At 38.3% G+C, this 116,972-nt stretch overlaps 6 protein-coding genes across 6 annotated transcripts in view; all 6 read left to right on the plus strand.

The window, feature by feature from the left end:
* The first annotated feature begins 494 nt into the window (after positions 1 to 494).
* Positions 495 to 44,871, plus strand: LOC140229941 (heat shock 70 kDa protein IV-like). The gene is made up of 2 exons (XM_072310142.1): positions 495 to 682; positions 43,167 to 44,871. The coding sequence occupies exons 1-2, from the start codon at positions 495 to 497 to the stop codon at positions 44,836 to 44,838; spliced, it is 1,860 nt and encodes a 619-aa protein (XP_072166243.1). The 3' UTR covers positions 44,839 to 44,871.
* A 5,085-nt stretch (positions 44,872 to 49,956) lies between these two features.
* Positions 49,957 to 57,708, plus strand: LOC140229502 (heat shock 70 kDa protein IV-like). The gene is made up of 2 exons (XM_072309751.1): positions 49,957 to 50,144; positions 55,965 to 57,708. Exons 1-2 carry the CDS (start codon positions 49,957 to 49,959, stop codon positions 57,706 to 57,708), a joined length of 1,932 nt encoding a protein of 643 aa, XP_072165852.1.
* Positions 57,709 to 61,478: 3,770 nt separating this feature from the next.
* On the plus strand, positions 61,479 to 65,802 carry LOC140229943 (heat shock 70 kDa protein IV-like). The gene is made up of 2 exons (XM_072310143.1): positions 61,479 to 61,666; positions 64,107 to 65,802. The coding sequence occupies exons 1-2, from the start codon at positions 61,479 to 61,481 to the stop codon at positions 65,773 to 65,775; spliced, it is 1,857 nt and encodes a 618-aa protein (XP_072166244.1). The 3' UTR covers positions 65,776 to 65,802.
* Positions 65,803 to 71,055: 5,253 nt separating this feature from the next.
* Positions 71,056 to 82,160, plus strand: LOC140229503 (heat shock 70 kDa protein IV-like). Its single transcript, XM_072309752.1, has 2 exons — positions 71,056 to 71,243; positions 80,492 to 82,160. Exons 1-2 carry the CDS (start codon positions 71,056 to 71,058, stop codon positions 82,158 to 82,160), a joined length of 1,857 nt encoding a protein of 618 aa, XP_072165853.1.
* Positions 82,161 to 93,467: 11,307 nt separating this feature from the next.
* LOC140229504 (heat shock 70 kDa protein IV-like) lies at positions 93,468 to 102,890 on the plus strand. Its single transcript, XM_072309753.1, has 2 exons — positions 93,468 to 93,655; positions 101,222 to 102,890. The coding sequence occupies exons 1-2, from the start codon at positions 93,468 to 93,470 to the stop codon at positions 102,888 to 102,890; spliced, it is 1,857 nt and encodes a 618-aa protein (XP_072165854.1).
* Positions 102,891 to 115,229: 12,339 nt separating this feature from the next.
* Positions 115,230 to 116,972, plus strand: part of LOC140229505 (heat shock 70 kDa protein IV-like) — a 17,607-nt gene continuing 15,864 nt past the window's right edge. Inside the window, exon 1 of the mRNA XM_072309755.1 lies at positions 115,230 to 115,417. Coding sequence (XP_072165856.1) covers positions 115,230 to 115,417 — 188 coding nt within the window. The remainder of the gene's footprint in view (positions 115,418 to 116,972) is intronic.

Raw genomic sequence — 116,972 nt, forward strand, 5'->3', positions numbered from 1 at the left:
TTACAGACACTCAAGCTTCTCGGTGTACCGGGGATTTCCACAGTCCTTATCGAGGCCTTGTTGACATTTCTGCCTCTGCGTCGCTAGAGTTACCTTTGCGTGCTCGTCTACATTGCGGTTATCCTAATTTGTTCATTTTCTCTGTCGAATGTTCTCTCACAGCTGTTATTGAGCAAGATTGCTTTGGCAGCATTCTTATTAAATACGTGGCAATTAGGTGGGTGACATTACATATGGAGTTCAGTTCACTGTTTGACTGTATTGAGCCACGGATCAATCGAGAACTGTATTTAAAACTTACATCACAGGAACCATAAAAATTACATCTTTTATTTGCGACCAGCTCAAATATGGCCATTTGATCTTCCAGCTGGTGAACTGAATGAAGAAGCAGCGAATGTTGTTAATTAATTGCAGGACTCACTAATCCATTCAAGTAACATCAGCGTCATTAGTTTCAGGAAACTGCTAACGAAATTCACCAAGTCAAAAAGATGGCTGCAAGAGAAGCACCAGCTATTGGAATAGACTTGGGAACGACCTACTCATGTGTCGGTGTCTTCCAGAACGGCAAAGTCGAGATCATTGCCAACGAACAGGGAAACCGAACCACGCCGAGTTGCGTCGCCTTCACCGAGACGGAGAGGCTCATCGGAGATGCAGCCAAGAACCAAATTGCCAAGTAAATACAGCAGATATTTTGCTTTAATTGTCTTGTTTCATTAGAGCTGTGTTCTGCGCTGGAAATTGAGAGATCTGGTGCACTCTCTTGGTGAAATATTCGATTTTTGTGCCTATCAAAAGCGTAAAAAAAAATGTCTATAATATATTCAGGGAAATGTGCAGGGGAGGGTGTGAGAGGGGGGATACCCCTTCCGACACTAGGGAGATTTTTGCATTTCAAACTTGAAATTTAGAGATCTGGTGCACAATTTCTTGTAATATTCGACTTTTGTTTGTATCAAAAAAGTAACACAAATTTATTTTCAGGGAAATGTGGAGGGAGAGGTTGTGGGAGGGGGAATAAACCTCCCCCACGGTGATGATTTTTGCACCTTCAAACTTGAAAATCAGGGATCTGGTGCACTCTTGGTGAACGAGTAAGAAAAATATATATTCAGGGAAATGTGCAGGGGAGGGTGAGAGAGGGGGGATACCCCTTCCCACACGAGGGAGATTTTTGCATTTTCAGACTTGAAATTCATAGATCTGGTGCACCATTTGGTGTAATATTCGATTTTTGTTTGTATCAAATTTACACAAATTTATATTCAGGGAAATGTTCAGGGAAAGATCGTGGGAGGGGGTATACCTTTATACCCAAAGGTTGTGGGAGGTTTTTGAAGGGGGAACACCCCCTCCTACAAGAGGGAGATTTTGTATGTTCAGACCTGGAAATCTGAGATATGGTGCATAATATTTTTGAAATATTCGATTTCTGTTTCTATTAAGAATGTGAGCAGAATGAAGATAAGTACTAGTATTCAAGGTATTGTGCTGGGGGGGGGGGGAGGGATGTGGAAGGGAGAGTTTTGCATTTTTATGGTTGTCATTCATTGACCTGGTGCACACTTTTTTTTTCGCATCTCGGGAATTATGGGGGGCAAAATGATATGTTTTGCCCTCAACATTTTCATGGGGAGGGAGGCAACTGCCCCTTTGCCCCCGTAGGATCGACGACCCTTATAACCATCCCTGGATGCCCGTAGATATTCCTGACTGAGTCATTATCGTTTGCTCAGTGATACAGGAAATGTGTGTGTGTGTGTGTGTGTGTGTGTGTGTTGGGGGCGGGGGTTAAATTCTGGCGATTTTGTTGTATTTTGTTTTTCTTAGGTAATTTGTAGATGGTCCAGAGTGGCGCGCGTTATAACAGGTATTCTGGTATGGTATTTTACATGTTCAACATCTGAGCCATGCTTAAGTCGATATTTTGCGAGCGAGCGAAGAGAGCGATCGCTTGAGAAAATTATGAATAGTCAAACCTGTATATAGCGGCCACCCAAGGGAGACGAAAAAAGTGGCCGTGTGCAGACAGGTTGCCACTATAGACAGGGTCGTTACATGGCTTTTCTCTTTGGGGAATTGTGATTAGAGGTCGCATACGGCAGATGTCTTTCATAGACGGTGGTTGCTATAGACAGGTTTGACTGTATAGGGATGGTATACTATTGGTTGAGGTGAGGATTCAGCTTTTAACTTTTTGCGAGATACTTAGAAAGCACTTTATGAAATGTTACAGAATAAACAATTCTAAGAGGAATTAATAATTTATTTGGTGAAAACCGGTTTTCAAATGGCTGTGATATCCAAACATAAAGTAAAACAAAGCGATCGTAATAAAAGGTGGGTCCCACCTTTTATTAGGAACGCTTTGTTTTGGATATCTCAGTCGTTTCAAAGCCTATTTTCGTCAAATAAACGTTGCATTCCTCTTAGAATCATATGCTCGTTCATATTTTATGAGAGGTTTCTCATTATTTAAAAAGATATTCGTCAAAAAACGTTGGAAACCTGGAGCCCCATCTCGACCGAAACTGTACCATCACTTTAAGCTCTGGATTGCTCTCACCAGGCGGGCGTGTGATCGAACGCCATGCAGTATGCCAAAATGAATTCAGTCACAATTCTTCTTCTTCCATTTTTGTACAGGCCATTCCCCCTCCTTCAAGAGAGAGAGAGAGAGAGAGAGAGAGAGAGAGAGAGGGGGGGGGGGTATATGCATCCCCCATCCCCCGGGATTTACGCCCATGATACCGAGTGTCGAGAAGAGGAGATTTGCAAAACTGGCTTGAGCTAAAAGATTGATAATTCACAGATACGGTTCTGCCAAACTACTTTCAGATGATGAACAACAAGTAAACTGTCACATAGTGTTCTCAAAAACAAAACGAAAAACAAATCTCGAAAAACATGCGTGGAGAAAATGATTAAAATGTGAAGTTTGTTGCAATTAGTAAAGTAATAGACTTCCACACGACTCTCGTCTGTTCGAGCCTGCTTACTCCAAGCTCTTCGTGACTGCTTATTGTAAACTGTTAACATAAACAGTTACTGTCTTCATGTCATTTCTATAACTTAGTTTCTTGCGCAGACCTGCGAAAGTTTATCAAAATTCAATCTTTGTTTCGAAAAAGTGTATCAAATATAGTTTCGCTGACTGATGCATAATTAAAATGACTTCGCAGATTGTAGTGTAGTTCAAATTTTTCCATGTTCTTTGTGACTATCAAAACATAATGATAACTGTGAGTCACAATCCACAAAATGACTACATGCCTCATCTTAAGGCAGCTATACGAAGCAAAAGCTTCAAACAAATTACATATACTTCCTTGGTTACTTTGAGCAACTTTACACCAAACTCGGTTCAAATTTAGTCCGTCGTATGAAATGAAATATGCACAGATAGGCAAGAGACTACAATCCTCTCATTCAAGATTGTTGGTGTGAAGAAAATCGTCCTGTCATAATGTCCGACTTTCCCGCTTGTTGATAGTTGTTTTGTGGTCACATTTCTTTGTCATTTCATTTTGTTTGAACATTTGAATATGGTGTCTTCATCTATGTCATTGCGTTCCCTTCACCCAAGGTCCCGATCCTTTGGAACACCTTTTAACATGGTTTAAATCTCATTCAATTTCCGTTCATGTTCAAGTGATACACTATCAAAAGTGTAGTTTTCATGGGACTTCAAACAATGATTTGAAAAAAAAAATCGTAATTGTATTGATTCTCCTATAGTAACAAATCTAATTCATGTAATTGTGCAACTTCATGGTTTCCTAAGTTGCCTACTCGCATGCAAAAGATACAAACACATACACACAGACACAAAATCAGAAACACACACACACACACACACACACGCACACACACACACATACATTCAGACATGTATGAACGTAATGAAGTCCATTCATATATTGGCCTTTCCTTATGGATGTATCAATTGATTTGAGACGACTGTTCAGGCAGTTGTCTGAGCAAACAACCCTTGTCTCAAAGACACCAGACACAAAGGCCAGTTGTTGGTCTCTAATGGATTCAATATGGCAACAATAATTCATTGACACTACACCATCTGAGACTACTAGCAGAGGAAAAAAAAGACGAAACTACTGAATGATATAAATACATATACATATATATTATAACACTCAGTAGTTTCAATTTTCATTACTATACAAAGTATGTGTATTTTTTTTCTTTTTGGTGGCTGAGACATTTAATTGTCATGCAACACATGACTATAATACATAGTATATTAATATGGAGAGAGAGTTATAGAATAATAGAAGCATATCATGATTTGCCAGGTAAAGAGCTTACATAAAATGATATTGCTAATTAAAATGACAGACACGATAGCAATCCCACTGCAGCATATAGTCCACTGGGATGGCTGCCTTCTCACACAAACACTTTATTTCACTGAGAATTGACCTTTACTCATAATGTCATAATGTATGATGAAAAAATAAGTCCTTTATTAAATTTCTTCAGTTCGACAGAAACCATGGCTGGAAATTACATTCTTTGCCTAATTTTAGTGACCTTTGACCTTGGCCTTTCACTTCTTCCATTTCATCTTATCAATTGTGTTTATAATTTCTGTCTTTCATACTACATAATGTTACCATCGGATTTTCCTAGCTGATGTTACGGCTAGAAACTGCCATTTGTTCACCTTACATTAACATGTTTAACTTTTGAGCTTTGGTCTTTGCCTCATTCATTTCTGTTCAAGCCAACAAACTATATACAGTAATATTAATACGACCACACATTTTCATTTTATTTTGATTGATTGATTGATTTTATTTCCGCAAAATAAAATATGTACATCACTTCTTATTGAAAAATGCAAAGAAATTATCACAAAAGTACATGAAACTGCGGCTGGATAGCCCTACTCAGCTCCGCCCTCATGGTGGAGCTGTTCTACCGAGGGGTCCAGAAGAAAAGACACTCGGTATATCTGAAATTAACATGCAAACTTGTATCAACAAAAACTACGCAACACAAAATTAAGATAACATCCACTACTACATTTCAGTTATACAAACACTATTACCATGATGGCAATAAGCCAAATCAAAGAAGTTAACAAATATGTTATACATCTATGCTTCAAAGAAAAAAGAAGAACAAGAAAACAAGTACATATACAAATACACTTAAGTTGATACTATTATATAAATACGATCCTCTAACTTAAAGATTTGCGGCAGTATTGAGTTTTGGGTTTTGGGAGAACAAGGGTAGCAACAGAACGAAGAATACATTGTATATGGCGTATTGGAAAATCTAAACATCTCTTTTAAATACGGTGGAGAAAAGTTATTTATGGCATTAAATGTAATGGAGTACAGATGATCTTTACGCCGGGATTGTAATGTTTGAAGGTTCATCAAAGTATTGATTTCTTGATTTGAAACATGTTTATCAAGGTTTATTCGAAGAATATTATTCTCAGTGCCCTATTTTGTAATTTTTGGAGTTGGTCTGTCTGTTTTGCCGCCGATGATCCATCAATAATATCTGCATAATCAAATAACGGGAGAATAAATATTGTATATATCAATTTCAAAGTTGAAGTATTTACATAAATGCGTAAACGGCCCAGAAATTTCACCAGTTTGACAATATTCTTACACATTGTATCTATATGCATATCCCATTTCAGCTGTTGATCAATCATAACACCAAGCTATTTCACAATATCCTTCTGTTCTATTCTATTTCCAGAAATGAATAATTTCAATTTACTACATTTACTCCAATTATAACGAGAACCCAGTAACATACACAGTTTTTTTTCTTCACAATTTACACTAATCTTATTAAACACATCCATTCATCTATTCATAAATTTTGTCCGAACAGTGACAATTTCAGGCAAAGCACAGAGACCTCAGGCCCTGACATTGAAAGCAGAAGTTATGCCTAGAAAATGACACTCTTATTAAAATTTCAGAGACCTTAATCTGACAGGATTTTGACCAAAATCTAATGACACACCTTTACCAGTCACACCTGTGACACCCTTGACAATTCATCACAGAACTTTCCTTCAAACATATCAAAAAAGATCTGTAGCATTTGGACAGAAGGATGGACTGACAGACAGACAGAAGGATGGATGGATGAAAGAATGGACACCCCACAGCAGTATAACACCTGTGACATGAAAATTTCTTCATATCAATAGCAAGAGCGCACTCATCATGAATGTCTTATAGTTGTGTTCATTTACCTACACCTCATCCAGTATCATATTCTAATGTAAGGTATTCCGTAAAAATGACCCAAGTCAATCTATCTCTACAAGTTGATATTATAACATGTGTGTGTGCATGGTGTGTGTGTGTGTGTGTGTGCATGTGTCTTTGCGTTCACTTAAGTACAGGGATAAGAAAGCACATTATAGGACTTATTGAAGACTCAGAGTTCTGCTGATCTGTAGATTTGATTTCATTTTCATCTCCTCACTTTACGATTCCATCAGGATATATTCTGATCTTTATCAGGAGTAGGTCCTTTTCAGGACCAGACTCATCAAAGGACAAATATGTGGTGTTCTGAAAACCAATGGAACTATATCTACAGACCTTCTGAGAATGTATGAGTCACAGTATTGGATAATTATACAGCTCCTTTGAAAACAACAGAGACACCAGAACAGGAGACCCATATTGCTGAATACACTTTCATAATACAGTATGTCCCCCCCCCCCAAAAAAAAAAAAAAAAAAAAATACAACGGGACCCTCCGCAATGATATCTTTAAAAATAGTGAATCAATGTACATACAAATTCAAGGTATGAAACTATAACTCATTGCCTACATCTTACAGAAAACCCCATTCGATTTGCTTCAGTGGTCAAAAAGAAATGAGGAATTTTGTAGAGTATGTCGGGAATCTCTTCTGTCCAAGTTCGGTCTATTATTCACACACAAGATCATCGAAATGCTAAACTCCGATTCATGACATGCTTTACAACAATCCACATTTCTCTGTGACCGCTTAACCAATTCGAATGGGGATTTCTGCAAAATAGAGCTAAAATGTTATATTTTAAGACCCTGAAGTAGCATTTAGAAAATAATCATATTGGGCGTTATCAATGCGAAAATCTGATTGTAATTTTTTTTGGGGACATCTGCAGTAAGTCGCCCCCAAAATTACAATCAGATTTTCGAATTGATAACACCAAATATGATCAACCTGTCTAGGTTCTACTTCAGGGTCTTAGAATATAACATCTTAGCTTTATTTTGCAGAAAACCCCATTCAATTTGGTTAAGCGGTCACAGAGAAATGTAGATTGTTGTAAAGCATGTCATGAGTCTGATTCTTCCAATTTTAGCAATTCAATGCTCTTGTGTGTGAATATTAGACAGAATTTGGACAAAAGAGATTCCCGACATCCTCTACAAAATTCCTCATTTCTCTTTGACCACTGAAGCAAATCGAATAGGGTTTTCGGTGAGATGTGGGCAATGAGTTATAGTTTCATACCCTGAATTTGTATTTAGATTGATTCACTATTTTTAAAGATATCATTGCGGAGGGCCACGTTGTATTTTTTTTTGGGACATACTGTAGTGACTTCCAAAGACTGCACTAAACCACAACATGCAGTGACATCACTTCCATTGAGTGAACAGGTACTTCGTATTGTGATAGGATTTTTTTTTTTTTGAATGCAGCAAAAAGATACAACTGGCAGACCTTATATTTATAAGCACAAATGTAGTAATTCACTCCTTAAAATTAAATGTCTCTTTAAAACATGCATACACCGTGCATTCTTTGGTGTGTAATTCCTTCTTTTCTCCCTAAACGTTTCCCTCTCAAAAAAAAAACAAAAACCAACAACAACAAAAACACCGACAAAAAGCAACTAAGTAATACACACATAGCACAAGTATTTCAGTTTTTATGTTGCATAGCAATTTGTACAAGTTCAGAAAACATCAAGTAGGTAAGATCAGGCAACCTGTTTTCTTTTTTTTTTCAATGCGAAAAGAAGGATGGATGACTCCTTGCTCTTTGACATATTTGACACTTTTGCAAACAGCCTCACAAGAATAACCCCATCATTCATAGAATTAAATTACCGGTCACCTGTTTAAATCTCTGCAACCTAGTACTACATCACTCTTTGGGCACTCAGCTAAAACCCCATAACACATATACAAGCAACTCCCGTTATAATGAAGTCCCCGGGACCGACACTTTTCTTTTGTTATATTGAAATTTTATGATAGCTGAATAGTAAAGTACATAAAGATATAGAGATGATAATTATGGTAGCTGAATTTTTCTTCGTTGTAATGAGAATTCAGTCACAACCGTGTTCATCATAACGGGAGTGCAAAGTATTTAACTTTTTATTTTGAAGAAGAGTTAGCTAAGAGGCTACTAAATGAATATTCAATTGCTTTAAAGAATTCAAATCTATGTCAAGACTTAATCGTTAGGATATGTTTCACTTTATTTCACATGACACATGTCCCTTTAATAGTCTATGACAAGAATTACCAAAACGCAGTCGAAGATGGATAAAACCATCCAAAGCGTATATATGCACAGAATTATAAATCGCACTTTACATCCTTACAAATAAACATTGCCTAATTAACTTGCAGTAGCAACTCTACACCAAGTTTTCCATGATAAGGACTAGGCGAGAGCGCGTAGAAGTTAGATTTCTTTTCTCAGTCAAGAAGTTGATTTCTTTGTTTCTGAAGTCAGAAAAGGGAACATGGCAGACATTATAGAATGATGCAGGCATTTGGGCCTGTAAAATGACAATATGGCAATTGAGAGGAAACCCACCCCCCCCCCAAAAAAAAAAAAATCTTTTTAATCTCACACACAGAAATAAAAAAAAATCGCATATTTCAGCCGTAGGCCCTATAAATATAAAACTTGATTAAGACCACTCAAAATGAAAAATAATGATATCTCTGATATATTTTGGTATGAGTACCTACATGTTTTATTTTATTTTTTTTTACTTTAGCTAAAAACAATTTCCCCCCCCCTGAATTTCATATATAACATATACATGAAAAATTGTGAGGGTATGACACCATCAACCACTTTTGAATATTCATAAGGACTGGTCAAGAAAAGTTTTCCGAAAAAATGTGAATTTTCAAAATGTGATATTTTCCTTATTTCTTATCCGATTTTTGTTATTTTTGTATCGTTCTTTAGGAAATATTTTTCTCTTTCTTTTGAAGTTTATTTATTATTATTTTTTTTTCTTTTTGGTGAAATTCTTCTTTAAGGACAATCCAGAAATTCAGTTGGCTGTTTTGGTTCATCCCAACCAAACCAACATCATTGTAAATCATTTCCCATTGGTGTGATTGAGCTCTGTGAGGGTCAGGGTTGCAAATAAAAACATGAGAACGGTATGATTTTGAGCTGCCAGCATTACACCATTACTGAATTTTGAGTTAGGTTTGCCATGTGCGCCATTATTCACTTCACTGCTTGCCGTCATTATAGAGCCAGATGGCAAGCATGACAGACACTAATGCCATGCAGAAGAAGACGTTGAGCTGGAGTGAGAAGATGATGGCACAGAGTATCGCGGTAACGGGCATGGCGCCCGTGATGATGAAGAGCCTCATGATGTTGTTGCCATTTTTGAAGAGGAATGCCTGAATTATGCCATGCAGCGACTGGTAGTGACGTAGCATTGAGAGTTAGAATCAAAATAGTGAGTCAGATTTCATTCAAAGAACAACTTTAATGAAAACCACGAGATTCTCTTCCCCTCCTCTCCCCGATTTCCCAAATTATCACAGTTATACAATAGCCAGGGTTCGACACTAACTTTTTTCCTGTGGTGAATCTGTACGTCTGAAATTTTGCTGGCCCAAAGTAAACGAAAATGCAACAATCCATATTGAATCTCAAGTACCCGATTGGAAATTTGGTGGCCCAACATAAATTTTAGTGGTCCCAGACCACCGCTAATGTCGAGTCTTGCAATAACTGGAACAAAATCAATTGTCCATTCTGTATAGATATCATCAGATGATAAATATTCTGCCCCACCTGCCAGATTTGTTCTCTAGATTCATTGCTACTTCAACACTTTCATGCATGAATCTATGAACATCTGTGATCTACCATAGCCACTTACATAGATACGTAGTCGAGTGAGCTGCATGACAGAGTGATCAGGGTGCATGTTGTGTAATATTCATGCCAGATCGTGCGCAGGGGCGGATCCAGGAATTCCGGAAAGGGGGGCACACGCCCTCTTTTATCTATTGCCCCCACCCCTCGTTACCAAAATAGGTAACGACCACTGGCTCCAATTTTTAACCTGCTCAATATAAAGCTTATTAATACCAGCCACCCACCTGTGTGACAATGATGACTACTGTCAAAGCACTGAAGCCTGTGAAGAAACCTTCCACGGAATCATCAGAGCTCATGATGTAACCCACGGAGTTGAAGATAAAACCAAAGAGGTAGAGGCACAGACTTTGCTGGTGTATTGATACCTGGAATATCACACAACACATTCAATAGTGGATGAGTATCAACAGATTAATCATATTCAACATACAGCAGAGCAGTAAATAGAAAGAGAGGACAATTAGTGGTTGTAGAGTTTCTGGGAGGAAAGTACAAGTGTGTGTTTATAGAGAGAGGATGGGCATAGAGTTAGAATGAGCAAGGAAATAATAAATGTGAAAGAGCGCAGTAGCATTATCCCTCCAGCTGGATCGATAAATAGTTATATAGAAAGACAAACGGATAGAAAAAAGAAAGAAAGTGAGATAATAGATGGATAAATAGATAAATGGATACAGGTATCCCGGAATGCTTCTTCCAGCTTCGTAGCATTGCAGCTATTAGACGTCTACTTACAAGGACGGCAGTAGATAGCCTCATCCATTCACTCATAACATCAAGACTGGAATTTTGTAACAGTATTCCAGCTGGCCTTCCATCTGCAACCTTGAACAGACTTCAAACAGTACAGAACGCAGTGGCATGTTTGCTCACATGGCTAAGGAAGTATGATCACATCACCCCTGTCTTGGCTGAGCTGCATTGGCTTCCCATCACGAACAGAATTGATTCCAAGATCCTACTGCTCACTTTCATGGTTTGGCCCCAGGATACCTGTCTTCCCTAATTGAGAGATGGAAGCCTCGCCCTGGCCTTACTCTCCAGATGCCCATTAAGGGATACGGAGACCGGGCATTTTCCTGTACCGCTCCTCGCCTACGGAACTCCCTCCCAACTTTCCTCCGTGAAATTGACAAACTGGATCACTTCAAAGCCTCACTCAAAACTCACCGTTTTTTTTTTCACCAGGCATTCAATTGCTAACTCTCTTGGAGGAGTCTGCGCCTTTGAATGTTTCTATAACACATATGGCGCTATACAAATTGTGGATCATCATCATCATACAAAATCATAGATAAATTAACAAACAGGAAAATAGGGAAGATACAGAGAATTTAGCGCATATTTGACTAACATAAGAAGAGTGGAAATGAGTGAATACGAGAGAGAGGGGGTAGAGGGGGGGGGGGAGGTGTCAGACAGCATGATATGATTACATTACGAAGAAATGAAGGGGAAAAGAAATACAGAAAGCTGTGATATAAAACTGTGAGCAAGTGTGTGAAAGAAAAATACGAGAGTTGTTGGTTGAAATCAATTCTTTGACTTGCTACAACTATTACATTTTGATAAATCACACAAAATGGTGAAGACTGTAAAATGCATAGAGGACATTACCGCTGTTGAACCAAATCATCAAAAGGTACTCAAGCTTTGATGTCTCATAACATTCATTTTCATTAGTGGAAAAATGAGCAAAGAAAATAGGATTCCATCTTGATTTGAACCCGAGACCTCCGGATTGCCAGCCCGGTGCTTTACCCACTGAGCTATAGAAAGCTCTTGTTCATTTTCGTCCCAGCAGTAACCCTTAATTTCTAATGCTTGAAAGGTAAGAATCTATAGCAGTGTGTTTGTGTGTGCTACACACGCACACACTTAAACCTGATAAATGCAGAGAAGATTGTTAGTGTCGAGCCTTGTCACTTCAGAGAGTATATCAGGAGAAAATGAATGTGACATTAAGCATGTGGCTCTAACTCTGTATTTTATTTATATGCTTGTCTTTCACAAACATTTCAAACATTTGCAAATATGGCAGCCAACCTGCTTGTTCTTCTTCAAGATGCGTTCTGTGTAGATTCCAGACAAACTAGAGATGAAACAGTAGATGAGCACGAGCAGCAAGCCGGTTATCTCTACATGGGTTTTCTTCGGGGATGTTGAGCTAGTACTTGGTGTGATGTTTGTAAAACTGAAAGAGAGAGAAGAAGAGAAGAGGTAAATATAATCATGGGACAACTTTGAAGAGATACTTCATGGATCTTACTCATGCTATTCTGAATCAAATACATTGCATCTGACCAGAGGACAGCATTATCTAGTTTGTCAGCAGCTTCAGTTACACTCTCTGAATTTGAACCTAAAGGGCCAATATCAGTGAAGGAGACTTCACCGTGAATGCCAAGACTTGTGCGACTATACACACCAAGAAACGGCTTGATCTCTCACCAAGAAGGCGACTCCATGCAGGACGACGTCCGAGACGTCTCCAAATAGGTGACAACATATTCGCCCGGAATTTGAGGGGACGTCGCCATGACGTGTCAGAGATGTCTTCTCATACCCCTTTCATACCACACAGTGGAACAGTGGATGACGTCCGGAGGTCGTCCACTGTTTACCCTAGACCACTGTTGGTATGAAAGGTGTACAGAAAAAGGCATCCGGGTGAACAGTGGACGAAGAGTGGATGCGATGAGTGCTAGACCGTCTAGCACGAACAGTGGATGAACAGTGGACGAACACTGGATGAACACTGGATGTCGTTCCGGTATGAGAGGTCTCACCCGCATGTCACGGACAGTGGATATCGACCGGAACCAGAAATCCTAGAACTCGTAACTCGTCTCTGCGACTTGGCCGCGACGTCTCCAAGACCAGGTGTTGGAAACTGGAAAAAGTCTCCGAAAAAAAAAATAACATGTTCGATTCTTTTGCAACTGCCCGTAGACCAGGCTATAACGTCTCAGCTACCAGCGATACTCGACTTGCCACCAAGTCGCCACCTAGTCACCCAGTCAATGAAATACCCACTGAAACTTCATTCGGTGTAATCAGGGCATTACTTGCAGGTGAAATTGTATATAAGAGGCATTGCATCACATCACATTTCAGGGATGAATAAGATTCATGAAGATTTCTCCCAATAAAGAGCACACTCACATCACAGAGCATAGCACTGTCCCCTAGAGAATGAGTTGACTGGAGCTAACACTGCCAACTCTCATAGACAACATAGTTATTACAATATTAATGTCATGTTAACTGAGAAGCATGTCACCGCACGGATTACATTCATATTTTATTTTGTAAGATACATGAAACAACGGACTATTTTCACAACTTTCAGCTGGCACCGTATTGGCTAACTGACGGAAAAATGAACCACCACTTTTCTGATTGCAGCTATCAACTTGAACGGAAATTTCATGGAAATTAAAAGAAATTGTGAAAGAAAACAATTGTATGTGAACATAAAACTCCCTGAATAAAAACAGAAACAAGACAAAAACTCACCCCAAATCCCAAAGCTTGTTTCACAATGCTATTAGTCATGGCTCAGATTTTAGATTATCTTGGGATCATCATCAGTCACATCATTTTGTCGCCATCAACATTTACATTATTCCTTACCCACTGCTCACACTGCCAGCCACCAGCAAGACAATCGCTACCCACTGTGTGAAAGATAGCCTGTTCTTCAGGAACATCCTGTACAGGGCAGCAGTGAAAACTATCTTCAGATTGCTAAGTATCTGTATCAGGGCAGAGAGACAGGCCATTGTTTAGATGGTAGTTTACAAAGCAAACATTGACATAACTGTGAGATATAAGGTTCTCAAGGCTTCATGTTTGTTAGATATCAATACTTATAATACAAAGCTCATGACAATGACAGAGAAGATATAACTAGAAGTGCCTTTTAAGAGTCCGCAGAATCATATGCTTTATATGCTCCAAACTATGCATGTTGATTCGTGAGGAGTATGCAATGACTCATGATGAACTTCTGGAGTGGCATGCGCATCTTGAATTGTAAGTGTAAATAATTGGATCTTCATAGCATGGAAAGTTTTCTAAAGGTACAACTAATAATCATCAATATCTGTTAAATCACTCAAATGTGACATAAGCGTGTCACTGTGTATCTTATCATGGACCTACGTCCATGATCTTATCAATGTGTATATCCTGCAACAATTACTTGAAGTTAAGTCTCCATCCGGATTGAACTTGTACTGTGAGGCTGCTGGTTACAACGGTTATAGCTCGTTATTCCAAAGATTCGTTATTCCGAAGGCTCTGCAGTCCGAAGATTCGTTATTCCGAAGGTTCGTTTTTCCGAATTTCATTTTAGGATGAACATATCTTCGGAATAACGTACTTTCGGAATAACGCCACAAATGTTCGGATTAACGAACCCCTTTTCATTTTCGGATTAACGAACCTCGAGGTATAGGTAATTTGTGTGTTTCGGATTAACGAACCTTCGGAATAACGAACCTTCGGAATATCAAACCTTCGGAATAACGAACCTTCGGAATATCGAACCTTCGGAATAACGAACAGCACCCCTTACAACATACCGGTACTGGAAATTTAACCTGGCTTTCAAAAATTGGTCAGTCCATCGGGCTGGGACAACAAATTGCATGATGTCCATGCAGCGGAGGTATCAACGTTATCATTTCACAATGGAGATCATTTTAAATGTTTTTTGCTTTGTCAATATGCACTTTGACTCCTGTTATACTGATGCATGTTTAAATCAGAAATCTTTCATGGATTTGCTGAACCGCAAATTAATTTTCTCACCTCAGTTATATGAACATCAGATTTAACACTGGCAATAAATTTGTCGGTCTGATATTGCAATGCGCATGATGCTTGAGCAGAAAATTTGGTGGGATATTTTTTCCTTTATTAAGTCTTTACTGGCAGATATTTGCTTAGTTTTAATGAGACATGGATTTTGAGTTCCAGTATGTCACAATAGATGGCCCAGCTATATAAAGACGTATGATACCCATCTTTTTTTACTGCTTTTGATCAGTCCAAGCCATTTATTCCCATAATTCATTTTCTTTAATGCATCAAAACTCATATAACTGTGGTCATCTTATTCAAAATAACTTTGAGTCTCCAAAGGAAGGATGGACAGAAAACAGAAAAAAAAACCACCAAGAAATCATCTTTGACAGCAAACATTCCACACAGAAACTCCCTTGAAGTAAGATATCTCAACAATTCATCTTCAAATGACACTGTGTATGGGCTATGACATCAGTATTATCACAGCACTGGTCCTATTTCAGAATCATCTTCCTCTTGGTTTAGGATACAAGGCATAAAGGGCTCCATAAAATGACTATTACCTCCTAGGACTACTTAAAGTATTTTCCAGTCTGTATAAATAAAGAAGAGTGACTCTCAAAATGACAAAGGGAATGATAGTTTTCAGGCTTGTCGGTCAGGAACAATAAACTCATTGGCCCGAATTCACGAAGGTGGTACAAATGAAACCATGGTTTAAACCATGGACAAAAACCATGGAGCGCCAAGTGTCGCACGGAATATTTCGTTACGAAATTGGCCATTTCGTCGATGAAATGATTATTTTGTAACGAAATGACACCATTTTGTAACTAAATGAACATTTCGTCCACGAAATGATAATTTTGTTAACGAAACGGTCATTTTGTTGACGAAATGACCAATTTCGTAACGAAATATTCCGTGCGACACTTGGCGCTCCATGGTTTTTGTCCATGGTTTAAACCATGGTTTCTTTTGTACCACCTTCGTGAATTCGGGCCATTGTGTAAAGGATGCTCACAATTCGTCCCACCCAATGGCCATGAACTCACGCACATATCATTGTACAGCTTTTTTCCAGCCCATTGCAAGGGCTGGGGGACAAACGTTCTACGTAGCCTACCCGGAAACTGGCTGGATCCAAGTGCTCTTGAATTATGATTTCCAAGTTGTTGTTGAAGCAATAGAGTACGGCCGGGATGGCAAACTTCCAGCAGGAGGCAAGGGGAAGCATCCTGGCTGATTTGCCTCCATCTCTACCACTACTCAGATCACGGATCCAGAGAGCCAGTGAGATCAACAACTGTAAGTGGTCAGGCAGAGTACAATATTATATCAATCTTTGAAACAGACAGTTTTTTTTTATACTATGTGTAATGCTCCTGAAAGGGACAGCTTTGTCTTGTTTGGGTATCAAAAAAGAAATACTAACCTTCTCTTCAAGAGCCAACAGTGCGTCATAAATACCGTGAGTTAAAAATATACAATATTTCTTCAATTCTCTCTCTCTCTCTCTCTCTCTCTTTATATGTCTCCCTCCCCCTCTCTCTGTCAGTCAATGTGTCTCTTTATACCTAGATGCTTAGTGTAAATTGAATTATACACGTCAAATCAATTCTAGGGTAAATGCCTTTTCATCTGGTAAACTGCACATTTTCCATCTTTTACCTTGCATTTGGAGAAACTTGCATCTCATGTTTTCGCAAAGAAAACTGCAATGAACTTGGCACAAACTTGTGTCTGTTAGCAGAGGATTTACCTTTGTTAATTCCGTTAAGAGGACGACAGCAGCTGAGTTGAACACAATTTTGCCCTGTTCATTTTTGCACATATTCAGCATGATGGGATGTGCGCCATAAATAAGCACACTGGATAGAAAAAAAAAGGAAAACACACACATATCACAAACTCTTCTTTTTGAGCTCTTCAAACTGATTATAACAGATGACAAAGCTTTATATCTGGGATATGAAAAGAGGCTCTTTTGTTTAAACACTGACAGAAAAACATTGCAAGGTTCTGTGATAATCTAGAACTACTGGTGATGTTAAGGATATTATGGCATGGCACCCATACGAGACATTTTTTCTTTCCTCTTCTCAACTGAATTATGGTATAGGTTACTTTTAAACGCTCCCTTTGCTAAAAAAAAAAGATGGCATTACTGCAAATAAAAAGAAAAAGATCACACAATCACAAATGCCAAGCACTACAGAGTTGTAGAGAAAATATATGACACAACTTCATTGGATTTGGAATTGGACACAACTTTAAAGTGCAAAATCACTCCAAAAAAAATATCAAAAATAAAGTGCATAATCCTACTGAGTAAATAGATGTTACCACCAATTCAGGGGCCACTGCCCTTTTTTTTTTTTTTTTTTTTATTGGGGGGGGGGGGGGAGGGGACGACGGCGGCTCGTGGTTGGTTGAGTCAAGGGTCAATGTCCCCTTCCCCCACTTCTTCAATAGGAAGGTTTTTTTTTTTTCTTTTTTTTCAAGAGGTGAAAATGTGGCTTGTTTCAGTCCCTATGTGACTCATACCTTTCCTGACTTTTGCTACTTACCTGTACCCGGGACAAAGGGATTATTATCATTACCATTATCCCCATTTCCATCTTTTGAGGTGGCCTACTCAAATTGACCAATCAGATTTCGGTATGAGAAGGGTTATAATGGATAACAATCATTAGCGCTTGATTGCAAGGTGTCAAGTTATGGCACATGCCCCAAATCTCACATATCAATTATATTTAATGTGTGCAAGCTTCACCGGTCATACCCAAGGAGGTGGTATAGTTCCACTTCCCTGGTCATGCCTTCTGCTAGCCGTGTATTACTCTGGAACACTCTTCTGGGATATACCCTTGCCAATTGCAAAGTATAAAAAACATGATCTTTTTGTTTGCAATGGGATGTACATTTTAGTGTTTAACAGTGAACATTAATGAATTACAATACATAGTTTCCATAGACTACAAAACAGGAGAATCTTTTATATTACCTTGCAGAAACGAGCACTATGATCCACTCATACTCTGAAATATAGCGCCTCCAAGACGAACGATAGCCATCCCCATTCATGATAACTGGCATCAGTTGCCCCGTAAGAGACAGACTCAATCTGAATATAAATTCAGTAAACATTTAATTATGTTGGATTAAAGAGGACGAAAATTCCTACCACATGTACAAACAGGTACCATTATAAACGAAGAGACTTAATGAACAAAGGACATATACTGACACACAAGTCAATGAATTCAAGATTGTGCATTGAGGGTTAGAAAACAGAAGGATGAGTTACTGTATTTATAAAAAAAAAAGTAACCCTAATCCTGAGTATGTCATCTCCACCACTGTGCACTATATTTCGTAAGTCTATGGTGCTTGGAGTGTGACCACGAACACTGCATGCACTGACAGAATGAGCGGCAATGAATTAGAAGTATTAGAAATAAGTATTACACACGTAGAATTTATTGAAGTAACAGCTGAACAAGCTTACTATCCCTTTTATAGGTACACAGCTCTACCATATATGGCAATGCTAGGGTAATGATAATGGCAGGGCCCTCTGGTCCTCAACACTGAAGAGGCTATCCTGGATAAGGAAGTTTCTGTACGAATTCTTTACTAGGTGATCCGTGAATGATCACGGATCACCTAATTGTGTTTGTACGAATTCTTTTCTTTTAATCTCCTCAAATCTTGCGCAGACGTTAACTCGTATTTTTACTATCAACTTCGAGTTAACGTCCTATATGTATCATTTCCTAAGGACGATCAATCTCATGTATCAACGTGATCAGTCATCCGCTGTTGGATTATGCTGCCCAGTGCCGTATATAAAGAGTCTGGCCAACTCGATTTTCAGCTTATGTGTCTTGAAGCCTGCGATTGGTCAAAAGCTGGTCCCGTGATCTACAGGCGCCATGTCGTTACTTGGTTTGAAGTTTGAAGTTTGAAGTTTGAAGTTTGAAGTTTGAAGTTTGATTTATTACTCAACGACCCTCATGGGGTATGGGAGTACAATGTCAATTGAAAATACACAAAATAGAAAATTTCAAACAAGAATGAACATAATTATATACAAATATAATACAAATATATACAAGATATCAACATACTTTTCAAATAAAATTTGCATAAAAGTATGTTATAGATAATAATGGACAAATGTAAATCTATCACATGAATTACGCACAATGCAGGCACTGCCTGATGCAAATATTCACGCAAAGGCTATATAAAATAAACTAAATCCAACGAAATAATAAAGTGCAGTAACTAACTAAAAAAGGACATTATTACCTTACAAAAGTCAATCAAAGTCGTTACCAAAGTCAATCACGCGGGCGCGAGCAGAGCTTACACGCATTGCCCATCGTTCATTACGCGCATCTACGCGCTAATATTGCTTGCCTTTGGGAAATCCCCAATATCAATCATGCTGGTGCAGTGGGGATAAGTGTCTACTTTATTGAAGTAGAAGGTATATACGAAGACATTTTGATATCTTACTGCGAGAAACTGGAGATTCGTCATGCCTTCCTGCGCAGCATGGCGTTGCGCAAACCGACCTGGCTCAAGTGTAATGATTTACCGCTTTCCGACAGATCCAGCGGATTGAATAAAGGGACACTAAAGAAAACTGATTCATGAGGTGAATAATCTGATTTATTTTCTTTGGATTCCTCGCGATGTCTTCGACAATTAGTTTGCAGGCACAAACCCTTGTTGGTCGTAAACAAAGGAGTCTGCGCCAAGACTACTACTTGCACCACTTTGGCACTGTCCCATAGGCCCTGTGTTGAAGCTTCTCCCAACCATGGGAGAGCCTGCAGTGTAGTGGTGCGTGTATTAGTCTTGGCGCATGCAGACTCCTATACGACCAACAAGGGTTTGTGCCTGCAAACTATCGACAATGTGCCTATCAGCCCAACGGCAAAATTACCTCCATGAAAAATACACACCGCTGCTCATTATCCTGAGCTTGGATCAGTGGAAAGAGATAAGAAAGATTATGCAAGAGAGGGAGAGAAAGTGGAAGGGAGGGAGGGAGGGAAAGATAAGGATCGAGAGAATGCACCCAGCTCAGCCCCTGAAACCCCCTCGTAATATCTGTGCCAAACTGCAATGAAAGTGTCCTAGCTAATGTACTGATCAGTGAGAAAGAAAAGCATAATAAAAATGCCTTTTGATCTTCGTCAGGCATAAACATTATGAAGGGATGGCAATTTGGAGGGATGAAAAGGAATATATTTTGGGGAAAAACAGTATTTTACCTTTCCCTGCAATATGTGTATTAGGCTATGTATAATGCGATATGGGGAAAAAATGAAAAAATAGAGCATGTAAGTATGCTTAAAATGGCAAGCTGGCAACCGTAAAAATGAAAAAAATCTCCCTACTGTGGGAGGGGGATACCCCCCTCCACCACCCCCCCCCCTTGGAAAAAAAAAAAACTAGATCCGCCTCAGTCACGTCGAAAAATTTTGTTGAAATTGAAGCTTAGCTTCGATGTAGGGAGATATTTCTTTCTTTCTGCAACTTTCTTTGCAATACCTCGAGAAAGACGGGCCCTATCACCCCTATATTTTGCACATGTTTAATCCATGTTACCTACATCATTTCATAAGATAACAACTAGTTCATCAGACACCATTTTGGCTGTGTTTATGTGAATTAGGATCAAAGGTCATAAGCGTTTCATCCTGTATCTTAGTAAATACAAGCCCTATCACTCCCATATTTTCCACACTTAAAGACCATATTGCAAAAATCATTTCACCAAGTAACAACTTTTTGCTCAGATGCCATCTGGGCTGTGCAAAGTGGGGTCAAAAGTAAAATATATTTCATTCTGCATCTTCTTTAGTGTATGCGGTATCAGCCCCATATTTTTCACACATAGACCATGTTACAAGAATCACTTCATAAAATTACCACTTTTTGCTCAGACGCCATCGTGTCTGTGCAAATTAGGGTCAAAGGTCAGAGATACTTTATCCTGTCTCTTGGAGAATATATGTCGTATAGGCGCACACGACGCACCATATTTACTCGTCCATGCACATTAGTTATGATAACGAGATATCCGTGCGTGCTTTGCAATCTGCGAGATTATTTTCAATCATTCGTGAAGCATTTACAGTGAAAAAAATATAAACGTTTTCGCAATATTTGGTTTGAACATGCATGATTTTTATCAATCCCAATGTCTTCTTGGATATATCGTTAGAACAAAAAATCCATGTGGTTAAACAAGCAGTGTTGTATGTTTAGGGCTTTTTATGTTGAAATAATGACAAGGGTTGACTCTTAATGAAAATTATTCACCGTATCTGTACATTTACTCGAATGTGTAGTGAGCCTTATTCTACATAGCCTCAGTCTACATATTATGACCAACGGTCACGATTAACTTCTCAACTCCACAGGCTTTATGTTTTACCATGAAGTCTTCTCTTTCTCTTTCTCTCCTTGAATAAATCTCCTGCCTATCACATCAGGTATGTCAGGTAAATTCAGTCTTTTTATCATGCTTCATTTTTTTTTTCTAATAGAATTCACACTACTTTGATTAGTTTACCAAAACAAAAATCCATACATCCATACGTTGAAGATTGAATACAAGATACACAAAAAGTGATAAAAACATTGCAAATCATTTTGTTGTCAGGTGTTAAATAGCGTAATATCTTATTTGATTCTTTAAGTTCACTGACGATGAAAATTTGTGAGTTAATTGAAGAATTCAAAATGGTTTAACTTTACTGTTTGTTAAAATCATGTGCTTACATTGCAACATGAAATAAAAATGTCTATATAAATCAAATACATGTATTAACAGTTGATTTTAACCTGCATTGCCATCTTTATTGTAATAACATATTATGATAAAACATTCGAACAAATATATTATTTTTTTTTATGGTTAAAACATTCAAAGCAAGATTGCATTCTAAGATAAGCCAGCTGCTGAATACAATGGTAAACAAAAGAAAAGAATGAATTCTGTGGAATTTGTACTTGCGTCCTCCCCTAAATCAAAATCGATTGGCACAAAGAAATCATAACTTTTTCACATTTTCTCTTACAAATGATGAATTAATTAATGTTTAATGAAGACAAAAGATCACAATTTTTCAAGAACTGGGCCCCTAGAACCTTTGCGTTTAAACACAACTCGAATAATCAAACACGAGTCCTCCAAATCGCACGCAACTTTGCGTTTAAAAGCAAGTCCGTTGCTGTAAGGACTTTCGTTTGATTTCACAAGCAAAGTTGCGTTTGATTCGTAATGGTCAATAAAACTGCTGACATTGTAGCAAAAAAAAAAACCAACAAAACATTGTCACCACCAATATGCTGATGTTTTGTTCAGCAAATCTTTGTTGATATGTGTAAAGTAAACACATTTGTTAAAACAATGCAGAAATTCATATGAAGGTCAGTTTTCTTCAACTATACACAAATGTAGTCCGTTGATAAGTTACACTGTCTGTAACAGTCCCGAACCGAATGACCATCCCCCATCGTCGTCTAACGAAGATAGCATTACATGTATGCACACGCATTTTTGTAATATGCTCCATACTTGTAACTAGGAAGACGTTATAAATAGGAATAACGTGGATGATCAATTTGAAGCCTTTCTAGTCAAATATCTTTTGCGATATAATGAGTGTTTTCCATTGCAGAGGTATGTAGACAGATTGAAAATGAAGGATAAACCATGATTTGATAGCACACTTCGAAAAATGTGTAATAAAATGTATTCATTTTATCGTAAATATCATAGTGTCATCAGCGAACAGAAATCTAAAAAATAAAGGAATATGGTATAAGGAATTAAGAGGAAGCGTGAATATTATCATCGGAAATTTAACAGTGTGCGTGGGAATTTACAGAAAACGCGGTCTATTATTAATGATGTTATGAATTAACAAATACAAAGTAATCATATAGATTCACTACATATGAACGGTCATCTTATAGATGATAAAGAGTCTATCGCACAACGTTTTAATGATTATTTTTGTACCTTATGTATATAGGCATAATAAGTAGGAATATTATTTCTGATGTATCTAACTCGTCTGCATCTATTTATACTTACCTCCACAAAACGTATAGCCAATCTATGTTTTATGAGCCTATTACCACTGCTGAAATATTAACCATTGTAAATGATCTGAAAGTACACAAAAGCCCTGGCGATGATGATACTCATGTCAATGTATTTCAGAAATCATAGCATACTTATTAGTAAATTGGAATATTATTGAATAAGAGGTTGTAAGAGTTAATTTCATCTGATCGTTCACAATATACGATTGTAAATGTGACCGTGCATCACAAAACAAACAAAAAGTCGCACCCCTTGATTTTACATGAGGACTCAAAAAAGGTGAAACGGGTCAACCAAGTCATTATTTATTTTTTCATATTTTCTTAAAGAGCTACCCTTCTTCTACATTATTCTTAAGTTTGGGATCATAAAATGAACGGAAAAGTGCATTTTCAGTAGTTTTTCTACAACCCCTTTTTGTAGAGTAGTGAGATCATGTATGTCTTAGCGGCTCCTTTTCATTTCGTAATAACCCTGTGCACACTCTTCATTTTCAAGTCTGATAACTTTTGAAGGGATAACGCTACTACTTTGAAAGTTGGCATTAATCATGGACAGAATGTGTTAATAGAGCATGCTCAATTTCAATTTAATCTGATTATCTCTTCATTGTTGTTGCTCCAGTGGTTTACATCCTCTATTTTGTCCCATTCATCGCACAGCTAGCGCGGTTTGGTATTTAAAAGATTAAGCGCTTGAATAGACAGATAGACCCTGTACTTCAGAGCCTCTTTTCTCGGTTCACAGTTTTCCAAAGTGTGCGCTTTCTTTTCAATATTTAGAGTTAGAGAGTCCATATATTGAGAGTCCATTTGAATTGAGTTATACATCATATTAAAGTTTAGAGTCTGTTCTTTCAGAATCTATCCTTAACTATAAATCCATGCCCGGCGACTTTTTGCTTGTTTTGTGATGCATGGTCGCAAATGATATAAAATCAGATTTGTGTTATGTGAAAACAGGCGTTCCACAAGGCTCTGTACTAGGTCCCCTCCTTTTTTCCTTGTTTTATTTGTTAATGATCTGCAATTTGTAAGTCCTACTTTGTTCTCTATATTATTCGCAGATGATACAAACTTATTATTCTCAGGCGGGATGTTCATGAAGTTTACTGAAGAAAGTGTGTTCGTGGTTTGCTGCAAATCTTCTGGTATTAAACATAGAAAAACATATATGATCTTTAAAACAAAGAATAAGGTAATTGATGAAAATATTTTACAGGTTATGCTAAACAAGTGAAAAATACAAATTTCTTGGTGTGATAATTGATGATGGCTTAACTTGGAAAGACCATGTAAATGATGTTTGTATTAGAATAAGCAGAATGGTAGGTGTTATGAATTATTTGAAATATGATTATACTTCCTTCAAAAATTCTTTTAACCATATATCACACAATGATTTGTGCAATAATATGGGGTCACAGTTCACTGTACTTAATGAATCGTGTGTTATTATTACAAAAGCGTGCAATAAGAATCGTCTGTGACGTAAACCCTTTTGAGCGCACTGCAACATTATCTAAGATATTGAAAGTTTTAAAAATTGATCACATAGGGCAATTGCAAGTGGCCATATTTATGTTTTCGTATCTTAAAGGCGTTTTACCTGTCACCTTCAATGATTCATTCATGTGAAATACTTCAGTTCATATTAATAACACCAGATGTGCTAATAACGTATGTTTACCCTTTTACCGATATAAGTTTTCAAAGACTACATACAATTAGATATATTGTAGCGAAATGCTGGAATGAGTTACCCGCTATCATCAAAGAATGTCCTACACTTTCATCTTTTAAACGCAAATATAGAATGCTTTTAATCCAAAGTACAGCTGAATAATCCTTGCGATAATTTACCTTTTTTGTTTTGCTTTCTGTGCTTTTTTGTATGTGTTGGTCCCTTCTTATTTGCAACCTAGCGTGTATTTTGTAATGGTATAGCTCTTTTCTCAAAATGTATATCTTTGATTGCAATTTGTATCCTTTTCATCTGCAAGGGAGTCGGCCTTGATAGGTTTTATATGGCTTTTTCTGATTCCCACACGTGCTATAAGTATATCCCTTTGCATAATTCTCTTGTTTCCAAGGTAAACGAAATGTGCAATTGAATGTTATGTCCGTGTATTTGTGTTTTTTACGTACGTTTTTTAGAATGTGGAATAAATGAATTGAAATGAAAAAAAAATGATAAAAAGGTACATGCATCCATAGAAAGAAACATCTATAAATAAGGCTTGCAAACTCTGCCACTTATACATTTCCAATATCATGGGACTGCCTTCCGCTGACTTTAAGTATAGGGCCTAATGATTTTATTTTGACCATTTTTTTTTGTACATGGCAAAATCAACTTCGCTCATGTGTTTTCTCATTTGAACACGCATGCATCGCTCCGATAATGTAGGCCCTACATTCTATTTCATTTGTACCATGACATAATTGCGATTTACAACTGAACAGATGTTGTGTGGCTTCCATAACCCCGCCCAAATAAAGAGGTGTCTAAGCAAGTGTTAAGCACATTATTGTGCAATAATGTTGAGGGCGTGTGAAACTATTTTGAGATTAGGCATTATTGTACAGTTGTATGACTCATTTTTTGGTTGTAAAACATTATTAGTAGCATTATCAGTGACAGCATTCGTAACCTTATTGTTCAATGTGATGTTTGCTATTTCAAAAATTGATGGCTGTTTATATGAAATATAGAGACATAGGGTGATTTCAAGTTCGGTGACAGTGCTAGTGCTAGTGCTAGTGCTAAAATCTCAGCACTAGCACCGACGATAAAACCCGAACTTGAAATCAGGCGGTGTTGGGAGGTTGACCTCAAACTTATGACGTATTTCTGGAGGTTGGTGTTGGGCCCGGTGTGGTAGGCGACAATATTCGTCAGGAGAAATACTCCGGGGAATCAAATCTCCTCGTCCGATTTTAGGATGTTATGTCTTAGGACCGAATATCCTGTTCGCAAGGACCAAATCGCCGCTGGGGGGGGGGGGGGGGGGGGATCGTCAGGTTTATACGAAAGAGCCTTTTCGGGAGGACCAAATCGCCGCCGAGGGAAGACTGAATCGGCGGGTTTGTAAGACTAACAAGCCTATTCGCGAGTATCAATTCACCGCTGAGGGGGGGGGGGGGGGGACCGAATCAGCGGGTTAATAAAAAAAAAAACCCCAAAAACAAACAAACAAACACAAAACAAGAAACCACCCGTTCAGGATGATGAATTCTTCCCTGAGGGGTTAGATTGTTTGATTTGCTTAATGGCATATTAATTAGTCAAGAGCTTTTTCTGACGTAAAAGACACTCTCTAACGTGTCCCTCAGAACTGAAGCATTGACAATTTTATGCTCTTTTTCGCTCACTCTCACTCTCAATGTTTTTCGGAAAAAATTGGAATTTCAAAATGTCATATCTTCCTTATTTCTTATCCAACTTCGTCATTTTTGTATCGTATTGTAGGGAATATTTTTCTCTTCCTTTTGAAGTTTATGTATTTTGAGGGTGGGTTTCTTCCTTAATCTTTGCCTAATCAGTCCCTACTTCTTTTCAGTCTCTCACACAGAACAAAAACCTAGACCCCAATGGCACAGTAATAAATGTACTGGTACTTCAAAACCCTACTGCTATATAGGCATGAAAAAAAAAGGACCATTTCCCAAGCCAGTGCCCTATATGGTACTAAGTATTACAAAAAAAAAAAAAAACATTTCCCACTTTTGATCTTTAATAATTCAAAAATTATATATGTGAACCTGCACCACTAAACCAACAAAAAGTCGCCAGACATAGATTTCTAGTTAAGGGCAGATTCTGAAAGAGCAGAGTCTAACATGTCTAATCTTTAAAATGATGTATAACTCAATTCAAATGGATTCTCCTAACCTATATGAATATTGGAAAAAAAGCCCACACTCTGGAAAAGTTTGAACTGAGAAAAGAGGCTCTGAAGAGGGTCTATTCAAGCGCTTAATCTTTACTCAGCCGCAACGGCGTAAATCCGTACTGAGGAGTGGGGGGGGGGGGATGGTCACCATCACCACGATTACAAGCCCATAACCGGACCGGGGGGGAGGGGGGGAAAGAAGCTTGGTGCCCCCCCCCCCCTTCCCCTCACCTTCCCCCCCCCCCCCCACACACACACACACTTTACAGGGACCGGATGTCCCACTCTTTTGCATGAAAATATAAAGTGGGAGAAAAGTGGCAGCAAAAAATATGAAGACTTTTTGTTCTTGTTGCTTTTTTTTTTGTGCTTGTCAGATGACTTTCGGCGGAAAATCAGACCTTAAGTATGAAGACACTTTTTTGTTTTTTAAATATCTGTGAGAGGGAGCGGAGCGACCGAACGGGGGGAGGGTGTGTAGGGGGGGGGGTATCCCTCTCCCACACGAGGAAGATTTTGCATTTTCAGACCTGAAATTCAGCGATCTGGTGCACACTTTTGGTGAAAATTTTCTTTTCTTTTCTTAAAAGAAAAATAAGAAAATGAAATATTCACAATATATTATTGAAAGACTAAATCGTGGTATTTCAGCTCTTGCTCCGCCTGTGCGACATCACTGTGAAGGCCTACTAAATAATGGGGCCTATTACCGGCGTAGACAGGATTTGACCTATAGGAGGAGCGGTTATGTAAGGGAGCGAAGCAAACGGGGGGGGGGGTATAAATCTTTTTGTATTGAAAATTTTGACATTTTACAGTCCAAAAACTGCCGTTTGTAGCTATATTTTCGCTTTGGAAATTAAGGGGGGCACACCGGGTGCAACTGCTGTCAACCACTGGCAGCAACATCAGGAGAATGGCCGCTATTTGATAGCGATTAAATGCGAGCGAGCTTGAAATTTTTGACATTCTACAGTCTAAAAACTGCCGTTTGTCGCTATCCTTTTTCGCTTTGGAAATTATGGGGGGCCGCGCCGGGCGCAACTGCTGTCAATCACTGGCAGCAACATCAGGAGAATGGCCTAGCGGTCAAATGCGAGCGAGCGGAGCGAGCGAGCTTGAAAGTTTTCACATTTTACAGTCCAAAGATTGCCGTTTGTAGCTGTGTTTTTTCGCTTTGGAAATTAAGGGGGACACACCGGGCAAAACTGCCGGCAATTACTGGCAGCAACATCAGGAGAATGGCATAATGATTAAATGCGAGCGAGCGAAGCGAGAGAGCTTCAAAATTTTCAAATTTTACAGTCCAAAAACTACTGTTCGTAGTTATATTTTTCGCTTTGGAAATTAAGGGGGACCACACGGGGCGCAACTGCTGTCAATCACTGGCAGCAACATCAGGAGAATGGCATAGCGATTAAATGCGAGCGAGCGGAGCGAGCCAGCTTGAAAATTCTGACATTTTAGAGTCTAAAAACTGCCGTTTGTAGCTATACTTTTTCGCTTTGAAAATTAAGGGGAGCCGCACCGGGCGCAACTGCTGGCAATCACTGGCAGCAACATCAGGAGAATGGCATAGCGGTTAAATGCGAGCGAGCGGAGCGAGCGAGCTTGAAAATTTTGACATTTTACAGTCCAAAGACTGCCGTTTGTGGCTGTATTATTTCACTTTGGAAATAAAGGGGAGCGCACCGGGGGAAAACTGCTGGCAATTACTGGCAGCAACATCAGGAGAATGGCATAATGATTAAATGCGAGCGAGCTTCAAAATTTTCACATTTTACAGTCCCAAAACTACCGTTCGTAGCTATATTTTTCGCTTTGGAAATTAAGGGGGGCGCACCGGGCGCAACTGCTGTCAATCACTGGCAGCAACATCAGGAGAATGGCATAGCGATTAATTGCGAGCGAGCGGAGCGAGCGAGCTTGAAAATTCTGACATTTTAGAGTCTAAAAACTGCCGTTTGTAGCTATACTTTTTTCGCTTTGAAAATTAAGGGGAGTCGCACCGGGCGCAACTGCTGGCAATCACTGGCAGCAACATTAGGAGAATGGCATAGCGGTTAAATGCGAGCGAGCGGAGCGAGCGAGCTTGAAAATTTTGACATTTTACAGTCCAAAGACTGCCGTTTGTGGCTGTATTTTTCGCTTTGGAAATTAAGGGGGGCGCACCGGGCGCAACTGCTGTCAATTACTGGCAGCAACATCAGGAGAATGGCATAGCGATTAATTGCGAGCGAGCGAAGCGAGCGAGCTTCAAAATTTTTACATTTTACAGTCCCAAATCTACCGTTCGTAGCTATATTTTTCGCTTTGGAAATTATGGGGGGCGCACCGGGCGCAACTGCTGTCAATCACTGGCAGCAACATCGGGAGAATGGCATAATGATTGAATGCGAGCGAGCTTCAAAATTTTCACATTTTACAGTCCCAAAACTGCCGTTCGTAGCTATATTTTTCGCTTTGGAAATTGAGGGGGGCGCACCGGCCGAAAACTGCTGTCAGTCACTGGCAGCAACATCAGGAGAATGGCATAGCGATTAAATGCGAGCGAGCGGAGCGAGCGAGCTTGAAAATTCTGACATTTTAGAGTCTAAAACTGCCGTTTGTAGCTATACTTTTTCGCTTTGAAAATTAAGGGGAGCCGCACCGGGCGCAACTGCTGGCAATCACTGGCAGCAACATCAGGAGAATGGCATAGCGGTTAAATGCGAGCGAGCGGAGCGAGCGAGCTTGAAAATTTTGACATTTTACAGTCCAAAGACTGCCGTTTGTGGCTGTATTATTTCATTTTGGAAATAAAGGGGAGCGCACCGGGGGAAAACTGCTGGCAATTACTGGCAGCAACATCAGGAGAATGGCATAATGATTAAATGCGAGCGAGCTTCAAAATTTTCACATTTTACAGTCCCAAAACTACCGTTCGTAGCTATATTTTTCGCTTTGGAAATTAAGGGGGGCGCACCGGGCGCAACTGCTGTCAATCACTGGCAGCAACATCAGGAGAATGGCATAGCGATTAATTGCGAGCGAGCGGAGCGAGAGAGCTTGAAAATTCTGACATTTTAGAGTCTAAAAACTGCCGTTTGTAGCTATACTTTTTTCGCTTTGAAAATTAAGGGGAGCCGCACCGGGCGCAACTGCTGGCAATCACTGGCAGCAACATTAGGAGAATGGCATAGCGGTTAAATGCGAGCGAGCGGAGCGAGCGAGCTTGAAAATTTTGACATTTTACAGTCCAAAGACTGCCGTTTGTGGCTGTATTTTTCGCTTTGGAAATTAAGAGGGGCACACCGGGCGCAACTGCTGTCAATTACTGGCAGCAACATCAGGAGAATGGCATAATGATTAAATGCGAGCGAGCGAAGCGAGCGAGCTTCAAAATTTTTACATTTTACAGTCCCAAAACTACCGTTCGTAGCTATATTTTTCGCTTTGGAAATTATGGGGGGCGCACCGGGCGCAACTGCTGTCAATCACTGGCAGCAACATCAGGAGAATGGCATAATGATTGAATGCGAGCGAGCTTCAAAATTTTCACATTTTACAGTCCCAAAACTGCCGTTCGTAGCTATATTTTTCGCTTTGGAAATTGAGGGGGGCGCACCGGCCGAAAACTGCTGTCAGTCACTGGCAGCAACATCAGGAGAATGGCATAGCGATTAAATGCGAGCGAGCGGAGCGAGCGAGCTTGAAAATTCTGACATTTTAGAGTCTAAAACTGCCGTTTGTAGCTATACTTTTTCGCTTTGAACATTAAGGGGAGCCGCACCGGGCGCAACTGCTGGCAATCACTGGCAGCAACATCAGGAGAATGGCATAGCGGTTAAATGCGAGCGAGCGGAGCGAGCGAGCTTTAAACTTTTGACATTTTACAGTCCAAAGACTGCCGTTTGTGGCTGTATTATTTCACTTTGGAAATAAAGGGGAGCGCACCGGGGGAAAACTGCTGGCAATTACTGGCAGCAACATCAGGAGAATGGCATAATGATTAAATGCGAGCGAGCTTCAAAATTTTCACATTTTACAGTCCCAAAACTACCGTTCGTAGCTATATTTTTCGCTTTGGAAATTAAGGGGGGGGGGGCGCACCGGGTGCAACTGCTGTCAATCACTGGCAGCAACATAGGAGAATGGCATAATGACTGAATGCGAGCGAGCTTCAAAATTTTCACATTTTACAGTCCCAAAACTGCCGTTCGTAGCTATATTTTTCGCTTTGGAAATTGAGGGGGCGCACCGGCCGAAAACTGCTGTCAGTCACTGGCAGCAACATCAGGAGAATGGCATTATGGTTGAATGCGAGCGAACGGAGCGAGCGAGCTTTAAAATTTTGATATTTTACACTCCAAAAACTGCCGTTTGTAACTATATTTTTCGCTTTTGTTTGTCCCACTTTTATGGGAGAACCATTCCCCCCCCCCCCATCGACGCCTCTGCATATGAGGGTGCTTTTGTTAAGTGAAAGATCTGCTGCACACTCTTTGATGAATTAGGGATATATACGTCAATGTCAAAAGTGTACAAAGTTTATCGAAAGGGATCCTGTATAGCGGAGCTTTTGCATGCTTATGATTGCAATACAACGATCTGGTGCATAGTTCTGGGGATATTTGGACAATTTTCCATTAAGAAAGTTCGAGATTTGTCCTCATCTCGGGAATTGCTTGGGGGATAAATGATTTGTCTGCCTAAACAATTCCAAAGGGGCGGGGCAAATGCTCTTTGCCCCCCGAGATAGATTTGACGCCCCTGATCTTCCCTGGGAATGCCCATAGATGTATCCTGACTGAGTTATCAGTCACTGTCGTTTCTCAGGAATGATTCAGGAAATGGAGGGGGTTCAATTATGACGATATAGTTTTTGTTATTGTTTATTTGTTTGTTTTCGTACATATTTTGCAGATGGTCCCCAGTTACTCGCGTCATAGCATGTTTACATGTAGGCCTATACTATTTGACGTTGTCAACGTCTGAGCCATACCTTACAGTGACTGTATGTCGATGTTACTTCCTTCGCGAGCGAGCGAAGCGAGCGAGCGCTTGAGAAAATTGTGTATACATTTTCCTACAAGATAGAATACTGTTCAGCTATATACCTGTCTGAGGCCGGCGTACAAACGTCATGCAATAATTATGTCAAAATTGTTACAATCACATTTCTGCTTCCTCCATTTTTTCCTCAAAATTCAGGGGGGGGGATGATTGTACAGGCCATCCCCCCCTCCTCCATTTCAGGGGGGGATATATCCCCCCCATCCCCCCCCCGGGATTTACGCCCATGCTCAGCCGTGCTACCTGTGCCATGAATGGGACAAAAAACATGATGTTACAACAACAATGAAGGAATTATCAAATTAAGCTGAAATTAAGCATGATCTATTAACACATTCTGCCCATGATAAATGCCAAATTTTAAAGCAGTAGCATCATCCTAAAAGTTATTAGACTTGAAAGTGAAGAGTGTGCAAGTGATTTTCAAGAATGAAAAGGGGCCTCTAAGAAAAACCTGATCACACTATACCTTATCAAAAAAAAAAAAAAAAAAAAAAAGGGGGGGGGGGGGTTGTAGAAAAACTGCTGAAATCCCACTTTCCCGTTCAATTTATGATCCCAAACTCGAGGATAATGTAGAGGAAGAATAGCTCTTTCAGAAAATATGGAAAACTCAAAATTGACTTGGTTGACCAATTTCACCTTTTTTGAGTCCTCACGTAAAATCAAGGGGTGCGACTTTTTGTTTGTTTTGTGATGTACGGTCACATATCAGATAAGACTGACATTTATATGAGCAATAGCTGAATAGTGTACAATTTTGCTGGAGGTAATTTGAAATTGATGGCATAAATCAGTTTCATTAAATTCAAGATTAATTCTTAAGTTAGGTTTCAGATTTTGCTCTGTTTCAACCCTCCGTACAAAATGTTAGTTTTTTAAGTTTTTGTTTTGTTTAGTTTGTGTATGGGAGTGTGTGGTTAAAACCCTGACAATGGTCCTGAACAATGGCCAGGATTGGAATGCTCTATTACATATTCTTGGGAAATCCCACTATCACAGCTAGTCTTTATTCATCTTGAGATGCAGTGTATGTAAGCACATGAAAAGATGTGCTTATTTTTTTTTTCAAGTGCATGCATTTTAACCTTTACCATGAATTCAGACTCTCAGTGCCAAGGGCAACCCATAATGAATAACTTAACAAAGCATTCATGTGCCATTCCAGATGCCTAGTCAGCAGAGCTCTGAAAAGGTGATATTTGTGGTATTCATGTCTGTTGTTCAGGGTCATTGTAAGCACACACTCACATACATATCATTGGTTCTTGTGTAAAGTCTAATTTTGTACAGAGGGTTTAAATTTGACCAAAATCTGGAACTTAACTTCAAAATTTATCATGGATTTAACGAAATTGATTCATGCTCTCATATTCAACTCACCTCTAACTGAATTGTACACTATTTAGCTATTACTCATACAGTTTTAATGACAATGTTATCTGATGTACAGTTTTCGAACTATCAATGACCAAAAGTGGGAAATGTTTTTTGTAACACGTAGTATAAACCGTGTATAAAGTGTATACCTTCACTGCAAGGTACATTCACATTCCATACCTGATTATAGGTCTGTATAATTATGCTACAAACAAGATATCATGAAAACCCATATACAATTTATCTATTATACTTTATCATGTGCAATAAACCAACACCAGTACATTCATCCATCACTCAGAGTTAACATAGTAACAGCACTCTCAAGCTCATCATACACCTGCATAGTCACGAAGTCATACAGTACGTTCTGACTGAAATGTTCTCTCCAAATCTTTTTTATCCTTAAAATGAGTATATGTGAGTGTATTATCAACTATACATGTATCAATGGTAAATGAAATACACTCCCTATTGCACCAACATTTCAAATTTATGAAAATCTTAAACAAGAACAGACTTACCTAGGATGATGAAAGGATGAGAAGAAACAAGTAGTTGGTTGTGGTAGCAGCGTATATGCATGGAATGGCACACATTAAAAGCTGCTAACTTCCTGTTATTGCTTCTCCTCACCCAAACGAGGGAGGCGCCCAAACTACCTGGACTCTTTTATTCTCCAATGGGGAGGGATTATGAAATCTGGGGAGGTGCATTGTACTCCACCGAATGATGGAGCCTCTTAGTGTGTGCAGCAAGCATGTATTATTACCCTTTAAGTAAATAAATGAAACAAAGGGGGGGGGGGGGATTTCGGTCTTATTCACAGGATCACACTACGAAGTTGCATACAGTCACGTGATTGCATACAGTCACGTGACAGTAAACTGTATTTCACAATAGGAATGGCGGAATCATGAAAGAATCTTAAGTGCCAGTACTGCAGAATTCCGTTTTTGGTCTGCCTCGTAACTGTTAAAATTTGCCCATCCTTTTGCTCTATACGAAACACAATGTTTTCATCACTTCATGTATGTGTTTAGGTGTAAGGCCTATGAAAAGTGTGAACATTTTCCCCCTTCCCGGTCCCACCTCCCCCCCCCCCCCCCCACACACACGGTGTAAAGTTCGCCCCTGACGAGTATAAATTAGAGTCTTGCTAAGAACCCGTAATATTTAGTACAGTGGTGGGGCCCATTATCACGAGAATGCCGCTTGAGTTCTATTCAGTTTAAAACGAGTATTGAATGATGAATAACTAGAATCTACGCCATAAGTGTCTGTGTAATGGGCAAAACATTTTACATGCAGTCCATGTCATCAATCTTGATGCATTTTATTTTCGCCATGTTAAATGCATATCGGACTTCTACATGGCCTCAATTAATTTCCAGATGGCAACGTCAGGAGGTTAATTTCACACTTGTGTAGGGTTTTAAGGACCAACCTACCTCACATCACGCAATCAACTCACAACTCATCTGGAATCATCTGAAGTTAAACAAGAGGCAGAATAAATGGAAGAAGAAAACCTTAATAACACTTCCATCATAAGAATACAGAAACACAAAATTGTATATATGGTGCTAATGTAATGACTTTATGTCACTCACATGAAGACACTGACTAGATTTTGTGTTTTTCAAAACAATTTGTCAATTACAAGGCAGGGTGGTCAATTAAACTATTAGCTATTGCTTGGTATACATATTTTTGATACAATATCTAATTTAATAATTTTGATATCCTACACGGCAACATTTTGATTTTAGAAAGTGGTAGAATCCAGGCGAGGGAGCGAAGCGACCAAGCGGGGGAGGGTGTTGGAGGGAGGGGGGGGGGGGGGGGGGGGGCTTGCCCACCTTCCAGGGCAGGGGAAATGTGAGATTTGAGAAGTAAAATGACTCAGGCTATGTTTAGAGGTCCCCTTTCAATTATCATCAATACGATGAGACTGCTAGAAGAATTTAGACGGCATTCAATTCATTTCATTATAAAAATCATGTAAGACCAGAATTAAATAAACACGTCCTCATTCAGGATGAAGGACAACATGTGTTACAATTTGCGTACTTGCTTCTGGGGCAAATCATTCTATACTGTTTGAGTCTTGTAAGCAAAATTGTGTTTCCAACGAAAACTGCTCAAGTATGTGGAATATGTATGACCACTCTGCCGAGTGAGATACGTATGGGCCAAATGGTTTCTTTTTAACACGCATTGTGTTGAAATGTCGATGGTAATAAAAGCATCGTGACAGGAAATGTAAATAGTGTTTTCGAATGCTTCAATGTTTACTGCTAAACTTATCTATTTCTGTTAGGGGAAAAATGGAATGAGAATTCACTCTTCATAGGAGAAGTTTAAAGGGTGACAATGGGGAGGAAAGTTCTTGCTCTGTGTCGCAATGTGTGTCTAAGGTGGAGGTGAGGTGGGTGGAAGTTACAAAGACTCGCGCTCCAATCATTATGTTCTATCCTCTTCTTCATGCCATCGAGACATCTGGAAAGCATTTAATTGGCTTTCATCAGTCGACCGTGCATTGGGTCCTTTTTCAGCCTGGTACTCTGTACCTCGTTCAACCTATATTGTCATTACCACAGACTCTCGATGTGGATATCATAACATGCAAAGGGATGAAAGTAGACGGGTCAGAATTTTGAACGATGTACAATTGGGTCAAAACAGTATCAAATTCAAAAAGTAGGAATTACTCAAAATCGTTTATCTTACCTGAAAGATTATAGCTCAAGCTTTAAAGGGAACCCAAACCCAAAGAGCAATGTGGGTTGCATGAAAGCAGCAACATTAGTAGAACACATCAGTGAAAGTTTGAGGAAAATCGGACATTCGATGTAAAAGTTATGAATTTTTAAAGTTTTCGTATTGGAACTGCTGGATGAGGAGACTACTAGAGGTTATGACGTATGAGTGGACAACAATATAAAGAAAATATAAACGGAAGTGGAATTCTAAAAATAAATTTTCATGAAAATTGCACATTCCATCAACTTGATACTGACATAATAAAGTAGCAATTATTCTCCCTGCCTTCTGAAAGCGGTTAGTAGTGCTCTTTCATTATGCTGGAAAAGTGAATTTTTGTGGAATTCCTATTATATTTTCTTTATATTCTTGTCCACTCATACGTCATAACCTCTAGTGTCTCCTCATCCAGCGGTCCCAACATCAAAACTATAAAAATTCATAACTTTTGCATCGATTGTCCGATTTTCCTCAAACTTTCACTGATGTGTTCTACTAATGTTGCTGCTTCAATCAATCCACATTGCTCTTTGGGTTTGGGTTCCCTTTAATATGAACCCAATTATACCAGGATCTTCCCAGAGGAACAAGTTTTTATTCACCGCGGAAGTTTACCATGTCCAGAGCAGTGAACGTCCGTAAGGAATAATGCTGCACATACATTTGAATACCCTTCATCATGCTTGTAACGATCTGATTCAGTTCAGAATCGCAATGAAATATCCTAAGGGATATGTGTATGTGTGGGCAGAATATAAAGCTTGTACTCTTTACCGGTACGTAATGGTAGACAACTGAAGATTTAACCAAATTCGTTATTACTTTTGAAATATTACTCTTTCGCTAAACACTTTCTCCAGTTTACGCGCATTTCACAGAAACTCAATATTTCACCCTCTTATTTCACTATCCCATACTTTAATACCTACTCCCAAATAATAAGATGCTTTGTTAAGATGTACCTGATCTAGGTAGTCTCTATAACCCAACAAACATAGCATAGTTATCGTTCTGAACAAACAAGATATTGAACAATGCAGTTCTGTGGAGTGGGAAACGCATTCTATTCTATTCACAACAAACAGAGATTTTATGCCGAGAACAAGCTCCTCTGCAAAAATCCAAATTAATTATTGGCAATTCTCAATCTTATAAGCTTGTTTCTCTTTTCATGGTGAGGAATCAAACAAAATACTTTCTTCCATCTCTCGTACATGGACGTACGAACGTACGTGTTTTCCCAGTGACCTAGTCCATCTGATGAAAAATCACTTAACTCGGCAATTATAACGACCACAATTTCTACATTTACACTTCAGGTTATAAGAATCAAAGCAAATGGCATGTCTTGTCAGTTGTAAGCAGGCCAACACAACCTCTGAAAAAAAAAACTTTCATTACCATCACACAAATGAATTGGATGATGATTTTGACATGTTCTATTATAAGTTGAGATGTCCTAACTGAAGATCGGTTATTAACCCAAGTCCGTATGAAAAAAACCCCGACATGAAACAAGATCGCATTGAGAGTTGACTGATTTAAAAATGAAAATTAACGCTTCCATGACTGTAATCGCGATACAGTGCATGTCCTTGACAACGAATATATTCAAAATTTCGTTATCAGTAAAGATTCAGGTCCCGAATTCTTTATCTAAAGTCTACAATGCCAAATATGACGAACAATTGACAAAGAAAAACAAAAGAAATGTGCTCCGTTATCGAAATACGAAGTTCAGTTGCGGAGGGCAAACGCTTCACGTTTCAGCGTGTTTAAGCAGGAATCCCTCTGCGATTGCTCCTTGTGTTACACACTGTTACCGAGAAGAATTTGTGTTATTATATTAATCAGAAATGATATACGGTTCGTTACTCCGAAGTTTCGTCATAACAAAAACACTAAGTTCATATATCTTAGAGTGATGTTTGTGACTTCGATATTATAGAATATGGTTCCTTATAACGAAAATTTTGTAGCGCGTTATCTCTAAGACTCGTTACTCATACGGTCTGTCAATCCGAAAATTAATTAAGGTTCGTAATCATGAAGCTTTGTTATTCGGTAAATGATTGGAATCTCCCAAGGTTAATCGAAAGGTTTTTTTAATTGGAACATGAAATAAGGTTAGCTAATCCAAGTGTGGAGAAACAAATTAACGACCAAATCCTCCAGATTTAAAAACGTCATATCGTTTGACTCACTTGAAGCACGTAAGTTGCCCGTAGATCTATGCTTTTGCGCCGGAAGCGCGTGTCATCTGCATGACATTCTGTGGGACATCTGCCATATCAAATTCCTTCAGAGGAATTCCTTCAGAGGAATTCCTTCACCGAGTTGTCAGCCCTCACTCGCCACCTATACGCCTACACGCAGGTCAAACGGAATGGACGTAAGTGCAAAGTAAGTAGCGCGGGTCCAGCAGATAAGACGCGTGCGAAACTCACCAAAATCCTTGTCCGCCTGCAAAATTTGTCCTGCGTGCTCGAAAATCCCCACACGCATCGAGCCCGCGTATCTTGCCCGGAAAGATGTGAAAGATCTTGCCCGTATTAAAAGAGGACTTGCGTGCGCAACTCCGGGTAATTACGGGTGAGATATGTGCTAGGTACTGTTATGTGCTGGTCATCTGCGGGGACCTCCGGCAAGCAAAAATTGTTCTTCGCAAGTCGCACGGAAGGCTTGCCCGGAAAGGTGTGACACGGCCTTTGCATATATCTGTACGGTTGGTATCCTACGTACAATATTGCAAGACATGCATGCATTTCATACAGCGCAGCGCTGATGATACGATGTGTTCATAGAAAGACTCCGGCCCTTGGAGGAAAGTAGGTGATCAGGTGGGTGCAGTGCAGTTTCAGTTGTGGATGCAGAATGCAGTTGAATGAAGAAGAACAGAGTTTGAGAAAAGCAACAGTCATTAACCAAAAATATATGTTATCGTAAAGTAATGAATGGGGAACTATGATTGTATCAAATACCGCTTAAGTGTAGCTTCTAAAGAATAAATAGTTGAGTAAGAGTTTATGTTGTCCGGAACATTATTCCAAGTATCCGGTCCCAAATGTCTGATAGATTTGTGTGTCACTACAAATTTGGGAGGAAGGAAATTTCTACATATACGAGTAGGGTACGAATGGACAGAAGTGTTAAACCTAAACATGTTATTAAAAGATGATGGAAGTTGACCATGAATGTACTTAAACATAATGACTGCTTCTTGAATAATATTCAAGTCGGAAATCTTTATTGTTTAAGTTCATGAAACAAAGAATCAGTATGGGCTTAGAAATGCGATCCGGTACAAATACGTAAAACTTTGGTTTGTAATTCAAAAATAGAATTTATTTTTGTAGAGCCACAATTTGCCCATACAATATTGCAATAACTTGTATTTGGGAGAATTAAGGAATTGTATAATAATAATGATAATAATAATACACGGTATTTACAATGCGCCAATGCCACATAACTAACGTGCTCATGGCGCAGTAGGAAAAGTGAGTTATAAAGTACAAAAATGATTTCACAAACATGCACATGAAAATGAATAACACAATAATGATGATGAAAAAAAAATCATGATATACAATTCTACTGGAAAACGGTTACGAACAAATGAGTCTTCAGGGCAACTTTAAAGGAGTCAACATTCGAAATGTAACGGATAGCTTGAGGCAACTGATTCTACAGGTAAGATCTAGCATGTGCAAAATTAATGACCGATCCCCCCATGATTTCTTCGTTTTTGGAACAACAAACAATCTACAATCGGATGACCTTAAACATCTTAGAGGATTATAAAGTGTCAGCAAATTAACATTGCACTCTGGGGCAGATCCGTGTGTGCAATGAAAAACAAACAGTAATAATCTAAATACAATGCGATATTCAATGGGTAACCCATGCAGTGAGGACAAAACAGGGGTAATGTGAGTATTTCTTCTGGTATAAGGGTAACAACACGAGCTGCTGAATTTTGCAATTTTTGTAACCGTGAAAGTTGAGATTGTGGTAGCTGAAAAAGGAGTGCATTACCAAAGTTAAATCGGGACGATTTAAGAACATGAACTATTTTTCTGTGGCTGAACGAGTTAAATACTTGCGAATAATGCCGAAATTGCGTAACTGATACCTTACGGATTTACAGACAGCAGAGATCTGAACAGACATGGACATTGCAGAATCAAATAATACGCCAAGATTTCTACACGATTTAGATGGAGCAATAACAATATCGTTGTCAACCGTTAAAGAAGGAAGACTGACCTTGTCAAGTAGAACATTGGAGCCAATAAATAAAAACTCTGAATTTTCCTGATTTAACTTCAATGAGTGAGAGCTCATCCACTTTTTGACATCATGGATACAAGCCTCAAGTTTCTGAATGATGTCAACGACATTGGTTTTGGTAGGTAGAAATGAAATGATGTATATATCTGCATATCATCGGCGTAACAATGATAGTTAAAAGAGTGACAATGTAAAATCTCTTTCAAACCAGTCAGATAAATCGAGAAAAAGGTTGGGCCCCCGACAGATCCTTATGGGGCTCCACAGTCTAATGGAGCAGGATTAGATTTTGCATTATTAACACCAACAACCTGAAACCTTTCAGATAAGTATGACTTGAACAACTCAAGAGCTTTAACATCAACACCTAATGACTTCAAAGTATTCACCAGAATCGTATGATAAACAGTATCAAATGCTGATGATAAATCAAGCAGTAACAGAACAGTAATCTTTCCATCATCTATATCTCTCAAAATTTCATTGGATAAAAAATAAATAAAGTTGAATGAAGGGAGAAAAACTTCAGCTTGGAAATAATCCCGTTGTTTTTAAAAATACACGTTATAATATGCTGCAAATGCTCATTCCAAGTCAAAGTTTCATCTATATATAATATGCTCTCAAAATTTTGAATTTGTTTTCTTTTGTAATGGTATATCATCAATCTTAATATGTATCGGCGTATCTGTATTATGAGAATGAAGTTTAAAATACATGAAATGAGTCTTTTTTTATATTCAAAGAAAGTTTATTAAACCTAAACCAATTTGATACTTTACTAATTTAAATATTTAAAGTATCATTTACAATCTTGATATCTTTATGAGAATATAATATATTAGTATCATCAGCAAATAAAACAAAGGAAATAAGGGACGATGTGTAAATGATATTATTGACACAAAGAAGGAGTAATAGCGGGCCCAAGATTGAGCCTTGAGGAACACCTCATTTGATGAGGATTGGAATCAAACCCATTAAAAGTAACATCGGTAGTGTAAACAATCGGTTCCACCGAATTTCGTTGCAATTTATATATATATATATATATATATATATATATATATATATATACTTTTTTTTCGGTGACGGTAAGGGATCCATGGGAGTTATAGTTACTTTTTTTGGTCACAACGCTGGACGCACAGCATAATGTGACTTTGGCATAAGTCACAATGGACTCCTAACTTGGTTTTATAGTAGTGAAAAAGTGGAGTTGATAGTGAAAAGGAGAAAGGGACAGAAAGAGAGAGGAAGAGAGATAGGAGGAGGAGGTGAACAGTAATGGAGAGAAGAAGAGGAAACACGATGTAAGAAAAAGGTATACATTGTATTAGCTAGAAAAGCACGGAAAGAGCCACCCATCTCTTGTGGTTAGAAACAACCAGCACTTCCACATCCATCCATATTGCTTCTGTGGGTGTATTTTTGGGCACCTCTCTTTTTTTTCGCGCGGAAGGGGGGGGGGGTAGGGGTCACCAGTCTTGTTGGTGTTTTCTCGTTCTTTTCTCTTTGTTGTGTGTGTGTTTGTGTGTGTGTGCGCGCATATGCTTGTCCAGGTGCACTTTCGTGCCTGCAGTGTGTGTATGTTTTGTTTTGTTTGTTTGTTTGGGCTGGATAGCCCATATTCAGCTACGTTAAGCTGGTCTTCCATGGGGTCCAGTTGGACGTGAGGTGGGACCACTTCACCGGGTTAGACACCCTGCTCTTTGCGATGAATGAATGAAGCGGGATCTTTTACGTGCATGAGTTATTACTCTCTCATACACGGGACCTCCATTTTATGTCCTATCCGAGGTGTGTGTGTGAGTGATTGTGTTTTACTTTCTTTACCTTGGGACCTACCCCCTCCCCCACACGCATTTGCTTTTCTCAAGGTTCCTCTGCACATAAACTTAATTATCCCACTTGAATTGGGCGTTAATTCATTTAATCTGACTTAATCCATTTTTCGATTATGAAAAATTATTCAAAGTCTGTATACACGGAATTTTCAAATATGATGTGTTACTATTCATTAATCTCTGAATGTATGTTACATAGGTAATCTGCGTGGAAACTTTATAAAATGAAATGAAATGAAGCTCATCGGTATATTGGGATGCTATTGTAGAAGACACAGGCCTTCAAATTAATAACTGCATAGTGCCAACTGTACACATTAGAGAACAGGTACTTGAAGAGTTCAGTGTTTGATGAACTCTTTCATTGACCACTATGTGCTTGAGGGTTCCATGACATTTGCTCTGGCTACAATTGCTGCCATGAAATATCTGCACGCTAAGTTAAACATAAAACCTACCCACAAACATAACCTAAATCTTAATCCTAATCCTAATCCTCATATCAAAATAAACCTAAAACCCTATCACAACCCTAACCCTAACCCTAAGTCCTCGGAGAAAATAAGAACGGAGAAATTATCGCAGGAGCAAATGTTGTGTTACTTGAGAGGGTATAACATTTATACTTGAAAGTATGTTACGACAAGCCCTTTATTTCCAGGGATATTCTAACCAAATCCCTCGGTTTTGTCAAAATGGGGAGGGGGACAACCTTCTGATCACAGAAATTCAAGATCTTGCAAATTGATTGGATTTTCTTCAATTTTCTAAATCCTATTTTAATTTCTTCCCCACCACAGGAACCCTAAGAACACAATCTTTGATGTCAAGCGACTGATTGGTCGGCGATTCACAGACGAAAGTGTGCAAGCTGATATCAAACACTGGCCATTCAAGGTGATGAACCAAGGAGGCAAACCTATGATGCAAGCTGAGTATATGGGAGAAAATAAGATCCTCGCTCCAGAGGAAGTCAGTGCTATGGTTCTCAGCAAGATGAAGGAGACGGCCGAAGCATATCTGGGTCAGAAAGTCACTGATGCTGTCGTTACCGTTCCCGCCTACTTCAATAACGCCCAGCGACAGGCCACTAAAGATGCGGGTATCATTGCGGGCCTGAAAATCCTTCGTATTGTCAATGAGCCAACGGCAGCTGCCCTAGCATACGGACTAGATAGGAATGTGCCAGGTGAGCAGCGTGTCCTGATCTTTGACCTCGGTGGAGGCACATTTGATGTGTCCATCTTGGCTATCGATGAGGGTATCTTCGAAGTCATGTCAACTGCTGGAGACACCCATCTTGGTGGTGAGGACTTTGACAACAGGCTGGCCAACTACCTTGCAGAGGAATTTGAGCGCAAACACAAGAAGGACCTCAGAAACAACCCACGAGCACTTCAGCGTCTCCGTATAGCAGCTGAGAGAGCTAAACGGACTCTGTCTAGCAGCTCCCAAGCTAGCATTGATGTCGAATCACTCTTTGAGGGAGTTGATTTCTGCACGAAAGTCACCAGAACTCGCTTCGAAGAACTGTGCTCCGATCTCTTCAAGAAGTGCCTTGGCCCAGTCAGGAGGGCCATCGTTGATGCAAAGATTGACAAGAACGACATCGGCATTGTGGTACTAGTGGGAGGATCAACCCGCATTCCCAAGATTCAGAAACTTCTGCGGGATTACCTAAACGACAAGAACCTCAACAAGTCCATCAATCCAGATGAAGCGGTGGCCTACGGTGCAGCAGTCCAGGCAGCCATCTTGTCGGGTGATATGGGCAAAGAACTCAAGAATGTAATCCTCGTCGACGTTGCTCCACTCTCTCTTGGGATTGAGACCGTTGGCGGAGCAATGACGACCCTAATCAAGAGAAATACGGTAATTCCAACCAAGGTAGCTGAGATCTTCAGTACAGCCTGTGACAACCAACCAATGGTGGAAATCAAAGTGTTTGAGGGAGAGAGGGCGCTCACCAAAGACAACAACCTGCTTGGAGATTTCATGCTGAGAGGGATTCCTCCTGCTCCCAGACAGGTGCCACAGATCAAAGTGACCTTTGACATCGACGCCAACTGCATCATGAATGTAACAGCCAAGGAACAGTTCACCGGACGCAGCAACAATATCACAATCTCCAGTGACAGTGGTCGTCTCTCCACAGAAGAAATTGATCGCATGGTCAACGATGCTGAGAAGTTCAAAGCTGAGGATGACCTCCAGAGGAAAAGAATTGCAGCCAGGAACCAACTGGAGAACTACGCCTTCAGCGCCAAAACCGTTGTCAACGAACCATCAGCTGAGAGGAAGCTAACTGCTGATGAAAAAGAGGCAATCATCAGGGCTGCAGATGATGTCATTCAGTGGCTGGATTTCAACTCCATGGCAACCATAGAAGAGTTCACACACCAACTGGAAGAATTTCAGAAGACGTGCTTACCAATCATGTTTGAGGTGCATGCCTGGAGTGGACAACTGTAGCTACCATCCAGCCAGCCTCACTGTGGTAGCACTAGACTCCCTGTGGTAGAGATGGAGTAGATTAGCCAAATTCATGAAAGAGAAGTCGATAGCTGTATATGCCGGACCGGTGTTGTTCAGGTGATACAGTTACGCGAGAGCCAATAATAGCTTTGCTAGCATCAGTGTGAATGTGTTTCACGCTTTCATAATTACAAAGGGTACTGATAAACGTGGATGAACGAGTGCATTGCATTGTTGGTCAAGAGCAAACCAATGGTCACCCTATTGACGTTGTATGATCTATAGTAACATATGTTGCAAGGGTGTGAACTAACATTAAGCAAGAATTTTCATCAATATATTTGGCTAAGCTCTACAAATCACATGAAAGAGAATATCAAACGATGAGTTGACATTAGAATAGGTACGTTATGGTAAAGAAAATAATGAAAAACTTGTATGACATGACATTTGACACTTGTTAAAGTAGAACCGTCGTTTTGTACTTTGTACTTCATGAACGTGTAGTTGGATTTGTGGCTAATGGCTTCCAGCTTAAATTTCCAAGGGATTATACAATGAAAACTTTCAGCTTTCTATACCAATACATACTCTCTGTATTCATACTGCATATGTATCACGAAAAGCACACAAACGAACCATAAATGATTTATGATTATTTTAGTTGGCTGGAAACCTGCGTTTCGTTTCTCTATTTCAAAAATATTGTACTCTGGCATTGTGTGGAAAGTGACATCTACGTAGTCGTGTGTGGAGAATGCGATATATTGATTTTAATGATAAAATTGCAAAGAAAGCTTCGCCGTGCAGCTGAAATTATTGATCCAGGGCTACAGAGTCCCAATTTTAATTATAGTCGATATAGATTCGGATTAGTCAACCTGTTCTATACTGAATTTAGTCATTCCATTTCCTTTTCTTGTATCATAAATTAGCATAAGTGTTTCTTTAAGCAGTAGAGATTGTATACTGCTCCTTCGATTTAAGCACATTTCAGTTGTTGTTGCTGCGAAAAATAGTTGGTTTTGTATGACCAGTCCGTAGGCTATATAGTTACCAGTTTGTCTTGTGTAAACGAATCTCCACGGATTTGCACAGACGGTATTGCATTATGTCGCCCATTGATGTTTCTTTCCCTTGAATATGAATGGGATGGAATGTCACATTTTTCACTTTTTTTTTTCTGTTCGGCCTTCTTTTGGCCCCTTATTTACCTGAATTTCTCTCGAGTCAAGAAAAATTGTAGTCCGTTTGCAGATTCGTTCATATTTTCACGATCTTATTTCTTGTTTGGTCAGCGATTCTTTTCCGTTAATAATCACTATAAGCTGCAAACTTAGCGTATTCCTCTTGTCATTATTACTTTTATTATTATTTCCATTCTCATCATTTCAATGGTTTACAAGTCTTCTCTGATTGTTTTTCTTGAATTTGTGTGGCTTGTACATATTCTGAGAACGTGAAATACGACTCGAAATACACTAAACATACAAAGTAGTATAATTGAGGGTTTTCTTTCATACACATAAGAAAGGTATACTGTGTAAAAGTTTGTGTTCTATATTATGCGCTTTGTATTGCCGTTGAAGCGGCCTATACACCAGAATGCAATAGAAACATCTATTTCTTTACTTTACCTTACGTATTGTTTTTTTTTTTATCCTAGTCTAAGATCCACTTTCTAAACCTCTCATCCTATCTTTGGTAATCGGCAAACTTGCAAAGACAATTACAGGAACAGACGTGATAAGCAATAAAACCCACATGTTTGCAGTGTACAACTGTAACTCTTTTTCAAAACGCAACAGGCGGACAGGCATTCTAAGTTGTGCACTTTCCTGGGACATAAGTAACGACTGATTGGTATTGTTTTAATCAATTCATTTCCATGAATACATATTAAAGGGTGTGTACAGTTCTGGTTGAGGTGAGGATTTAGCTTTTAACGTTTTGCGAGATATTCAGAAACCACTCTATGAGATGTGAAAGAGCATGCAGTTCTAAGGGGTATCAAAAGTTTATTCGATGAAAATCGGTTTTGAAATGGCTGAGATATCCAAAAACAAGGTGAAACAAAGAGGTCTTAATAAAGTTGTGGCATGTCGCCTTTTATTGTTAGCACTTTTTTGGATATCTCAGCCATTTGAAAACAATTTTCATCAAATAAACGTTGAATCCTTCTTAAAATTACATGCTCTCTCATATTTCATAAGAGGCTTTCCCTTATCTCACTTAGGAATGTTCAAAACATGAATCCCCACCTCCAACAGTACTGTACAGTCCCTTTAAGAGTAGGGCGAGAGAGGATTCATTGTACTTGCTGGCTATATCAAGCACTGATTCATTGTCATACTGTGTTTTTTACTTTCAATTTGCTTTTATTTTCTTCCTCTCGTGAACCAGTGTTGGGAAAATAATAAAGAAGAAGAAACTGACTACTCTAAGGGGCATAGTTTTCTCATCCATTGAGTCTTGCACAGATATTAAAGATTTGAGTGATAAACAAGAGGTTCGAAGTCATTGTTCGTCCTCCTACCCCTTTTCGGGCGGGGGGGGGGGGGAGGCACTCAATGCGATGACCAATTATGAATTCAATGCATATCATTATTTATTATAATGTGCAATGTGCATTGTGTGAATGGCCTTTTCGAAATCACTGCAGGAGATGTGTGGGGTAGAAAAGGGCGGGGCCACTGATGTCTTTGCAGCTCCTACCCTCCCGTCTTTCGGGCATAATGATATACCGGAGAGTAATACGACAGTCAAGTGTAATTAGTTTCACGATAATGTCACAAAATGATAGGTTTTAGTGGATTCAGAAGCAGTCAAGGAGATAAATTCAAACGCTTTGTTTTGTGAGTGCGTATAATTATATAAGGAGAAACTCAGTTTGTGAGGGAGCGTAGCCAGCGAGCTATGTCAAAGGCCTTTGTTTTTGTAAAAAGCGACCTTTTCAGTCCTTTATTCAGCCATAGTGAGGATTGTTTAAAAGACATTGATGAGGCAGCGTAGAGTCTCTGAGAGAGAGAGAGAGAGAGAGAGAGAGAGAAAGAGAGTGATAGAAGAACCTGTTATACCCCTATTTATCACAATAATGTATTTTCTATAATGGAAAAAGTAAACAACACTTCGAGGAAGGGTCACACACACGCACGCACACACGCACACACAAAAAAAATAATCGTGCAATTCCATTCACTATATTGCCATATATCAAACCCTTAAAGGGAACAATTAACGAAGAACTGGGTCTCTTTTTTTCTTTTCTTTTTTTAGGGGGAGGGTACCCCCTCTCTCCCACTCTTTTACACGACCAGGGGGTCATTTCATGAAGTAAATGAATTATTTTGTCCGACAAAGTTGTCGGACAAATATGCTCTCAGCTAATCTGATGCAAGGATTTCAGTAGCTTGTAACAGTTTGTCAGAAAAAAATATCCCACCAAAATTCTTCATGAAATGCCCCCCCCCCCCCTCCGGTTGATAACAATAAATCTGCGTATATTAGAAACAATTCCTATAAATCACAGGACTACTGTAGTTCATGTATTCCCTGTTTGCAACAACTATAACCTCAGTATTCCGTAAACAAACAAACAAACAAACAAACAAAGAAACACGACCCGCTACGGGCCCATCATTTCGCTTACCATTTTTTCTAAAATTATATTGGGGTAAAGGCCAAAGGGAAGTTTTATGAAAAGAAGTTGGTTCGAGTCTTATAACCGAACCTACTATCTTTTATAAGTGAAGCGGTTGTTTTTATACTTTCATAGAAAACACCAAACATACTCTATAGCATATACTATTGTCCTATCTTTTTTTTTCTAATTTTGATATCTAAATCTGAATTTCAAACTCAATGCTCTACCCCGAGATTTATACCAGTAAAACGCCTTGTCCATCTAATTCTAAAAATGTAGTAAAACAGATATACAGAAACATCGATGTGTCCCTTCATTTTTTTTTTTATTTCGTTACGATGGTTTATCCCTGTCACGGATGACTTGGTCTGTGGTGAGCTTTCGATGTGCGCGACCCTATAATCGCATATTTCTGGACTTTGCCTTTTTTTTTTCAAGTTCCATATTCCACATTCCATATTCAGGTTTCATATTCCATTTGATTTCGGAGTAAAATATGTATAACACAGCATTCAATTTTAGACATAATTTCACAAATGTATAAGGACAGTAATATAATGATGTGTAAATATGAGGAACCTACTAAAAAGCAATGCTTGTAGGGTGTAGGTTCCAAAGAAACAATATAAGCGTTTAGTACAACATGTTGAATTACGAAAAATGACGAAGCACAAGCGAAAATCGGTATGTCGAGATTATAATAAACTCTATACGGAATGTACAAAATAGTTTATGATGTTCAAGGTAAAACTCAGGGATTCAATGCTCCATAAAATTGCACTATGGTATTGGTCAAAGAAATGTGGTCAAATGAAGTCACTCGAGCGAGGCATCATTGCGAATAAGAACAGATATATCAAATGGTCACGGCAAGGAACTATACATAGGATTTAAAAAAAAAATGGCTTTTAGATTTTGCTTATAGGAACTTAGAGAACTTGATTGCAGCCGAACAGAATCTAAATCATTCCAGAAAGAAGGACCGGTAGAAGTAATTGTCTTAAGGGCTAAAACTGTACGAACGGGGGAACTGTACGAAAGGGCTAAAACTCTACGCCTTTGCACTGACATACTTGTTATTCCTGCCCCCTATAAATGACGATTATTCGATGGCAAGTTTGTCTAATAATCGGTTACCTTCATTTCCTCATCTTTTGTCTACTGAGTTCTCCAGGGACAAATATTGCGCAAGATTCCATTGGCGAGTTGCCATAGATTGAAACATTGTTGTTTGTGCGAATTTTGCTGAGTGTTAGAAGCTGCTAATCAAGGTAACGGCTAACAGCAGAATAGAATATTAACTTTACAGCCCGAATATCATCAAAATAGGAAATAAAAGTAGAGCGAATCTTGTGGAGCAGCAAGCAAGCAGGAAAACAATAAACGGTGAATTCCTTTTAGGCATAATACCATAAGGGTGACTATTTTCGGAATTCTTCGAACTGTTGCAAACTTTGACGATAAGCAAGAAAATGGCATCACACAAGGCACCGGCTATTGGAATCGACTTGGGAACGACCTACTCGTGTGTCGGTGTCTTCCAGAACGGCAAAGTCGAGATCATCGCCAACGAGCATGAAAGCCGCACCACTCCGAGTTGCGTCGCCTTCACTGACGGGCAGCGGCTCATCGGAGAGGCCGCTAAGAACCAAGTAGCCACGTAAGAAAACGTTCAACGCCAAGAAAGTTTGAGTGTGTTTGTGTGTGTCTAAATTTGAACCTCAACCAAGGAGGTTATGTTTTTACAGGCGTTCGTTTGTTTCCCTGTTTGTTTGCGAAATAACTCAAAAAAAGTTGTAAAGGGATGTGGATGAAATTTTCAGGAAAAGTTGAGAATGACACAAGGAAGAGATGATACAATCTTTGCAGTAATTCTCATTATCGTCTGGATCCAGTATTTTTTTCTGAATTAATTTAATGAAGGATTCTTTGTCTTGGAAAAATAGGGCCACGTGTATATAACTTCTCAATAAATAGCCAGATAACCAAGCCTCTTCATCATTCGTAGAAATTTGTACACAATATTATCATGATAACCGTTGTTTATCTTTTTTTTTTTTTGTATTTGCGCAGTGAGAAACTTCATTGATTTCCACCACGCTACGCTAGACAAAGCAGACAGTGGGAAATTCCAAAGCGGGAAACATGCCGTGGGGAAAACCCAGTCATTTGCATATCGCTGTTATAGACATAACAGACACTATAGGAATCGAATGATATGAATGAATAAGGACTATGATGATTATGGGGTGGAAGTCAGCTGTTTGGCGGCGGGCTGCGCTCTCAGAGTGTTTTTTTTTTTTCCCAATCTATAATACTAGTCTATACTTTATACCCTATATATTTTACATGTTTACACGAGGTATCTTTGTCACGATCAGTGTTGTTGTTATTCAACAACGCCCTTCCTAAAATATTTGTAGATTCTTTCCATTATATTTTGCTTTGCTGATGACTCTGTTTTTGCTTTACACACTATAACTCCATTACTCTCATCAACAAAATAAATTAAGAACTTAAATTTGCCTTGTTCATAAACGTCAATAGATTATCACTCACTATTGATAAAACTCATTGTAGGTCTATGTTTTTAGTATAACAGACTAGAACAGTTCTTATTGAATGATAGCGCATTAAATCAAGTTGAGCGTAAAAATTTATTGTTGATGGTGTATCTTGGAAATCCCATTGGTGTATTATTATCCCAAATAAACAAAAAAAAAAAATGTTTTTCCTTGTCAAACTCTTCTCAATGTTAGTTTATTCTACCTTAACAGCTCCTACCGTAAAAATGAAATTTCTTGTGTGGGAAAATGTTTCCCTCAATGCACGTTTTCTTACCCATAAGACACCTGTAAGAAGAACCACAGTTTATAGGCTACCTGCCTCATTATACCAGGGAGGTCTCACCTCTCTGCTCATACCAACAACTTATTCTTTTATATACAATGAAAAAAATAGTTTTGTTTAGCTACAATGTCGGCACAATCATGTATTAGTTTTTCTGCTATGGTTACGGAATGATTTTACTATAAAGATTAGATCTGGGGATTCATTCGTAACTACGTGTATCCTGCGTGCCAACATGACCTATTCGACCTTCCCTTCTGCTTGAATTAATCCATACGTGAATTAAAGGACAAGTCCACCTTCATAGACATGTGGATTGAGTGAGTGCAGCGATATTAGTAGAACACATCATTAAGAGTTTGAGGAAAATCGGACAATCTGTTCAAAAGTTATGAATTTTAAAGTTTCTGCGCAGTCACAGCTGGATGAGAAGACTACTACAGTTTGTGATGTCACATATTGTGTACAGGGATATAAAGAAAATATAAAGAAAATTCAACATATTTTCATTTTTCTCGCTTAATAAAAGGTCACTTGACTTCCCTCCTTCAGAAGGCAAGGGGAATAATATTACCCTTAAAGGTAGGGAATCCCATTTGCACGCCTTATATGAAGAGTTGTATAAATACAGTGGTATGTTGAAGAGAATATCATTTTAGAAACTCCCATAAAGTATTGAAAATGGAAGGTAACATTTAGTACATTTTTTGACGGTTAGATTTTGAATTGAATTGTTTTCGGGGCTCACCGTAAATTCTAGCACATTACTAGGCTACATTTGCAGACCCATGTACTGCATGTGTGTCCATCATGTATATTTTGTGAAGAAAGTTCACCAACACTTACAAACATTTCTATATACATTCTTACCACACACTCTATATGTTATTACATCAGCTCTTGTACTTTTAGATTTGTGTTTATAGATCACAAATACAGAAGAATGCAACAAAAAGGCTTAAGTGTGGCTGACACACAGAACTACTGAGTAGTTGAGTTTTGTGCATTTTTCAAATTTTAGATAACTGTTGACTTCCAAATTTCTAAGCAGTGGCCTAAGCAAGTCCCCTGAGGTTCATATTTAATGTTTTGCTGCATTTTGGGAGGTCTGTAAAAGGTATCCCCAACCTTTAACATACTTCAGTGACTCGTCGAGCAAATTTACACTTTTTTTTTTTCGAAAAGCAAACTTCTGTAAAATTCTCTTTATACTTCATTTATCTTTGTACGCATGTGACATCATATACAGTGACTGTACAGATACTTTAAAAATTCATAATTCTTGAACGGATTGTCAGATTTTCCCCAAACAGTCACTGATGTATTCACTCAATTCACATGTATATGAAGGTGAACTTGTCCTTTAAGGCTTTATTCCCTGTACAGACCTAGTAGCGCGGGGGATCGGGGATACTAGTACAATGTATATGGAGTGAGGAGGGTGGCCTCAGAAGTGGGTACATCTGGGAATCCCCGTTATGAACGATATTCAGCTTTATCACTGATCTCTACGTACGTACTAGTCTGGCTTCCAGACCCTTTATCAACTGTACTCATTTTACAAAATGCACCCTCCATAGGCAAAGAGACCATTCAGGTAAACCTGCTACTTCTGTTGTCGTATAGTGGGTTAGTAATATTCCGGGAAGAAAATTAGCACTCGCAGGAAGTCTGGTCAGACTATAAAGTCATATCAAGCCAGAATATAAGTACGTACAAACACATAGACGAAGCCTCTCGACCGCAGTATCCGTTACCGATGAGAGTACGCTTCACGCATATTCGCTGAGGGCGATGTTCATAGTTTTGCAGGGGGGGGGGGGGGGGATAGCAGCGTATAGTTGAAGATCGACTCAATCCTATCGGGTCACTCATCCCTACCTTCATTTCAAAAGTTGTGAATTTTTGAAGTTTCAATGCTGCCATCAATGGATGAGAAAACTATTACAGCTTGTGACGTCACATGCGCAGAACTATGTAAAGAACGTATAAAGAAAATTCAACCATATGTTTTTTTTTTTCAGAAGACAGAGGCAATAACATTTTCTTTGATATACGCCAGTGACAAGTAAATGGAATGCATATTTTTTTTTCTTCAAAATATGAAATTTTTTGATTTTTCTTTATATTTTCCCTCCCTCGTTCTACTTATGTGACATAATAAACGCGTGTAGTCTTGTCATCCAGCAGAGACTGTGCACAACCTTAAAATATTCATAACTTTTGAACAGACTGTCTGATTTTCCTCAAACCTTAACTGAAGTGTTTCATCGTCGCATTCACTCAATCTACATGAATAATTATGAGGGTGAACATGTCCTTTTTAAGGACAAGAAGAAAAAGTTTATTATTATTATTATTTTTTTTTACTTAATGTTAGGTCTTTTCAAATCAAACTTGATAGGCTTTTCATGGCAACTAAATGAAAATGATTGACATGATCACTTTAAACTGTAATGATTATCGGTTTGGTATAAAAAAAAAAATTCTAACACATGCAAAACGGATGATGCTAAGATAGGTGCCTATCACCTCATCTTTCCTTATTTGGTGTAAATGGCTTAAAAACGAATTTTGATCATTATCCGCACGTTATTGCAGGGTTTCAAATAGTAAAATTTACTTCAAACATCAAAGAGGAGGTGCTGGTTGATGAATATTATCGATCCAAAGTTCTTTTTTTTTTTCGCTGACGTAAGTTGTAAGGTATTATCACGTCATTGTGTTTGCTTTTGTTGTTATCAATCGATATCGCTGCCTCGTGAAAACATGAACTGTGTGATTCGCCAGTATTCCTAATGTATGTGCAATTTAAGATGACCTTTGCATTCAGTTTGTGTTTTATTTTATATTCTATAATCACATCTATATCTTACCGTCAAATTCAACATAATTTACCACCAAGTCAATGAAAATACCACTGGATTAACAATGCAGCATCATGTGAACACTTCAAATTCCCACTGAGCTTTCTCTCTCTCTCTCTCTAAAAAAAAAAAAAAAAAAGCGGGGGGGGGGGGGGGAAATGACCACTCAGTATCTTAAAGTCTTGCCATGATCTGAACTATATACCACCTATCAGCCTATGCTGGTGTATATCGCAACACAATTGTTTAGAAAATGTGTATTGATGAAGAGTATTTTCTTCATTACTAATTTTCTGTACCTTCATATTTCTTATAACGATACCAGTATGTTTTTCATTGATATAATGTCCAGGTTGTGGTCCCCCACAGTTTTTATTCCTTGCCAATGGTGATATTGTAGACCTACAACATTACGTTATTGTGCACAATGCCTCACACTGATTTCTTTGGGATTTCTAGGTTGGCCCATTGGTGAAAATGACCCAGTCATTTCCTACAAAGTGCATTCCGATGAAATTGGACAGGAATGGTAGTAATGGATATGGAATGGAGAGTTAACAAAACCATACATGAGGTCTGCATATCCTGCTGGAAAGAGCACAATGTCCCACAGTGTGTTCACAATGTGTTCACGTAGTCGGCTACGCGAAAACGCTGAATCTAACAGTGTGAAGATGATTTCAGACTGTGACGTCCTTTTTCACAGAGTGCTCACATACACTTGTAGTAGGTCTAATGTTCTGTTAACACTGTTATTGGTCATTCACAAATATGTTCACAATGTTAAATCGCTCGAATTTAATGCGAAGAGATTCTAAAGTGAAGAGATTTCACACTGTGTTCACACTGTGTTCACACTGTATTTCCACATTGTGTTTCATACTATGGGACACTATGCTCTCTCCAGCATGGGTCTCATAGTGTGAAATATTTGAAACACAGTGTGAACACATGAACACATTGTGAAATCTCCTTATAATGTTAGATTCGAGCGCTTTAACATTGTGAACATATTGTGAATCATCAATCACAGTGTGTAACAGAACATTAGGCCTGCCTTGTGAACAATCGCACCACAGTGTGTAAACATCTTCACACTGTTAGATTCGAGCGTTTTCACATAGTCGACTATGTGAACACAGTGTGAACTCACTGTAGACACTGAGTTCTTTCCCCCAGGGAGGGTAGAAACTGAACTTTATTCATCGAGTTCAGTCTTTACGATTAATTTGAATTGTGTGTAGTGTATATTGAATAATACACTGTAATTGTTTGAGACGCCTCTTAAAGGCATTATTTAGCATTTGCAGATGAAACAAAAACCCAGCTCTTGTGCTTCAAAATGGTTCTAAAATGTGAGTTAGGAATATAAACAAGTAATGTAAAAATCTTAATCAAGATAATCAATGTTACGCATTGTTAAATATCCAAAATGTGAACATTAGTTATAATAAGATTGTTTCCTGACTGAACCGTCTACAATTATGGTTTAGTTAGAAAAATAGTGATATCTCCTTGTATTGAAGGTTTTATTGCGAAATTTTTATATGGTAGGATGTTTTGTGATACAACTGACCTACACATGTGCTTGAAATGTGATACCGTGAACATTTTTAAAATCACTGCTCCCAATAGTAAACTGTACCTTTACGAAGCGGTTGATCCTCCACGATTCAAGACAAAAAGTGTACTGAGGTGAAAATTATGTTTGAAGTGATCATTCAATCAGTAAATGCCATGTCCATTTTTTTTTCTTTATGCAGAAACCCGATGAACACAATCTTTGATGTCAAGCGACTGATTGGTCGGCGATTCACAGACCAAAATGTGCAAGCCGACATGAAGCACTGGCCATTCAAGGTGATCAACCAAGGAGGCAAACCTGCTCTAGAGGTTGAGTACATGGGGGAGAATAAGATCCTCGCCCCAGAGGAAGTCAGCTCCATGGTTTTCAGCAACTTGAAGGAGACGGCCGAGGCATATCTGGGTCAAAATGTCACTGATGCTGTAATCACCGTTCCTGCCTACTTCAATGACGCTCAGCGACAGGCCACCAAAGATGCAGGCGTATTTGCAGGGCTGAATGTTTTGCGCATCATCAACGAACCGACAGCAGCTGCCCTCGCATATGGACTAGATAAGAAGTTGCAAGGTGTGCAGCATGTCCTGATCTTTGACCTCGGCGGAGGCACATTTGATGTATCCACCTTGCTTGTCGATGATGGACTCTTCGAAGTCAAATCAACTGCAGGAGACACTCACCTTGGTGGTGAGGACTTTGACAACAGACTGGTCAACCATCTTGCAAGGGAATTCAAGCGCAAACACGAGAAGGACATCAGAAACAACCCCCGAGCACTTCAGCGTCTCCACGCTGCAGCTGAGCGAGCTAAACGGACTCTATCTAGCAGTGCAAAAGCAAGTATTGAATTAGATTCACTCTTCGAAGGAGTCGATTTCTGCACAAACATCACCAGATATCGCTTTGAAGAACTGTGCTCTGATCTCTTCAAGAAATGCCTTGATCCGGTGGAGAGGGCTATCGTCGATGCAAAGATCGATAAGACAGGCATTAACACCGTTGTAATGGTTGAAGGTTCAACCCGTATTCCCAAGATCCAGAAGCTTCTGCAGGAGTACCTGAATGGCAAGGACCTCAACAAGTCCATCAATCCTGATGAAGCTGTGGCCTATGGTGCAGCAGTCCAGGCAGCCATCTTGTCTGGTGATGTGAGTGAAGAAATCAGGGAGGTTTTACTGGTTGACGTTGCTCCACTCTCTCTTGGAATCGAGATAATTGGTTGCGCAATGACAACTCTGGTCAAGAGAAACACGAGGATTCCCGTAAAGGTCGCTGAGATCTTCAGCACATGTACCGACAACCAACCAGGTGTGGACATTCAAGTGTACGAAGGAGAGAGGGCGCTCACCAAAGACAACAACCAACTCGGACACTTTAGATTGAGTGGCATTCTCCCAGCTCCCAGAGGTGTGCCTAAGATCAAAGTGACCTTTAATATCGACGCCAACGGCATCATGAATGTAACAGCCAAAGACCAGAGCACAGGTAGCAGCAACAACATCACGATAACCAACGACAGCGGCCGTCTATCCAAGGAAGACATTGATCGCATGGTCAACGATGCTGAGAAGTTCAAAGCTGAGGATGACCGGCAGCGGAAGAGAATTGCAGCCAGAAACCAACTCGACAGCTACGCCTTCGGCATCAAATCCGCTGTCAACGAACCATCAGCTCATGGTCAGCTTACCGCTGATGACATAGACACTGTCATCAACGCCGCTGATGTCGTCTTACAGTGGCTCGATTTCAACTCCTTGGCTACAGAGGAAGAGTACACATACAAACTGGAGGACCTTCAGAATACGTGCTTACCAATCATGATCAAGATGCATGCTGACTATGGACAACAAGATAACTGCCATTCCATGGGACTTCAGACGGGAGCCAGTGGCAAGACTAGTCCTTCTGTGGAGGAGATGGACTAAAATGGTAACAGTACTCAAAGATGAAAAGTTGAAATTATACATTGTTATTCATTGGTACAGGTAACGGATATTTTAGCAGCTTGAGTAACTTTCATTTGTATAATATAATTACAAGGGCTATGATATTGGAAATAGATACTGTGCATTTTGTGGTATATGCCGAGCGAATGCGTATTGTTACTTTAATCGGGGAAAAATATGAATGATCATCGATTGCATCACTGCGATTTTGTGTAGTTTCTATGTATGCCTATATTGAACTTTTATGAACTGAGATTATTCATAGATAAGTTTGGTTGAATACAAAAATTTCGATCTTACATCCTACTTACGTGAAAGACAAAATCGGGACTTCGGTGAAGATAGGATAATATATATATATATATATATATATATATATATATATATATATATATATATATATCATATACATATATATAATAGGGTGTATGTATAAATAATCTAGTTTGATATCTAATAATCTAATGTAATACTAAAGTGGTGACCATCTAAGTTGTGACTGTTGCTGGTCCCAAAGCTCCCTTACTTTATCCTATACACCACTATCTGTCCTTAGCCATTGAAATGATGTGTGAATTGATAAAGATTTGTTTTACGCAGGTGCTAAGTAAGCAGTGGATATATGCAATCCAGCAGTCGGATTGACTGTACAGTCCGACGGACTAAGCACTGAGTATAAAGTACCTTGCCTTATTGGGGCACAACCTTTGTTGCTTCAGGACTCGAACTTGTGCCAATGTCTCAAGTTTCCATGTTTGATATGCTATACACAGAATTACAGTCGAGAATGCAAGGGGAATTATTAGCCAGCATTCGTAAGTCTCATGGCAAGAAAGTTCGACGCCTTGGCGACTTGTAAATTACCTCAATTCAGTTTCCTCATCTGTTTGCTCATCATGTCACACACACACACACACACACACAAATATGTACACATGAGTTGTTAAACGTATGCTTGGTTTGTTTCTGTGCTCTTAAACTTATTTTCACATTATGTTGAACAAGTGAATCCATATATTAGTAGGTTGCAATGTATGACCTTTGACCTTTATTGTTAAAGTGAACGTAGTCTGATGATGTAAGTAGCGTTTTACATCGCCAGCTGTGTGGCTAATTGCTTCTGGCTTTGAATGAAGCTATGACTTATACCAAACCCTCGACTACATTCAAGCGGCACATCATGAAAAAAAAAAATATTACTTTTCAAAAAACCGCAAACCTCAAAACCCAAGACAAAAAACCCAAACAAACAAACAAACAAACGAACAAACAAGCAAACAATCCAAACTTTTCTTATTTTCGTTGCTCAAAGGAGTTAATACTTGAAAATAAAGAGGCGTGTATGCAGCTTTCTGCTTTCTGTTCGATGCTTTAGTGAGATTAAATTCAATATCGCCTAACAAAGGCAAGTCCTACTTATTCGACATTTCTGACGTTATTTTGTTCAAACACACTTATAATGAGGATTTCGGTTTTTTTTAGGTTCATACGCAAAACTTCATTATCATAAAGGCTGAAGGAAATAAACATATATTTCTCGTAGCATCATCCAAAGCATATCTGTACTTTTCGTTTCATTTCACAATATACGAATATATCTTTGTAGAATATCTCTGTATTACATAAAAATATATCACGGTTCGACATTACTCTTTTTATTTTTCTGGTGTCCAATTCCGGCCAATGGAATTTTGAAATCTGAAATTTTGGTGGCCCCCCCCGAAAATGTGACCCAAAATAAACGGAAACATAACTGCCCATTTAGAATCTTAAGTGTCCGATTGGGCCACAAATGATAAACTTTTTCAAATTTCGTGGCCCGACATGAATTTTTAATAGCCTCCAGGCATTATTAATATCGATCCCTGATATATATATATATATATATATAAACAAAACTGGTAGGCCTAGTGAATTTTTATCCAATAAACTATATGTTAAGACTCCTGAAGAAGGCATGAGACACCTAAAATTTGAGTCAAATGTATAATTCATCGGCCCAAAACTGCAATTACGGTACAAGCTTTTTTTCTTAATTTCTTTGTGGAGCCAAGTATGTGAAATCTCATTTTATGTTCATAAAATGTAGTGCTAGAGACTGGTTGCAATTACAATAAAATTAATACATATATATATATATATATATATATATATATATACATATTCACATATAGATATATATATACACATATAAATATATATATACATATATATATATATACACTTATGTATATATATATACAAATATATATCTATATATATATATATGAGCTAATCCGCGTGTATAATATAGTCGACAATAGTGACATGGTAGAATAGTATAGACTGCTGAAGTTGCACATTACTGTTTCCACAAGGTCTGATTTATTCATTATGTCTACATAGATGGCACCAAATTTTGATAACCACAAGCCACGCATACATGCCCATATTATGTCAATCGAACGGAAATAAAAACAACAACAACAAACAAATTGATGAACAACATTAATATTTCACAATAAACTTGAATAACTCAAGGGAACACGTGACAATGGAAAAGTGACGTGACTTCCTGAAACTGGTGAAAGGATGAGGAAGAATAGTAACTCCCTGCACCATGGTAACCACGGACGGACGTGAACAAATAGTAGGTAGAGACCGGACTGTGGTGACGCGAGTTGCTTCTGTACCATTCTGTATGATACCGTACCTGGGGACAAACAATTCAAAAACCAATTTGCAAAGTGTCTCCGCGCCCAGGGACCTGATCTAGCTGAGGCACGACTGACTCGGCCATTGGGTGGGTTTTCGCCTATGTATACTCGTGTCCAATAATTAACTATTTCCTGCACTTCATTCCGCGCAGTGAAGAACGCTGTGTCTTGAACCTGAACACCTAAAATGAAAGATAAGTCTATTTTCTCGGAATACTGTCACCGACTGTCTGCTTGAGCTATTGCCAATGTAGATATTATTGTAATACTCATGCCCCCCCCCCCCCTCCACAGAAAGAAATTAAAAGTTATGTATAATAATTATGGTATACTCGTTCGAAAACTTCACGAATGCCAAATTCGAGGGCAAACACTCTCGCGGTTCGACTACTTAACTAACAGACAGCAATGGTCCTGTGCCACATCAATGGGGACAGTTTCTATCTTTTCAACGGTAGTCTTAAGACCCCATTCTAAAAAGAACGCATCTTTTTGTTGTCCACGTTAAATTTATTGTCAACACATCTCTCTTGTCTATTGCACTCTTCCTACGTCACTTGTGCATGTTGGCACGAATGTCACTTTTGTTGGAAAACGTCCAGTGGACCCTGGGATAATGTATATTTCTAGACTTTCCCTCGCCAGTAACACTGTGTTATTTCTGCGTGCATTTCGCGCAAACGTTTCTCGCGGAGAGCTAGATTTCATCACTTCCGCACTGAAAAAGTTATCTCAGAGTCTTTATTGCGCAAGATCGCATTGGTGAGTAACCATGATATAAACTAAAAGACTGACACACGCGAGCTTAGTTTACTGTTTCACAGCTCCCTGTCCAGTCAATAGGTGAAACAAGCAAAGTCTTGTAACTTTACAAGACTCTTGTAACTTTACAATACAAATTAAAAGCTAGATTTTGCCGATATGATTAAAAGCCGAACTTTGTTTTACGAGTGGTAAACGAGCAAGTAAAGAGAAAAGCAATTTTCAGGCATAACTCCGGGGTGCTTATTTTCAGATCTATTAGAATCACCTGAAAAACATCAAGTCAGGAATATGGCACCGGACAAGGCACCCGCTATTGGAATTGACCTTGGAACGACCTACTCGGTTGTTGGTGTCTTCGAAAACGGCAAAGTCGAGATCATTGCCAACGACCAGGGAAACCGGACCACGCCGAGTTACGTCGCCTTCACCGATAAGGAGCGGTTGATTGGAGATGCAGCCAAGAACCAAATTGCCATGTAAGTAGATTTGCTGGTTTGTCTATCTAGCTGTGATTCAAAGAACCGTATTCCGCACAAAAATGATGTCACTTTGCATTCCCAAACAATAAATAATTTAACACATTAGCCAGTTTAGCTCAAAAGAATTCAACAAAAGGCAAAAAGAAAATGAGGTGGAATGCTGGTTAGCATTTCAGTATTGACATTTAACGTACCTAAAGGCCGAGACACACCTTTCCGGGCAAGCCTTGCGTGAGACTTTTGAAGAACAATTTTTACTACCCGGTCACCCCCGCCGATGACCCACACATGACAGTACCTTGCACGTATCTCACCGGTAGTTAACCGGAGTTGCTCACGCAAGTCATATCATTCACCCGCAGTCAAGTTTAGGCCCTGCTACACCTTTCCGGGCAAGCTAGGCGAGCTTGTTGCGTGTGGGGATTTTCCAGTACGCAGGACATTTTTTTTTTTTTTTTTTTCAGGCAGACAAGGATTTGGCAAGTTTCTCATCGTCTTACTTGCTGGACTCGTGCTACATACATTCTACTTCCGTGTGACCTGCGTGTCAGGCGCATGGGTGGCAAGTGAGGGCAAACAACTTAGTGAAGGAATCCCCCTGAAGGAATGGCAGAATTCCCACAGAATGTCATTATCTTGGCAGCATACTGGTACTGTGAAGTACCTTCGTAGGAGTTGCCTGCGAGGTGCTGCCGCTAAGGGCCTGCTACTGGCTTTCTGCGTGGACCTCTGCGGGCAATCCTCGTGACTCACCCGTAATAAAGTTTTGGTCATGCTCAAAACTGTCAGGTGCGGACAAACTGCTGGGAGTTCTGGGCAGCAAAAAAAAAAAAAAAAAAAAAGAAAAAAAGAAAAAAAAAAGGAAAAATATTCACTGCTAGTCACCCGCAAGGTTTCCACAGACACGGCGTGACAAGGCCTTGAGCATGCTCAAACCTCGTTCCTGGTGAGTTGCCGGGGTTTGCCTGCAGAGGTACACGCAGAACACCAGTAGGAGGCCCTTAGCGGCGGTATCTCGCGGGCAACTCCCACGCAAGTGCTTCGCAGCTGTAACGCAGGTACTTCGCAGTCCATGTATGTTACTCGTATAGCTGAAAATGTATCGGTTTCAAAGCTTTCACGCAGGTCACGCGGAATACACGCAACTAGGAGGTAAATAGCACGCCTCTAGCAGTAAGAGGCTAGTACGGATCTTGCCAACACGCACAGGACAAATGGGAAACCACGTCCGACAAGCTTTGCTTTTTAGTGGATCACTATTTTCCATAATCGAATTTATTTTCCGCTCGCCCACGAAGGATCTATACATTGTTCCTCCTAATTATTGTATGCTGTTCTGAAAGCGTATACTACATGAATCTTTTCTAAACGTTTGAACAATACAATTTCATGACATGTATACTTTGTACTATGTTTTTGATTTTCGTTGATTGGAAATAAACTATGATTGAATTTAAAAATGATGAAGATTGAGGGCAATGACATCAATTTTCAAGGAGTTAATGCTTTATTACATGATGTTGTTATATATATATATATATATATATATATCATATCATATCATATATGGGCCTATATGTACACACGTACATACATATTTGTGTTCATATAGTATCATGACATCCAAAACAATACATGTGTTTGGCTTTGTACTGTCTTCATTCTAGGGGGTGTCACAAACCTTAGAGGGAAAATTACCATAGAAATTTAGTGGATTCATTATGTGGATTCAATAAATGCAGACATATCAGAAAAGCACATAATTTCATGTTGATAGTGAAAGTACAATACGTAAGGAAAGCATTTTTATTTTATAAGCCCTATACACAAGTGTTCTTGAGTTTTAGGTTAACTTATCTGTTTGACTAGTTTTAATCATTTAGTTTTGCCTAAAAGATTGATAAATTTTGAACATGCTTTTTTATGCTTCCCTAATGTGTCTGCTAATATTTGTGCACTCTCTAAGCACCTAGGACCTATATCTGAAGGGGAAAATCCACTTCAAGCTACGACGCCTCTCTTCCATAAATGTGTTCTAATATAATTACCACTGAAAATCTGTTCAGTATTTGATTTATTGCTTGCAGAATCTCGAATTGTATTTTTCCATTTCTACTGATTTACAAGTTGTTCTTCATCAACATAAATTAATACCAAATATTCAGTGTTTTACTTGCAACCATGATGAAAATAACGGGAAAACATACTCGGGATGGACTTGAACCACAAACCTCTGACTGCTAGACAGGCGACTGTCTAGCAGTCGCCAGACGCTTGGACTAGCATGTAATTCACGACGTGTGCAGATTTAGGGAAAAGTTTCCCCTCTACTCCACAACCGTCATATTGAAGTATATTGCGCGACTCTGTGTGGTTAGTTATTTTTTCCCAATACAGTATTATTTTTTTCTTATATTTTAATTTCTCTTCACTGCAGGAACCCCAAGAACACCATCTTTGATGCAAAGCGACTAATAGGTCGACGATTCGCAGACCACAGCGTGCAAACCGACATGAGTCACTGGCCATTCACTGTCATTAGCCAAGAAGACAAACCTGCGATACAGGTTGAGTACATGGGGGAGAATAAGATCCTTGCCCCAGAGGAAGTCAGCTCCATGGTTCTCAGCAAGATGAAGGAGACGGCCGAGGCATATCTGGGTCAGAAAGTCACAGATGCTGTCATCACTGTTCCCGCCTACTTCAATGATGCTCAACGACAGGCCACCAAAGATGCCGGTGTCATTGCAGGGCTGAATGTTCTTCGCATCATCAATGAACCGACAGCAGCTGCCTTGGCGTACGGACTAGATAAGGATTTGCAAGGTCAGCAGCATGTCCTGATCTTTGACCTTGGCGGAGGCACATTTGATGTGTCCATCCTGCTAATCAATGACGGTGTCTTCGAAGTCAAATCAACTGCTGGAGACACCCATCTTGGTGGTGAGGACTTTGACAACAGGTTGGTGAACTATCTTGCAGAAGAATTCAAACGTAGAAACAGGAAGGACCTCAAAAACAACCCACGAGCCCTTCGAAGGCTCCACACAGCAGCTGAGCGTGCAAAGAGGACACTCTCAAGTAGTTCCTATGCTAGTATCGATGCAGAATCCCTGTTCGAAGGAATCGATTTCAACATGGAAATCACCAGAGCTCGCTTCGAAGACCTCTGCTCTGATCTCTTTAGAAAGTGCCTTGACCCAGTTGACAGCGCTCTTGCTGATGCAAATATCAACAAGAAAGACATCGACACTGTTGTGCTGGTTGGAGGATCAACCCGTATTCCCAAGATCCAGAAGCTTCTGCAGGAATTCCTGGATGGCAAGGACCTCAACAAGTCCATCCATCCAGATGAAGCTGTGGCTTACGGTGCAGCAATCCAGGCAGCAATCTTGTCTGGAGATCAGAGCAAGGAGATTCAGGACGTCTTGCTCGTCGACATTGCTCCACTCTCTCTCGGAATTAACATCGTTGGTGGCGAAATGTCAACCATAATCAAGAGAAATACGACAATTCCCACCGTCGCAACTGCGTCTTACACCACAGTTTCCGATAACCAAACACGCCTAGCTGTTAAAGTGTATGAGGGAGAGAGGGCGCTCACCAAAGACAACAACCTACTTGGAGAGTTCGTGCTACGTGGCATTCCACCAGCTCCAAGAGGTGTTGCAGATATCAAAGTGACCTTTGACATCGACGCCAACGGCATCATGAATGTGACAGCCAAGGACCAGAGCACAGGTCGCAGCAACAACATCACGATCACCAACGACAGCGGCCGTCTGTCCAAGGAAGAAATTGAACGCATGGTCAGCGATGCAGAGAAGTTCAAAACTGAGGATGAACTCCATCGGAAAAGAATCAGAGCCAGAAACCAACTGGAAAGCTACGCTTTTAGCGTCAAGTCCGCCGTCAACGAACCATCAGCTGAGAGGAAGCTAACGGCTGATGAGAAACAGTCGGTTATCAAGGCTGCAGATGATGTCATTCAGTGGCTAGATTTGAACCCTAAGGCAACCAAAGAAGAGTTCACAAACCAACTGGAGGAGCTTCAGAAAACTTGCTCACCAAGCATGATGAAGATGCATGGTGGCAGTGGACAATAAAGTGACTACCGTGACCATCCTGCTAAAGAAGAGACTGACTTTTGATTAGCCACAATCATTAAATAGGAATTAATGTTCAGTGTATAGTATACCCTTTTTATTCGGTGGTACATTTACTGTCATAGTGCTTTTGCATTTTTAAATTACAACGATGATTATGACTCTTGATTACTGCATAAAGATAACTCATTTTACTAAATGTCGAGGGCATAATAATTGCCACTTTGGTTAAATTTTATTTCATTTACAGATTTCATATGACAGCACACATTGGATACGGACTTTGTATAGTTTCTGTGCAAGAGTGTAAACTGAAACTGAGCACGACTCTTTGTCATTTATTTGGCTGAATACAATAATTGAGATTTAGCATCAAATATAGCATTAAGATGAAATCGCAAGATGACTAATGATATGAGTTACATTAAATATGTCTTGAATAATGAGTATACTAGTATGTATATAATTATATTGTATCAAGAGAGTTGTAAAGGTACGTACACACTTTACTTCGTTTATGTACTGTTTCTCATGGAAAAAGAAATTCTCAACAAAGATAACCTTAAAAACAGTTGGACGGAAAGTTTCTTTTATTTGCTAAATATATATATATATATGTATATATATATATATATATATATATATATATATATATATATATATATTGGCATTCAGATAAAAGTGAAGCACAAATTATCCAGGTTACTGTTACGCGTCTGATGCAATGATTCCATGATGAAGTTTGCATGGATATTGTGAGACAATCAACGTATTGCGTTTCCCAATGCCACTTTGGTTGTTATGCATTCTAGCACCATCATTAACATATTGTAGAATCAAACACCCGTGTGTGCAAACATGCAAACAACCTCGAAATAAACATGTATAAATGTTTAAAAACAGGATTAAGGTCATTAATTTCACAGAACAATCACGACATTAAAACAACTAGGTCATAACGAATGAAGTGACAGTGCCCTGATTTGCATGTATTTTGTATATCTAGCGTCACAGGGATCTTTGATTTAATCAGTGTATGCCTATTACATGAGTAATGTTGGCTTAGCATTTCATCGTCGTAGTTTCTGAGTTATGTCGTCCATAGTTCATTTTTATCCACAAACTGTAAGGATTTTTTTTTTTTTGTAGTCCCCACTCTACGCCTTGATGTGTCGAGTCTGAAACGTATTTGGTGTAATACTTATTCTGTGTCAGTAAACATGACGTTAGCTGAAAATCTAATTTTGCTGAAAGTTATGAATGTCTAAACTGTTGGTGCCTCTCTCTTAGATATTGCCCAGAAGGATACTCGTACAACTTATGATGCTGCAGAAAGTGGTACGACAGGAAGTAAGTTGAGGGAATGAACCAATTTTCTTTAAAAACTACAATTTCATGAAATACACGCTTATTTCTTTGCATTTTCCCACTACTGAGACATCACGATTTGTTGTAGCCCTCTCTCCGAGCAATGAAGGTCTATGGGATTCATCAAACTTTGAAGATTCATGGGTTTTGAACTAATTATTTTCGTCTTTTTTCTCCTACTATGTCGCATTTACTAGGTGTACATAATCTGTTTGGGGTACATTCTATAAGCAGAATCTTTGGGAGAAAATAACCTTTGCTTATGTGAGACAAAACTAAAATAAAACAAACGAGTAAAATACGTAGAATGCCACGTTTGGTTACCTAGGTTAAGGGTACTCCAGATATGTCCTGTCACGAATGTTAATGGTCTAAGCAAATGGGGTCATCCCACGAGTTATACAGCCCATGAGTTTGACACTATAGGCAAATAATTCCTATGAGTTCGACAATAGGTAAAAACAGCACACGAGTTCAACATTGCAACACGGGGCTTAATGTGTCGGTGTCGTGGGCCTTGTTTGCCTAGTGTCGCACTCATGGGCTGTATGACTCGTGCCATGCGTGTCGGTCTCGTGACGTGCACCCGTACATTAATCATGTAGCCTTTTTTTTTTTTTTTTTTAGCCGCTCTTTTGCAAGAGAAGCAAGCTGCTGCATAGCTCTTCAAGCTGTAAGGTTATGTTGAGATCTTTGGGTGGGATTATGCGTTTGTAAGCTGACACACTGGGGAAGACGTATGTATTCGCCGAAAATTTGGTCTGAACCACTGTTGGACTGAAATGCATTACTAACCTACTTCGTCATCTTTTCTGTGCTGGTACCAAAACACGTAGCTTTGAGAATATATATATATATATATATATATATATATATATATATATATATATATATATACATTTGATATGAAAGTCCATACCAGGAATAATTTTTTCACACCAATCTATCCATTCCATTTTAATACATGTTGTGTTGTATGTTTGATTTGGCTTAAAAGTGTACATGCTGTTAAAAGATACGCACACACACACCCACACCCACACCCACATACATACATACATGTTTGCATATAAATCCACTCTTTATAACAATTTCCACGTGTATACGAAATATAATCGTCACTCGCACAAGTGGTAACTCACACATGGAGTAATTTATGTCAGACATGAAAACTGTAGGTATAATTGTTCATACCTTTTGAATGTTACTATGGATACAATGAATAAGCATCAGTGAACATTCAGGTGGGAACACAACCGATTCTGAAACTTGTGTTAGATTGTGTCATTTTTTACCGTTTACATACCATTATTTTGTGTATAATGTAGGCCCTATCCACCTCGCAAAACACAAGTAGCTTTGAGAAAAATGCTGGCATTCCCTTTATTGCAAGTACATGTTTTGAAAACCACTATACTACAGCGCGTCCCCCCAAAAAGAAGAAACCGAGTTTCATTGCACCGTTTTGCTGTATCAAAATTATAAATTTGTTATATAAGATTTACATCAATGGAAAGATACGCTTCTCTTCTTTCATTTGATGCACAAATCAGTGTTCATAATTCAATCATGACTTAGTTAAAAAATGGAAAGTGGTGATACCAAATTTTCATTTTCAAGTCTGGAAAAGTCAATTATAGTCGCCATTTGCACATGCAAATGAAAATTTGGCAGCGCCACTGTCCATTGTTCTGCTCAGTCTTGCATAAAATATGATCATAAAGTTCTGCATCAAAATGAAAGAAGAGAAGCATATCTCTCCATTGATATAATATCTCATAAAGCATATTAATGATTTTCATAGAAAAAAGTTGTAATGAAACTCTGTTTCGTTTTTTTTTTTCTGGAACACGCTTTAAAGCCAATTGTTAAATACACATAATTTCAACTTTTCATTGATAATGTGCTTAGCATGAATTCATGACAAAGATCAAATTAGAATACAATATGTCACCAGGAAAAGATTCAGTCATTGGAATCAACCTTAGAATGAATTCCTCGTGTATCGGTGTCTTTCAAAACGGCAAAGTCGAGATCATTGTTGTTGTGTTTTAAAGAAAGAAGGAGAGGGAGAGAAAAAAATGGGGCCCTATAAAACAAATAATTTGCCCCCAAAGATCATTGCCAACGACCAGGGAAACCGGATTACCCCGAGTTACGTCGCCTTCACCAAAAAAACAGAACGGCTCATCGGATACGCAGTCAGGAGAAATGGATATTCTGCTTAAATGTATTCTAAAACAAGGCTATAGTTGCATAAATCTATAGAATCCAGGACAGACAGGGGTATTTCATTTTCTAATCAACATTAAAGGGGATGGCTAGTAACTGATCAGTGGGAATCAGTGGGAATGCTGGAGGATGATTGTTCCAATCCTTGTGGGATTCATTTAAGAGTACATTATATATCTATTGTTGTGTGAAAATTATTTGCTTCAGAATGGTCTCATATTTAAGTAATGTGCAGTTTAATGTTTCCAGGTTAGCGTGCCTGGTCAGTGACAGGGCATTAATCTGCACATTACTTGAATATGAGACCGTCCTGAAGCAAATGATTTTCACACAGCAGTAATGTGCTCTTAAATGAATCCCACAAGGATTGGAACAATCATCCCTCAGCATTCCCACTGATTCCCACTGATCGGTTACTAGCCATCCCCTTTAAAATCAATCCAGGTTCCAGCACACTTATTTGTTTAAAATGACTACATGAGAGATTACAGTTTACCTGGCTGAACACACAATGATAATGATAATGACAATGATAGTAGTCAACAACGGTTGTATATCGCATAACACGTAGTGAATAATCAAGAAAAGAAAAGACTAAGTTTTATACAATTACAAATAGGAGACAGTGCATCACACATAAACATTCCTGCAATGATATTGTTCTACAAAAACAGTCACTGTTCATTCTGGCTGAAGCAAGACTAAACCGTTCACTGGGTGGGTTTTCCCCACTCATAATCCTCAATGAACTCCTTTCCACTTCCATTGGCATTGCACTGTGCACAGTGTACTTTGCCCTGCGTTTTGAGCCTGCACATCGAAAACTAAAGACAAGTATATTTCCCACGAAGTATCGTCACCAACCGTCTGCCTAGGATGTATATCTAGAGGTAATGTAGACATTAGATTTGGAAACAATGCTATATTAATCATACACTATTCGTTCAAACGCGTTAATGTTAAATTCGCGGGCGAAAGCTTTCTTGGTTCGACTGCTTTTGTAACAGATATCATTTACCGGCATACGCCATGCCCATGGCATATCTGTGGACACAGTTAATTGTACAGATTTGTAACGATAGTCCCGCAAGACTTTATTCTAAGAACGTGCCTCTCACTTTAATACTCTAGCTATACATATTTTCCTGTCAATTTTGTCTCCCGTCATTTGTAACGGGTGTCATAATTGTCACTTCTGATGGCGAACTTCTGATGCATGCAGGCGACCCTCGGATATTTCTAGACTTTTTTTTTTTACCACTATAGTGATATTGTGTTATTTCTGCCTAAGCGTCCTCGTAGTGAGCTAAATTTCATCACTTCCCCTCTGTAAAGCTGTCTCAGAGCCATTATTGTGCAAGATCGTATTGACGGACAGCCATATAAATTACGACGCTGGCATATACGGAAGCTCAGTCTAATATTTGACGGCTCCTTGTCAAGCCACAGGTTGAAAACAACGAAGCAATCTACTTTTACAGTACTAAGTAAAAGCTACATTTTGCACACCTGATTAAGAAATCGAACCATGTTTTGTGAGTGGCTCGAGCAGCAAGTGACGAAGCAAAATTCTATCGGGCAGGAGTAGAAGTACAGATTTCAGATTTTATCGGGGTGATTATTATTATTATTTTTTTGCATTCCTTTGAACAGTTAGAAAAACGTCGAATCAAGAAAAGTATGGCACCAGGTAAAGCAAAAGCTATTGGAATCGACTTGGGAACGACCTACTCGTGTGTGGCTGTCTTCCAGTACGGCAAAGTCGAGATCATTGCCAACGACCAGGGAAACAGAACCACGCCGAGTTGTGTCGCCTTCACCGATACGGAGAGGCTCATCGGAGATGCCGCCAAGAACCAAGTTGCTATGTGAGTAAATTGACTCCTTCGTTTATCTAGATTTAATTAGAATCGTCTTCTGTACTTGTGAGATATCACCTTGCATACCAGGGCACTTACCTCCCGAGGGCAATTACCCCCCCCCCCCCCTCCCCGAGGGCAATCACCCCCCGGCTAAATACTGCTAAGTGGTAAGGTTAGAGTAACGATTAGGGTTAGGGTTAGATTTAGGGTTAGGAGTTTGGGTAAGTTTAGGGTTAGGTTAAGGGTTAGGAGTTTGGGTAGGGTAAGCATTAGGTTCAGGATTAGGATTAGGTCCGGGGTAATTGCTCCGGGGGTAAATTGACCTAGACCCGCTAACAACATATAAATTGAGAAAAGGACAAACTATGCAGAAAATGAGGCAAAATGCTGGCCACGATTATTGACATGTCACACATGCCAACATTTTGATTTGAGAAAGAGGTAAAAATCTAGGCGACGAAACTGTTTGAGGATTTATGGGGAGGGGGATTTCCCATCTCTCAGAGTAGGGAAATGTGGAATTTGAGAAGTAAATCGGCTTAGGCTATACGTGGAGGTCCTATTTCAATGATCATCATTTTGATGAGTGTTCTAGATGAATTTAATAAAAATCAGTTAATTTTACCTAATGGTAACAATCAAGTAAGACGATATATCAGTTAAAGGTCCTGTTTACCTTTCGGAGCAGTGATTTTATAAATGTTCAAGAAATTATCTTTGATGCATAGTGAATATCACTTGTATCATATATATATATGTATATATATATGCAATTAAAGGGGAAGGCTAGTAACTGATCAATTCAATTCAATTCAATTCAATTTTATTTCCATTTTCATTGAATAAACAGAAACATTATATATATACAATACATATACAGAACATATTTGTAACAATTTCAAAGAAAACGTACAAGTGGTCACGAGTAACAAAAGAATTTCCTTTCTAAGGTATATACATATACCTAATACAAAGATTCGAATGGAAATGGAGGGTCCCACTAAAAAGCAAAGCTTGTAGGGTATGGGACCCTCGAAAAATACGTACACAAAATCAAAGAAACCAATGTCAACTGACATGAAATTAACTTAGGAAGGAAAAAAAAAGAAGAAGAAAAAGAACAAAAAGAAAGAAAAAGAACAAAAAGGGGGAAATGAGACTATGGTACAACACACGCCATCGTGGACACAAGCATACTGTACTTCATGATGGAAATGCAATAATAAAACAATAAAACGCTCCCTGGTTCGATATTGCGATTGATTGGGTGCATAAGCCGGTATGAATGCATAGGAACGGATATAAAAAAGAGAAAGAGAATAGACTCACTGTTGTCTGGTACAATAAAAGAAATATCTTAGGTAAACTTATGTAAGACAGATTGTTTTCCTTTAAAGATGATTTCTGTGTGATATCTTAATACTTGTAAAAAAAAAAAAAAACAAACGGCTTGATTGAGACAATGAAACCGAACCTAATTTGGTTGTACATCATAAGATTTCAACAGAAAGAATTTTAATTTGTTCTTAAAAGAATTCAAAGTTTGTGCTGTTATTATGTCGTTGGGAAGTGAGTTCCAATACTTTGGCCCCTCGTAGATGAAGGTTTGCTGAGCCAGCAAAGTCCTAAGAAATGGCAAATGAAATTCGTTGGATTGCCTTGTAAGATAATTATGAACAAATTGATTTTTTGAAAACATTGATTCAAATATATATGGAAGATTATTTTTATTGTAATTACACATAAATTGTCCTAAATTAAACAAATACAAATCTTTAATTTTAAATATTTCATTTTCAAAAAATAACGGATCAGTATGAGACAAATATGCAGTGTGACATATAATACGAAGTGACTTCTTTTGTAGCAGAAGTAATTTATCCAAAATAGTTTGATATGTATTTCCCCATACAAGAATACCGTGATTTAAATAAGGCAATATGAGGGATGAATATAATGTAAGCAGGGACGACAAAGGAAGACAAAATTTAATCTTGTTGATTATACCAATATTTCGTGAAATAATCTTACATATACTATCAATATTATCAACTGTTATTCCCAGAAATTTGATATAAGAGACATTTTCCAGTGGTGTGCCATCAAAAATAATATCAACAGGTAGTGCCTCAATGGAGTTGCTGAAAAGCATATATTTTATTTTTTGAAGATTGAGAGATAATTTATTAGCTTTTATCCATTGAGCAACTTTTTCTAATTCAAAATTTAATGTATTTACAAGGGTAAAAGGATTATTATGCGAAAAAAACAAATTTGAATTATCCGCAAAGAGAATGAAAGAAAGAATATCTGATGATCTACAGAAATCATTTATATAAATAAGAAACAGAAGCGGACCTTATAAACTTCCGTTTAGGACCCCACATTTAACATTTGTGAATTGCAACCATTTAAAGAGACATATTGCTTCCTGTTCAAGAGGTAGCTCCTGAACCACTCCAAGGCCTTCCCACGGACTCCGTAATGTTGCAATTTATTAAGTAAAATATCATGATTAATGGTGTCGAAGGCCTTGGAGAAGTCCAGGAACAAACCTATGAGATGTGACGATTTGTCGATAGCATGTGCTACTTTTTGTACAAAACTCAATAATGCATGTGAGGTGCTATGTTTTTCCCTAAAACCAAACTGAGTATTTGAGAGTATATTGTTGAATTTCAAAAAAATAATAGTTCTTTTATAAACAATTTTTCAAGAATTTTGGACAATGTACATAACAAAGAAATTGGTCTATAATTATTAACATCTAATTTGTCACTTTTTTTTAAACATAGGAATGACTTTTGCTATTTTCATACTTTCAGGAACAATACCATAAAAGAGAGATAAATTGAATATATGAGCTAAAGGATCCGCAATTGAAGATATTACCCCCTTCAGCAGAAAATTACTGATGTCATCGTGTCCAGCACTTTTTTTTGGAAACGAAAATCAGAAACAATATTGATTATCTCCTGACTATATGTTGGACTAAAAAACAATGAGTGTAAATTTGGTGGACCTAAAAATTTAGAAAAATGTTTATTTGAAGAAGGAATTTTGCTTACAAGATTTTCCCCAATGGAGGAAAAATGATTATTCAGAATATTACAAATATAATGAGGATCTTCATAAATTTTATCATCAGATCTAATTTTAGTAATATTAGACTTGTTATTTGATATATTCATTGCTTGCTTTAAAACTTTCCATGTATTTTGCATATCATGCTTATAAAATTGTAACTGCTTAATATAATATCTTTTCTTTTCAATACGTATAATTTTCATCAAAGTATTTTTATAACTAGTATATTTCAGTTTTGATTGCTTAGTAGGTTTCATTTTGAATTTGTAATATAAATTATTCTTTCTTTTTATTGAACGCAAAAGTGATTTAGAAATCCAAGGTAACCTGGGTACCTTTTTATAGTTGGATGACTTTTCTCTTCGTTTTGGAATATAACAGTTGAGTATTATGCATAAAATATTCAAATGACAACTTCACATCATTTGAGTCAAAAATAGACGACCAATCAGTGGGAATCAGTGGGAATCAGTGGAAATGCTGGGAGATGATTGTTCCAATCCTTATGGGATTCATTCAAGAGCACACTAGGGAGCTTTAGATTTTAGTCGCGCGGACGTTCAAAGGGAAAAAAAAACATGGTCTGAGCGTGCGCAGAAGCGCACGTCAAGCAGAAGCGCACGCTCAGACTATGTTTTTTCCCTTTGAACGTCCGCGCGTCTAAAATCTAAAGCTCCCTATTATATATCTATTGTTGCGTGAAAATTATTTGCTTCAGAATGGTCTCATATTCAAGTAATGTGCAGTTTAATGTTTCCAGGTTAGCATGCCTGGTCAATGACGGGGCATTAAGCTGCACATTACTTGACTATGAGACCGTTCCGAAGCAAATAATTTTCACACAACAATAGATATATAATGTACTCTTAAATGAATTCCACAAGAATTGGAACAATCATCCCCCAGCATTCGCACTGATTCCCTCTCATCAGCTACTAGCCTTCCCCTTTAAGCCTAAAATACAAGGAGATATCACTATTTTTCTCATTAAACCATAACTGTAGACGGTTTAGTCTGGAAATATTTTTATTTTGAAGCACTAATACTGGGTTTTTGTTATATCTGCAAATGGTACATATTGTCTTTAACATGCCCTCGTTCAGGATGAAGGAGCAAATTGTAATTTCACTTTTTTTTGGAGCCATTCTACCAGTCATCTTGAGTCTTTCAAAACGCTTAGAGAATGCAAGGCATACATCATGCAGATTCGGCTTCAGCTCCATCTTAGTAGGGGTGAAACCATCAAAAGTTCTCAACTTTCAACATATAGAAGGGAATACATTTGAATCTCCAAACTTGTTTTTTGATATACACAATGTTTTTTGATGGTTTCTTGTCAATTCGAGGGTGCTGATTCCAAATCCGATTGATGCCACTCGCGTAACCTTGAGCATTTTCGGCAAAATGCAAAAATCCAAAATGGCCGCCAGATATGCTAATTCGGCCGTGATAAAAACAATAAAGTGCATTATATGACCAATTATTCCACCAAACTTTGTACATTTCTGTTCCTAGAGTTACTCCATCTGCATTTGCAAGCGAATTTTCACTTCATATAGGTTCATTAGCATTTAAAGCTCATTTTTTTTTATTCAAAATGGCCGCCATTCCTATGCTTATGTACTATATGAATGGCAAAACACATGCATGGAAGTATAGAACAAATTTACTGTATTTCCAGTCCCATACCTACGCTGTCATGAAGTGTTGCATGTGCAATATGTTGGGTGTCACTTACAATATACAGGGGGCATATATGAGCATTTAATATTCATAAACCTTACGATGTTGAACACAATTTCTTATACATTTCATTTTGTCTCAACAAAAGTCTCGACAATATAAGTTCACTAAACGTCTCGCAAGGAATCAATATACCATCATATTCTACATGCCGGTTGAATAAAAAAATGTAATACTAACACAATATATTAAGGAGCCTAGATACATGGTATTTATCAAATAACGTTGAAAATGGAGGGGAAGCTAGAAAGCAAAGCTTGTAATATGCATTCCCCTAAAACCATATTAACAAAGTACAGAAAAATCTTATACAGTAAGTGCAGAGATACATGGTTGCAGACAAAAACACATCGGACATTAATGACACAACTAAAAACCCTTGACATTGTATATTTTGTTTTTTCCAGCAAGGAGTTGGGGGGGGGGGGGGCAGTCCTGAGGCGAGTTCGAAATGGATCATAACCTCCATCATTTTGATATAATTTAATTTAGAAGTGCCGCCTTGATATTATCGAGCAAACCTGATTTTCTTCTTGAATTAAAACAACAACAAAAACTGTTGAAGGCATAAACGGAACTGTCCTAATGCAATACCGTACAAACTGTTCATTAAACATCAACCAAGGAGCAATGTGAGATACGACTTTTAGCTCTCTCACAGTTCCCAAGTGTTGATAACATACACTTTGACATCATGATCTCATTCAGTCTTGTCTTAAAACTAAAACTGTCATTTTATCGTCTTTAAAGAACCCTTTAATTGTATGTTTAGCAGCAGGCGACATCAGCCCCAAATTTGCAGAATTCTCAGGCTAAAGATGCATATGAGTCCTGCATTATAATTGTTTTAATTGCAACCACATCTGGTGATGTTCAGCACTTCTTCGGGGGTCAGAGGGCGATTATTTGCCATAGAAAGAGGATGAAAACATGAAGACTTGCTTTATCACCACCCGTTGAAGCCCTGTGGCTTTGTTGCCAGGCCAGAGACAGTGTTTTAGGTAACTTGGGTGGTATCAGAGATGACATCAGACCACCATCTGCCCCAACCTGTTTTGGGGTCAAAGCTTTCAAGTTACAGTAGGGAAATCTAGGCTTGTGGGATTTCAGGCGCATTGATGGCAGGTTGTTCAAGGGGGCATTTCATGAAGTGTTTTGTCAGATCTGTTCTTTTTGACAAACTGTTATAAGCTATTAAATCCTTGCATCTGATTGGCTAAGAGCAAATTTGTCAGACAAAACGCTTCATGAAATGCGCCCCCCCCCCCCATTCTATCGTGTTTGGAAGGTCAGGGTATGTGTTGACGGCACTGGTGACACTGGCCATCCTTTCCTTCCAGTGTGAGGGAGAGTGATCGAGTGCCAGTGAAGGAGGGTGGACTTCCTTAGCCTATACTTGGAAGGCTTGCCAGAGAGGGCTACCTTGAACATAGCGTTGGCAAGATGGTTACTAAGATGGAAGGCGTGGGTCTGATGATAATCTAATAAAGGTTGGGGCAAAGTCTCCAGAAGATGAAGTTCTCCACTATTGTCTTGAGATGGGTCAGTACTCGGCTCATGTCATCCAAGGACTTTCTATGAGACGTAAAGGCAAGATCATCTGCAAACTTCCTACGTGAAGTGAATGTAATGTCACCACATATGTTAAAAAGACCTCTAGTGGAGTTAGTTTGCAGCCACCATTAAGGAGGCCATCATTCAGAGTCCTAACACAGCTGGTCTGGTTACCGAGAGCAATCCTGAATCTGCAAATGCTGAAGATTAAAGACAAGCAGTGTGAAGTTGTTAGAACACTGCTTTCAGAATGAGGCAGCACTGTACAGATCTCAGAGTCTCCCTCGACATCATAGACCTATACTCAAACACATTCACTCCGAAAAAAACGGTGGTAAAATTCATCTACCATACATAATTCATCTGGGTTAACATTAAAAACTTTGGGGCATTGTCTTCATTTCAGAGATTTGACAACAGGAAGCGAGGTGGTCCCCTTTTCCACTTTCCCCTGCCTCATGTTCTTTCTCGGATGAGGGGACTGAAAAGTTTGTATAATATCGCTTTTAGATAATGTAGAACAGGACTGTTAATTGGAAATTTCATTTGTGTCATCATCTAGCATTCAGCCTTTTAATTCAGTAAATCAGAATTAATATTTTGATGTTGAACATCTCAAGGCAAGTAAGTATTAAATGTTCATGTCTAATAATTCCTGATAAACGATCTTGATGTTGGCGTCAATTCAAGTTTTGGTGGATTTTTTTCAAATACCTAGGGAGAATTCAGATTGAGTTAGCAAATTTGGATGTTTGCATCAAAAAAATAAAACAGCCTTTGTTAGTAACAACCTTCTGATTTATACTCAGCACACAAATTGGTAAACAGTGTACCTGAGTGACAGAAAAAAAGAAGATTTTTTTTTTTTTATTTCACACGCTCTGCCGTTCATATTGTGCAGGGGTATATGAGTGGCATCCATTTTGAAGTTTTGTATTGAATTAAGAAAAACATAATAAGCCTAAAAACAATAAACGTTCTGTTTGTTTGCTTGATTGTTTGCTTGTTTTGCTAGTGGCACTCATCAGATTTGCATTGCACATGCAAAACTTGATAAAAGCGTAGGTATGTGACTGAAAATTCGTCTTCTATTTCTATGCATATTTTTTTTTTGCCATTCATATAGTACATGAGTATAGGAGTGGCGGCCATTTTGAATTGAAAATAAGCTTAAAATACTAAATGTACCTCTTCGAATGAAAAATTTCTTGCATGTGCAAGTAGAATTACTCAAGGAACAAGAATTTAAAAACTTTGATGGAATAATTTGTCATAAAATTGACATAACTGGGATCATCATGGCCAAATTAGCATATCTGGCGGCCATTTTGGATTTTTGCGTTTTGCCGAAAATGCTCAAGGTTACGCGAGTGGCATCAATCGGATTTGGAATCAGCAGCCTCCAATTGACAAGAAACCATAAAAAACATTGTATATATATAAAAAAAAAGGTTAGGTGCACTTTCTATGAGCCTAGCCTGGACTAATATGGGTAGTTGTGGGGAAGAAAAAAAGAAAAGAAAATTAAAGAGAAGTAACGCTTCACGGGAAACGTTCACATCATCACCAAGCAAAGGATTTCATCTCATGCTCATCAAGGTTATAGGCTATCAATTTTGCGTTCATCCAGGGAAAAACGCAAAGGTTTGATAAAGAATGAAGGCATGTGACAATGAAATCGATTCGGCTGGGGGTGGGGGGGGGGTGGGCGAGGGTTACTACATCATCATGATGATGACTTGCGTCTTTGCTACATGCGGTGCTGTGGCGTGTGGTTGGTTTGACACTTATTTTTTTTTTTCATGAATAGACCAACAGAGAAAGAGGGAGGAGGGCCACTAGAGTCCTATTACAGAAAATAACATGTTAGGATAACCATGCACTCCTTTAAGAATAGCAAAAAACCTATCAAGAATTTGATATGTGTCATTACCATTGTACTTGTGATTTAAAGGGGAAATCCAGTCCAAAGTAATATAAGATAGTCTGATAACAAAGAGTGGAATCTTACATGTCTTACAAGTTAAATGGTAAGAATGTGACTGAAATCGGATGAAGAATAAGGAAGTTATGTATGACAATTTGAAGTTTTGAAGTTAATTTCTTCAAAACAATTCTTATACATTGGATATAGAATTGCAAATGAGTGAGCTAACCATGTAATAACCTCACTATTTTCCATTGATCGTGTATACAAAATGACGAAAATTCAATATTTCTGCCATTGAAGTCTGAAACATGATGTTATTCCTGGTTGAATAACTTAACAATAGTGATCAGTTAGATATACCAGGAATTGAGCCTCAAGCAAAATTGCGTTTGTATGAAAGACTGGAAATTTCAAAATTTTATGTACAAAATATATGGCAAGTTGTTAGGGGATGACATGCTCACTTGGCAGTTGCATATTCATATTGACCGTTCAAGAACTGTTTCCTGAAAAAAAAAAAAACCCGAAACTTCAAAATGTCATAACTTTCTTAATTTTCCCCCGATTTTGGTTAAAGTTTTACCGTTGAACTTGTAATATTTTACTCTTTTTTTATCAGACTTAAGTTATATTTGGACTGAATTTCCAATTTAAGCAAGATTTGTTTCATAGCAGCTTTTTATGAAATGGGGCCCAAGGTTTAAGCGCCGTGACTAAAGACAGATTTGACACTGAAATTAAATTCTAGCCTGGACTACATGCTTTTAAGTGGCCGCCAAAGTTTGGGCAACGCTGGGCTTATCATGCTAGAAGGTTTTGTATTTGTAATATCTGTTTTTGAAGACTGTGAAAATATCTCTATTCATTTCGATATGACGATAATTGCGACAGTCTTACTTCGTTGCAAGTACTTTCATTTTCAATTTCTCTTGCACTACAGGAACCCTAAGAACACAATCTTTGATGTCAAGCGGCTGATTGGTCGCCGATTCACAGACGAGAGTGTACAAGCTGATAGGAAGCACTGGCCATTTAGGGTGATCGACCAAGAAGGCAAACCTAAGCTGGAGGTGGAATACAAGGGGGAAAAGAAGATCCTCTCCCCAGTGGAAGTCAGCTCAATGGTTTTGACCAAGATGAAAGAGACGGCCGAAGCATATCTGGGTCAAGAAGTAACTGATGCTGTCATCACTGTTCCTGCCTACTTCAATGATGCTCAACGACAGGCCACCAAAGATGCAGGCGTAATTGCAGGGCTAAATGTTCTTCGCATCATCAATGAACCGACGGCAGCTGCCCTGGCATACGGACTAGATAAGAGGGTTCAAGGGGAACAGCGTGTCCTGATCTTTGACCTTGGTGGAGGCACATTTGATGTGTCCATCTTGTCGATCGATGATGATATTTTCGAAGTCATGTCAACTGCTGGAGACACCCATCTTGGTGGTGAGGACTTTAACAACAGGCTGGTCAGCTATCTTTCTCAGGAATTCAAGCGCAAACACAAGAAGGACCTCACAAACAACCCACAAGCCATCCAACGTCTTCACACAGTAGCTGAGCGTGCAAAAAGAACCCTCTCAGCTGGTCCTCATGCCACCATCGAGGAAGACTCTCTCTTCGAAGGAGTTGATTTCTACACAAGAATCACCAGAGCTCGTTTTGAAGACCTCTGCTATGATCTCTTTAGAAAGTGCCTTGACCCAGTTGAGAGGGCTATTACTGATGCAAATATCAACAAAAGAGACATCGACACTGTTGTGCTGGTTGGAGGATCAACTCGTATTCCCAAGGTCCGGAGGCTTCTACAGGAGGTTCTAGATGGCAAGGACCTTAACAAGTCCATCAATCCAGATGAAGCTGTGGCTTACGGTGCAGCAATCCAGGCAGCTATCTTGTCTGGAGATCGAAGCGCAGAAATTCAAGATGTAGTTCTAGTTGACGTAACCCCACTCTCTCTCGGAATTGAGGTCGAGGGTTTCGAAATGTCAACAGTAATCAAAAGAAATACGACAATTCCCACCGTGGCAACTGGGTCCTACACCACGGTTTCTGATAACCAAACTCGCCTGCGGGTTCAAGTGTATGAGGGAGAGAGGGCACACACAAAGTACAACAACCGACTTGGAGAGTTTATGCTGACAGGGATTCCACCAGCACCAAGAGGTGTTGCAGATATCAAAGTGACCTTTGACATTGATGCCAATGGAATTATGAATGTGACAGCCAAGGAACAGAGCACAGGTAGCAGCAACAATATCATGATTACCAACAACAGAGACCGTCTATCCAAGGAAGAAATTGAACTCATGATCAGCGACGCTGAGGAGTTCAGACTTCAGGATGACCTTCACCGGAAAATAAATGCTTCCAGAAACAAACTGAAGGACTACGCGTACAGCGTTAAATCCGCTGTCACCGGAACATTAGCTGAGAGGAAGCTAACCGCTGGTGACATAGAAAAGGTCACCAAGGCTGCAGAAAAAGTTCTTCAGTGGTTGGATTCCAACTACAAGGCGACCGAGGGAGAGATAACACAGCAGCTTGAGGAGCTTCAGAAAACCTGCTCACCAATCATGATCAAAATAAATGTTGCGAGGGGACGATAAAATGATTACCATCGAGTAGGACTACAGCAAGGACTACCTGATTATTGTCTAACTGATGTGGAAGAGATGAAATAAATTGGCCATAAACCATTAATTTAGAATAAGCATTTCGATGTATACTCTTGTTTAATAGCCACTGCATAATGTGTGAAGAGGTTTAGCTGCTGCCATGCGTAACCTTTCTCAATGCTTTTTATTTTCATATTGCGGATACTTTTGATAAAGATATTGCATGAACAACGTGCAGTTTTGGGGGTAAGGAGCAGACTTAGTGTCACCCTGCGTAAGGTCTGGTTATGCAAGGGTACAAACTCAAATTCAATTAATTTTCTGAAATGTTGGCTTGAACGCAGAAGTTAAAATTTTCCATCAACTTGCACGAAAAGAGAAATCGAGAGGAGAGTTAAAATGAAATGCTCGAACAAGATAATGAATAAGACCATTTTTATTTTCATAGCTTTTATGTCCAGAAAGTTTAACTACTTTAAGACTTTTAGAAAAATCCCTTTATTTGCAACATGCTTATTATCCTTCAAGATTTTCCAGGCAGCAACAATTTTCAGGATATATTAGATCCAGTTTAATTGCCTAGATTATCCTCTTTACTGCACTATATGAGGTAGAATATGACTTGCATGTCGATAATTTGCATTTTTCTTAATGAATTCATTTTTCTTGCATAAGACAAAATAAAAATCTCTCATCATTGTACAGCTTTACAATTAGACATGTATCAGATATGCACGCAGGAATAAGAATGCATAATTGCGATTACAAACTAGGAGAAAATAGTCAAAAAAGATAAGAGAGTATTCTAGACTGAATACTTCACAAATAAATCCAAAAGCTTTCCGAGGCGAGATTGGCTTACTATTCAGAATAAAGGATGTACCAAAGAAACTGACATTCATCTTATACACACAATCTCGTTAATCTCGCAATGCCCTTCCATGGTATAACGTTTTTAAATATATCATATTTATTGAATTTGAGTGTAGGGAATAAAGGTATATTTTATGGAAACTTGTTATAAAATCGGCCTCATGGATAAAGTTCTTCTGATTTCAGGAAGATTGATATTTGTGCCATTTGTAGTTCTTTTATGAATGAAAATTAAACCGTATAGAGAAGTATTTATTTCAGGAGAGAAGGAAGCAAAGACTTTCGATAATACAAGAAATGAACATTCCAAGCTGCTACTGTTACATAAAATAAATATTGAAAAGCTTCAGACTGTCAAATATGGATGCTGCCTGACCTACAAAAGGTAGAATTATCAGAAGTTCTTAATACATCATTTTGTAAACTGAATATGAATAAATCTCTCTAAAAACTGTCCTCGGAAATGTTTCTTAATATTTTGACAGCAACTGTAAGAACAAGGATGATGTTTTATTCAGATGAAACTTGACTTATATCTGAGCCAAGAGGTTTTACATTTATCTCGCTAACATCAATATTCTTATTTGTAAACATAGATATTCTTATTTGTGAACAGCATGAAATAAATCTTTCCTTATACCAATTGATTCATTATTCAAAATGATGAAACCATTTAGAAATAAAAGCAAGAGATAATTAAGCACACCTCAGCCTTCATCCCTCTATCTAATAATCTATTGCTTTCAGAAATGCCTTGTCCGCCGTGGACTAGTTAACATAACAATGTCGGAGTTTCGGAGCTTGGGTATTTGCTCCAAGTTCATCATGTTACTGCCGGTAACCAGGGATTGCCTGGTGGTATAGTTTCGCTGCCCGGAAAGCAGTAGAAGACAGGTTCGATTCCCGCTGGGTTTTTTTTCCCGATATGTTTGTTAAAATGTTAGATCAGCAGTTGCGATCTTACAAATTTTAGTGTATAAAGGGAGACAAATTCACGAAAAGTCACACCTCACTCTTTACCCCTCTGCTTAATAATCTCTTACTTTCAATTAGAAATATCCACTAATGCTTCATTGACAGTTGCCTGTCATACTCATGGATCGTTGTATGATATGAAAATATCAGTGTCGTATGCATACACGACCAAAGAATGTATGAAGTATAGCACAAATCGTTGAAGTTAATATAAAATTGGAGGGACATTAGACTTGATCACTGGGTAACCGACATCTAAGAGGCTGAATATCAGTTTCTTTTTATGCCTCCGCCAACGAAGTGGCCGGAGGCATTATGTTTTCGGGTCGTCCGTCCGTCCGTACGTACGTACGTCCGTCCCGTTTTGTTTTTGTTGATATCTCAAGAACCATGTGGTGGTTTTACATCAAACTTGGTATGAGGGTATATCCTGGGGGATAATACTTTGTTTGAATTCTAGGGTCACGGGGTCAAAGGTCACAGGTTATTTTGTGAAAAAAAAAGGTTGAAAATTCATGTTTTTCTCCATATCTCGCAAATGGTTCAAGGTATCTTCATGGAACTTAGTATATATGCTTGTTCCAATGGGCAGTGATTATCTAGGGAAGTTGGAGGTCATGGTTCAAAGGTCAGGGGGTCAAAGGTCAAGGTCAACTCCTCAAAATATCACTACTTTCCTTATGCAGTGCCTGAAGGTTTTTTTTTTTTAACTTGATGTATACATGTATTACCCAATATATATTCTGTGGGAAGTTTCTTGCCAAAAGGTCAAAGGTCAAGTGAAAGTGCTGAATTGCACTTTTTCCTCCATATCTCAAAAGTAACTCAAGGTATCATCATGAAACTTACATATTTATGCATGTTCAACCTAACAGTGATTCTCTTTGGAACTGTGAGGTCAAAGGTCAAAGGCCAGGTTTAGATAATGTTATTTTCCCATTTGATACTGAAATTATACCTTTTCTCAATACCTTGAAAATTACTCAATGCATAAACTTATAAAAGGGTCAAAAGTCAAGTAAAAATCATCAGTTCCGCAAATACCTGCACTCTGAAATTTTAGTCATTCATCCCATTGAACCTAGTTCTAGGAAAGTGGACATTCAGCACATTTGTGTCAAACCTGTCATTTTAATATTTTGCCAATTGTGTGAAACTGTCATCACACATTGTCAAGACATTGTACTATAGACCTATTAGGAGAACCATGCATTATGGCGGAGGCATATCAGTCGCCGTAGCGATATATCTAGTTTTATTCATTTTCTTTTATTATGTCCTTTCTCTAAATACATAGTTTAATTTTTATTCTTATTGTTTCATTGCGAAGTTTATAAATACATTTGTATTTACTGGTGGATGTACCCTAAAGTTTATCAACTTTTGTTTACTGCTTCTTTATGTTGGTACGCCCGGTTATTTTCTTTTGTCTGTGTGTGTGTGTGTGTTTATTTGTTTGATTTATTTTTCTTCCAACACAATTTCATACATAAATCAAGATTCTTCTCAGTAATATCACATAGAATATCAGTAAGCAGATTACAATGCACATGATTCAAAGAAGGAAAATTGATGTGTAAATTAATTCGAATGAAATATAACTCGTGTTAGTAAATTTCCAAATAATTACCTGAGAAATTATGCGGAAGAAGGACTGCCACTATAAGCAAAAGCTTGAACACGTGGCAGCCCAGGGACCTATCTACATATCCATATTATATTGTTAGCGGAATGGGGAAATACTACAAAATATAATACACTATAAATGCATTATGGTTTATATTATAGTTCATAGATACGAATAAAAGTAAAGTGAATGATGATGATGACGATGACAGGGTAATGATGAGGAAAAAATGTGATAATGAAGATGAAAGTGATGGTGGTGATGATGAAGATAATGGGAATGGAATGAAATGATAGACACAGAAACATTGCGTATATTTGTTGTGGTTTTAAATCCAATTTACAAGAAAAGAAATGTGATCAAACAAAACAAAATATATATATAAGATAGATGCTATGTTCATAAATTGTAATCTGACAGTAACGTAGTTTTCAATCTAGCCTTAAAAGAATGTAACGGTTTACAAGATTTAATATAATCTGGGAGTGTGTTCCAAACATTTGGTCCATTATGTCTTATAGATTTTTCTGCAATTAATAATTTGGGATTTACTAAATGAAAATTTTGCGAATTACGAGTGGGATACGAATGGACAGTATAATTCAGTTTAAAGAAATCGTGAAAAGTGTTTGGAAGTAAGTTGTTCAAATACTTAAACATAAAAAGCAAAGAATGAAATGTATTTATATCAAATATATTCAGTGCTTTTAACAGATAAAAAAACGGATTGGTGTGGGCTAAGTATTGTGAGCCAGTACAGATACGAATGGGTTTCTTTTGTCATGAATAAATAGAGTTGAGTTTAGTCTTTGCACTTGTAGCCCACATCACATGACAATACATAATATATGGTAGGATTAAAGAATTGTAAAGCATAAAGAGAGTATGTTCAGGAAGATAACTTTTCATCTTTGAAGGAATACCTATATTTCTAGAAATACAGGTTGTAACATAACGTATGTGATCATTCCAGGTTAAGTTTTCATCAGTGAAAATGCCTAAAAACTTAATAGAACTTTTACATTCAAGAAGTACATTATCAATCCTTATATCATTTACAAAATAATTTGTATGAGTTTTCATATGTTTAAAATAAATATAATTTGTTTTATCAATATTAAGTGATAATTTATTATTCTAAAACCAATTTGATACATTTGGTAACTCTGCATTAAGTGTAGATACTAACGTTTCTATGTTATCATGGGAATAAAAGATATTGGTGTCATCGGCATATGATATAAATGATAATATAGACGACGAATTAACGATATCATTGATATATAACAAAATGAGAAGGGGACCTAATATTGAGCCCTGGGGCACAGCACATTTTATCTGTAAAAAATTTGACAACATGTCATTATGTACAGCATATTGCTGTCTACATGATAAATAATCCCTAAACCACGAGAGTGCAACACCATAACACTGTAAGTTTTTAAGTAAAATATCATGTTGGAACCTATGAAACGCCTTAGATAAATCCATAAAAATTCCTAAAACATGTTTTTTTTTTTTTTTTTTTTTTTATTTGCCATCGTGTTTGTAATTTGATCATACAACTGGACCAAAGCCAAATCTGTAGAATAATACTTTCGGAAACCATATTGATGTAAATTCAAAACTGTATGATTATGCAAACTATTTTTTTTTATAAAACCTATCATATATAATTTTTTCAAGAATTTTGGAAATACTAGGAATATTAATAATAATAATAATAATATTAATAAATATTAATAATTTCTGTGGGATTTGTAGGGTTTAAAGATAACGATGAGGAAATAGGTTCTGGCAAAAATTTCGAAAAATCTTCATTTACATCATCAAATGTATTTGCCAGATTAGAACCAACATAAAAAAAAGGAATTAAATGTATCGGCTACATCTCCCTGATCAATAATACAATCATTTAATTTAATGTCTGTTTTTGGTAATTGTTTTTCTTCTTCCCAACTAAATCATTTATAATTCTCCATGTGGCCTTCATATTTGATTTAACTTGATTCAACTTATCAGAATAATATGCTTTTCGTGAATTTCTTATAACAGTTGTTAATCTATTTCGGTATATCTCATATTTTCTCAAATTAAAATCAGTAGGATCATTTCTTATAAAGCCTATTTCTTGTATGTATTGAACGTAATATCGATTTTGTTATCCAAGGCCTCTTCCCATGTTAATTATTCTTTTTAAACTTTACCAATGGACAATTTTTATCATAATAATATTGTATTTTCCTATCAAAATTATTATAGGAGGTATTGACATCAAACTCACTGTAAACATCAAACCACTGTTCAGATGCCACAGCTGCTATAAAAGTTCAATATTTTGAGACGTTTCCTTTCTATACATTACAGGTTTGGATGAGTTTTCAACAAAAGACTCATCATAACACATAGCAAATATGGGAAGATGATCAGATATTTCAAAATATAATAAACCGCTAACAATTTCTTTATCAGAAATATTAGTAAAAAGTATTATCTATCAAAGTGGATGAAATACTATTAATTCTGTTGGTTTATTTATATGTGGATAATAACCATTTGAATACATCAAATGAAGAAACTTTTCAGAATTTCTATCATTATCATAATTACGTAACAAGTTAACATTAAAATCACCCATTAAATATATCTGCTTATTTTCCCGTGAAAACGCAGAAAAACTTTTTTTTTTTTCCAAATCTTCCAAAAACAATTCATTATGAGTATTCGGGGGTCTATAAATCAAACCGACAATCGTATTTTTGTTTTTGGAATGTTCTACGTTTGTATTTCTATAAATAATACTTCACATTCTTCAAGAGAAATATCAGCTCTTACTTTATATTGCAGGTTTTCATGAATGCAAAATGCTACGCCTCCACCTCTTCTTCCTTTACGGTCTGCTCTGACCATATAATAATTTTTTAAATTAAATAGATTTGCTGAAGTAGAGTGGAGCCAAGCTTCTGTGATGCCAGTAACTGAAAAAGGAAAATTTTCTACAGTATGAAGAAAGGTTTCAAAAGAATCAAAGTTTTTATTCAAACTCCTAGAGTTAACATGTAACAAACTAAAATTCCTCGAGTTTCTGAAATTCTCAACGAATCCCGTAGTTGTATAATAATTACTGTCAGAAGTTGAAGTGTTTAACTCAAAGCAGGATTGCTGCATTGAATCCATTTACACAGTACGTAATGTATTTTAAAATCTTTTCAATTTGAATTGGATTCAATGTGACGTTACACATAAGGTTACTGTGCGTGGAGGATGAATGAAAAGGGAAGTGAGGATGACAATGATGAAGATGATGATGATGATGGGGATAAGAAAAGAAAAACACGTATGAGATGATGAAAATGAGAAAAGAGAGGGAAATAACAAGTTCGTTACTATACACGTCCATGAGCATATTAAACTTCTCGACCACTTAATGACAAAATGAAGAACCAGTTATTTGTAGTATTTTTGTTTGTAGTCGGATCGCCTATCCAAAATAACTAATTCTTATACCATTGGGATTTGTAATCAATACAAACAATTACGTAAAAGTAATGCGAAAACACTCACAAAAATGCAATTCCATTGTTATTGTTAAAGATTTCATCAAACTGTTATGCAGGTACAAACGAAATTGCCCAAAGTGCAAGTACACAATGTGTGAATATATAGAATAATAAATAGCCCAATCTGCCTCACGGAGTGAGTGACTCTAGACAGAAGAGCGAGGGAGGGGGAGGGAGAGAGAGAGAAAAAAAAAAGGTGAGAGAGAGGGGGAGGGAATGAAAAGAGAGTCTACACAACAAATCTGGACTGGCTGCACAGAACGGTTACAATTAACGTGTAATATGTGTGTGTGTGTGTGTGTGCGGGGGGGGGGGGTGCTCTGAGTAGTCTTTTAGGAGTATATTGTCATGCATGGTCCATAAGGATGATGATAAAGAGGAGGGGGAAGCGGAGGCGGAGGTGGGAAATGGGAAGAAGGGCGAGGAGGGGATGATGAGCAAAACAACACATATTGGGAGAACATTTCCTGTATACTACGAATATGAAGGTTCTCAATCATATTGAAGAAAACGTGGAAGGTTTATGCATAGTCATCTCATGTATGTTCACGTAGCTCTATTTGCTCTGCATTAGCAGCTTCATTAGCCTGGGTATATTGTATGAGTACAAGTACCTGTGTTATGACAGGTGTTAACCTCTTACCAAGGGCATCCTTACCAAGGGCATGAATTCCATACTATAATATTTTTGCTTTCAATGTTTTGAATTCGGAGAAAATATACCACATGGTATACAATAATAATACACTCCCCTGGAGGTATTCAATTCTTCTTCTTCTTCTTCCGTGAGAGTGACCACAATCAACTTGCTGATATTCTGTTACTTTCGGGGAGGTCTAAGTTATGCAAGTCTTCAAAGAGTTCGAGTAGTTGCAGTAATAATCATCATCCAAATAAATTTATAGATAAATTTAACCAATAGATTGACAAGTCCATCAATAACAGTAATAATGATAACAATAATAATGAAAAAAAAATAGTGCTAAGCAACTACTCCTGGGCCGAGGCTCGTGACACAAAATGTGTCGATGGTATTGGCCTCGACAACCTCCTGGGGTAATCTGTTCCCGTCTTTGACGGTTCTTGGTAAAAAGGAGTTTTGGTGATAGAGAGTTCTGCTGGGTGGGACCAGGTATTGATGGTTGTGAGTTCTTAATGGACGTGTAGGGAGTGGTTGAAGCTCTTCTTTGATCATTTCAACATGTGCGAGATTATGTGTTATCTTGTACAGCAAGCAAAAATTCGTACATTCGTATCTCCAATTTGATTAATGTATAATACATAACTGGCTATACACGAGATATACAGACGATTGATGGGAGTGCAACCCAATACCATGAGCGTGGATTTATTACCAATATTCTCGTTAATCAAAATTCACCACAGGTTTTTATTATTGCACTTTATCTTCTGATAATGTGCGCAAAATTCAAAATAATGGGTCATCTATACAATAAGTTAACACCCCTTCCACGATGAATACCATTCCCCATTCCTGTCATACATGCACACATATCTGGCAAAGCGGCGTGGGTTTGGTATTGCAATGGTCAATTTGTGTACTCTGTCATGTATGTTGACATCTGCAACGTTGTAACTTTTTCCAGTTGTGTGCATGTATGCCTGTACGATACACTATTCATACAGTGATCCAGAATGTTTCTTTTCCTCTCATTTTACAATATTGATACCTCACAGAGGAAGTCCATTGCTCCATAAAGAAGTGGAGGCAAAGTCAATCTCCTGATGAAAGAAGTCATCATGCAGATTTTGCCAATTCCAGGTATATAGTGTTCAGTTGAAATACAATGTTGATAAACTTAGTGTGCTTATTTTCCACGTCTTATTCTCAGCTAATGGCAGGGCAACCGGTAAAAAACGTGAATGACAGCCGTCGTAGCTGACGCAACGATTAAAAAAAAAGAAAAACAAAACTAAGAAAAATAAAAAAGCTTTACCGTTCAGATAGCCTACATTTTTGTATATCAAATGTAGGCCCTATCCACCTCGCAAAACACAAGTAGCTCTGAGAAAAACGCTGGCATACCCTTTCTTGCAAGTACATGTTTTGAAAACCACTATACTACAGCGCGTCCGAGGAAAAAAAGGAAACCGAGTTTCATTGCACCGTTTTGCTGTATCAAAATCATAAATTTGTTTTATAAGATGTACATCAATGGAAAGATACGCTTCTCTTCTTTCATTTGATGCACAAATCAGTGTTCATAATTCAATCAAGACTTAGTTAAAAAATGGAAAGTGGTGCTACCAAATTTCATTTTCAAGTCTGGAAAACTCAATTATAGTTGCCATTTGCGCATGCAAATGAAAATTTGGCAGCGCCACTGTCCATTGTTCTGCTCAGTCTTGCATAAAATATGAACATAAAGTTCTGTATCAAAATGAAAGAAGAGAAGCATATCTCTCCATTGATATGATATCTCATAAAGCGTATGAATGATTTTCATAGCAAAAAGTTGCAATGAAACTCTGTTTCGTTTTTTCTGGATCACGCTTTAAAGCCAATTGTTAAATACACATAATTTCAACTTTTCATTGATAATGTACTTAGCATGAATTCCTGACAAAACATCAAATTAGAATATGCCACCAGAAAAAGATCCAGTCATTGGAATCAACCTTGGAACGAATTCCTCGTGTATCAGTGTCTTTCAAAACGGGAAAGTCTAGATCATTGTTGTTGTTGTTGTGTTTTAAAGAAAGAAGATAGAGAAAAATGGGGCCCTATAAAACTCTGCGTACCCCAAAAGATCATTGCCAATGACCAGGGAAACTGGGTCACCCAGATTTACGTCGCCTTCACCAAAAACGGTACGTCTCATCGGAGACGCAGTCAGGAGCCAAATTGCAAAGTAATTAATATTCTGATTTAATGTATTCTAAAACAAGGCTATAGTTGCATAACTTCATAGAATCCCGGACAGACAAGGGTAATTCCGTAACCAACATTAAAGTCCATCCAGGTCCCAGCACATTTATCGGTTTAAAATGACTACACGAGAGATTACAGTTTACTAGGCTGAACGCGTTATATCAATAATGATAATAATCAACAAAGCTTATATAGCGCATAACATACAGTGAATTATCATGTACCTTTGCGCCCAAGAAAAAGAAAGATTAAGTTATATACAATAAAAGATAGGGGACAGTGCATCACACATAAACCATTCTGGCAATGCTATTGTTCTACAAAACAGTCACTGTTCATTTTGACTGAAGCAAGACTAGACCGTTCACTGGGTGGGTTTTCCCCACTCATAATCCACGATGAACTCCTTTCCACTTCCATTGCACTCTGCACAGTGTACTGTCCTGCGTTTTGAGCCTGAACACCGGAAACTGAAGAAAAGTATATTTCCCAGGAAGTATCGTCACCAACCGCTTGCCTAGGATATATGTCTAGAGGTAATGTAGACATTAGATTTAAAAACAATGCTATATTAATCACACTATACTCGTTCAAACGCGTTACTAATGCTAAATTCGAGGGCGAAAGCTTTCTTGGCTCGACTGCTTTTGTAACAGATATCATACAGGCATAGTCCATGCCAATGGCATATCTGTGGACACAGTTAATTGTACAGCTTTTTAACGATAGTCCCTCAAGATGTTATTCCAAGAACGTGCCTCTCACTTTAATACGTTAACTATACATATTTTCCTGTCAATTTTTTCTCCTGTTATTTGTGACGGTTGTCGTAATTGTCACTTCTGATGACGAAAATCTGATGTATGCAGGCGACCCTCGGATATTTCTAGACTTTTTATCACTAATGGTATTATGTTATTTCTGCCTACCAGTACTCGCACTGAGCTAGATTTCACCACTTCCCCTCTGCAAAGCTGCCCCAGAGCCATTATCGTGCAAGATCGCATTGGCGAACAGCCATATAAATTACGAGGCTGGCATATACGGAAGCTCAGTTTAATATTTGACGACTCCTTGTCAAGCCAGAGGTGAAACCAGCAAAGGAATTTAACCTTACAGTACGAAGTAAGAGCAACATTATGCAGACCTGATTACAAAAATCGAAGTATGTTTTGTGAGTGGTTCAAGCAGTGCGTGACAAAGAAACATTTCATCGAGTAGGACAACTAGGAGGAGAAGTACAGTTTTTCGGATTTATCGGGGTAATGATTTATATATATATATATATATATATATATATATATATATATATATATATATTTTTTTTTTTTTTTTTTTAACTGTTAGAAAAACGTCGGGTCAAGAATAGTATGGCACAAGGCAAAGCAAAAGCTATTGGAATAGACTTGGGAACGACCTACTCGTGTGTTGGTGTCTTCCAGTACGGCAAAGTCGAGATCATTGCCAATGACCAGGGAAACCGGACCACGCCGAGTTGTGTCGCCTTCACGGACACGGAGAGGCTCATCGGAGATGCCGCCAAGAACCAAGTTGCTATGTGAGTGAATTGACTCCTTTGGTTATCTAGCTTTGATTAGAATCGTCTTCTGCACTTTTAAGATATCACTTTGCATACCAGGGCAAGTACCCCCATGGGCAATAACCCCCCCCTCAGGGCAATTACCCCCCCCCCCAAGGGTAATTACCCCCGCCCCCCCCCCCCTCCGGACAATTACCCCCCCCCCCCCCCCCCGGCTACATACGGCCAAGTGGTAAGGTTAGATTAACGATTAGGTTTAGGGTTAGGAGTTTGGGTTAGGGTTAGGGTTAGGGTTACGATTAGGTTCAGGGTTAGGACAGGGATTAGGGCCAGGGGAAGGGTCCGGGGTAATTGCCAAAGGGGGTAATTTCGGGGGTTATTGCCCTACAGAAGCTAACAACACATAAACTGAAAAAAGACAAACTATGCAGAAAATGAAGCAAAATGCTGATCAGGATTATTGACATGTCACAATGCCAACATTTTGATTTGAGAAAGAGGTAAACTCCAGTTGACCAAACGGTTTGAGGGTTTATAGGGAGGGGGATTTCCCACTTCCCAGAGCAGGGAAATGTGAAATTTTAAAAGTAAATTGGCTTAGGCTATACTTTATAGATGTCCTGTTTCAATGATCATCAACACGATGAGACCCTTAGATGAATTTTGATGTCAGTTAATTTTACTTTAGGAATGGTATTAATCATGCAAGACGAGTAATAGGTGAACATGTCCTCACAAGCAGTCGTCTTGAAAAACTCAAATCCCTAAGGGATGCAAAAGTTGCATCATGCAGACTGCGTTTCAAAAACCATCAAATGTTCTCAATTTGAATGTCCGTTTGAAAGGCGTTTGAAAACACGGTTGCGTTTATCGAACCCCTGAAAATGCATCAAATGCGTTTAGGATCGTGATTCTGGCTCAGAAAATTTTTACGTAAACGCAGGCTTAGTGTCATCATGCAGATTCGGATTCAGGACCTTCCAAACGCTGTAGATCGAACCACGAATTGTTTTCAAATTTACAGCAAGAACTATAAGAAATACAAGGAAACTGTCAGTTTTGGCAGCCATTTTGGGGGCCATTTTGAATATCTTAATGCTCTCAAGGATGGAAGAATTGCATTGTGCAGATTAGGATTCAGCACCCTAAATTATGGTAAAATCACCAATTGTTTCTAATTTTCTACGATTGAGATGGAAATACATAGGTATTTCCTGTGTGTGTGTGTTTTTTTTTTTTGTGGCAGCCAATTTTTGCGGGCATCTTAGAGATATAAAACCCCTTATGGATATAAGAGATGTATCATCCAGATTCGGATTCAGCACCCTCAAAATAGATTCAATTTATCAATAATTTTCAATTTTTCCTCATTTCTAAGGGAGTACATGGGAAATTCCATTTTTGGCGGCTATTTTGGCGGCCATTTTGAATATTTCAAAACCCTCAAGGATACAAGAGTTGCAGATTCGGATTCAGCACCACCGAAATAGAGTAACACACACACACAAAAAAAAAAAAACCCAAACAAACAAAACAAAAACAAAACAAAGCAAAACAAAACAAAACAAAGCAAAAATACAACAAAGTTCAGCCTCCAGCACCCATACTAAAATGTAAACAAAGTGTTCGAATGCTTCAATATTTCCTGCTGAACTTATTCTTTTCTATGCATACTGGGGAAGAAAAAGAATTTAAAAGATAAATCCCGCTTCATGGGAAACGTTAAAGGTAGAGTTCACCGTTGGGAGAAGTGATTTTGAAAATATTCGAATTATCACATTTGATGCATATCATGTAGGTCAGTTGTATCACAAAACATCCTACCATATACAAATTTTGCAATAAAACGTAAACATTATGAAAAGATAACACTATTTTTCTCACTTAACAATAACTTTAGACGGTTTAGTCTAGAAACACCTTCATTTTCAACACTATTTTGAAGCACTTAAGCTGGGTTTTTGTTTCATCTGCAAATGGTAAATAATGCCTTAAAGGGTGACAATGGGGAGGGAATATCTCCCTCTGTATCACAATGGATGTCTATTTAATTGTTACAAAGACTCGTGATACAACGTCATATTTTATATTCTCTTCTTCACGCCATATTATCTTTCAGATATATGAAAAGCATTTGATTAGTTTTCATCAGTCAACCGTACATTCGGTACCTGGCAGTCTGGTACCCTCTGTCTCGATCGTCCAACCTACAGCTGTACATTGTCACTACCACAGACTTTCAATATTGATAACATGCAAAGGGTATAAAGTACCCGACCCTTATTACGATTAATATATCATATCATTCCTTGTTGCTACTTGTGCTTGGCTCAGTGAGAAGATAGCACGGATCATTTTGCGAAATTTTGGTAAACCCACACTTCATTTTCTCTTTTTTTCAATCCAACTCCATAACCTAGTGATATTCTTTGCAACTCATACATGATGCGCAAACGCACATAATGTAACACACTCACAAACACGCACGCACGCACACACACACACACACATATATATATATATATATATATATACATATATATATATATATATATATATGTATATATATATATATATATATATATATATATATATATATAAATTTTTGATAACACTCGAACACCAGTCCTGCTGTTTTCCCGTTATTTGGTACGCTCATTTCTCAATGTAGATGTAACGCTCTCGAAAAGCGATTATGGAGAGAACAATGTGTGAGAACTTTTAATCGTGTGGGCTACAGTCCGCATTACCTACAAATTAATAAAAAGAGGAATCATCGCCAAAAGTGCGATGTAGAACGTCAGGATAATGTCGGCGGTCATTTGTAATCATTCGTCCGTCATGGGGTCCTAATATGCCCATGGGTGGTGCTGACCGATTGCTTGAATTTTTAAGGATTTAGCGGACACGTTTAACCCTAATCAGGCTGGGCTTTTTTGGCTATGCTATATCTGGGGGGGGGGGGGGGGGGCGGATTCCGCCCCCCCCTTCAGATCTCGCCTATGGAACGCGCAATTGCGCCGAAAATCGGCACACGCGACGCCCACGATGTATTCTATCAAAATGTATGGTTGCTTTCTCCGAAAAATTTTTCTTATATTTTATATTAATTAATTATTGTAATTTATGCATAAAATCAGTTTTGGGCTCTAAATCACTTATTAATGCTCCAATTAAGCTAATTTCTTTTTTTTTAAATGTTTCTTGTATCATTCTTCTGAGACATAGGATAAAAAAAAATCTGTATCGAAATTAATTTCTTATGTATTTTATTGTTTTTTGAATTTCTTATATATTTCATTGTTTTTTGACCTTTTGTTTTTGTTTGTTTTTTGGCCAAAATTTGTCACAGACATTTTTCGAAGCATTATTATGCTAAAATAAATTAATTTCGGCCATTCTAAGTGAAGATATGAATTTTTATGTGGATTAATTGAAAAAACACAATTTGCATTGGATTTGTACACAAAATCACGTTTTGGAGCAATTTTGGGGGTTGACAAATTTTTTTCGAACGGGCGTCGCGTCAAAACGGTACGCGCGGGCGCAACAATTTGGGTCTCAAAAGTTGCGCGATACTTGAAAGAAAAAAGTCATGAAACATCGCGGCGGGAGCTTATTGCGTTGCGAAGATATTGCGCGAAACATCGAGGGGGGGGGGGGCGGATTCCGCCCCCCCCCCAGCCTGATTAGGGTTAACTGAATGTTTCCACAGCCAATACCATGCTGTCCTTTTAAGAGCCCTTTAAAATATATAATATGTTTTGTCTATTGTCAGTGATGATAGACATTGCGACCTGGTACCGATTTATCACGCGTATTTGCTCCCCACGATGATTTCGGGCAAAGTCTGTTTATTGTTCAAAATTTAAGTCGCAATGTTCATACATTTTCTGGGAACTTGCCAAGTTGAGTGTGTAGGAAAGGACAAAAGTATGGGGGAAATCACACAGTCTATACTGGATCATAAACAAGATCGTGGTGTGTAGAACAGTATTTGCCTAATCTACTTAAATAGGTTGCTGAGATGACATATTCAGAGAGACCCTTCCACAAATCGGCAACTCTATCTGTCTATGAACGAAAAATACTTCCTCAAGTCAAGTCAATACTGCTGTTTGTCCAGTTGTCATACTATGGCCTCTATATTTCCTTTGGACAGAATCAATATATCATAATTTTGTAGCATGCATTCCAGTCAAATATTTAAAAACCTCAATTATATCTCCCCTCCTGCGATAGTGAGCAAGAGTTCGTAATTTGAGTTGCACTATGAGTTCACGATATGACAAATTCCTAAATCCTGAATTCATTGTAGTTGTCCGTCTCGACATACTCCAATTTCCTCTGCTCACCTTGCCCATAGGTATTATAGCGTCTGCAACGACTGATCGTATTCCAAAATGAGTCTTAGTCCCTTGGACGAAACAGCATTGTTATTATATCTGCATCAAGATTCACAAAAATTCCTACCAAAAGTCTTAATAATTCCAAGAACTGTACTATATTTTCACAATTTGAATCAACTAAAACTCAAAGAAGTACACGTCTTGTAAGGAATTAATGAAGCGGCCACTTTGTAGCTAGTTCTTCAAGTCTCAATAAATCGTCTTGAACTTGCACAACAGTCTTTTCTTAATCTGAGAGAATATACACTGTCTAATGTCATCTGGGAAATCATTATCAAAGATTAAAAGAAAAATCGGTTCACGAGAGTGCTGACATATGGCGCGGCCGGGCAATGACTTGTATTTTCATCTCAATTTTCTCTATCATTTGGCACGTTTAGTATGGTAACAAATTAGCAAAAACTGTAAATTTCTTTTAAAATTCAGTAGGCTACTGGGATCTCTCAAAATGGTTAGTTTACCTCCAAAAGTGGTAGGGTTGACAAATATTACATTTAACAACCCTATATACCCGGCATACAGATCTCAAGCGTTGATGACTGCGTATCCGTCTTGATGATATAATCGTCTTCTGCTGTTTTAAAGGTATCGTTTACCATTGGAAGCAGTGATTTGAAAAATGTTCGAGTTATTTCATTTGATGCATTTGTGTAGGTCAGTTATATCACAAAACATCCTACATATGAAAAAAATCGCAATAAACCCTATAATATAAGGAAATGTCACTATTTTAATTAATAAGCCATATCTGTAGACGGTTTATCCCAGAAACAATGTTGTAATTTTCATGACTGTTGTTCACATTGCGTGTATTTAACAATACTTAACATTGATAATTCTGATTAACTTTTTTTGTTTACATTAGTTGTTTCTTTTCCTTATTCGCATTTTAAAACCATTCTGAAGCACAAAAGATGGGTTTTTGTTTCATGAGCAAATGGTAAATAATGCCGTTAAAGTACTACGAATAAAAACAACACGCTTTGAAATGGCTTACACACAGCTCTCTAAAATCTTGATTCCTACAGGCGTATTTCACTCTCCCATCAAGATAGTAGGACATGTAATTGTGTTCATCCAAGGAGAAACCCAAGTTTCGACAAAAATGATGGCGTGTGACAATGGCATCGATTCGGGGGGGGGGGGTGGTGATTGGGGGTCAATGCGTATGTTGAGGAGCTGTGTGTTTGCTACATGGCCTGCTTTGGCGTGTGGTTGGTTTGGCACATTTTGTTTTTAACGAATAAACAAAGAGAGAGAGAGAGAGAGAGAAGGGCCATTTCAGAAAATATCATGTTAGGATAGCAACTAGTAGAAGAATAGCAAAAGCTTATCATGAGTTAGGTTTATGTCATTGCCATGACATTTAGTAATAAGCAAGAGTTTCTATCATACTGGGTGTCTAAAAAAACAAACAAACAAAACAATTATACACTTTTGAAATGGCTGGCAAAGAAGAAATATATGATTTTTGGGGAAAAAAAGTTTTTATGTATGGATAGCTTATGGACTCAACTTTCATATGACACCAAAAAGTTGAAAAAAATAATTCAGGCTTGAATGAGTACTGCTCACTTTTGTAAAGGGTGTGAAAATTGCGATGAGATTGGGTTTGCTGAGTGTATTTTATGGTTTATTAAACCAAACTGTTATGCATGAGTAAACCCCAGTTGCATTTATTTTATTCATTGTAGCATTGCAAATTTTCCTGGGAGACTAAATGGTGTGTTCATATGAGTCAGGATGAGGTGATGGTACATGTTGCAATTTTCATGTTACACACTCTTATTTTTTTTTTTTTTTTTACATCTGTGACTTGAATGAAAACCTTAACCCCACATTGCAGTTATTTTCAGCTACTGGCTACTTTTATTCAGGTTACTCATTGACCTAAAGAATAAATAGCTGACACCTTTGACATTCTTTTTTTTTGTTGGGACAATCCATAATTGAATATTCAATGTTACATAATCCCTACGTGAGTGTTAAGTAAATCAATGAGATGTTCAATGTGGGTTGGAGGTTTTTATTCAAAGTCAGTCAAAAAAATCTGACAGTGTGTAACAGTGTGTCACTTGATCATGAAACATTAAGAATAAATTAAGAGCTGTAAGTTGTTACTCAGCCCTCATTCATCTTGGAGTCTTGGACTGACAACCAAAGATGGAGAGGCCTGAGTTCACACCGCAGCAGCGTTCTTTTACGGTAACAGAATACCACTTTGGTGTCATATGAAAGATGAAACCATTATTGTAACTATCGGAGGGCTAATTCCTGCGCATCCTAATTTTCATACCCTTTACAAAAGTGAGCAGTGCTCATCTAAGCATGAAATATTTTTAGACTTTTTGGTGTCATATGAAAGTTGAGTCCATAAGCTATCCATACATATAAACCTTTCCGTCAGAACTGTATATTTTTTTTTTATTCGGCGGGCATTTCAAAAGTGTATAGTTTCTTTTTTTTTGAGACACACGGTAGTAACATTTTGAGTGTTGCCCATGATTCGTGTCGTGAAAAAGACAGCTTTGACATTGAAATTAATGAATTCTTGCGTCGAGTTGTTTTTATTCCAACAACAGGTGTAATTGCGATTCATCGACATAAATACACGCCGATTTTCACTGTTTTGCGAAATAGGAATGATAAATATCATGGGCATTGTACTTGGGTGAGATAGTCAGCCACAAATGGCAGAAGCTTAGTCGAGTGCATTTGACATCTGTATTGCAATCAGGATGTCATGGCTTCGGATCTCACTCGAGTACGTTTTGAGATAAACTTGATTAATAATAAACTTGTAACAAATAAAAACAAAAATGGTATTAACACTTAAAAAAAATAAATACGCAGCCTCAAAAAACAAAAACAAAAACATACAAGCAACAGATAATTGCCTCTAGTTGGTTACGCAGTCATTGAAAGTGGGATTGTGCATAACACACTAGTCGTTCTACGTTGCCACCACTACTAGAATTCTAGCCTGGATACACAGGCTCTCATGTGGCCACCAAATGGTGGGCCATGTTGAGCTCATAACGCTAGAAGGTGTTGTATTTGTAATATCTGTTTATGAAGACTTTGAAAATATCTCTATTCATTTCGATATGACGATAATTGCGACAGTTTTACTTCTTTACAAGTAGTTTCATTTTCATTTTCTCATGCACTACAGGAACCCTAAGAACACAATATTTGATGTCAAACGGCTGATTGGTCGCCGATTCACAGACGAGAGTGTACAAGCTGATATGAAGCACTGGCCATTCAAGGTGATCAACCAAGAAGGCAAACCTAAGCTGGAGGTGGAATACAAGGGGGAAAAGAAGATTCTCGCCCCAGTGGAAGTCAGCTCCATGGTTTTGACCAAGATGAAAGAGACGGCCGAGGCATATTTGGGTCAGAAAGTCACTGATGCTGTCATCACTGTTCCTGCTTACTTCAATGATGCTCAGCGACAGGCCACCAAAGACGCAGGTGTCATTGCAGGGCTGAATGTTCTCCGCATCATCAATGAACCGACGGCAGCTGCCCTGGCGTATGGACTAGATAAGAGGGTTGAAGGTGAACAGCGTGTCCTGATCTTTGACCTTGGTGGAGGCACATTTGATGTGTCCATTTTGTCGATCGATGATGATATCTTCGAAGTCATGTCAACTGCTGGAGACACCCATCTTGGTGGTGAGGACTTTAACAACAGGCTGGTCAGCTATCTTTCACAGGAATTCAAGCGTAAGCACAAGAAGGACCTCACAAACAACCCACAAGCCATCCAACGTCTCCACACAGTCGCTGAGCGTGCAAAAAGAACCCTCTCAGCTGGTCCCCATGCCAGCATTGAGGAAGACTCTCTCTTCGAAGGAGTTGATTTCTACACAAGAATCACCAGAGCTCGCTTTGAAGGCCTCTGCTATGATCTCTTTAGAAAGTGCCTTGACCCAGTTGAGAGGGCTATTACTGATGCAAATATCAACAAAAGAGACATCGACACTGTTGTGCTGGTTGGAGGATCAACCCGTATTCCCAAGGTCCGGAGGCTTCTACAGGAGTTTCTAAATGGCAAGGACCTTAGCAAGTCCATCCATCCAGATGAAGCTGTGGCTTACGGTGCAGCAATCCAGGCAGCTATCTTGTCTGGAGATCGAAGCGCAGAAATCCAGGATGTCGTCCTCGTTGACGTAACCTCACTTTCTCTTGGAACCGAGGTGGATGGTGGTGAAATGTCAACCATAATCAAGAGAAATACGACCATTCCTGTTACGGCAACAGAGGCCTACTCCACAGCTTCAGACAACCAAACAGGCATGGACATTGAAGTGTACGAGGGAGAGAGGGCGCTTACTAAATACAACAACCTACTTGGAGAGTTCGAGCTGACAGGAATTCCTCCAGCACCAAGAGGTGTGCCGAAGATCAAAGTGACCTTTGACATTGACGCCAATGGCATCATGAATGTAACAGCTAAAGATCAGAGCACAGGTCGTAGCAACAACATCATAATTACCAACAACAGAGACCGTCTATCCAAGGAAGAAATTGAACTCATGATCAACGACGCTGAGAAGTTCAGACTTCACGATGACCTACAACGGAAAAGAAATGCTTCCAGAAACAAACTAAAGGACTACGCGTACAGCGTTAAATCCGCTGTCAACGAAACATCAGCCGAGAGGGAGCTAACCGCTTGTGACAAAGAAAAGGTCACCAAGGCTGTAGAAAAAGTTCTTCAGTGGTTGGATTCCAACTACAAGGCAACCGAGGGAGAGTTAACACAGCAGCTTGAGGAGCTTCAGAAAACCTGCTCACCAATCATGATCAAAATAAATGTTGCGAGGGGACGATAAAATGACTACCATCGAGTAGGGCTACAGCAAGGACTAGCTGATTAATTGTCTTACTGATGTGGAAGAGATGGAGTAAATTGGCCATAAACCATTAACTAAGAATAAGCATTTCAATGTATACTCTTGTTTAATATCTACTGCATTATGTATGAGGGAGTTTAGCTGCTGCCATACGTAACCTTTCTCAATGCTTTTTATTTTCATATTGCGGATACTTTTGATAAAGATATTGCATGGACAACGTGCAGTTTTGCGGGTAAGGAGGAGACTTAGTGTCACCCTGCGTAAGGACTGGTTATGAAAGGGTACAAACTCAAATTCAATTAGTTTTCTGAAATGTTTGCTTGAACGCCGACCTTCAAATTTTTCCATCAACTTGTACGAAAACAGAAATCGAGAGGAGAGTTAGAATGAAATGCTCAAACCAAATAGTGAATAAGACCATTTTAATTTTCATAGCTTTTATGTCCAGACGGTTTAACTACTTCAAGACTTTGCTGATTATCTTTCAAGATTTTCCAGGCAGCAAGAATTGTCAGGATATAGATCCTGTTTAATTGCTTAGATTATCCACTTTACTGCTCTATATGAGGTAGAATATGACTAGCAGGTTGATAATTTCTACTTTTTAAATGAATTCATTTTTCTTGCATAAAACAAAATAAAAATCTCCCATTATTCTACAGCTTTGTATCAGATATGTACGCAGGAATAGAAATACATAATTGCGATTACAAACTAAGGGTAAATAGTCAAAAAGATAAGAGACTATTCTAGACTGAATACTTCACAAATAGATCCAAAAAGCTTTCCGAGGCGATATCGGCTTATTATTCAGGTTACAGGATGTACCAAAGAAATTGATATTCATTTAATACACACAATCTCGTTAATCTCGCAATGCCCTTCCATGGTATAACGTTTTTAAATATTTCATATATACTGAATTTGAGTGAATTGAATCAAGGTATAATATTACGGAACCTTGTTATCAAATCGGCCTCATGTATAAAGTTCTTTTGATTTCAGGAAGATTAATATTTGTGCCATTTGTAGTTCTATTATGAATGAAAATTAAACGGTAAAGAGACGTATAGTTCAGGAGAGAAGGAAGCAAACACTTTCGATAACAGAAGAAATGAGAATTCAAAGCTGCTACTGTTACATAAAATAAATCTCGTTTCAGACTTTGAAATTGATGCTGCCTGACCTAAAAAGCTAGAATTATTAGAAGTTCTTAATACACCATTTTGTAAGCTGAATATGCACAAATCTCTCTAAAAAAAACTGTCCTCGGAAGTGTTTCTTAATCGCAAATACAGATTATATCTGACACGACTTTTCCATGGTATATTTTGATAGCAAGTATAAGAACAAGGATATATTGTTTTATTCAAATGAAACGTGACTTATATCTGAGCGAACAGATTTTACATTTATCTCGCTAACATCAATATTCTTATTTGTAAACATATATATTCCTATTTGTCAACAGCATGAAATAAGTATTTCCTTATACCAGTTGATTCATTATTTAAATTGAAACCATTTAGAAATAAAAGCAATAGATTATTAAGCACACCTCAACCTTCATCCCTCTACTTAATAATTTCTTGCTTTCAGTGATACCTTGTCAGCCTTGGACTACGTTACATAACAATGTCGGAATTTCGGAGCTTGGGCATTTATTCCATGTTTATCGCGTGTCACTGCCGGCAACTAAGGATAGCCGGTTGTTAAGTGTCGCTGCCCGCAAAGCTGTGAATAACAGGTTCGATTCCCGGTGATTCCTTTCCCCCCCCCCCCCGACATGTTTGTTAAAATCATAGATCAGCATTTGCGATCTTACAAATTTCAGTTGTAGAGGGGACAAACTGAAGAACCAGCTCACACCTTAACCTTCACCTCACAGCTTAATGATCTCTCGTTTTCAATTAGAAATATCAACTAATGCTTCGTTGACAGTTGACAGTCATACACGTTGATTGTTGTGAGATATGAAAATATCAGTGTCGTATGCATACAAGACCAAAGAATGTATGAAGTATAGCACAAATCGTTGAAGTTGATATAAAATTGGGGAGACATTAGACTTGATCACTGGGTTACCGACATCTCAGAGGCTGAATTTCAGTTTCTTTTTTTATTCGTTTTTTTTTTAATGATGCCCTTTCTCTAAATACATAGTTCCATTTTTTTCTTATTGTTTCATTGCGAAGTTTATAAATACATTTGTATTTTCTGGTCGATGTACCCTAAAGTTTATCAGCTTTTGTTTACTGCTTCTTTATGTTGCTACGCCCGGTGATTTTCTTTTGTGTGTGTGTGTGTTTGTTTGTTTGATTTATTTTTCTTCCAACCCAATTTCATACATAAATCAAGATTCTTCTCAGTAATATCACATAGGATATCAGTAAGCAGATTACAATGTACATAATTCAAAGAAGGAAAATTGATGTGTAAATTCATTCCATTAAGAAAATATAACTCGTGTTACCAAATTTCCAAATAATTACCTGAGAAATTATGCGGAAGAAGGACTGCCACTATAAGCAAAAGCTTGAACACGTGGCAGCCCAGGGACCTATCTACATAATATACATATTATATTGTTTGCGGAATGGGGAAATACTACAAAATGTAATACACTAATGCATTATGTTTTATATTATAGTGCATAGATACAAATAAAAGTAAAGTGAATGATGGTGATGACAGGGTAATGATGAGGGGAAAAATGTGATAATGAAGATGAAAGTGATGGGGGTGATGATGAAGATAATGGGAATGAAATGATATGACAGACACAGAAACATTGCGTATATTTTTTGTAGTTTTAAATCTAATTCACAGGAAAAAAAAATATGATCAAACAAAACAAAATCTATATTCAGATGCTATGTTCATAAATTGTAATTTGACAGTAACGTAGTTTTCAATCTAGCCGTAAATGAATAGAACATTTTACATAATTTAATATAATCTGGGATTGTGTTCCAAAGATTTGGTCCATTATGTCTTATGAATTTTTGTGCGATTAATAATTTGGGATTTACTAAGTGAAAATTTTGCGAATTACGAGTGGGATACGAATGGACAGTATAATTCAGTTTAAAGAAATCGTGAAAAGTTCTTGGAAGTAAGTTGTTCAAATACTTAAACATAAAAAGCAGAGAATGAAATGTATTTATATCAAATATATTCAGTGTTTTTAACTGATAAAAAAAGCGGATTGGTGTGGGCTAAGTATTGTGAACCAGTACAGATGCGAATGGCTTTCTTTTGTAATAAATGAATAGAGTTGAGTTTAGTCTTTGCACTTGTAGCCCACACCAGATGACAATACATAATATATGGTAGGATTAAAGAACTGTAAAGCATGAAAAGAGTATGTTCAGGAAGATAACTTTTCATCTTTGAAAGAATGTCTATATTTCTAGAAATACAGGTTGTAACATAACGTATGTGATCATTCCAGGTTAAGCTTTCATCAATGAAAATGTCTAAAAACTTAGTAGAACTTTTACGTTCAAGAAGTACATTATCAACCCATATATCATTTACAAAATCATTTGTATGAGTTTTCATATGCTTAAAATAAATATAATTTGTTTTTATCAATATTAAGTGATAATGTATTATTCTTAAAACAGTTTGATACATTTGGTAACTCTACATTAAGTGTAGACACTAACGTTTCTATATTATCATGGGAATAAAAGATATAGGTGTCATCGGCATATAATAAAAATGATAACATAGACGACGAATTAAGGATATCATTGATATATAACAAAAAGAGAAGGGGACCTAATATTGAGCCCAGGGGCACACCACACTTTACCTATAAAAAATTTGACGACATGTCATTATGTACAGCATATTGCTGTCTTCATGATATATAATCCCTAAACCACGAGAGTGCAACACCGCGAACACCATAAAGCTGTAATTTTTTAAGTAAAATATCATGTAACATATCAAACGCCTTAGATAAATCCATAAAAATTCCTATAACATGTTTTTTTATTTGCCATTGCGTTTGTAATTTGATCATACAACTGGACCAAAGCCAAATCTGTAGAATAATTCTTTCGGAAACCATATTGATGTAAATTCAAAACTGTATGATTATGCAAAAATTTATAAAACCTATCATATATTTTTTTTTTCAAGAATTTTGGAAATACTAGGAAGAATAGAAATTGGTCTATAATTACTAATTTGACAAGGATCATCTTTCTTAAAAACTGGGTTTACCTTTGCAATTTTTAAAGAATTGGGACATTTTCCAGACAATAATATTATAGAAAGATTGAATATGTGAGTAAGTGGATCAGCAATTTGATATATGATTTGTTTAAGTACTAATGTACTTATTCTATCACAGCCATTTGCCCTGCTAGAATTCAACCTTTTCGTAATATTAATAATTTCTGTGGGATTTGTAGGGTTTAAAAATAACGATGAGGAAATAGGTTCTGGCAAAGATTTCAAAAATCTTCATTTACATCATCAAATGTACCTGCCAGATTAGGACCAACATTAACGAAAAAAAAAGAAAAAAAAAAGAATTAGATGTATCGGCTACATATCCCTCATCAATAATACAATCATTTAATTTAAAGTCTGTTTTTGGTAAATTGTTGTTCTTTCTTCCCATCCAAATCATTTATAATTCTCCATGTGGCCTTCATATTCAACTTATCAGAATGATATGCTTTTCGTGAATTTCTTATGACAGTTGTTAATCTATTTCGGTATATCTTATATTTTCTCAAATTCAAATCAGTAGGATCATCTATATAAATCTTCTAAAGCCTATTTCTTGTATGTGTTGAACGTAATATCGATTTTGTTATCCAAGGCCTCTTCCCAATTTTAGTATCCTTTTTAAACTTTACCAATGGACAATTTTTATCATAATAATATTGTATTTTCCTATTAAAATTATCATAGGAGGTATTCACATCAAACTCACTGTAAACATCAAACCACTGTTAAGATGCCAAATCTGCTATAAAAGATTCAATATTTTGAGGCGTTTCCTTTCTATACATTACAGGTTTGGATGAGTTTTCAACAAAAGACTCATCATAACATATAAAAAATATGGGAAGATGATCAGATATGTCAAAATATAATAAACCGCTAACAATTTCTTTATCAGAAATATAAGAAAAATTATTACCTATCAAAGTGGATGAAATACTATTAATTCTTGTTGGTTTGTTTATATGTGGATAACAACCATTTGAATACATTAAATGAAGAAACTTTTCAGAATTTCTATCATTTTCTTAATTACATAACAAATTAACATTAAAATCACCCATTAAATATATCTGCTTATTTTCACGTGAAAACGCAGCAAAATACTTCTCCAAATCTTCCAAAAGCAATTCATTATGAGTTTTCGGGGGTCTATAAATTAAACCGACAATCGTATTTTTGTTTTTGGAACGTTCTATTTCTTTAAATAATACTTCACATTCTTCAAAAGAAATTTCAGCTCTTACTTTAAATTGCAGGTTTTCATGAATGTAAAATTCTACTCCTCCACCTCTTCTTCCTTCAGGGTCTGCTCTAACCATAATATCTTATATATGTTTATAAAATAGTTTTTAAATCAAACAGATTTGCTGAAGTAGAGTGGAGCCAAGTTTCTGTGATGCCAATAACTGAAAATGGAAAATTATCCACAGTGTGAAGAAAGGTTTCAAAAGAATCAAAGTTCTTATTCAAACTCCTAGAGTTAACATGTAACAAACTAAAATTCTTTGAGTTTCTGAAATTCTCAACAAATTCCGTAGTTGTATAATAATTACTGTCAAAAGTTGAAGTGTTTAACTCAAAGCAGGGTTCCTGCATTAAATCCATTTACACAGTACGTAGTTGTATTCTAAAATCTTTTCAATTTGAATTGGATTCAATGTGACGTTACATAAAAGGTTTCTGTGCGTGAAGGATGAATGAAAAGGGAAGTGAGGATGACAAGGATGAAGATGATGATGATGGGGATAAGAAAAGAAAATATATAGAATAATAAATAGCCCAATCTGCCTCACGGAGTGAGTGACTCTAGACAGAAGAGCGAGGGAGGGGGAAGGAGAGAGAGAGAGAGAGAGAGAGAGAGAGAGGGAATGAAAAGAGAGTTTACACAACAAAACTGGACTGAACAAAACGGTTACAATTAACGTGTAATATGTGTGTGTGTGGGGGGTGCTCAGAGTAGCCTTTCAGGAGTATTCATTTGTCATGCATGGTCCATAAGGATGATGATAAAGAGGAGGGGGAAGCGGAGGCGGAGGTGGGAAATGGGAAGAAGGGCGAGGAGGTGATGATGAACAGAACAACACATATTGGGAGAACACTTCCTGTATACTATAACGAATACACATATTATAGTTCTCATTCATATTGAAGAAAACGTGGAAGGTTTATGCATAGTCATCTCATGTATGTTCACGTAGCTCTATTGGTCTGCATTAGCAGCTTCATTAGCCTGGGTATATTGTATGAGTACAAGTACCTGTGTTATGGCAGGTGTTAACCTCTTACCAAGGGCATCCTTACCAAGGGCATGAATTCCGTACTATAATATTTTTGCTTTCTATGTTTTGAATTCGGAGAAAATATACCACATGTTATACAATAACAATACACTCCCATGGAGGTATTCAATTATTCTTCTTCTTCCGTGAGAGTGACCACAATCAACTTGCCGACATTCTGTCACTTTCGGGGAGGTCTAAGTTATGCATGTCTTCAAAGAGTTCAAGTAATTGCAGTAATAATCATCATCCAAATAAATTCATAGATAAATTTAACCAATAAACTGACAAGTCCATCAATAATAGTCATAATAATAACAATAATAATGAAAAAATAGTGCTAAGCAACTACTCCTGGGCCGAGGCTCGTGACACATAATATGTGTCGATGGTATTGGCCTCGACAACCTTCTGAGGTAATCTGTTCCAGTCTTTGACGGTTCTTGGTAAAATGGAGTTTTGGTGATAGAGAGTTCTGCTGGGTGGGACCAGGTATTGATGTTTGTGAGTTCTTCTTGGACGTGTAGGGAGTGGTTGAAGCTGTTCTTTGATCATTTCAACATGTGCAAGATTTTGTATTATCTTGCACAGCATTGCTAGGCGTGCAATTCGTATCTCCAATTTGATTAATGTATGATACATATCTGGGTATACACGAGATATACAGACGATTGATGGGAGTGCAACCCGTGCCATGAGCGTGGATTTGTTACCAAAATTCTCGTTTGTCAAAATTCACCACAGGTTTTGAATTGCACTTTATCTTCTGATAATAATTCAAAATAATTGGTTATTTATACAATAAGTGAACACCCCTTCCACGATGAATACCGTTCCCCATTCCTGTCATGCATGCATACGTATCTGGCAAAGCGGCGTGGGTTTGGTATTGTAATGGTCAATTTGTGGACTCTGTCATGTATGTTGACATCTGCAACGTTGTAACCTTTTTCAGTTATATGCATGTATGCATGTACGATACACTATACAAATAGTGATCCAGAATGTTTCTTTTCCTCTCATTTTTGATGTTGATACCTTACAGAGGAAGTCCATTGCTCCATAAAGAAGTGGAGGCAAAGTCACTCTGCTGATGAAAGAAATCATCAGATTTTGCTAATTCCAGGTATATAGTGTTCAGTTGAAATGCAATGTGATAAACTTAGTGTGCTTATTTTTCGCGTCTTATTCTCAGCTAAAGACAAGGCAACCGCTGAACACACGAATGACAGCCGTTGTAGCTGACGCAACGATTAAAAAAAAAGAAAAAGAAAACTGAGAAAAATAAAAAAGCATGCGTTCTCCCTCATGCTGTTTTGTTCTTCACCCACACAATTCATGCTGATGTGGAATAAATCGCGCATAGTGGAAGATAAACGTAAGACACGAGACCTTACCAAAAAGTCACCCTCTGCTTTAGCTTCTCTTGCAATAGACCGTAAGGACGTTTCTTTCCTAGAGCCTGATAAGTAAATACTAATTAATTGATTAATGATAATAATAATAATAAAAATAATTATAACGATGATAATGACAATAACAATAATAATAATATATATATATATATATATGTATATATATATATATATATATATATATATATATATAACATTTTACACCCTCCTAGGGATTTATTAAGTTGTTGCAAGTTAAGGCAATCTTCCTGCAAGCTTTGTTGTGGTTAAAGGAACAAAAGAAGGATACAATTTGAATAAATTAGAGAAACGGTCTATTGCTTTGACAGAAGACCAGGGAATGTTTGATACGCGCGCCCCTCGGGTATTCCGAGACTTCCCCGCATTTTGCTATGCTCATCTTTGTGAGATCCCTCGCCATGACGCTGAGTTTGCCACTCTAAATGATAAAGTTTCTCCCAGGGCATTCATTGCGCAAGATCGCTTCGGCGAGTCTATAGCCAAATAAACTGAAAAGCTGCAACAAGTGAGTTTTCATTGCTCGACAGTTCAATACCTAGCCAATGGATCAAACGACTAGAGATACCTTACTTCATAGAACGAAGGAACAGCTGTATCTCCTGTTGAAAGGCCCTGTAACACCTTTCCGGGTAAGCCTTGCGTGCAACTTGCGAAGAACAATTTTTACTACCCGGAGTTCCCCGCAGATGACCCGCACGTGATAATACCTAGCACGTATCTCACCCGTAGTTACCCGGAGTTGCCCTGTCACACCTTTCCGGGCAAGCTAGGCGGTCTTGTTGCGTGTGGGGATTTTCCAGCACGCAAGACAATTTTGCAGGCGGGCAAGGATATTTTGGACAAGTTTCGTATGCTACTTGCCTGCTGGATCCGTGCTACTTACGTACTACTTTCATGTGAACTGCGTGTCAGGCGCATGGGTGGCGAGTGATGGCTGACAACTCGGTGAAGGAATCCATCTGAAGGAATTTGATATGGCAGAAGTCCCACAGAATGTCATTATCTTGGCCGCATACGGGACTGCGAAGTACCTTCGTGGGAGTTGCCTGCGAGGTGCTGCCGCTAAGGGTCTCCTAGTGGCGTTCTGCGTGGACCTCTGCGGGCAATCCCCGCGACTCACCCGGAAAAAAGTCTTGGTCATGTCCAAAACTTGGTTGCGGGTAAATCGGACTTGTGTGCCCACCTCCTGTCAACTACGGGCGAGATACGCGCTAGGTACTGTCAGGTGCGGAAAAAACTGCTGGGAATTCCGGGTTGCAAAAAAATTTCCCCGCAAGTTAGTCCGCAAGGCTTCCCCAGACACGGTGTGACAAGGCCTTGAGCATGCTTAAAACTCGTTCCGGGTGAGTTGCGGGGGTTTTCCCGCAGAGGTACACGCAGAACACCAGTAGGAGGCCCTTTATAGCGGCAGCACCTCACAGGCAACTCCCACGCTGGTACTTCGCAGCTGTACGTAGGTACTTCGCAGTTCCCGCTCATAGCTGAAAATGGATCAGTTTCAAAGCTCTCATGCACGTCACACGGAATACACGCAAGTAGCAGGTAAATAGCACGCGTCTAGCAGTAAGACGCAGGGATGTCAAGTTCAAAAAAAATTATGAGTGAGATTTTCATTACTCGGCATCTCGGCGCGCGAATGTGCGCACGAGCGAGGGTGTGGGAGGGTTCCCCCCCCCCCCGCGGCTTCCCACGTTAGGGAGCCCTTTCAATTTTTAGCTCTTTATGGTGCGATCAAGGCCCCGTTTCATAAAAGATGGTAGGATGGCAACTCTTGTTGGAATGGCAACTTCCAAAAGCAACAGCCAATCAGGAAGCTGGATTCTTGTCGTTACCATGACAATTGCCATTCCAGCAAAAGTTGTTATCGTATCAAACTTTTATGAAATGGGGCCCAGGTGCATACTAAAAAGTGAATATTTTTTTTTTTTACTTATTTGGAAAGACAAAAGGGAAATATACCTTCCATTGCAACTATCACTTTAATCTTTTGAGCTATGCTCATCATTATAGGCCCAAGTTGCAGACTTTGCCTGATGCGTAAGAAAAATGGGTGCCATGCGTGAGATCGCGAGATGGCCCCTAAATGCTTGAGTCTCACGCAGAATGCGTGAGACTTGGTAGCTCTGAAGACGCAAGTACGGAACTTGCCAATATTCTTGTTCGCCAGTAGAAAATGACAGGGCAAATGACAGGGCCTAAACATGGTTGCGGGTAAAAAGATTTGCGTGCGCATCTCCGGGCGACTACGGGTGAGATACGTGCTAGGTACTGTCATGTGCGGGTCATCTTCGGGGACCTCCGGGTAGTAAAAATTGTTATTCGCGCAAGTCGCACGCAAGGCTTGCTCGGAAAGGTGTGACACTGCCTTTAGTACATGCGCTGAACGTATTCATACTGTGCTCGTGTACAGAGCAGCAATTAAGGCGATCGAGATTTTCCAACGATTTTCCGACACTTGTAAACACTAAAAGTGTGAAAACTTAACTTCTGTTCGAATATAGAGACTCAGATGCAAGCATTTTAGGTTACCGAATAACTAGGATGAGTTTGCGTATGTTTGGAGATCAATTGACAAACAGGTGCGAAAGTGCACTAGCGCCCCAGACCCTTTGCCAACTGGAAGGCAAAGGTGCAGGACAAAGACATCTAAACCTAATCTAGTTTTCGTCAATATCCTGTATAGCAAAATATTACGAGCAGAGGGTCTGGAAGCCAGACTAATATCCATGCTACATAGCACAAGCACACATGCTACGTATAGCGCGAATATATTGAATCGAAAAGACTGCAGGATTTCACGTCATCATGTAGGTCGGAACTTGCGGCAATTCTTCTGGCATTAACCTGATTGAGACAACTCAGTAATGTGTATACAGGAGTTAAAATTTTAATTGACAGTTGAAGTGCTCTCCGGGCCCTTGAAACATGCAAATTTGAGGATGCTTTTGTGAAAGAAATACACATTCTTTCGATGCACTTGCTTTTCAGGGGTACGATAGTGCATCATGAATGGGTGCCCGGCCAATGTGGCAGATAAAGCGGCAAAAACAGCTCTACAAGAGAAACATCGGAATCAACAATGGACTCAATAAGACGGAAGTTATATTTGTGTTAAGTAGTCATTTTAAAAAGAAGTGGCAAAAAGATGGAAAGAGACACAGTCCCCTTTAAAAGAAGTTCAGAAGTATGTTTTTGGAAAATTTGAAGGCAGATCAAAAAAACAAACAAACAACAACAAACAAACAGGGATGAACAAATCCTTATTCACCAAATCCGTATGAGCAATATTGGACTGAATTAATTTAACAAGTGGAAAGTAAATTTGCATGAAACAGGCAACTGCCCCCATTGCCCTAAGCCTGATAGATTTATGTAGGTACTTATTATTATGTAATCGAGTTTTAGTCTAATTTAGACTTACACATCGCACAACCGGATGTTTGCTTATCACATAATGTACAATGAGAATTATTTGTAAATTATATGTTTATTCATTGAAGCGTATATATGAAATAATTTGTTTTGATGTTTACATATTATCGCATTCGGGAGTCATTCGGAGTCATTCGGGTGTCATATGCGTTAGGCAGAGCACCCTGACTACGAGAAATGAGGGGTCTTGGTCTCTGTGCGCGACTGAGAAGCCTGCTCAATGTAACGAGCCGGGCTGACCAGAGTTTGTCATCAGCATGCACCAGGACCAACCAGGACTTATCTGCCCTAACCTATGACAGCAGACAGCGCGTATAAAAATGATGTAGAAGTATTAAGTTTATTTTCTGATAAATGCAAAATAATGATATTACACAGATGAAGGCGCAAATATTCATAATTATATAAATGATGCCTCTCAAACATAACAACAACATAGCAACATAACAACAACATAACACGAGCAGAGGGTCTCGAAGCCAGACTAATCTCCATGCTACATAGCACGTGCACAAGTTCCTCGCGATCACGTAGGTTTCGGCGTTTTCCGTATGGAAAGTCCCTCGCAGAGTCTACATTGCGAAATAATGCATTTGCGAGTACCTGCTCGAGTTGCGTTCAAACAGGGAGGTGGGGTCTTCCCACCTCCCTGGTTCAAAGTTCGGCTGCGATATGAGCCCATACGATAAACGAGAGGAGTTATGAACTTCATAACATTAACTAGAAGCTAAAGTTTGCTGATCTGATAAACAACGGACATTTTATTTTGCATCTGGTGAACTAGTAGGGGAAGAAGCAATTAGCAAATGCTGCTAAATCAGTGAACAGGCAGAACAGGAGGTAATAGATTTCAGTCGGTAACTCGAGTGCCATATATTTTCGGAAATCTTCAAAACTGTTGAGAAAAAAGCAAGAAAATGGCACCAGGAAAAGCACCAGCCATTGGTATTGACTTGGGAACGACCTACTCGTGTGTGGGTGTCTTCCAGTACGGCAAAGTCGAGATCATTCCCAACGACCAGGGAAACCGAACCACACCGAGCTACGTCGCCTTCACCGATACGGAGCGGCTCATCGGCGATGCCGCCAAGAATCAAGTTGCTATGTAAGTAAATCGGTCTGCTGCTTTATTGTCTTCCAGTTGTTGTGATTGGAATCATTTTCTTCTGTTCTGTTTTATTATTCCTACTTTTCAGGCAAAAAAAAAAAAAAAAACAACAACAAACAAACAACAAACAGATGATCTGTCTCCGGGAACCGTCAACCCGGGTTCGTTTCCCGAAGATACAAGTGTAGTTGAGGAATTGTGTATTAACCATACCGTCCCTGTAGTATGAGAGGCAAAACACCCTGTTCCTCGGATGATGGCGATCCCGTAAGAGAGTATTCAACGTAGATCGCGCTTTAGTCATTCATCGCAAAGAGCAGGGTGCATGTTCCCTCACATCCAACTGGAATCTACTCGATTGCTTCTGCCTTCTCATGAATGCACATTTCTCCAAAGTACATGTATGGGCTCTCATGACATGCACATGAAGTTCATCAATCTTGGTCTTGAATCTTAAGGACTAACCTTTGATCCACTTTGTATGAAGGATAGCTTCTTTATTCACTCTATCTCCCTTTAATACAAAGTTTCATTCCTTAGAGCAGCATGGATTTGATCTGCATTAAGTATTACAAGTGTTTGTAACCTCATGAAAGACCGCCTAGTGCAGATGAACATGCGCTATCCAGCCATCTTCTCTGATGGAAAATGAAACAAACCAAACTCAGAATCCATTAACTACATGTATCATAAAAATAAAATAGCTCATTCTCTAAACTACAAGAGAACATTTCCATCGCAAACTGCTCATCCCCCCCCAAAAAAAAAAACAAACGAAAAAGGAAATATAAGTAACTGCAGCTTTCCAGTTTAACCCTTTCAATACTAAATTCTGAAATCCCCATAGATTTAATACACAGGCCACCAGGTTCCTGTATGGAACGGGATAATAACTGTGGAACTCTTGGGGGGGGGGGGGGGGTAGGGGCTGGCTGGTCATGATACGCATATATGAATATATATATGTATATATATATATATATATATATATATATATATATATAGTATGTATGATTGCATATTGCTGTTGCGCAGATGACCACTAGCACAAAGAAAAAACACACGAACACACACACACGCACACACACCCTGCAGTCAAATGTGGTCAGCCCTTCCCCTCTTTTTTTTTTTTTTTAATATTTGGAATCTTTTATTTTTGCTTCCTGTTGGACTCCCCCCCCCCCACGTCACCTTTTTGGCTTTTGTCAATTCTCCTCTCCCAAGAAAAGTCTTTGGTCATCATAGGAATTTATAAGTTAGACAGTGACTACTTCCCCAATAGTGGGTGATCAGTTCTATCGTGTGTTTGAAGCTCCTTGGTTTCATGCACTCTCCATTCCCAAAGCCCCACCTCAAATTACGCTTCTGTGTCCGTTGATCCGTGGGCATGATGACCCTCGGTGCTGGAAGATCTTTCCTCTGCGAGAATTTTTCGTTTATTTATTTATTTATTTATTTGTTTATTTATTTATTTATTTGTTTATTTATTTATTTATTTATTTATTTATTTATTTATTTATTTATTTATCTATTTATTCATTTATTTATTCTT

This window comes from Diadema setosum, chromosome 6 (genome assembly GCF_964275005.1).
Source record: "Diadema setosum chromosome 6, eeDiaSeto1, whole genome shotgun sequence".
Classification (NCBI taxonomy): Eukaryota; Metazoa; Echinodermata; class Echinoidea; order Diadematoida; family Diadematidae; genus Diadema; species Diadema setosum.

Coding starts and splice junctions, on each gene's coding strand:
- LOC140229943 (XM_072310143.1), top strand. CDS start 61,479: ATGGCACCGGACAAGGCACCCGCTATTGGAATTGACCTTGGAACGACC. Junction 61,667..64,106: donor GCCAAGAACCAAATTGCCAT/GTAAGTAGATTT, acceptor TCTTCACTGCAG/GAACCCCAAGAACACCATCT.
- LOC140229941 (XM_072310142.1), top strand. CDS start 495: ATGGCTGCAAGAGAAGCACCAGCTATTGGAATAGACTTGGGAACGACC. Junction 683..43,166: donor GCCAAGAACCAAATTGCCAA/GTAAATACAGCA, acceptor TCCCCACCACAG/GAACCCTAAGAACACAATCT.
- LOC140229503 (XM_072309752.1), top strand. CDS start 71,056: ATGGCACCAGGTAAAGCAAAAGCTATTGGAATCGACTTGGGAACGACC. Junction 71,244..80,491: donor GCCAAGAACCAAGTTGCTAT/GTGAGTAAATTG, acceptor CTTGCACTACAG/GAACCCTAAGAACACAATCT.
- LOC140229502 (XM_072309751.1), top strand. CDS start 49,957: ATGGCATCACACAAGGCACCGGCTATTGGAATCGACTTGGGAACGACC. Junction 50,145..55,964: donor GCTAAGAACCAAGTAGCCAC/GTAAGAAAACGT, acceptor TTCTTTATGCAG/AAACCCGATGAACACAATCT.
- LOC140229504 (XM_072309753.1), top strand. CDS start 93,468: ATGGCACAAGGCAAAGCAAAAGCTATTGGAATAGACTTGGGAACGACC. Junction 93,656..101,221: donor GCCAAGAACCAAGTTGCTAT/GTGAGTGAATTG, acceptor CATGCACTACAG/GAACCCTAAGAACACAATAT.